Source organism: Nannobrachium achirus (genome assembly GCF_963921795.1).
Source record: "Nannobrachium achirus genome assembly, chromosome: 16".
In the NCBI taxonomy this organism is placed as follows: domain Eukaryota; kingdom Metazoa; phylum Chordata; class Actinopteri; order Myctophiformes; family Myctophidae; genus Nannobrachium; species Nannobrachium achirus.
This window is the reverse complement of record NC_137823.1, coordinates 7,005,478-7,149,656: the sequence shown is the minus strand read 5'-3', so window position 1 is coordinate 7,149,656 and position 144,179 is coordinate 7,005,478. Positions and strand designations below refer to the sequence as shown.

At 42.8% G+C, this 144,179-nt stretch overlaps 3 protein-coding genes and 1 long non-coding RNA gene across 6 annotated transcripts; 3 read left to right on the top strand and 1 right to left on the bottom strand.

Annotated features, from left to right (window-relative positions):
- The first annotated feature begins 36,125 nt into the window (after positions 1-36,125).
- sde2 (SDE2 telomere maintenance homolog (S. pombe)) lies at positions 36,126-51,751 on the top strand. Of its 2 annotated transcripts, none has more exons than XM_080744450.1 (8): positions 36,126-36,244; positions 39,045-39,162; positions 40,634-40,745; positions 41,705-41,874; positions 43,175-43,295; positions 44,496-44,582; positions 47,168-47,468; positions 50,345-51,751. In XM_080744450.1, exons 1-8 carry the CDS (start codon positions 36,134-36,136, stop codon positions 50,759-50,761), a joined length of 1,437 nt encoding a protein of 478 aa, XP_080600576.1. In that variant the 5' UTR covers positions 36,126-36,133; the 3' UTR covers positions 50,762-51,751. The 2 variants fall into 2 exon arrangements, with proteins under 2 accessions (XP_080600576.1, XP_080600575.1); XM_080744449.1 differs by having other exon boundaries at positions 50,342-51,751.
- Positions 51,752-54,188: 2,437 nt separating this feature from the next.
- Positions 54,189-74,265, top strand: LOC308300552 (serine incorporator 1-like). The gene is made up of 10 exons (XM_080744412.1): positions 54,189-54,338; positions 56,010-56,171; positions 57,443-57,618; positions 61,787-61,866; positions 62,288-62,425; positions 64,906-65,075; positions 66,414-66,504; positions 67,520-67,661; positions 68,515-68,739; positions 72,494-74,265. The coding sequence occupies exons 1-10, from the start codon at positions 54,300-54,302 to the stop codon at positions 72,630-72,632; spliced, it is 1,362 nt and encodes a 453-aa protein (XP_080600538.1). The 5' UTR covers positions 54,189-54,299; the 3' UTR covers positions 72,633-74,265.
- Positions 74,266-75,534: 1,269 nt separating this feature from the next.
- LOC308300732 (uncharacterized protein) lies at positions 75,535-128,275 on the top strand. Of its 2 annotated transcripts, none has more exons than XM_080744625.1 (16): positions 75,535-75,611; positions 77,896-77,949; positions 78,962-78,988; positions 79,159-79,467; positions 81,641-81,832; positions 95,542-95,883; positions 97,874-97,903; positions 107,114-107,281; positions 107,362-107,523; positions 107,893-107,925; positions 118,232-118,534; positions 119,342-119,537; positions 120,074-120,234; positions 122,026-122,163; positions 123,712-123,860; positions 126,539-128,275. In XM_080744625.1, the coding sequence occupies exons 1-16, from the start codon at positions 75,593-75,595 to the stop codon at positions 126,737-126,739; spliced, it is 2,484 nt and encodes an 827-aa protein (XP_080600751.1). In that variant the 5' UTR covers positions 75,535-75,592; the 3' UTR covers positions 126,740-128,275. The 2 variants fall into 2 exon arrangements, with proteins under 2 accessions (XP_080600751.1, XP_080600752.1); XM_080744626.1 differs by having other exon boundaries at positions 75,539-75,611; positions 77,899-77,949.
- Positions 83,763-88,978, bottom strand: LOC308300605. Its single transcript, XR_013962840.1, has 8 exons — positions 88,866-88,978; positions 88,524-88,638; positions 87,660-87,860; positions 87,363-87,524; positions 87,123-87,249; positions 86,428-86,544; positions 85,801-85,975; positions 83,763-85,310 (listed from the first exon to the last, which is right to left on the bottom strand). It is a non-coding gene; the product is annotated as an uncharacterized lncRNA (long non-coding RNA).
- Positions 128,276-144,179: the final 15,904 nt, after the last annotated feature.

The following is a 144,179-nucleotide window of genomic DNA, read 5'->3' as shown; positions in this document are numbered from 1 at the left end:
ATACATATATAAATAAAGGTTTGATATCAGTTATACATAAATAAATAAATACCCATACATGGTGTTCCATGCGAGCCCACATTGTTTCGTAGGAACAGTATTTCTAGTTTATGTATCGATTAATTCATTCGTTTAATTTGCTGAGTGTAAGTGTTATTAATAATTGAGTATAAATGTAACTTGTTAATGTACTAATGCATTAATCCATTCATTAATGTGATTTGCATTGTTAATTCAAACTCATGTTTTTCTTCTCTTTCATTTGGTTTTCAGAAGTGCCTAAAAAAGCCCCGCCCCCAGCTGACAAACCCAAAAGAAAAGGTAAAACATTAAACATACATTGAAGTATTTTATCATATTAGTTTTTTATAGAGAACATATAATGAAGCATGGCTGGTGGTGTTGTCTAAAGGAAAAAGTAAACTAATGAAGTTAGTTATTGCGACCGTAGGTCGCACTTACTACAGAAAGCTGCTCGAGGTGTTCGTCTGTCTGTCCGTCCGTCCGTCCGTCCGTCCGTCCGTCACACAAGTCACACGTCACACTTTTGCCCTGCTCATATCTCCGCAACCGTTGCCCCGATCCATGCCAGATTTTGCACACACACTCCTTACCTGCCAAACTACAACCTCCAAGGACCCCCGGAGCTCCAGGGACCCCCAGCTCCCTCGGGGACCCCCAAGTGTAAAAAATGAGCACATGTGCAAAAATTACCAAATGACCACCCCAACGGGGCTGCTCACGGGGCATTCCCGGGGACCACCCACTCCTGGTGCTCCAGAACGGATGCAAAAGTGGTGGCGCCCCCAGTGGAGGACCCCCTGCCACTGCAGCTCACATAAAATGCCGTAACTCGGGCTAGGAGAGACCGGGAGAGCCGGGGCCGGTACCTATTCGTCCGCCTTGGCGGCGCGGAGACCCCACCCCTCATTTCTCACATGGCCCTCTAGCGCCACCATGAGGCCGATTCAGATTTTGCCCTAAAATCACGAAAATCACTACACAGTATGTCTACACTCATGTCATCAACATGGATCAGGAAGATTTTGGAAAAACACATTTTTGCTCTATTTGTGGAGATAAGTGACCTACGGTCGCTTATCTCCCGATTAGGGAGTCTTACTGGTAGGTATATGATATCCTATCTATAACGATACCTACTAACGATATACTGTATATCGTTAGTACTGTATATAGTTATAATTAGGGATGGGTATCGTTCCCCTTTGAATCGATACGATACCTTTTTCGATACCTGGGAATCGATACGATACCCTTTTCGATACCATTATCGATACCATTTTCGATACTTTTTATTTATTATTATTATAATTATTATTTGCCTTTTTCTATGGGCTATTTTACACACCAAAATATGTTATTAAGCCAGTTATTTAGCCATTTTCATGTCAAGAGCAGAGAGTATAGACGTTGGATAATCATCATTGCGACCGTAGGTCGCATTTACTACCAAAACCTCCACCGGCTGTCTGTGAGTGAGTGAGTCAGTGAGTCAGTGAGTCAGTGAGTCCGTCACACTTTTGCCCTGCTCATATCTCCACAACCGTTGCCCCCATCCATGCCAAATTTTGCACACACACTCCTTGACTGCCAAACTACAACCTCCAAGGACCCCCGGAGCCCCAGGGACCCCAAGGTCCCTGGGGGACCCCCAAATGTAAAAAATGACCAAATGTGCTCACACGTCACACTTTTTCCCTGCTTATATCTCCGCACCCGTTGACCCGATCCATGCCACATTTTACACACACACTCCTTGCCTGCCAAACTACAACCTCCAAGGACCCCCGGAGCCCCCTGGGGGACCCCCAGATGTAAAAAATGACCAAATGTGCAAAAATGACCAAATGACCACCCCAACGGGGCTGCTCACGGGGAATTCCCGGGGACCACCGACTCCTGGTGCTCCAGAACGGATGCAAAAGTGGTGGCGCCCCCAGTGGAGGACCCCCTGCCACTGCAGCGCACATAAAATGCCGTAACTCGGGCTAGGAGCGTCCGGGAGAGCCGGGGCCGGTACCTATTCGTCCGCCAAGGCAACGCGGAGACCCCACCCCTCATTTCTCACATGGCCCTATTCTAGCGCCACCTTCAGGCCGATTTTTAAAACACATTTTTGGACACTGCTCCTACAGTTTTTGCCCTAAAATCACGAATATCACTACACAGCATGTCTACACTCATGTCATCAACATGGATCAGGAAGATTTTGGAAAAACAAATTTTAGCCCTATTTGTGGAGAAAAGCCACCTACGGTCGCTTATCTCCCGATTAGGGAGTCTTACTGGTAATAATTAACATTATAGGCTATTGTCGGCTATTTTCCACAGTAAAGAGTGTAGCCTACCTACCAAAGCAGTCATTAAACTCTCAGTAGCCCAACTGTTACAGATGCGACCGGCCAGGGGTGCATTTCAATAGTATCGAAACGAGGTATCGTTCGTTTTTACGTGAACCGATACTCGATAGTATCGACGCCATGCGATCGATACCATTAAAAGTATCGCAGACGATACCCATCCCTAGTTATAATGAAGCATTGCTGCCCAAACAGTGGTGTTGTCTAAAGGAAAAGGTAAACTAATGAAGTTAGTTATATGTATAATGTATATTGTTAGTATATCGTTATAATGAAACATTTCTGCTCAAACAGTGGTGTTATCTACAGCAGGGTTTCAAAGCGGGTGTTGTGAATATGTTGATAATTTGGTATTTATCACTTCAGTTTAACTTATACTTTAGTAAAACTGACCTGACAGTCCTTTTCAGCCTACAGTACAACAGGTCTCTTCACTAAAAATACCAGTTAACTTATGGTTGTAATATATAACTAGTTTCTTGGTTGCGACCGTCAGGTCGCAGTTACTATCAAAACCTCCACCAGCTGTCAGTCCGTCAGTTCGTCCGTCAGTCGTCAGTCCATCTGTCAGTATGTCCGTCACGTCACACTTTTGCCCTACTCATATCTCCGCCACTGTTGCCCCTCATTTCTCACATGGCCCTCTTCTAGCGCCACCATGAGGCAGATTCTTGCAAAACACATTTTGGACACTGCTCCTACAGATGTTGCCCTAAAATCACGCAAAGTGGTACACAGTATGTCTAGAGTCCTATCATGTGACCTGGCGGTCGCTTATCTCCCGATTAGGGAGTAAATACATGTTTATATATTACCATCAGTTAGTTAACTTATTGTAACATTTTCTTGATGTCCAGTAAATATATTATCATTATTGTTATCTTATTGTTGTAATAATTATTTTCTTGGTATCCAGTTCTCCCCAGACTTGCAGAGCTGAAGGATAACACGAGAGTGAACAAGAGAGTTCCTTCTATTCTCAGAGGTAAATCAATTAATTTACCTTCACATCAATACACTTATTGATTCATTAACCATTCAATCAATCAATACAGCTATTGATTCATTAACCATTCAATCAATACAGTTGTTGATTAATTAACCACTCAATAAATACACTTATTGATTCATTAACCATTCAATCAATACAGTTATTGATTCATTAACCGAACAAATTATATATTTATTGATTTATTAACTATACAATCTAGTGGTTTTCAACCTTTTCACATCAAAGTCCATTATTTATTATTTATTCAGCATTTGAGCCACATAACCACCATTTGATGACATTTAGCCTCTCAGACCCAAAACTTAAAATATTTTGTTATATATATTCCATGCTGTATTGATGTTGGTGCCATAGGAGAGATAACAAAATAAACATCTTCCACATTCTCTAATTGTGTAGAATTCTTGTCATTCGGTAATGCAGATGTCTTACAATAATTTCACTCTTGAGAGCGTAAAATGAACCCAAATGTGCCCATAAGGGCTACTCTCTCAAGAGTTAAAGATCTATAATGATCCATTTGGTTTAGCTGGAACCCCCCCAAGGACCACTGGTGGTCCCCGGACCACTGGTTGAAAACTACTGATATCAGCACAGTTATTGATTAATGAACCATTCAATCAATACAGTTATTGAGGAATATGAGAAGGTTTAATTGATTTTCCTATATTTTCCTTCCTCTAACAAAGCGAGAGCCAAGCTTGCTAAAAAAGGTAACACTCTTTCTTTTATAAATGTTTCATATATTATGTTATGCCCTCTCTTATTGAAATATACATCACATTCATAACGGTTTTATGATAGAATAATATCCAGAAAGAAGATCATTCTTTCCTTCTCTGTTCACTTCCTCACTCAGAAGCAGCAGCGTCAAAGCAAACAGAGACTCTACCATCTGGAGAAGAGGGTAAAGTACCGTACATATGTGCATCATATAAACTACATGTAGTTCATATTGTAGTTCATATTGTAGTTCATATTGTAGTTCGGGTGGTTAGTTACCCCAGTGCATCATGGTACATGTAGTGTATGTATTGTTGCTCATTATGTTCAACCTAAATGTGTCTTTCAGTCTTTTTCAATGTAAAAGCCAAGAAAGAAGTGAAGGCCAAGGCCTCTACAAAAGGTAAGCCCAGGTTGGGGGTGCTTCAGGCCACGGCGGAAACCAGGGAATGAGTCTGTTGTTCTAAGTGCGACAGAGTTTATTCCACAGTTTGGGGGCCAGGAGGGGGAAGAGTCTAGGACGAGTGGATCGTTGTCCTGGGGTTTTTAGTGAGGGTTCTGTCAGCATCCCTGTTGATCCCAGCTGATCTGAGTGAACGGGTGGGGTTGTAGGGGCTGATCAGATTTTGGAGGTATGGAGGAGCCGTCCCTTTGGCTGCTTTGAAGGTCAGCATCAGTGTTTTGTATTTTGAGTGGGCTGCAACCAGGAGCCAGTGGAGGGAATGGAGAAGGGGCAATAGACGTGTGAAATTTTTGGCTGGTTGAAGACCAGTCGTGCTGCAGCATTTTGGATCAATTGGAGAGGATTAAGTGCACATGCCGGGAGGCCAGTGAGGAGAGAGTTACGGTAGTGGAGTTTTGACTGATGTCTGGATGAGGAGCTGGGCTGACTCCTGGGTGAGGAAGGGTCTGATTCTACGAATGTTATGGACTAGAATGTGAACCTACAGGACCGGGTGACTGATGCAATGTGTGCTGGGAAGAAGAGAAGCTCCGTCTTGTCTGGGTTCAGCTTGAGGTGGTGGTCTGAAGTTATTTTGTATTAACAGACTCTACCATACAGATTGTGTAAGTTATATTGTAAGGTAGTATTTTTCACATGCCCTTGTATTTAAACTTTTTTCTTTCTCCTTTTACATGAAAAAGCCAAGAAAGAAGTGAAGGCCAAGGCCTCGACCAAAGGTAAGTTATTATTATTATTATCTAATCAAAGACTCAGAGCACCTGATTGGCTCATATCAATCTGTCTAATCAAAGGTTCAGAGCACCTGATTGGTTCATATCAACCTATGCTGTTTGATTTTCTGTATCCAACATGACAGCCATGTAAACAAACACACGACATTACATTTAAAGCTAGACGTTGCTCTCAAGAATGTTTTGGCATGTTTCTTATTTCCACACAACTCCTCTAAGGTATATTAATGACATAGTTCTGATTGATTGATTGATTGATTGATTGATTGATTGATTGATTGATTGATTGATTGATTGAGGTATTTATTAGAAGTATTGCATAGGAAAAGGTACAGTTTCATGACAGTACAGTTCACTGATACAAGGTCAACTAAAAGGAAACTCAGGTAAGACAAGCTTATTTCAGTTGAGATCCTTCTCTTTAACTCATAACATTGAATGACAGACGGATAGAACACAGTACTATGCAGTAGATATCAAATTATAGCGGGGTAAGGGTGAGGTTAGGCTAGGTTTAAAATATACCAGTTACGAGCAGCTGCCATCTGTAAGTGTTTTTTTCAGGGCGGTTTTAAAAGAAGCTTGAGATTTGCACTCCTTTAAGGCCTTCGGTAGGGCCTTCCACATTTTGGAGGTAGGCTATAGCAGGAGAACGAGTTTGACCCTTTGATTGAGTTGACTCTGGGTTGGATGTGATCTGTGGCGCTGCCTCTGGTGTTGTAATTGTGGACATCCTTAACGTTTTTAAAGTATTTTGTCAGGTACATGGGTATCTTGTACACCAGGCCCATTGCAAGATGTGTACTCTGTCATCTACTCTGAGCCACCCCACGCTTGACTCCTTGTTGAAAATGGGTGGTTCTCCCCTTTATGTAGCCGTGTAATCATCTATTATCATATTAACAATAATAAACTGATTCATCTTGACAGAAGGATAAATGATATTATCTTATTAACACTAATAAATGGATTGTTTTTGACAGAAGAAGCAAAGCCAGCAGACGTGCCACAACCCGGACTGGAAGGTACAGCCATTAACTCATTGTCTGCCAAACACCAGTTTCCAGACTATATATATATATATATATATATGAGTCATTCCACGAAACCGGTACGATTTGGAAATTTTTTTCGGGAAAATTTGATCGAAATGAATTACTTTTCTGAATAGCCCACACCATTAAGGACATATTTAACATGCAGAAAAACATATTTTCCCATCTAAGGCATTAAATTAATATTTTTATATGGAATAATCCATTCAACAGGGTTGACATTGATAACGGGGTTGAGTGGAACGGGGTTGAGATTTTTTACTCAAGATGGCAATTACTCTACCTGTGGTGATTAAGAGGAGACCACATGGCATGCATGACATTAGGAAATCAGATACATTGTTGAAATAACAAAGATAGTTTTCACAAATGATTGTTTTCTATCTTTATTTCATGTAACAGGTTGAGTTGTTAAGCTTTACGACCACACTATGAAAGTATAAATGGCCATAAATAGGTGTAAAAAGTCCTCTTTCTGCAGCATCTTGCTCAGAAGACTTGTAGAATGCCATTGCATGTTGTTGATGTCACTAAAGGAGCAGTTCATACTTTTTACAGAGAGGAGAATGACTTTGTAACAGGGTTGAGTGCGATTGGGGGACCGAGCTATATTATGTGATTTTAATGATAAATCATCTATCTATTAAAATACTAAACATGACCAGCAATAGAGTACATTGCTGGTTTTATGTGAATAGCATAATTTATGGATTATTTTACATTTTTATTAGTTATATCTCAAGTCCACTTTCCTTAGCAGCCATCGGGGACATGAGAAAATGGACAAAATAGGTGGTGTCTACTAAAAAAAGGGAAGATAATTTCTGGAATTAAGATAAAATGTATGTACGTTTTACACAATATTAAAGGGAACATTTCAATTAATGATAAAAGCTTTTAAAAATCAATTTTGGTGACCAAATAGATAAAATACAGCTAAAAGGATTAGAGGGACCTCAAATCGTACCGGTTTCGTGGAATGACTCATATATATATATATATATATATATATAGCATTTGTATTTTTATCGCAAAACTCTCCATCTGCAGTAAAAAAGAAATCTTATCGAGTTTCTAACAGGAAACAGGAAGTAGGCGTTCCAACTATCGTTGGAAAACCAAAGTAACTAAACTATCCCCTATCGTTGGAACGGGTCGATCGTTTAACACTGTGAAGCGCAGTGTGCGTGTACATGTTCGAGATGGGACTAAATAAATATGCTGTGAATACTTTAAAAGGTCAGAAAAACGATCCGCTGCTGAACTGATTATCCTCCTAGGAGGGGTTGGTTAAGGTACGACCCGTTAAAATGTCCGACTTCCTGTTTGGTTTATGTCATGGCGCCAAGAGACATTTGTAAGTCGGGACATTGTATAGGTGTGTACCAATTGTCATACATGTAGGTGAAACCGTATAGTGGGGCTGCGCTGTTGAAAGATTATAGGGGTGCTATTGAGCCATTAGGCCACGCCTCTTTTTGTGAATATTAAAATGTGTAATATTTTGCCACTTGTGATGTGTTTGCAAAGTTGCACAACTTTTTGAGTTATTTGCGATTACAATAGGGCTTGGCGATACTAATAACCTGGTACAACCTTTGATTGTTGCCAGCTACTAAACAAACTGCCTCGATCCGTCAGCTGCTGAACTGATTATCCTCCTAGGAGGAGTTGGTTAATGTACGACCCGTTAAAATGTCCGACTTCCTGTTTGGTTTATGTCATGGCGCCAAGAGACATTTGTAAGTCGGGACATGATACAGGTGTGTACCAATTGTCATACATGTAGGTGAAACCGTATAGTGGGGCTGCGCTTTTGAAAGATTATAGGGGTGCTATTGAGCCATTAGGCCACACCTCTTTTTGTGAATATTAAAATGTGTAATATTTTGCCACTTTTGATGTGTGTGCAAAGTTTCTTGTGAAGACACATTTCACTTTGGGGACAATAAAGATTATTATTATATATTTATACAAATAATGTTTGATTAACCCATCATTGTTATGCTAATGAATTCATCATTATTATGGGATGTGTTTTACAGTTGGCCCCTGCAGACCAGCACCAGTCTACTGCCCCTCCCCCCCTGGCTGGTATGGTAAGTAGGCCTACTACAATATTTACATATGTATTAGGAATAATGAATACACCTGGCTGGTATGGTAAGTACTACAATATTTACATATTTGTTATTAATTCATAATAGTAATAACTGGTATGGTACAACATTTACATATTTGACATAGTTGTTGTGTAAATGTGGTTATGATGGCCATGAGGTCTGGAACCTCAATGTGAATCCTGGTTTAACACAGGATAAATATATCTTACATTATGTATTTAATGTCTCATACTGTCATATCACTATTTATGAATAATACATGTTTACATCATGTGTCTCACATATCATTATTTATTAATAATGTACTTATATATCATAATCTCCATCGAAGCCGTGGAAGAGGCTATGTTTTGCTTTTGCACCCTGTCAGTCTGTCAGTCTGTCAGTCTGTCTGTCTGTCTGTCTGTCTGTCTGTCTGTCTGTCTGTCTGTCCGTCCGCGCGTGTCTGTCCGTCCGTGCATGTGTGTGTGTGTGTGTGTGTGTGTGTGTGTGTGTGTGTGTGTCTGTGTGTGTGTGTGTGTGTGTGTGTGTGTGTGTGTGTGTGTGTGTGTGTGTGTGTGTGTGTGTGTGTGTGTGTGTGTGTGTGTGTGTGTGTGTGTGTCAGCTAATCTCCTGCACCGCTGGCCCAAGAACGTGATACTGTGCAGTGCACACACACTCCCTAGAGGCCAGAGCAGAACCTCTGCCCTGCATTTTGTTACAGCGCCACCAGGAGGCCAATTTTAGAGAAACACATTTGTTGACATTTTTACCCCTACAGATTTTGTCCAAACATCAGATTAACATGTTAGGTTTGCAGGAGTGACTCAATGTCTCAAATATTAAACTGATTAGTTATATATATTACATATACTAACCCTTGTTTTGAACAAAATGTCTCGAATATAAGACAAGCCATCCTTTTCACATTGTCCTGTTATAGCGCCACCAGGAGGCCAATTCTTTGCTTTTTTTTTTTGAAAAGTTTTTTTTCTATTACTCCTGCAGATTTTCTCCAAACATAAAATATATAATCAAATATCAACCAGTTCACGTTGACAAACAAACAAACAAACAAACAAACAAACAAACAAACAAAAAATAAACAAATAAATAAATAAAAAGAAACAAATAAATACAAAGAAACAAATAAATATAAAGAAACAAATTAATGAATTAATGAATTAATTAAGAAAAAGAAAACAAATAAAACCATAAATAAATGTTTTATCTTTCAGTGCATCACGTGGTCACAGACAATCCTTATCCTCCTCCAACTATGACAGGTATGTGGAAACCTTTGATTGATTGATTGATTACCAGGTAAATGGAAATGTTTGATTGGTTAACTGAAAACATTATTACTCAAAAATTACTCAAAATAGTAAACACTTTTTTCCCTCATTGAAGTAAAACCATATGTTCAGTTCATCAACAGAGTGTATAGAATAGTTAAGCTCTCCTGTAATATTTCGATTATACAAATGTTGAAAAAAACTTCATTTAGTTGTAATTAAGATATTCGATTTAGCTACTATGTCCCTGAACTTCACATGAAAACTGCTATTATAGCCGCTAGCATAGAGCTGGGACAGGCAGCCGCTAGCATAGAGCTGGGACAGGCAGCCGCTAGCTTAGTGCTGGGACAGGCAGCCGCTAGCTTAGTGCTGGGACAGGCAGCCGCTAGCTTAGTGCTGGGACAGGCAGCCGCTAGCATAGTGCTGGGACAGGCAGCCGCTAGCATAGTGCTGGGACAGGCAGCCGCTAGCTTAGTGCTGGGACAGGCAGCCGCTAGCTTTGTGCTGGGACAGGCAGCCGCTAGCTTTGTGCTGGGACAGGCAGCCGCTAGCTTTGTGCTGGGACAGGCAGCCGCTAGCATAGTGCTGGGACAGGCAGCCGCTAGCATAGTGCTGGGACAGGCAGCCGCTAGCATAGTGCTGGGACAGGCAGCCGCTAGCATAGTGCTGGGACAAGCAACCCGGCAGCTTTTTAGCGACCAGCAAAGCTGATTTCTTTGATTGATGAGACCGTTCCATAATGTTCATTATCACCACGGGTAGATAGCTATTTCAACCAATCAGATCGCTTCGTTGTATAATGACACATGCATTCATGTCTTCAACAATTATAATATTAACTCATTAATTTATGTCATCAACAAATATAAAAACCTAATTCCAAGGAGATTTAAGATTCATCTTCACTTGAAGTAAACTTCTTCTACCCTGAGCCATCCTAAACTAAACTTAAACCAAATAATATAATATATTAGTTTATTGTCAAAATGAGAACACAAAAGGATTCATTTGGAATATGGAAAGACACATGAAACAATGTTAATCTATTAAAGAACACCCAAAACAATGTTAATCTATTACACATTATGTATATAATACATAATAATATAAAAGAACACATGAAACAATGTTAATCTATTTGAATCAAATTCTTCTAGCAGACACATCTATCTATAAATGCACAGACTGTGTGTGTGTGTGTGCGTGCGTGCGTGCGTGCGTGCGCGCGTCTGTCTGTCTGTCTGTCTGTCTGTCTGTCTGTCTGTCTGACTGTCTGTCTGTCTGTCTGTCTGTCTGTCTGTCTGTCTGTCCGTCTGTCCCATTTAATTCCCATTAATGGAGATCTCTGTATCTTTCTGTGGTCCATTTAATCCCCATATATGGTCATATGCATTCAAAATGAGCTTGTCAAGGCTGTAGCTTCAGTCCTGCTTGGGAAAATAAAGGCTGAACTCCGTGGACAATATTTTGCAATACTCGCGGATTAGTATAAAGATCTCGCCAAACGGGAACTAGTTGGAGTTTGTATTTGATTCCTGGATGGAGGAGTCATCAAGGAGCGGGCAGTTGAATTTATGTGCAAGTGCTCATGAAAAAAAAAAAAAAACATCACAAGGATGCAACTGGGACGTATCATCAGTGATGTAGCCTGGGGTCGACAGGTGTTTCGGGTCTCGCAACATCATACACCCTCGCCCAGGTGACCCAGCCGGGGTTGATCAAGTCCCGACTTACGTCCCAGTAGCTATCCACGATCAGTCCTATTAGGGAAAGACAGGGTCACTCAATGTGCTGCACCGGAACTACTCTGCCGGGATTGGGGGTACTATTCTGGCGCGTGGAAGAACTAGGCTCTATGGGTTGACTCCTGGCCGAGCTCCTCCTACGTCTCACCAGGTCCTCTCCTGCTCTCACCAGGTTCAGAACCTGTGCGTTGCACCAGACACCAATCCAAACATTCCATTCAGCTGCTGCAGTTGAATGGCCCTCCTAAAGGCCTCACCGTGGATTTGTTGGGCTTCTTCCTCACGGAAGACACAGGCTGGGGCGCTAACCCAACCTGCTCCCGGGTGCCGTCTAAATTCCGGCCGTCAACCGAGTCTCCGGTGGTCACCAAACTATTCCTGGTTGTCACATAGTCTATTCCTATGAGCCACTATAAATAGAACTAATAATGAAAAAAAAACATCACAAGGATGCAACTGGGACGTATCATCAGTGATGTAGCCTGGGGTCGACAGGTGTTTCGGGTCTCGCAACATCATACACCCTCATTCAGGTGACCCAGCCGGGGTTGATCAAGTCCCGACTTACGTCCCAGTAGCTATCCACGATCAGTCCTATTATGGAAAGATAGGGTCACGGAACTACTCTGCCGGGATTTGGGGTACTATTCTGGCGCGTGGAAGAACTAGGCTCTATGGGTTGACTCCTGGCCGAGCTCCTCCTACGTCTCACCAGGTCCTCTCCTGCTCTCACCAGGTTCAGAACCTATGCGTTGCACCAGACCCCAATCCAAACATTCCATTCAGCTGCTGCAGTTGAATGGCCCTCCTAAAGGCCTCACCGTGGATTTGTTGGGCTTCTTCCTCACGGAAGACACAGGCTGGGGCGCTAACCCAACCTGCTCCCGGGTGCCGTCTAAATTCCGGCCGTCAACCGAGTCTCCGGGGGTCACCAAACTATTCCTGGTTGTCACATAGTCTATTCCTATGAGCCACTATAAATAGAACTAATAATGAAAAAAAAACATCACAAGGATGCAACTGGGACGTATCATCAGTGATGTAGCCTGGGGTCGACAGGTGTTTCGGGTCTCGCAACATCATACACCCTCGCCCAGGTGACCCAGCCGGGGTTGATCAAGTCCCGACTTACGTCCCAGTAGCTATCCACGATCAGTCCTATTAGGGAAAGACAGGGTCACTCAATGTGCTGCACCGGAACTACTCTGCCGGGATTTGGGGTACTATTCTGGCGCGTGGAAGAACTAGGCTCTATGGGTTGACTCCTGGCCGAGCTCCTCCTACGTCTCACCAGGTCCTCTCCTGCTCTCACCAGGTTCAGAACCTGTGCGTTGCACCAGACCCCAATCCAAACATTCCATTCAGCTGCTGCAGTTGAATGGCCCTCCTAAAGGCCTCACCGTGGATTTGTTGGGCTTCTTCCTCACGGAAGACACAGGCTGGGGCGCTAACCCAACCTGCTCCCGGGTGCCGTCTAAACTCCGGCCGTCAACCGAGTCTCCGGTGGTCACCAAACTATTCCTGGTTGTCACATAGTCTATTCCTATGAGCCACTATAAATAGAACTAATAATGAAAAAAAAACATCACAAGGATGCAACTGGGACGTATCATCAGTGATGTAGCCTGGGGTCGACAGGTGTTTCGGGTCTCGCAACATCATACACCCTCGCCCAGGTGACCCAGCCGGGGTTGATCAAGTCCCGACTTACGTCCCAGTAGCTATCCACGATCAGTCCTATTAGGGACAGACAGGGTCACTCAATGTGCTGCACCGGAACTACTCTGCCGGGATTGGGGGTACTATTCTGGCGCGTGGAAGAACTAGGCTCTATGGGTTGACTCCTGGCCGGGCTCCTCCTACGTCTCACCAGGTCCTCTCCTGCTCTCACCAGGTTCAGAACCTATGTGCGTTGCACCAGACCCCAATCCAAACATTCCATTCAGCTGCTGCAGTTGAATTAGAGTTCTCAACGGGCCTGAAAATTAAGGCCCGGCCCTAACTGGGCCCGAGTGGGCCGGCCCGAAGCCCGGCCCGACCCTAACAATTATCATCATTTTCGGCCCGAAAACCCGAAAGCCCAAGAGAGAGAGAGAGAAAAAAAGAAACGTCGCCACTCGCCAGTAGGCAGCTGGCAGCACCAGTGTCTCAAATTACAACAGTGAGAGAATGCACATATAATAGTTGGCGAAATGGCAACTTCACGTGTTAAATTGTTCATGAAACATGCAAGGTTCTGCACAAAATGTGCTAACGTTAAATCCCTGTTGTTGTCAACAGTCAATCTCAATCATACAGCTCTCATCCTCTCTCCCCCTGCCGTCGCTGCCTGCGTGATTTAAGTTTCGTCCTTTCAACGGTCACGCATCAAACACAGGCAGCTGGCTCGACAGATCTATAAACCCAAAACGTGTTCATCTAGCTTGCATTCTGGGCTTGCAGATCTGTTGTTTAGTGCGCGACACGGTCGACACCACCTGACCACCATGCTTAAACATACACAACTCAGGCAACAAGCGGCGCGCTGCGGCTGTAAACCCTTTAATATAAATGCACACAGCAGCAGCAAAGGACACTTGATTAACCAGAAAGCATAATGGAATTATTAATATCTTACCAGAGGAGATGATGTCAACGTTTGGTGCTTTTAGGTTGATCATGTTGATGTTGTTGTAATACAATCCTCTTAAGTCCTTGTCAATAATATCCAGGTTGGTTCCGCTTTTAAACTAGTTTTCTTGGATTTATACTTATTACAAACTTGTGAAATTGTCTGCTGCCTTTTAATTTAACATGCAGCTCTGCTCAAAACATTCATCGTAGCCGCTCAACACAGAGCTAACAGTGACTCGCTGCTGTGCTGTGAATTTCCGTATATCCAAAGGTTTCGATTGTGACGTCATCACAACAACCAGCCTGCTCTATGAGACTGATAGACTATACTTCCGTATGCGTCACCTATTATCCTTGGTCCATTGGTTAGGAACTTAGCCAGGCTGCAGTGCTGCGCTGAAGACAGTCAGACAGCGATATGCGCCTGTTCTCTGTTGCTTGAGTGACGGAGCCCGGGGCCCGGCCCGGCCCGACTAATTATTATAATTTTTGGGCCCGGCTCGGCCCGATAACGTCGGGTCGGGTCGGGTCGGGTCGGGCTCGGGCTGAATTTGAGAACTCTAAGTTGAATGGCCCTCCTAAAGGCCTCACCGTGGATTTGTTGGGCTTCTTCCTCACGGAAGACACAGGCTGGGGCGCTAACCCAACCTGCTCCCGGGTGCCGTCTAAATTCCGGCCGTCAACCGAGTCTCCCGTGGTCACCAAACTATTCCTGGTTGTCACATAGTCTATTCCTATGCGCCACTATAAATAGAACTAATAATGAAAAAAAAAACATCACAAGGATGCAACTGGGACGTATCATCAGTGATGTAGCCTGGGGTCGACAGGTGTTTTGGGTCTCGCAACATCATACACCCTCGCCCAGGTGACCCAGCCGGGGTTGATCAAGTCCCGACTTACGTCCCAGTAGCTATCCACGATCAGTCCTATTAGGGAAAGACAGGGTCACTCAATGTGCTGCACCGGAACTACTCTGCCGGGATTGGGGGTACTATTCTGGCGCGTGGAAGAACTAGGCTCTATGGGTTGACTCCTGGCCGGGCTCCTCCTACGTCTCACCAGGTCCTCTCCTGCTCTCACCAGGTTCAGAACCTGTGCGTTGCACCAGACCCCAATCCAAACATTCCATTCAGCTGCTGCAGTTGAATGGCCCTCCTAAAGGCCTCACCGTGGATTTGTTGGGCTTCTTCCTCACGGAAGACACAGGCTGGGGCGCTAACCCAACCTGCTCCCGGGTGCCGTCTAAATTCCGGCCGTCAACCGAGTCTCCGGTGGTCACCAAACTATTCCTGGTTGTCACATAGTCTATTCCTATGAGCCACTATAAATAGAACTAATAATGAAAAAAAAACATCACAAGGATGCAACTGGGACGTATCATCAGTGATGTAGCCTGGGGTCGACAGGTGTTTCCGGTCTCGCAACATCATACACCCTCGCCCAGGTGACCCAGCCGGGGTTGATCAAGTCCCGACTTACGTCCCAGTAGCTATCCACGATCAGTCCTATTATGGAAAGACAGGGTCACTCAATGTGCTGCACCGGAACTACTCTGCCGGGATTTGGGGTACTATTCTGGCGCGTGGAAGAACTAGGCTCTATGGGTTGACTCCTGGCCGAGCTCCTCCTACGTCTCACCAGGTCCTCTCCTGCTCTCACCAGGTTCAGAACCTATGCGTTGCACCAGACCCCAATCCAAACATTCCATTCAGCTGCTGCAGTTGAATGGCCCTCCTAAAGGCCTCACCGTGGATTTGTTGGGCTTCTTCCTCACGGAAGACACAGGCTGGGGCGCTAACCCAACCTGCTCCCGGGTGCCGTCTAAATTCCGGCCGTCAACCGAGTCTCCGGGGGTCACCAAACTATTCCTGGTTGTCACATAGTCTATTCCTATGAGCCACTATAAATAGAACTAATAATGAAAAAAAAACATCACAAGGATGCAACTGGGACGTATCATCAGTGATGTAGCCTGGGGTCGACAGGTGTTTCGGGTCTCGCAACATCATACACCCTCGCCCAGGTGACCCAGCCGGGGTTGATCAAGTCCCGACTTACGTCCCAGTAGCTATCCACGATCAGTCCTATTAGGGAAAGACAGGGTCACTCAATGTGCTGCACCGGAACTACTCTGCCGGGATTTGGGGTACTATTCTGGCGCGTGGAAGAACTAGGCTCTATGGGTTGACTCCTGGCCGAGCTCCTCCTACGTCTCACCAGGTCCTCTCCTGCTCTCACCAGGTTCAGAACCTATGCGTTGCACCAGACCCCAATCCAAACATTCCATTCAGCTGCTGCAGTTGAATGGCCCTCCTAAAGGCCTCACCGTGGATTTGTTGGGCTTCTTCCTCACGGAAGACACAGGCTGGGGCGCTAACCCAACCTGCTCCCGGGTGCCGTCTAAACTCCGGCCGTCAACCGAGTCTCCGGTGTTCACCAAACTATTCCTGGTTGTCACATAGTCTATTCCTATGAGCCACTATAAATAGAACTAATAATGAAAAAAAAACATCACAAGGATGCAACTGGGACGTATCATCAGTGATGTAGCCTGGGGTCGACAGGTGTTTCGGGTCTCGCAACATCATACACCCTCGCCCAGGTGACCCAGCCGGGGTTGATCAAGTCCCGACTTACGTCCCAGTAGCTATCCACGATCAGTCCTATTAGGGACAGACAGGGTCACTCAATGTGCTGCACCGGAACTACTCTGCCGGGATTGGGGGTACTATTCTGGCGCGTGGAAGAACTAGGCTCTATGGGTTGACTCCTGGCCGGGCTCCTCCTACGTCTCACCAGGTCCTCTCCTGCTCTCACCAGGTTCAGAACCTATGTGCGTTGCACCAGACCCCAATCCAAACATTCCATTCAGCTGCTGCAGTTGAATTAGAGTTCTCAACGGGCCTGAAAATTAAGGCCCGGCCCTAACTGGGCCCGAGTGGGCCGGCCCGAAGCCCGGCCCGACCCTAACAATTATCATCATTTTCGGCCCGAAAACCCGAAAGCCCAAGAGAGAGAGAGAGAAAAAAAGAAACGTCGCCACTCGCCAGTAGGCAGCTGGCAGCACCAGTGTCTCAAATTACAACAGTGAGAGAATGCACATATAATAGTTGGCGAAATGGCAACTTCACGTGTTAAATTGTTCATGAAACATGCAAGGTTCTGCACAAAATGTGCTAACGTTAAATCCCTGTTGTTGTCAACAGTCAATCTCAATCATACAGCTCTCATCCTCTCTCCCCCTGCCGTCGCTGCCTGCGTGATTTAAGTTTCGTCCTTTCAACGGTCACGCATCAAACACAGGCAGCTGGCTCGACAGATCTATAAACCCAAAACGTGTTCATCTAGCTTGCATTCTGGGCTTGCAGATCTGTTGTTTAGTGCGCGACACGGTCGACACCACCTGACCACCATGCTTAAACATACACAACTCAGGCAACAAGCGGCGCGCTGCGGCTGTAAACCCTTTAATATAAATGCACACAGCAGCAGCAAAGGACACTTGATTAACCAGAAAGCATAATGGAATTATTAATATCTTACCAGAGGAGATGATCGTCTCTATAAGGTAAGAGGATGTCAACGTTTGGTGCTTTTAGGTTGATCATGTTGATGTTGTTGTAATACAATCCTCTTAAGTCCTTGTCAATAATATCCAGGTTGGTTCCGCTTTTAAACTAGTTTTCTTGGATTTATACTTATTACAAACTTGTGAAATTGTCTGCTGCCTTTTAATTTAACATGCAGCTCTGCTCAAAACTTTCATCGTAGCCGCTCAACACAGAGCTAACGGTGACTCGCTGCTGTGCTGTGAATTTCCGTATATCCAAAGGTTTCGATTGTGACGTCATCACAACAACCAGACTGCTCTATGAGACTGATAGACTATACTTCCGTATGCGTCACCTATTATCCTTGGTCCATTGGTTAGGAACTTAGCCAGGCTGCAGTGCTGCGCTGAAGACAGTCAGACAGCGATATGCGCCTGTTCTCTGTTGCTTGAGTGACGGAGCCCGGGGCCCGGCCCGGCCCGACTAATTATTATAATTTTTGGGCCCGGCTCGGCCCGATAACGTCGGGTCGGGTCGGGTCGGGCTCGGGCTGAATTTGAGAACTCTAAGTTGAATGGCCCTCCTAAAGGCCTCACCGTGGATTTGTTGGGCTTCTTCCTCACGGAAGACACAGGCTGGGGCGCTAACCCAACCTGCTCCCGGGTGCCGTCTAAATTCCGGCCGTCAACCGAGTCTCCCGTGGTCACCAAACTATTCCTGGTTGTCACATAGTCTATTCCTATGCGCCACTATAAATAGAACTAATAATGAAAAAAAAAACATCACAAGGATGCAACTGGGACGTATCATCAGTGATGTAGCCTGGGGTCGACAGGTGTTTCGGGTCTCGCAACATCATACACCCTCGCCCAGGTGACCCAGCCGGGGTTGATCAAGTCCCGACTTACGTCCCAGTAGCTATCCACGATCAGTCCTATTAGGGAAAGACAGGGTCACTCAATGTGCTGCACCGGAACTACTCTGCCGGGATTGGGGGTACTATTCTGGCGCGTGGAAGAACTAGGCTCTTTGGGTTGACTCCTGGCCGGGCTCCTCCTACGTCTCACCAGGTCCTCTCCTGCTCTCACCAGGTTCAGAACCTGTGCGTTGCACCAGACCCCAATCCAAACATTCCATTCAGCTGCTGCAGTTGAATGGCCCTCCTAAAGGCCTCACCGTGGATTTGTTGGGCTTCTTCCTCACGGAAGACACAGGCTGGGGCGCTAACCCAACCTGCTCCCGGGTGCCGTCTAAATTCCGGCCGTCAACCGAGTCTCCGGTGGTCACCAAACTATTCCTGGTTGACACATAGTCTATTCCTATGAGCCACTATAAATAGAACTAATAATGAAAAAAAAACATCACAAGGATGCAACTGGGACGTATCATCAGTGATGTAGCCTGGGGTCGACAGGTGTTTCGGGTCTCGCAACATCATACACCCTCGCCCAGGTGACCCAGCCGGGGTTGATCAAGTCCCGACTTACGTCCCAGTAGCTATCCACGATCAGTCCTATTATGGAAAGACAGGGTCACTCAATGTGCTGCACCGGAACTACTCTGCCGGGATTTGGGGTACTATTCTGGCGCGTGGAAGAACTAGGCTCTATGGGTTGACTCCTGGCCGAGCTCCTCCTACGTCTCACCAGGTCCTCTCCTGCTCTCACCAGGTTCAGAACCTATGCGTTGCACCAGACCCCAATCCAAACATTCCATTCAGCTGCTGCAGTTGAATGGCCCTCCTAAAGGCCTCACCGTGGATTTGTTGGGCTTCTTCCTCACGGAAGACACAGGCTGGGGCGCTAACCCAACCTGCTCCCGGGTGCCGTCTAAATTCCGGCCGTCAACCGAGTCTCCGGGGGTCACCAAACTATTCCTGGTTGTCACATAGTCTATTCCTATGAGCCACTATAAATAGAACTAATAATGAAAAAAAAACATCACAAGGATGCAACTGGGACGTATCATCAGTGATGTAGCCTGGGGTCGACAGGTGTTTCGGGTCTCGCAACATCATACACCCTCGCCCAGGTGACCCAGCCGGGGTTGATCAAGTCCTGACTTACGTCCCAGTAGCTATCCACGATCAGTCCTATTAGGGAAAGACAGGGTCACTCAATGTGCTGCACCGGAACTACTCTGCCGGGATTTGGGGTACTATTATGGCGCGTGGAAGAACTAGGCTCTATGGGTTGACTCCTGGCCGAGCTCCTCCTACGTCTCACCAGGTCCTCTCCTGCTCTCACCAGGTTCAGAACCTATGTGCGTTGCACCAGACCCCAATCCAAACATTCCATTCAGCTGCTGCAGTTGAATTAGAGTTCTCAACGGGCCTGAAAATTAAGGCCCGGCCCTAACTGGGCCCGAGTGGGCCGGCCCGAAGCCCGGCCCGACCCTAACAATTATCATCATTTTCGGCCCGAAAACCCGAAAGCCCGAGAGAGAGAGAGAGAAAAAAAGAAACGTCGCCACTCGCCAGTAGGCAGCTGGCAGCACCAGTGTCTCAAATTACAACAGTGAGAGAATGCACATATAATAGTTGGCGAAATGGCAACTTCACGTGTTAAATTGTTCATGAAACATGCAAGGTTCTGCACAAAATGTGCTAACGTTAAATCCCTGTTGTTGTCAACAGTCAATCTCAATCATACAGCTCTCATCCTCTCTCCCCCTGCCGTCGCTGCCTGCGTGATTTAAGTTTCGTCCTTTCAACGGTCACGCATCAAACACAGGCAGCTGGCTCGACAGATCTATAAACCCAAAACGTGTTCATCTAGCTTGCATTCTGGGCTTGCAGATCTGTTGTTTAGTGCGCGACACGGTCGACACCACCTGACCACCATGCTTAAACATACACAACTCAGGCAACAAGCGGCGCGCTGCGGCTGTAAACCCTTTAATATAAATGCACACAGCAGCAGCAAAGGACACTTGATTAACCAGAAAGCATAATGGAATTATTAATATCTTACCAGAGGAGATGATCGTCTCTATAAGGTAAGAGGATGTCAACGTTTGGTGCTTTTAGGTTGATCATGTTGATGTTGTTGTAATACAATCCTCTTAAGTCCTTGTCAATAATATCCAGGTTGGTTCCGCTTTTAAACTAGTTTTCTTGGATTTATACTTATTACAAACTTGTGAAATTGTCTGCTGCCTTTTAATTTAACATGCAGCTCTGCTCAAAACTTTCATCGTAGCCGCTCAACACAGAGCTAACGGTGACTCGCTGCTGTGCTGTGAATTTCCGTATATCCAAAGGTTTCGATTGTGACGTCATCACAACAACCAGACTGCTCTATGAGACTGATAGACTATACTTCCGTATGCGTCACCTATTATCCTTGGTCCATTGGTTAGGAACTTAGCCAGGCTGCAGTGCTGCGCTGAAGACAGTCAGACAGCGATATGCGCCTGTTCTCTGTTGCTTGAGTGACGGAGCCCGGGGCCCGGCCCGGCCCGACTAATTATTATAATTTTTGGGCCCGGCTCGGCCCGATAACGTCGGGTCGGGTCGGGTCGGGCTCGGGCTGAATTTGAGAACTCTAAGTTGAATGGCCCTCCTAAAGGCCTCACCGTGGATTTGTTGGGCTTCTTCCTCACGGAAGACACAGGCTGGGGCGCTAACCCAACCTGCTCCCGGGTGCCGTCTAAATTCCGGCCGTCAACCGAGTCTCCCGTGGTCACCAAACTATTCCTGGTTGTCACATAGTCTATTCCTATGCGCCACTATAAATAGAACTAATAATGAAAAAAAAAACATCACAAGGATGCAACTGGGACGTATCATCAGTGATGTAGCCTGGGGTCGACAGGTGTTTCGGGTCTCGCAACATCATACACCCTCGCCCAGGTGACCCAGCCGGGGTTGATCAAGTCCCGACTTACGTCCCAGTAGCTATCCACGATCAGTCCTATTAGGGAAAGACAGGGTCACTCAATGTGCTGCACCGGAACTACTCTGCCGGGATTGGGGGTACTATTCTGGCGCGTGGAAGAACTAGGCTCTATGGGTTGACTCCTGGCCGGGCTCCTCCTACGTCTCACCAGGTCCTCTCCTGCTCTCACCAGGTTCAGAACCTGTGCGTTGCACCAGACCCCAATCCAAACATTCCATTCAGCTGCTGCAGTTGAATGGCCCTCCTAAAGGCCTCACCGTGGATTTGTTGGGCTTCTTCCTCACGGAAGACACAGGCTGGGGCGCTAACCCAACCTGCTCCCGGGTGCCGTCTAAATTCTGGCCGTCAACCGAGTCTCCGGTGGTCACCAAACTATTCCTGGTTGTCACATAGTCTATTCCTATGAGCCACTATAAATAGAACTAATAATGAAAAAAAAAAACATCACAAGGATGCAACTGGGACGTATCATCAGTGATGTAGCCTGGGGTCGACAGGTGTTTCGGGTCTCGCAACATCATACACCCTCGCCCAGGTGACCCAGCCGGGGTTGATCAAGTCCCGACTTACGTCCCAGTAGCTATCCACGATCAGTCCTATTAGGGAAAGACAGGGTCACTCAATGTGCTGCACCGGAACTACTCTGCCCGGATTGGGGGTACTATTCTGGCGCGTGGAAGAACTAGGCTCTATGGGTTGACTCCTGGCCGGGCTCCTCCTACGTCTCACCAGGTCCTCTCCTGCTCTCACCAGGTTCAGAACCTGTGCGTTGCACCAGACCCCAATCCAAACATTCCATTCAGCTGCTGCATAAAAGAACTGCTAAAGGGACCATGTCAATTGTATGGGATTACTATCACAGACACTGAACATGCTTGGTTCACTGAGAATATAGTGGCGTTTCCATAAAGCCACTTAATGCGCATTAACGGCTTATTCGCAAAATCTTTTTATGGAAACACTTCAAAATGCGAATAACCTTTCATTATCCGCAAAAAAATGTTTCCGCTTGGAGGAGGTGGATTTTGAGGCTTTATCGAATAAACTAAATGCGCATTTGTGATTGGAAACGGCCAAACGGGTCAGACAATAAATGGAAATAAATTATGACGTTCTGGTCCATATCGTCCTCCTATATATAACACTTTCCCCTGCCGCTTAATTAACATCCATTGTATAGCGTTAGCCACAAAACAAACCGGTTGTTACACACGGAGTGACCCTTCGTCATCACACTGTGTTGCGCGTGCCAAAAGTGGCCGATCTACAAGCTCAAAGCGGCTCACATCTGTGACGCTGCAGGATGCAGTCTGCCCGGAGGACTCAACCCGGCGGTGGCGGCTCTGGCTCGGGATGAGTGTGCAGCTCACGTCTCTCGGTGACTCGGTCTGAAAAAATCAGCCCCATCCCAGCTCTGTGCACTGTTTGCAAGCCCGCTGCCCGCGGGAAGTAGGCTATTTACAGCATGTCGGTCAGACGGACCCAGGCAGGATCTCCCAAGAATCACATTTCATCAGTTTAATGGAAACAGGCTAAATTTGCTTTGTCTTAATACGCATTTCTGATAATTCGCTTCCCTAATTCGAATATGTTTATGGAAACATGGCTTATGATGCGGAGAATGGCTGCTGAGAAACTGCATTTCCCCACACTAATGGAAGTACTTGACTACTTTTCTGCAGACTCTTTTTCCAAATGTCCACCGTCTGTTAAGTGCTTTGCTTACCCTCCCGCTAACTTCCTGCAGTGTTGAGAGACTGTTCTCTGCAACAAATCGAGCCCAGACCCGCTTGAGAGCGTCCATGTTAACCTAACGCCTGAACAATTTTTCAACTCAAAGCCCAGACGACTCTGCCTTGCATAGCCCTTTTTCTTTATTATTAGCCTATTTTGATTTATTATATGTATTTATTTATTTTTGCCAATTGCCACCCGTTTGTTTTTAGTTTAGTTTTGTTTTAATTATTATATTCTTTCTGTCTGTCTGAGAGAAACCTTTATTTATTTAGATTTATTTATTGCTTTATGTATTTATTGATTTTTGCCAATTGCCACCCATTTGTTTTTAGTTTAATTTAGTTTTAATTAATTATTATATTCATTCTGTCTGTCTATCTGGCATCTCGCAATTTGTTATAATGCAAAAGAAAAAAGTAAGAATGCCCTCATTTCTGATTCCTTGATTGATTGATTGAATACTTTTATTAACAGAAAGTTATTTTGGCCTATTTGGAAATTATTAATAAAAGAGCTGTTGTGGATATTGTCTATTGTCTAACGGAAAAAAAAATAGCTTGTTAAGTTACTTTTCTCATTGGGTAGCGGAGTAATGTAACAGATTCGTTTTTCAAGTCAGTAACTAAAGTATTGATTGATTGATTGATTGAAGAATTTATTAGAAGTTTGCAATAGAAAAAAGTACAGTTTCATGACAGTACAAATCACTGGTACAAGGTCAACTAAAAGGAGATCCTAGAAAGCCGAGGCTTATTTCCACAGGAACCACACTTTAAGTATCTCATACAACATTGAAAGACAGACAGATAGAACATAGTACTTTATCTAGGATAATATCAGTTTCAAAAGCATAACATCAAATACAAAGGCAGAAAAAATGGTGGGGGGAGCATGGGGGCTTAGTCTATTTACAAGTCACGGGTAGCAGCCGCCTGAAGGTGACTTTTCATACCAATTTTGAAGGAGGCTAGGGATTTGCTCTCCTTTAAGGCTTGTGGAAGGGCGTTCCACATGTTGATGGTATAGCAGGAGAACGAATTAGAGCCTTGTTTAATGTTAAATCTACGTTGATGATGATTAGTGGAGCTGCCTCTGGTGTTGTGGTCGACCTTTACGAAGTAGTTTGTCAGGTACATGGGTATCTTGGAGGTGTAGTGTATCTTGTACACCAGGCCCATTGCAAGATGTGCAAGATTAGTAACCTAACAAGTTACTTCAAAATGTAACAATACCCAACACTGGTCTCTATGACAACATGTAAACTGAGAGGGTCTAGTATTTCTAGTAACTGACCCCAGATGTTGTTTTATTCAGCTCCAGTGGCGCCTGTCCTGACGGTCCACCCTGTGTACCCCGCTGCTGCACCCCTCATGCATGGCTACTACCCTCCTCCAGCCCAGGTGATGTACCCACCGCCTCCACCCCAGGTGATGCACCCCCAGCCCCCATCACAACCCCCCCAGACTCCATCTCAACCCCCCCAGCCTCCACCCCAGCAGATGGACCCCCACCCCCAGCCCCAGCATCTGCAGCAGCCTGACCCTGTAGCTCCACAAGCTGAGGCCCCGGCGACCCCGGCGACCCCAGTTACCCCTGTGACCCCGGTGACCCCAGCTCCTGAGCCTGCTGGACCACTGACTGAAGAACAGTCTGTGGAAAAAGGTTTTTAAACTCTTTAACTCTGTTCTAATATATTTAACACTAACTCTAGTCTGATAGAATGTATTTAACACAGAAGGGTAACATACACCAGAAGTGGAAGCGGTGCGGAAGCGGTGCGGAAGCGGTGCGGAAGCGGCGCGTCAAAACATACTGGCCCATTATTTTCAATGAACTAACCCACAACGGCGGCAGCAGACGCGCGCAGCTGTTCTATTTTTCCAGCGTTGCTGCGCGGTGAACATGTTCTCCCATGGTTCTCCCCTCCGGCGGAAATGGATGTGCTGTGTGGCAACGCGCCGCATCCAGTTGGGGTTACCGTGCAACACTTCACGTGCGTCGATAACGCGACGCTGCGCAGCCGCCCGCGTCCAGTGTGTGCTTCCCTTAAGTCTAGTCTAATAGAATATATTTAACACAAGGTCTTGTGTCTTTTGGAATAGTTGTGGTGAGACTAATGGAAAAACCTAGCAGGAAGTCTCTGGGCTCATGAGAGTTCCGACGTTTTCTGAACTCGATTTCGGGGTAATGCTTTTCAGAAGATGCGAGTGACGTCATTTTGTAGTTGAACCGGACCTTTCCGACGAAAGGTTCAGTGGTTGGAGACAGTATGGACAGGCTTTTAAGTTAAGGCATAAGAGCTGGCCTTAAGACAATCAAAATACAGCCCTCTGTCTATTGTCAGTTGATAATGTTCTACTCAGTCTGCATTATATCAGTTTAACTGCCAAATTCATCTATTATAGATACAAATCAATACATTTAATTCTGTGTAACTGCCAAATATATCTATTATAAATAATAATCAATACATGTATTTCCATTTTCCTCAGCAGCTGTTGAAGACACTGTAAAGAAATCAGGTAATTCAAGTTAAATAAAATAACATAATAAACCAGTAAGACACTCTCAAGGCGAGGTCAGCTATATCCAGATATTGAGTCTGTGAGGTCAGATAGGTATTGACCAGATCCATATATGGGGATCTAGGTGATGATCCAGTCGTCTCCATGTATGGATATCCAGGGTTTGATGAGGTCATTGTTGAGATCTTCATATATGGAGATCCAGGTGATGATAGTCAGCAGTGTTGATTTGCAAATGAATTCTGTCTTGGTCATATGGAGTGTCCATATATGGGCATTGTCAAATATGGGCTTAATATTGATGACATCAGGGATCTCCATATATGATTGCCAGAACAGGCTGTCTTGATCACTGAGTCAACAATGTGATGTCACAACAGGCCAGCTATCCCAGGTGAGACCGGTAACCCCTTGACTGATTAAAAACAGGATCTAGTAGAGGTTCTAGAGATCTAGTTGAGTTAGTTTACCGTTTAGGCACTCATCAGATGCTATTAATCCAGAGCGACTTAAAATAAGCAGGTAATGCATCAGTACAATAAGCCAGCTTTCATGTATGGTCATTGAAGAAAGGCTAATGCTACAGTAAGTGCGTTAGGACAGGTGGAGTCTGAAGAGGTGAGTCTTCAGGCCACGGTGGACGCTAGGGAGTGAGTCTGTTGTTCTAAGTGCGACAGGGAGTTTATTCCACAGTTTGGGGGCCAAGAGGGAAAATTGTCTAGGACGAGTTGATTTTTGTCCTGGGGTTTTTATCAAGGGTTCTGTCAGCCTCCCTGTGTTAGCCACCCAGTAGGCGTTCCCGCATAAAGATCCAGGTATGATGATGATGTCCTTTCCCCAAGCTGATTGGAGGTGAAGGTCAGCTGGTGGAGGGTTCTTCCACATGGAAGTGGAGCGGTGGGTCGTGGGTGGGTTGTTTATGTCTGCATGGATTGGTAGATGGGGGGAGTCTTTGGCCTTTTGAAGCATCCTTTGAGTAAGTGATGCTCGCCGGTTATGTGGAGAGGATGTTTAATAGGATTGAGCGAATTGTCCCGGTTATGGTTCCCATGGTTGTGCTTTGGAGGTATGGAGGTGCCATACCATTGGCTGCTTTGAAGGCCAGCATGGTTCTAGAGATCTAGTTGAGTTAGACTGGGTGTAAAACAGAGGATCTATAAATCATTATAAAAGACCAAACGATAAATGGCGAATGACGCTTCATATTGACTGTGATTGAAGTAAAGTGTTGGCTTTGAGTATACCGCCACCTACTGTACTGGAGTGTGCTTTGAGCCTGTTTGAACACAGTCACAGGATTTCCCTCAAGAGGTTTTATTTTGTGTGTGTGTGTGTGTGTGTGTGTGTGTGTGTGTGTGTGTGTGTGTGTGTGTGTGTGTGTGTGTGTGTGTGTGTGTGTGTGTGTGTGTGTGTTTGTTTCAGGTACAGCCAAGCTGTCTGGAATCAAAACCAAGAGTAAAACTTCAGCCGTGGCAAAGAAAGGTAAAACAATAAAATAAAATACTATACAGTACATGATCATCTATTCTAACTATTCATTTACCTAATGTATGTCTGTCTGTCTGCATGCTGACATCACTGATACTATACAGTGTCGCCACCATGGTAACAGCCGCATGCAGAAACAATGCCCAGATTTGGAGATGAGTAACAGCCGCATGCTGAAACAATGCTGTCTCATTGCTGCCTGTGTTAGTTTTTTTTTCTTTCATTTTTTTTCTTTTTACTGCTTACAGACAGAAACATGAATGACACATAAAAACAAATCACAATATATTACCTGATGGCCATAAAGTACTACATTACACTACTACATGAATACATTGATTGATTGATTGATTGATTGCCTGATTGACTGATTGATTGATTGATTGATTGATTGATTGATTGATTGATTTGATTGATTGGAGTTGGCTTTGATTAATTCAAAGCCTCCAGTCGGCTGATCTGAACTCAAATGAAACGTCGTCCTTCTACTTCTTCTACGCCTCCTCCTCTGTCTTCTCATTCTCATTCTCCGACAGAGACAGAAGACTCTGCTAGAGTCACAGTTAAACTGTTGTCTTCTCATTCTCATTCTCCAGAAACAGAAGACTCTGCTAGAGTCACAGTCAAAGTTAAAGGTTCAACGGTGAAGAAAGGAAACGTAACGGAGGTTTCCTCCGCCAAGGCTTCCAGATCCACTGCTGCTACAGGTCAAATATTATTATTTATACTGTATTTAATATTATAAATATATTACTATTATAAATCTATACTGTATAGTATTATAAATCTATACTGTATATAGTATCATACATCTTTATAAACACCTTTATTTAAAGATACAAAAACAAAATCCACCCCATTTTCATCTAGAAAGTAAACACTTTTATTTAAAGCGAACTGGACTGGCCAACGGTATTAAAAAACACAATGCTGCTTCTAATTGTTAAAATGAATTGATGAATCACATGAGGGTTAATTACATACAGGGTTAAATGTAATGACATGATGTCTTTCTCTTTTCAGACAAGACCAAGTCAAGAAGTGTGGTGGAAAAAGCTGGTAAGTGTCTAGTTTGATTGTTATATTAATGTCAAATACATTTTCTCTAACCTAACGCTAACCCTTTCCTAACCATTTCCTCTCTTCTCAAAGTTAAAAGTGACAAAACAGCTGAGAAGAAACCTGTCAAGAAAACCAAAGGTACAGACAGACAGACAGACTGATGACTGACTGACTGACTGACTGACTGACTGGCTGGCTGGCTGGCTGGCTGGCTGGCTGGCTGGCTGGCTGACTGACTGACTGACTGACTGACTGACTGAATGAATGAATGTCCCACTTATCGTTTCAACTGTTTGTTTTTGCAGAGTCCAGCGTTGAAGACAAAACAACAGACACAAAGAAAACAAGTAAGAATACTTAGTTTTATATTGTTCCATCCATCAAGTTAATTAAATATTTAGTTTCATAATGATCTTGTCTCATCAGGTTATAGTTTTAGAACAACAGACTCACTCCCTAGCTTCCATTAGAACAACAGACTCACTCTCTAGCTTCCATTAGAACAACAGACTCACTCACTAGCTTCCATTAGAACAACAGACTCCCTCCCTATAGCTTCCACCGTGGTCTGAAGACTCACCTCTTCAGACTCCACCTAAACCCATAGCACCTACCATTAGGGATGGGTATCGTCTGCGATACTTTTAATGGTATCGATCGCATGACGTCGATACTATCAGGTATCGGTTCACGTAAAAATGAACGATACCTCGTTTCGATACTCTGGAACGCACCCCTGGCCGGTCGCATCTGTAACAGTTGGGCTACTGTCACTGAGAGTTTAATGACTGCTTTAGTAGGCTACACTCGTTACTGTGGAAAATAGCAGACAATAGCCTATAATGTTTATTATTATGATGATTATCCAACGTCTATACTCTCCGCTCCGCCACACTGTGTGATCATCATCATCATCACCTCTGCTCTACCGCAGCAGCCAGCGAGTCACCACTCTTTCCGTGTTGAAGTTAAACTTAAATAATTAAAAAGTATCGAAAATGGTATCGAAAAGGGTATCGTATCGATTCCCAGGTATCGAAAAAGGTATCGTATCGATTCAAAGGTGAACAATACCCATCCCTACCTACCTATTTTTCCGGAATTATTAATGAGAATAAGAACAATGCTAGGGTCTTATTCTCTACCATTGAACGCCTTTTAAACCCCCCCCAGTCCTACAAGCAGTCACTCCCTGCCTCTAAAGCAAAGTGTAATGAGTTTGCATCCTTCTTTGACAACAAAATTGTTAACATTCGAGCTGGTATTATGAATAATACTGTCACAAATGCAAATGCGGTTAATGGTGCCATTTGTAAAAGCGTTGATAAATCTAGGGGGAGCCTAGTATCATTTTGTGCAATTGATGAAGAGGAACTTCGTAAAACCATATCGCAAATGACATCGTCTTCTTGCTCGCTGGATGTAATACCCACGCCGTTTCTTAAAGAGGTTGTAGACTGTGTTATTGAAGATATCCTAAAAATAGTAAACAGCTCTATACAATCAGGCGTCTTCCCAGACTCACTTAAAACGGCCGTAGTTAAGCCCTTACTCAAAAAACCCAACCTTGACCCGTCAGTGCTGGATAATTATAGACCCATCTCTAATTTGCCTTTTCTGGGCAAGGTCCTAGAAAAAATTATCTTTCATCAATTGGATGTGTTTCTGCAGAACAATAAGGTGCACAACAAATTCCAATCCGGTTTCAGGAAAGGACACAGCACAGAAACTGCACTTTTAAAAGTTATTAATGATCTTAGGGTGGCTGCTGACAACAAAGATGTGTCCGTTCTCCTACTGCTGGACCTATCGGCGGCTTTTGACACAATTGACCATACAATTCTAATACAACGTCTCGAACACTGGGTAGGACTGTCAGGGACAGCTCTGTCCTGGTTTTACTCTTACCTAACAGGCAGAAGCTACTCTGTTAATCTAGCTGACTTTGAGTCAAACAAACACAACATCTACTCTGGTATTCCACAGGGCTCGATTCTTGGTCCTTTATTATTCTCCCTCTATATACTGCCGCTGGGAGAACTTATTTCCGCTCACGGTGTGAATTTCCATTTCTATGCTGATGACACCCAGTTGTACCTTTCGGTGGCTCCGGATGACCCCTGTGCTCTAGACCCATTGCTGACGTGTGTGTCTAGCATAAAATGCTGGATGAGTGAGAACTTTCTCAAGCTAAATGAGGACAAGACAGAAGTTCTCATAATAGGTTCTACTGCCCAGAGAGAATCAATAATAAGTAGACTTGGTAACCTGGCTAAAGAAAGTAACACCTCTGTAAAGAACCTGGGGGTGATCATTGATGCTGAATTAAATTTTAATACACACATTAATCATGTCACGAAGATTGCCTTCTTTCACCTTAGAAATATTGCGCGAATTAGAGCCTATCTGTCGCTGAACGATGCAAAAACGCTGATCCACGCTTTTGTTTTCTCTCGGCTTGACTACTGCAATGCACTTCTCTCCGGTCTGCCAAAGAAATCAACTGACAGACTACAACTTGTTCAAAATGCAGCAGCCAGAGTTTTAACTAAAACTAAGATAAGAGAACATATTACTCCAGTTTTAGCGTCGCTACACTGGCTCCCGGTTGTTTTTAGGATTGATTTTAAAATTCTTTTACTTGTTTATAAAGCTCTAAATGGTCTGGCACCTTCGTACCTCTATGACTGCCTGCATAGATATGTTCCAACCCGCCCACTCAGGTCCTCTAGTGCAGACCTACTTGAGGCGCCAACAATGACATATAAAAAATATGGTGAAGCAGCTTTCTGCTTCTATGGACCGACAGCTTGGAATAAACTCCCACTACACCTAAGACAGGCAGCCTCGGTGGATAGCTTTAAAGCACAGCTCAAGACCTATTTCTTTACTCTTGCTTTTAGCTGAATGTTTAAATCCCTGTGCTGCTACTGACGTCCGCACTGCTCTGAAATTGTTCTTCAATGTTTTATGTTTTTATTTTTCTGCTTTATTGTAATCATTTTAATTGTTTCTTTTTATTATGTATTTTTTATTTTATTTTACTTTTCTCTGTTAAGCACTTGTGCTTCATTTTATGCTCTGTAAAGCACTTTGAGCTATTATTATTATTATTATTATTATTACCATAGCACTCGCCTTCCCCCAATGACCATAGGCCTACATGAAAGATAGATAGCTTTTTTTAGGTTTTATATAAAGCTTTTACTGATTAGGTACTCGGTCTACCTACGTTATTTTGTCTAGATTGATATTTCTATGCATTTGATGTATTGATGTATTACCTTGCTTATTGTAAGTCGCTTTGGATTAAGAACGTCTGCTAAATGCCTAAATTTTAATTTTGTATTATAATTAAATGATGAACTTTAACCTGTGCTTTTGTCTCATCAGGTCAGAAATATTTCCAGTGTGTTTATGTTCCGGGTCGAAGGTCACAGTACCCGCTGCGACCTTTCACCCCGGCCATGACCCCGCTCATGACCCCTGCGATGATGTCACCGGCCCTGAGGTCCATGTTGGAGCAAAGAGCGGGAAAATAACAGAAAAGAGCGGGAAAATAACTGACATGGACAAAACTCCTCCATGAATGTATTTATTTATTTTATTTCATTTTATTTTCCTCTCAGTCTTACCGTCTTCCCATAATGCTTTGCTCTTCCTCTGTTTAACAATGGGACTCCCTTTTTTGCAGGTATTTCAGTCCTCGTGTATCAAAAAAGCACCTTGGTTAACTTTTTCCCTGCCAGATGTTGTTATTTATTATTGGGTTTTGTGCCAGCAAAAGCACCTTACCTTTGCGATGATATAGACAAAGATGTATTCATTTTTTTTTGAATTTTCTCTTAAAGAGGTGTACCGTGGCTCTACCAGCAGTAGGGGGCAGCCTCATGCAAGAATTAATGTGAAAATGGTTTTAGATAGGCTCTCGCTTGTCAAGGCTGCTCAAGGCTGTGCAGTCGCTACAGAGCAATAGATCCAGAGAAAAACACATGGTGTGTTTTGTTACTCCATTGATGCTAACGTCCAGTGGGATTTTGAGAGTACTTTTACGGGAGCTGTTTCAACGGTACACACCCGCGCGACCCCTTATCAGGTTACAGACATCAAACCAAGGTACAAAAGAACGAGCCAAAGAACGTACAATTGGCGTTCCGCCGCCGTCAAAAATGGGGCGAACAGGAACGTTCAAAGCGTTGATAGAGTTAAAGGGGCCCCACCATGAATTTCAATTCTTTTCCTTTTTTTCTTGTTTTTTGGTCTTCCCAGTGTCTCTTCCAGCCCCCCAAAAAACATTCATTAACTCCAAGCCATGCCTTTCATTTTCCGTGATTTTCTGAATGGGCGTGTCTGAACGGTACTCTTTTGAAATTGGCCCCATACTATGTCACAGGGGGCTCATTTCCTATTGGGCCCCCTTGAGAAGGGGGCGGTACTTTTTGGGAGGTTATATTCTATTGAGACTAAAAATGGTTAATGGTGCATTTATATAGCGCTTTTGATCCAAAGCGCTTTACAGAGATTGTGCATTACATTCACCCATTCACGCACACATTCATACACCGGTGGCGGAGGAAACTATGCAAGGCACCAACCAGCTCACCAGGAGCAATGTGGGGTTCAGAGTCTTGCCCAAGGACCCTTCGACATTAACTCAGGGGGAGCCCGGATTCGAACTGGGAACCCTTCGGGAACCCTTCCCTTCGTGCTCTAATAACGGTTTCTCTACCCCTGAGCTATGCCGCCCCACACTATATATATGAGGTGGAGCCATGAAGTAAAGTGGTACTAACATTTGAACGATACAGAGAAGATTACTATTTGCATCTACATGGTTCTGATCTATTCTCTGTATCGTTCCAATTCTAGCCCAAATGCAGCGCCCCGTTGCTTCTCACTTCTCGCCTGTCTATGAGAGAAGTGATAACTACCTCCTTCTCTGTCCTCCTGAAAGGTGAGTTTTCAGGGAGGTTTTGAAGGATGCCAGCGAGCTACATGTTTTAAGGGAGGCTCACCACGGCGACTTACTCGGCGGTGTCTCACGTGGATCAAGGTCGCCTGAGACCGCCTCCGTCGTCTCCACCTTAACCCAGATGCTTTTTTGATACTCTGACTGAAAGACCTGCAAAACTACACAACTATATGGACTGAAAGACCTGCAAAACTACACAACTACACGGACTGAAAGACCTGCAAAGCTACACAACTAGGCTATATGGACTGAAAGACCTGCACAAAAGGGAGTGCCATTTAACCACTGCAAGGGGGTGTGGTCTTCACTTCCGCCACACTCCCGTTTAACCACTGCATGGGGTTGTGGCCTTCACTGAGGCCACACCCCCATTTAACCACTGCATGGGGGTGTGGCCTTCACTCAGGCCACACCCCCGTTTAACCACTGCATGGGGGTGTGGCCTTCACTGAGGCCACACCCCTTTACTGGAGCGCCTTCAAACCTACAGGAAGGAGATGAGAGTGTTGTTTGATACATCTTTGTGTGTGTGGTTCACACGCACGCACGCACGCACGCACGCACACACGCACGCACGCACGCACACACGCACACACACACACACACACACACACACACACACACACACTATATTTAGTTGGGGTCCCTGCTTCACCTCACTCTTGTCTTTGTCTATATAATATATAGTGGGGGTCCTCGTTTGTCTTGTTTTTCTGTCTTTGTTTGTCAGATAGTTGTTTTATTTATGCCGCTATAGAAGTGTAAATTTAAAAGTTAAATATCAAAGTGTCAATTAAAAGTTAAGAGGAAAGGATATAGCTTGGATGTGGGTCAAACTGATTGTTTGCTGACATTAAAAATTTAAAATATATATAATGTATAAATAATAAATAAATAATAAAATATTGTCTGCAATAAAAGATATTTTCCAAAGAAAAGAACACACAGCATTGTCAGTTAATGAATTGACGAATGAATAGTTGGTTTACAGTGTAGAATCCACACTGTAAATGTTTATTCATTCAAGACCATCTACACTGTAGTGTAGATGGTCTTGAATGAATAAACATTTATTTAGATGTATTTATTTATGTAGATAGTAATTAATTTAAGGTCCTCCTCAGAGTCAAACGAGTCTTCCATCCTCTACTCCAGTCAATGAGGAGCAATGAATGAATATTTATATAGATATGTATTTATCTATTCCATCTACTCCAGTCAGCTCAACTTTCTGGATTAGGCCTAAATAGGTACTGTAGATGTGTGGAGTAGTGTGGTGTTGGCCCAGTGGAAAAGGGGCTTATAGCCCCTTTTCCACTGGCCCAACACCACACCACTCCACACCACACCGCCCACTTGTGCCAGGTTTTCCACTACAAGGACCTGGGTAGAGTGGTGTGAAAGTGGTACTAAACGTGGTACTAAAAAGTATCCAATCTAGAGTAGCATCCTTTAAAGGAGTAGCATCCTTTAAAATTGCCCTGAAAAACCACTTACAGGCAGCAGCCGTTCGCAACTGGTAAAAAATGAACCTAGCCCAACCCTACCCTCCCCTGCCCCTTCTTTGTATATACTGTTTTTTTTAGACTTACTGTCTTCTTTTTTGTTTTTCTTTACATATCTACTGCATACTAGTACTGTGTTCTATTTGTCTGTCATTCAATGTTATATGAGATACTTCAATGGTTTCCAGTGGAAATAAGCTTAGTCTTTTCATGGATCTCCTTTTAGTAGACCTTGTACCAGTGAACTGTACCGTCATGAAACTGTACCTTTTCCTATGCAAACTTCTAATAAAGTCTTCAATCAATCAATCAAAGGTCTGAGCTAGGCCAAACAGGGCCAAACACTTATGATGACTGATCACTCACTAACTTTTCATTTAGACCAGCAGGATATAGTTGTAATACATGATAATAGATTCTATTGTGTTATAACTACTATTATAATCTATTATTGTGTATTATAATTATCATAGTAATACATTAATACTTTATAGTGTGTTATAATCACAGTTATAATACATTATAGTGTATCATAGTTCAGGATAGTTGTAATACAATTTTATATTGTATTATAATCACAGTTAAAAGGGTCAATTTGTTTCTTACCGATAGGGGTACTTTTGTGTAATGGAAATGTAGATATTTTTATGTGGTGTCTGTGGTGTGGTGCGGTGTAGTGTGGTGTGGTGCTAAAGCTGCAGTCGAAAAGGGGCTTTAGAGTGTTTGTTCAGTAACAGTGTTAAATAGCTCTATATTGTGACAGTAATCATCGCTATAGAGTGTTTGTTCAGTAACAGTGTTAAATAGCTCTATATTGTGACAGTGATCATCACTATAGAGTGTTTGTTCAGTAACAGTGTTAAATAGCTCTGTATTGTGACAGTAAGTTTTGGACTCAGGGAACCTAACCCTGTAAGGGTTATTTCATCATATTATAGTATTAAACAGCGTTCTCTTCTGTTTCCATTGAGTTATTTTTATTCTACTTTATTCTTCTTGAAAGTTGTATTTCCACTGTGAATCAACCAGTGTGATCCGGTCTACAGCGCCGCCTACTGGATCCGGTCATCTGCACGCACACACACATGCAGGAAACATTTCCGTATCCGCTCCGGAGGCAGACCGGATCAGCATTAGTCTGCAGCCTGTAGAGGGAGCGAGGAGCCGCCAGGGGGCGCTGCGAGGACTGCAGCTCCACCCCCAGTGACACCGGAACAACAATATAACACACCGGAAGTGTTCTTCTGGTCACTCGTGAAAACAAGATGGAGGCTTTTGTTTCTGTTCCGATTATAAAGTCTTTAAAGTTTGTTTCTTTAAGCTTTAAGTCTGAAGCTACAGTGTGTGATCTGCTGACTACTGTGACCCAGACACATGTAAGTATATTAATATCATATATTCTGATTAATATAGGCCTACCATGTATTATATTAATAATACAGGTTAGCATGCAGCTAGCTAGCAGCTAAACATGCTAACAACAACAGTTGAAACGTTAGGACGGGATAAACATGAAGACGTATTATAAGTGTGTAAATGAATGTCAGATACAGACATTAAACAACGAAGCCAAGGGTCTTCAACAGGGGGTCCGGGCCCTAGTTACTACAGGGGGTCCTCCAAATCTTTGTGTGATAGAAACTTTTTTTCTTCTTTTTTTATATTAACCACTTGAACCCTAGTGTCTTTATTCTGAGAACTTTAGCCAAAAATAGCAGATCTACAAGCTCACAACGCCTTGAGGCGTTGTGAGCTTATAGATCGGCTATTTTCGACAAAGAGGTTTGGTGTAAAGGGGAAAAAGAGCAGACTAGTACATGGTGAAAGGTCAAATGTATTAAGTATTGACTGTTCAAGTGGTTAAATATCTGAAAACACAAACTGACATAAATCCAAAATACACTGATGATTGTGCTGTCAAACAATGAAACTATATGGAATCTATGAAAAGGTTGTGGGGGTCCCTGCTTCATCTCTCTCTCAAGGGGTCCTTGGCCTGAAAACGTTGAAGACCCCTGACTACTTCACTAGTATCACTATTCAGTTCAATTCAAAGGAGCTTTATTGGCACGAGAAAACATAATGTTTACATTTTTACATTGTCAAAGCAAGCGTCAACATAATAATAAAAACAGTTGAAAAAGAGGAGCATAGCCTATGTACAGTTTGAGGGGGTTCAGCATTGTGTAAACAGAGCTGTGTCACATTTTGTCTTTAAGTACAGCATATACAGTATGAAGCTTTTTGGAACAAATGGCAGCATTTTTCTTCTCAATACGATTTTTTCCATTCTTGTATACAAATACAATAAAAGAAAAAACGGTAGCAGTCCTGCTAGTGTTTATACTGTATGTGCAGTAGGTCTGGACTGGATGCCATTCTATGGTTTGTAGTCCTTGGGGCAGGGATTACCAAACCTTTTTGTCTCAGGGCACCCCATAAATATTGTTTTAATACGAGGCACCCCTACATTATAATTTTCACTCCCATCACGGTCACGGCATCACCTTATATTTATAGCATATCGTCGTTGTCGGGTGGAAACCTTGTATGTCCAAAACCTTTTGTTTTGTATTTATCATCTATAAAATGTACTAAACTAGTGAAAACAGCAGATCTACAATAGTGTGCTTGTAGATCGGCTGTTTTCACTAGTTTTGTGCAACAGTCTTGTATGATGAAGCAGGGCTTTGCTTTGCCAAATGACGTACACATTTGAAACTTGGAGATACAAGGTTTCTGCCCGACAGTGACGATATTTTAGTGATTATGTTGCAAGGGAAACGTTGAGATAATAGCCATTTTAGTTAGAACAGACTGAAAATAACTTTGTACGTTTAAAATTATATTAAATATTTTTCCAAATATTATCAAATTATCTCGTGGCACCCCTGGACTGCTGTCACGGCACCCCAGGGTGCCCCGTCACCCACTTTGAAAACCCCTACACTAGGGTGGTTGTTCCAGTCTCTAGCCTTCTTGTATCACAACAGTTCACACATCTTGCTGCTGTGTTTGCACATTGTTGTATTTCTCCCAGTAGTCTCTATTGCAAGGCTGTGTTCGCTGAGTCTGTACATAGTCAACGCTTTCCAAAGTTTTGTGTTCAGATATTCTGCCAATGTCTATTCTCTGTTTAGTGCCAGATAGCATTCCATTTTGCTTTGGTTTTATAATCTGGTTTGATCCAAAGTGTTTTCCGTCTGGTAGTTGTGCTTCTGTTTGTGTCCCTGGGCCAGCTGACTGAGTCCGTACCCCTGTAGGTTTTCACTATGGTTGAGGCGAGGGCTATGTTATGAAGCCTGTAGGGATGGGACGATGTGAAAATGTCATATCACGATTATTGTGACCAAAGAAATCGCGATTTACAATATTATCGCGATAATCAAAATCCATTATCCTGGAGTGGAACATTTTCCAAAAAAGTAGCAGATCTAGTAACAAGCTCTAGTAACAAGCTCTAGTAAGCTCTAGTAACAAACTCACAACGCGTCGCACTTGTGAGCTTGTAGATCGGCTATTTTTTGGCAAAGACATTTGATAGAGAGTTGCTGTGAGGCGCTGTGAGCTTGTAGATCTGCTATTTTTGGCAAAGAGGTTTGGTGTAGAGGGGGAAAAGAGCAGGCTAAATACAGAGTGAAAGGTCAAGTTTATTAATTATTGACGGTTGATTAAGTGGTTTAATATCTGAAAACACAAATTGACATGAATCCAAAATACACTGATGATTGTGCTGTCAAACGATGAAACTATATGTTATCTATGATAAGGTTGTGCTTCATCTCTCTCTCAACCAGGGGGTCCTTGGCCTGAAAACGTTGAAGACCGCTGAACTAAAAGGATCGACAACTCAAAAAAGATTTTGGGCTTGTTTAATTTGGGGTCATGTGATATAACATTGAATGACAGAAAGACAGAACACAGTACTATGCAGACTGCAGAGAATATAAGAAAAACAGTCATAAGGCTCGATGCAAAAATAAAAGGTATTTACAATAGGAGGGTCAGGGGGAGGCAAGGTTAGGCTAAGTTTATTGTTACCAGTTTCGGGTAGCAGTAGCAGGTTTTTCAGAGCGGTTTTAAAGGATGTTAGGGATTTACACTCGGTAAGGCGTTCCACATTTTCCACAATTCATTACGTATTAATGATGTCATCATTGTGTGTCATTATGTCAGGGACTTCCTGCTCAGGACTTCTACGTGAAGAACAACGGCCGTCTGTCCAGCCTTGATGACATCATCCAACATGGAGGCCTTTACCAGCTGGAGCCCCGCCTCCCTGGAGGGAAAGGAGGTGACATCACTTCCTGTTCTCTGATCATGTGACTTCCTGTTATTTGATCATGTGACTGATTGATTGAATACTTTATTAGTCTTAAATGTAAACAGAGGTGCAGTCAGACATTAAGGTTAAAAAGGATAACACAATACTTTATTAGTCATAAATGTAAACAGAGGTACAGTCAGACAGTAAGGCTAAAAGAATAACAATACTTTATTAGTCATAAATTTAAACAGAGGTACAGTCAGACATTAACTCACTCCCTGCGGATTGTCCTCCAAATCGTCTTTTTAACTATGGGGTTCTCTGCCGATCGTCTTTTGAATCGTCTTTTTCATAAAAAGCAATTTCTTTCATATTTTTTGCGGAAAAAACGGTCGTTCCTACCATTTTCCAGCCTGACAAACGAGTGTGAAGAAAAAGGATGAGATCATGACGTATCCGGAAGTGCAGGATCTCTCCATTATTAGCATGGGCTAGTTAGCCATAGCCTACAATGCAAAATAAAAACCATATCTCCGCTTCAGTAGGTCAGATTTTGATTCGGATTTTGATGGCGTGTGGCTTGTGCATCCGATCGGTGTGCAGTCGATAGGTTACGTGCACGATCCGACGCACGTGGGGTGCGCACGTGCCCTCGTTGTTTTCAGCGAAGCGCTTCCATCTGCTTTCATTGTAAGCCTTTAGGCTTCATTATAGGCTCCACCCTGGCATTGCAGACAATTCAGAGCTATGATAGACTTAATAGATGGCGCCGCTCTCTAGTGGTGGTCTAGTGGCGGTTCATAGTCAGTGCAGTGAATCTCTGTAATCATTAAATAAAGTTATAACAGGCATTATGAGCGCACAGCCATTTTTTGGGGTTGGCAGGGAATGTGAAGGCTAAAATAATAACACAATACTTTATTAGTCATAAATGTAAACAGAGGTACAGTCAAACATTAAGGCTAAAAAGATAACACAATACTTTATTAGTCATAAATGTAAACAGAGGTACAGTCAGACATTAAAGGCCCACTTCACCTCTGGGACAACTAGATCTTATTTTATTGTTGTTTGTATTTTGCATCATATGATGCATCATGCTGCATCATATGTCACTAGTCATGCTGAAATACTAAAATATCTCAAAACACAGATTGAACACAAAAAATAACGGTGACTTTGATTGTGTTGATCGTGTCCCAAACAACAATAACATAAGATCTTGTTGTCCCAGAGGTGAAGTGGGCCTTTAAGGCTAAAAGGATAACAATACTTTATTAGTCATAAATGTAAACTGCATAACTTATCCACCTGTTTCCACAAGACTTTACTGTAGCATTATCTGCGGGACACTTCCGGTTAACAGCAGACATACAAGCTCACGTCGCATCGCAGATGCAACCGTTGTGAGCTTGTAGATCACACTCGGTATTAATGTGTTTTAACAGTATAATAATGTGTTTAAAGGTATATTAACAGTATAATAATGTGTTTATAGGGTTTGGGTCCATGCTCAGAGCTCTGGGGGCTCAGATAGAGAAAACCACCAACAGGGAGGCGTGTCGAGACCTGAGTGGGCGTCGCCTGAGAGACGTCAATCATGAGAAAGAGTAAGACAGAAACACCCTTGAGTCTTAGATCTCCAGTCTGATTTTCTCCTGTTTTTAATGAATTAAGTGATTCATTTATACGATGTAGCCTTAAAAAATGCACAGAATTCACGTTAATCAGAATAGTATGCAATAATTTTTAGGCTCCTTTGCGTATTGTGCAGCTCTATGAGATCACAGTAGCAGCCATATAGTTAAGTTAGGAAAGACAATGTACTCACAGAGGCTGATAAAAGTTAAGTTAGGAAAGACAATGTACCCACAGAGGCTGATAAAAGTTCCCTGATTATAATGGATTCATGTCCAGGGGTCAGGAAACATCTCCAAAGTAGATATCCATATTTCCAGCTGTTTTGACGCGCCGCGTCTGGTGTGTGTTTCCCTTAACCAAAGTGTTAGAATATCATCAGCTAGAGCAGACCACCTCACAGCTAGGCTAGATGTAAACTTTAGGTTTTTATCTTTGGCAGCCTAGGGCACAAGTTGGTTGTGAGGGGCCTTCAAATGGCCGGCCTCTCCAAAAGGAGGGCCAAACAGTTAAGTAAGGTACTGCTCTGTCAGCTATTATAGGAAGACACTCGATTTGGCGGAGGCGTTGTTTCCTTTACCCATGATGTATGTCCGCTGTGTCAACTTTACTGTATGTAACAATACTGTATGTCAACTTTACAGTATGTAGCACTGTCCTGCCCTTTAGGCTCTTTGTAACTGTCTGTTCTTTCATATTATCTGACTGCACTGGCATTGTTTATGTCCTTTGTACGAGGCATCCTTGTACTTCTGCTTATGTGGACATGAATAAACGTTTTGTGTGTGTGTGTGTGTGTGTGTGTGTGTGTGTGTGTGTGTGTGTGTGTGTGTGTGTGTGTGTGTGTGTGTGTGTGTGTGTGTGTGTGTGTGTGTGTGTGTGTGTGTGTGTGTGTGTGTGTGTGTGTGTGTGTGTGTGTGTGTGTGCGCAGGATGGCAGAGTGGTTGCAGAAACAGGGCGAACGAGAAGCAGAGAAGGAACAACGTCGTCTGGACAGGATCCAGAGGAAACTGTCTGAACCCAAACACCACTTCTCTGACCCGAAGTTCAGCCAGCAGTGTCACGCCCTGTCAGAGAGACTGGACGACTCTGTTCTGAAAGGTAAACTAAACCTAACCCTGAACCTAAACCCTAACCCTGAGCCTAAACTAACCCTCTCTGAGAGGCTGGATGACTCTGTTCTGAAAGGTATGCACAGAGACAGTGTAGCGTCTCAGTAAACTATAGGATCATTGAATGCAGAGAGACAGCGTAGCGTCTCAGTAAACTATAGGATCATAGAATGCAGAGAGACAGCGTAGCGTCTCAGTAAACTATAGGATCATAGAATGCAGAGAGACAGCGTAGCGTCTCAGTAAACTATAGGATCATAGAATGCAGAGAGACAGTGTAGTGTCTCAGTAAACTATAGGATCATAGAATGCAGAGAGACAGCGTAGCGTCTCGGTAAACTATAGGATCATAGAATGCAGAGAGACAACATAGCGTCTCGGTAAACTATAGGATCATAGAATGCAGAGAGACAGCGTAGCGTCTCAGTAAACTATAGGATCATAGAATGCAGAGAGACAGCGTAGCGTCTCAGTAAACTATAGGATCATAGAATGCAGAGAGACAGCGTAGCGTCTGAGTAAACTATAGGATCATAGAATGTAGAGAGACAGCGTAGCGTCTCAGTAAACTATAGGATCATAGAATGCAGAGAGACAGTGTAGCGTCTCAGTAAACTATAGGATCATAGAATGCAGAGAGACAGTGTAGCGTCTCAGTAAACTATAGGATCATTGAATGCAGAGAGACAGTGTAGCGTCTCAGTAAACTATAGGATCATAGAATGCACAGAGACAGCGTAGCGTCTCAGTAAACTATAGGATCATTGAATGCAGAGAGACAGCGTAGTGTCTCGGTAAACTATAGGATCATAGAATGCAGAGAGACAACATAGCGTCTCGGTAAACTATAGGATCATAGAATGCAGAGAGACAGCGTAGCGTCTCAGTAAACTATAGGATCATAGAATGCAGAGAGACAGCGTAGCGTCTCAGTAAACTATAGGATCATAGAATGCAGAGAGACAGCGTAGCGTCTGAGTAAACTATAGGATCATAGAATGTAGAGAGACAGCGTAGCGTCTCAGTAAACTATAGGATCATAGAATGCAGAGAGACAGTGTAGCGTCTCAGTAAACTATAGAATCATAGAATGCAGAGAGACAGCGTAGCGTCTCAGTAAACTATACGATCATAGAATGCAGAGAGACAGTGTAGATAGATATTGTATATATAACTACTGTATGATGTTATGTATGTGTGTGTATTGTGGATGCAGACATCTTCCAGTGCTGTGGTGTATTATATGATAGATATTGTATATATAATTATGATGTAATCTATGTGTGTAGGCATGCAGGCATCGTCTAGTGCTGTGGTGTCAGCGGGGGCGGAGCAGGAAGGACTAAGAGGGAAGAGAATCAACAAATCACGCCGAGAGGACCAGCGACACGCCAAGAAGACATGCATGTGGTACTGTCCTCTGATTGGTCCATTCAATACAATGATACTGGCTCCTCATTGGTCCCCTCAGTACTGTGGACTTCCCATAGCATCATGGGTAAAATAGAGTTTTTCAGTTCCGTGGACTTCCCATAGCATCATGGGTAAAATAGAGTTTTTCAGTTCCGTGGACTTCCCATAGCATCATGGGTAAAATATAGTTTTTTCACTCACTCGCGGCTGCCGCAGCGCGGGGGCATCGGTTACCATGGTAACTAGTGAGTTAGGGTTTGTGGGTGTGGCAGTCAACATGTTGAGAGGACTTAAACATTGCTTTATTTATGACCTTTAAAATGTTACACACACAATGTGTACCCTGGTTAAATGTGTTGTAGGATGTTACACACACACAATGTGAACCCTGGTTGAATGTGTTGTAGGATGTTACACACAGACATAGAAAGGTAGACGCCTCTTCCGGCTGGGGGGTGCTGGTCCAAGACTCCTGGCAAAAAAAATAAAAAGAATTACGGAATTCTTCCCTGTGAGTCACAGAAGCGGAAATTCGGTCGGCCAATCAGAGGCAGATGGGGCGGGTTTTCTCATACGCAACGCTGAGCCGCGCAACATCAGGAACTGGATGAAAACAAAACTAGAGCTGTCACTAAACACTCAGAGATTTGTGAAATAAGTTCCCAGAGAGAAACATGGTCGTTTCATGTACAGCTCCGGGTTGTACAAACAGATGCACATTGGAAAATAGAACGCTGGGAATCACTTTCCACAGGTAAGTAACATGATTCATTAATCTGTCTAATGAATGTAGACGGGAATGTGACCAAATCCTGGATCCAACTCCATGTCTGGTATTGACACTTGCTTTGGCCGTGTAAACGTGCCAATAAAGCTCCTTTGAATTGAATGGGAAAAGTCCCTGAAAAGACGCGCTGTGATTGGCCAGCAGTTTTTTTGAGTGACAGTCTGTCTTCCACACTCCGCCATTTCTGCCAGGACTCCTTGACCAGGCGCGCCAATGAACTGCAGCGGCGGGGGAGGTATCTAGCTTTTTATATCTGTGAGGTTACACACACACACACACACACACACACACACACACAATGTGAACCCTGGTTAAATGTGTTGTAGGATGTTACAAACACAATGTGAACCCTGGTTAAATGTGTTCAGCATGTTACATACAGAGTGTTAACCTAGTTAAATGTGTTTCAGGTCGGGGGTTGATGACCTGGATAGCTCTGAGGAAGAGGATGATGAAGATGACGAAGGGCCTTTGAGCAAAGCACCGCTGTCCAACAGGTAATGATCCTCTATGGTCCCTCCCCTAAAGACCATTTATTCAATATCTGTCTTTATCTGCCAATATTTATTCAATATCTTTGTCTGCCAATATTTATTCATTATCTTTTTTTATCTGCCACACTGAAGGCTCTGTGTCCAACGTTCTATTGGTCAATCTTTATCAGGGATCAAGTAACATTGATTGATTATTTAGATGTAATACTGGTGACATGCAGTAGGGGACCCCTCTTTGTGTCAATTCTAAAAATAGCTTTTCATGATTGATGCGGTCAAACGCCCGAGAAGCATCAATAAAAGAAACAAACATGGTAGAGTTCTGCCTTCTGTATTTTTCTAGAATCTCTAAGAGCGAAAATACACAAATCAGTGCCATGTTTCCTTTTAAATCCAAATTGGTTTTCAGCAGACGAAATCAACCTCTCAGGTCTGCTCGGTACAATTGTCTCCAACACTTTGGTCCACGTCGCACTGATAAGAACCAGTATGCAGCGCACAGGTCGGCACCAAATGAACCCCACCGCTCATAGGATGCAATGGATAAGTGGTCACTGCACTGGTCAAAAATGCATTCCATCAAACTTTCAGATGCAATTTTTCTCCCAGTGTGTGGAGGAAGAATGCTTAGGATTTCTGTTTATTATATGCAATATAAAATATGCGATTTACTATGGACAGTCATGTGATGTGTGATTGAAAAGTATCAGCAAGAATGAAAGGGAAGGTGTACAAGACCAGCTATGTTGTACGCTTTAGAGCAGGGGTTTTCAAAGTGGGTGACAGGGCACCCTGGGCTGCCGCGAGATCATTTGATAATATTTGGAATTTATTTGGACACAAAAAAAATAAAAATAGTATAATTTTAAACTTGAAGTACAAAGTTATTTTCAGTCAGTTCTAACCAAAATGGCTGTTATCTCAACGTTTTCCTCGCAACATAATCACTAAAATATCGTCACTGTCAGGCAGAAACATCTGTCGCACAAAACTAGTGAAAACAGCCGATCTACAAGCACACAACGCCTCGAGGCGAACAGCCGATCTACAAGCACACAACGCCTCGAGGCGTTGTGTGCTTGTAGATCTGCTGTTTTCACCTGTTTAGTACATTTTATAGATGATAAATACAAAACGAACAGTTTTGGACATACAAGGTTTCCACCTGACAACGATGATATGCTATAAATATAAGGTGCTGGGAGTGAACATTATAATGTAGGGGTGCCTCGGATTAAAACAGATATTTATGGGGTGCCCTGAGACACAAAAGTTTGGGAACCCCTGCTTTAGAGACAGGAGCTGGAGGTAGCAGAGACTAAAATGTTGAGGTTCTCTCTGGGAGAAACAAGGATGGATAGGATCAGGAACGAGTACATTAGAGGGACACCGCATGTCAGATGTTTTGGAGATTTAGCCAGAGAGGCCAGACTGAGATGGTTTGGACATGTACAGAGGAAGGATAGTGAGATGGTTTGGGCATGTACAGAGGAGGGATAGTGAGATGTTTTGGACATGTACAGAGGAGGGACGGTGAGATGGTTTGGGCATGTACAGAGGAGGGATAGTGATATGGTTTGGAGATGTATAGAGGAGGGACGGTGAGATGGTTTGGACATGTGCAGAGGAGGGATAGTGAGATGGTTTGGACATGTGCAGAGGAGGGACAGTGAGATGGTTTGGACATGTACAGAGGAGGGATTGTGAGATGGTCTGGACATGTACAGAGGAGGGATAGTGAGATGGTTTGGAGTGGACATGTACAGAGGAGGGATAGTGAGTATATATGGGTAGAAGGATGCTGAGGTTGGAACTTCCAGGCAAGAGGCCCAGATATTAATAATATAAATATTGTAATGGATTGACAGCCCTAATATTAACAGATGTAATACAGGTGGTACTATCATCATAACCTTAACTTCCAAATTAGAGTTGAAAACGTAATTGAACTCTGTAGGGTGAGATTACACTAACATATGGGTGCTTTATTTACTTCATAACAACCTGTAGACATTAATAATTATAATTAGTATTATTTATGCTGATGTATTTCAGCTCCAGTGATGTTGAGGACATTATCATTATTATTTATCCATCGTGTATTTCAGTGACGGTGGGGACATTACTGTAGATCAGTGCTTCTCAACCTTTTTTCTGCATGGGCACACTTTTCATATCCCAAGAATCCATGGGCACACCAACATAATACGGGGGTGTAAATATCGTCACTGTCGGGAAGAAACCTTGTATATCCAAGTTTCAAATTTGTACGTTTCTTCGCAAAGTAAAGCCCTGCTTCATCATTCTAGGCTGTCGCACAAGAATAGTGAAAACAGCCGATCTACAAGCACACAACGCCTCGCACCGCGAGGCGTTGTGTGCTTGTAGATCGGCTGTTTTCACTAGTTTAAATCATTTTTAAAATGAAAAAATACAATACTGGCTTTCAAGCAGTTTCAAGGGGCACACTTGACCCTTCTCAGGGGCACACCAAAGGTCCCCAGGCACAGTGGTTGAGAAACACTGCTGTAGATTATACATAATAATGTACAATAATAATTATTATTATTTATAATGATGTATTTCAGCTCCAGTGACGGTGAGGACAGAGCGCAGGGCGTTTCCATGGAGACAGAATCCCAGTCCAGCAAGTCTGACGCAGAGCAGCAGCCTGGATCCACTGGATCCAACAGTCATCCCAGTGGATCCCAGATAGACACCGCTGGATCCCAGGGTGATCCCACTGGATCCAGTGGATCCCAGATAGACACCAGTAGATCCACTGGATCCCAGGGTGATCCCACTGGATCCAGTGGATCCCAGATAGACACCAGTGGATCCACTGGATCCCAGGGTGACCCCAGTTCACCACAGCACTGTGAGCAGAAGGTAAATGAATGATTCATTATAACATGTAGATGTGATGTTACTGTAACACTAGCTCTGGTTAGAAGGTAATGATTCATTATAATTAAGTGTGCCTGCCATGCAATGGCAAAACACTTATTGTAATCCGCCATACTTAATTAATTAATTAATGATAATGATCCCACAAATTTGGTGCGCTAATAACTGCCGCACAATTTACGCCACCGCCGCAATATATACATCAAAACGTGCGGCTCGGCCGGGAATGGTGTGCTATTACTTTTCTAAGAGAAAAGTTGTATCGTTTAATTGATATTAATTTATTAGTGAATTAATTTTACCCATTGACTTATAATGGGAATCGCAAAAACTCACATTCAATATTTTTTTTCTCGCAAACCATAGGGGCTACAGTTTCAAAACTTTGGAGAGGAGATTTATAATGATATCAAGGATTAAATAAAAAATAATTTCGTCAGTTGGCCTCATGGTGGCGCTATAACAGTCCACTTTACCTTTCGGCCTGTAACTCTTGAACCGTGAGTCGGAAAATTAAAATTCCTTTTTCCCTGGATTCCTTGGGTCATGACGCATCTCCTCATATAGGCCACGCCCATTTGCGTCAGGATAGATTTTCCGCCATTTTGAATTTTCTTCAAAACACACTTTTTGCTCCTTTTCCTACATATTTTCTCCAAATGTCACAAAAATCGATACACACGATCTATGGACTCATGCGATAAACATATTTAAACGATATTTTGATAGTCCATACCGTTCTTCCGTAACAGGGTTCCAAAGTTAGCGGGAGGAGCCCGTTTTGTAAGAAGTAGCCATAAATCACAAACGAAACATCCAGTCAACACCAAATTTTAACCACAAGTGGGGGGCGCTATATTGAACATATACCCAAAAGCATTTCCACTTCGACCCATAGGGGGCACCACAAACGCGCAAAACGTAACCGTTTCATGCCAAAACGTGTTTTTCAGGGGGAACGACCCTCTCAAAACGAAACACAAACGATCTCGGGAGCGACGGGACAACGTAATCGCCTTGCGGAACTTGTGGGAGGAGCCTATTTCTTAAAAACAAGAAACCATATTGCTAATGCTAACACATGCTAATGCTAACAAATGCTAATGCTAACAAAGATGCTAATGTTAACACATACAAGGTTGCACACACTTAGCGAGCTGCAGGCACACTTAAAATTTCTTCGAAATTTTCTTTTCTAGTGTAGATTAGAGGTCTGCGCGGGACAGATTTCTTAATCCCATTACCGCCCGCTCCCGCTTGATTTCTGACCACTCCTGCCCGCCGCCGCAATGATTTCATTTTTGAACGCCCGCACGGCCCCGCAGACAATTCCTGTCCGCCTGCTCCCGCCCGCAACAAACAAATTATGCGTTCCTCCAGCCTTCCTCCCATAGAAGACACCTTGAGATCCAAACATTACCAAACAGAATGAGTGTGCGCGATGAGAGGAACATTTGTGAGGGGTTGCACACTAGAGGTCTTCACGGGTCCAATTTGAACTACCCGAACCCAAAAGGACCCGGGGGAAACGGACCCGGACCCATATGGCCCCGTCTATCATTTGGAATTTGAGAACCGTTACCCGATCAGCCCCGAGACGTGATGGATCCGATCCGAACGGCCCCGCCTGTTATTAGAAAAATTGGATCCGATACCCGAGCAGAACGAGAGATCCGAGACCCGAACCTGTCGCCCCGAAATGAAAGAATGCCAACGTTATTATATTAAGAGTTGTATCAGACATATTTCTTACCTAACGTCGCCACGGTGCTGCTGTTGCTGTCAGCGGCGCTGTGCCTCTCGCCAAAAGATGATCTTTTCCCAGACCAGTAAGTCAATGCGGACAGTTTGTAAATACAAATAAATCCATGTTTTTATTCCTTCTACTTTGGCTAGCCAATGCTAATGCTATCGTTTTCTGTCGCATGTGTTGTTCATTATATCTTTCTGCTTTGAGTGTCCATTTTGCTCTGCAGAGCATGACAACACGCAATGACAACTCCATTGTAAACCGTTAACCAAAACGTTACGTTAATATCTTTGATAATAATAACAATCCAACTGATACAGTCAGTGTTGTTGTGACTGAGTGAGTTCTACTTCTCAGTTCTCACAACCAATGCAACAGATTACATGCTGCATCTTTAGTGCCATCGTGTGGCGTTATCTATTTGGTGCAGTTGTTGCGTTCACTTTCACTTCAATCTCGGCCTGTCTCGGCTCCACTCGGGTAACAGGAGATACCCGGGGAACCGGGGCAGACGGCCCCGGCCCCGGCCCGCCCCGCGGTAAAAGCTAGAAAACGGCCCCGTTACCCGGCTCGGTTCGGTTCGGATCGCGGGTAATTTCGGATCTCGGGCAGGTCCGAAGACCTCTATTGCACACACATGTGGGAAAGTTTTTAGGCTATATTGCGATGGGAGGGAGGGACATATATAGTTATATATTGAATTAAATAATGAATAACAATGCCGCTGCGACATGGTGCTCATGGTAGTGTGAGAAATGAGAGGAAGAGCGAGAGAGAGGGCGAGAGACGGAGCCACGGAGGGAGAGAGCGAGAGAGAGACAGAGACAGAGAGAAAACGGTATTCGGTATCTATTGTAGGAGAGAAAAAGCCTAACATGCGTTGTTGCTTTTTGCGGTTCTGCCGTTCACTCGGTGACGCGAGGGGAGCGAGGAGTCAGCTTTTCCACCCAGATCTGCGGATCCAGATCGTTCCGTTTTTAACCCCCGAAAATGCCGTTGTCGTCTGAACGGAAGGCCTATCTGACTTCTTCTTTTGCGTTATTCTCGTTGCCAAAACGCAGTGTGAACGGCGCCTAAACTCGTTTTTTTTCCCCTTCCTTCTCAGCAGCAGACGGAGGCTCCAGTTGTCCCGGAGGTCGCGACCACTGGTCCAGTTGTCCCGGAGGTCGCGACCTCTGGTCCAGTTGTCCCGGAGGTCGCGACCACTGGTCCAGTTGTCCCGGAGGTCGCGACCTCTGGTCCAGTGGACCCAGAGGTCGCGACCTCTGGTTCAGTGGACCCGGAGGTCGCGACCTCTGGTTCAGTGGACCCGGAGGTCGCGACCTCTGGTCCAGTGGACCTAGAGGTCATGACCTCTGCCCAGCAGTTGGAGGCGTTTGGTCTGGAGGTTCTGAAGGTGGAACTGATGAAGCGAGGTCTGAAGTGCGGGGGAACGCTTAGCGAGCGCGCCGCGCGTCTCTTCTCCATCAAGGGACTGAAAGCCGAGCAGATCAACCCCGTCCTATTGGCCAAGAAGAAGAAATGAGCTCCTCCAATCACTGAGCAGCACGCTTCTGATTGGTTGATGTTGTTGGTTCGTCCAAAGGTGTGGTCCAGGGACCGCCAGGGTTACAAATGGACCTGTACAGATCTGTGACTCTGAGGGTGTACAAATAGACCCTTTTTCAACTTCGTAGAATCTTTGTATCTTCGTAGAATTGGTCCTCTCTAATGTTCAGGATAAAAACGGTACCATTTCTTTCTACTGTAGATATACTGTAGATCTGCTATTTTTGAAAAATCGTGAAAATGTGTGCAAGTCTTTGAATGTCTCTGACCCGATCTTTGACCTGACTTCTAAATCCTTCTAAATCATGCTGTTCTCAAACTTTTTCATGTCAAGGACCCCCAAAATTACAGGTATTCGGCCACGGACCCCCATCTCAAAATATGTTGTTCCAGGGACCACCCAGAAGCAAATATTTGAGTTACAAGAAAATCATGATTTTTCAAAAATAGCAGATCTACAAGCTCGCAGTGCGGCACAGAGTTCCGCGCTGTGAGCTTGTAGATCTGCTATTTTTCAATAGTTAATGCAGTCAATAATCCTAGGCCTAAATGGGTTAAGGCAGTGGTTCACCCATAAAGTCCTTAAGGCAGTGGTTCACCCAAGTCACTTGTTTCAATCAATTATACTCATCACAGAGCCTTGAATTATTTGTATTTATTTTGATAACTTCATCCTTTAGACTCATCATCACAGAGCTGGTCATGTTGATAGAATTCAAGGCTATGATTGACAGGAAATAAAGTCATATTTTGGTGAACTATCGAGTTACTATACCTTATCAAACGTTAAGGAGTCAGCGTAATGTTTTGGGTTTTGGTGAACCATAAGAGTTAAACATTTTATAACCTTAAACTCAATAGAGTAATATTTCAACACTTGTTTTAGTTGTTTTCAATGTTTTTTAAATGTATTTTACTTCTACACATTTTTTTCCTTCGTACAATAAAACATGACTTTTAAAATGAATCCATTGCTCTTTTATTTAACACATTTACTGACTACCTCACAAGGTTTACAATGTTAGAATATGAAGAAAATATAAGCTTTGCTCCCCTTGGTTCCCAAGCACTGGGTCGGGACCCTTTGTTTTTGTTTTTTTGAGCGGCCTTTGTTTTTGTTTTTTTGAGCGGTGCTAACCGCTCCTATAGACCGCTTTTTTACCAAAACTATGATGTCACAAATGATGATGACATGAGTTCGCTAGACCAATGAAACACTTCGATTCTGTTGATCTGTCCATGATGTCATAGTCACAGAGGCACCCGATTGGTTAACCCTGATTTAGAACGTGTTTAGGCCGCGTAAAATACGTCATAACGCGTTTAGGCCGCGTAAAATACGTCATAACGCGTTTAGGCCGCGTAAAATACGTCATAAAAAATTATTGAGCGGTGCTAACCTTGAATTTCAAAATTGTATTAGATGAATATCACTTATAAGCGATAAAATAACCACACTTTTAGACAGGCTGTGGAAAATCTTACAGGTTATAAATGATGGGCAGCTAATACAAGTTTAAAATACAAATGAACAGACTTTGAAAAACTAAAATATTCATCTTTTGGCCTCTTCTCGCCTCTGGAGGTAAATAAGGTCACTTATCATTACACTATAGACACTTACAAGTTACAATCCATAGCTTGGTCAACTAACTGATGAGAAATGACGATAAAGACTTATATAGTCTGAGCAGACCTCTAGACTGACATCATACACAACAAAAACAATATTGCCATGCATGCCTATCAACACTGATTCACGCAGGAATTAGTTTGCACCGCTCACTTCGCACAGGTGCGATTTTTGTTTCCTACATTACATTTTTTGATAAAATTCAATCATTAATTTCAGTAAAATCAAAGAAATTCTATGAGTTGGAACCCAAATGTTTAAGTAGTGAAAATAGCTGGTCTGCAAGCTTATGACACACGTCGTGAGCTTGTAGATCTGCTGTTTTCACTGGTGTAGTAGTGTGGGTACCGGACAAACGTCTATTCCTCTTTTGGGTCTCAAGCTAAAATGTGTGGGAACCACTGATATGGATAAATACAAATAAATAGATGGATAGGTAGATAGATAGTGTCGGTGTAGTTCATATTAAGAGAAACACCGTTTTATTAAAGATCCTGTCATTTAGAATGGGCCTCATATAAAACCTTTTTATTGGTTGATTGATTGATTGATTGAAGGCTTTATTAAAAGTTTGCATAGGAAAAAGGTACAGTTTCATGACGGTACAGTTCACTGGTAGAAGGTCAACTAAAAGGAGATGCTAGAAAGCACTTGGTTTATTTGCACAGGTAACCATTTAAGTATCTCATTTAGACTAACATTGAATGACAGACGGATAGAACACAGTAGCCTACTATGCAGTAGATATAGTCAGAAAAGAAATAACTACAAAGAAGGGTCTAGGGGAGGGTAAGGCTGGGCTAATTATATATATAATATATATATATATATATATATATATATATATATATATATATAGCCCATATTATATATATTATACTTGAAAAGAAAATTCCTACACAATTTTAAGTGTGCCTGCAGCTCGCTAAGTGTGTGCATTAGCATTTTTAATATTAGCATTTGTAGCATTAATTAATAGCATTAATAATGTATAAACATCTTATGAACGCAGAAACATTTGATTTTAACTCCTGTCTTTCTGTGACTCTGCTATTTACCGTGTTCACCACAAGGCGGCAGCAAAGCCTCTATTTTGGATACATTGAGGTAAACAGGTTTTATTCTGAAGGTCAGTCAGACCAGCTGAACCGGACGTCCGGTGAGCTGAACTAAACAACAGAGCCAGGGTTGCCACGTCGGTTTATTATAAGCGACCTGGGCTTTTTTTTTTTTTTTCTTCTTCTTTTACAATTCTGAGGTATTTGTACTTTACTTGAGTATTTCCAATTTCCAATAGGCTACTTTTACTTCTACTCCACTACATCTTGGATCCAAACATTTACTAGGCCTAGCCTACTACATTTACTAGAGCCCCCACCTCACGTCTAAAATACACTTTATGGGCAGAAAAGCTGATATTTCACCTGAAGGTGAACATCTGCTCAATGGACATTTATATTGACAGGATCTGTAGAGGGCGCTGTGGAGTAGCAAAAACCTCTGGTGAAATCTCATCTTTTCTGTCCATAAAGTGCATTTTAGACGTGAGGTGGGGGCTCCGAGTGTTGCCACTACACACCATAAAACACTCCTTGTTTTGGTGAGTAGAGAAAGTGTATTTGTTATTTTTACTACAGAAGAGCGGCTGAGCAGGCTTCCTGCAGCGCAGCGGATCATCAGTGACATAGGGACGTCATAGTGACGTAGTGTTAAAGCGAACTGCTATGGAGCAGAGATGCTTGTCTTCCTCTCAGAACTGGCAACCCTAAATAGCAGATCTCCTCCCGACTCCATCTTTCTCCCTCTCTCTCTCCTCTAAACATTATAAATAATATCTTTAATATCGTTAAATCTTCGTATTTATCACTTTTAATTCGTCATCATGGGAGCCGTGCTGGGCCTCTGCTCCATGGCCAGCTGGGTAAATATACAATTTAAATACTTACATTTAACACGTCTTTTATTATTCTCTGTTGTTTTGGAACGCAGAGCGACCATTTAACCATCACAACACAACAAAGGCCTCGTTTTATTCGTGCTATCTTTAGATTGTAAACTATAGCTGTTATTAATGATATCTATGTTATAAATGTAGTTAATAATACAACTGTCATTTAAATACTTGTATTATTTTAACTCGTCTTTTATTCCGTGTTGTTGTGAACGACCATCACAACACAACAAAGGCCTCGTTTTATTCACGTCATCGTTGTGTTATTAACGTGGTTTAAGCCGTTTTAAACGTTATCTTTATATTATTATATGAATGTAGTTTAAACTACCGGTAAAACTAAAAGCTGTTATTATTTAAATGTTGTTTAAATCCGAACATCCTCCTGTTTGTTTTCACTGATGTTGTGATTGTGAAAACAGAGACATTGTTTTTTTTTTAAATATTAATGTTATTGTGGCTTTAATTCACTCGTTATTACCGTTCATAATGTAATATATTCACTCCATTATTATAATGTAATATAAGGCCATGTTGTTTTTATTTTATCATCCTGTTTAATGAGATTATCACCGTCCGTTAGTAGTTGCCTCGTCATGGTGTGTGTCTGCGTGTGCGTTTGCGTGTGTGTGCGTGTGTCACGTCGGATCCGTTGATGCAATATAATGATAGGATTTGTATTTTGATGTATTTATTCATTGAATATTGTATTAATAGTTTGCATGAAATGCAGCTATGGTTTTTGCAACATGTTTATGTCCTCATGGCTGTGGTTATTATTAGATCAAGGATTGCAACACACACACACACACACACACACACACACACACACACACACACACACACACACACTTCTCAGAAATAATGTTGACTTGAAACAACAACAACAGTGTTGCAATAGATCAGTTCATATTAAATATAAAACTATACATGTAGGCCTATATTAATTATAACACTGCATGTACATATAAACTAAATATAACACAGTATATTCATTTGTATAATAAAGGAGGATTCCGTCCCAGAAGGTTATTTGACCCGTAGTTAACTTTATTCTCTCCATAAAAGAGTCCAGATGTTGTCTGTTTTCATAACAGATATAGGCATAGCTGAATGGTTAGGGAGCCCGCCTGGGGAACCAGAGCCCCCCAAAAAAAGACAAAACTGAATTACCAAATACCTTAAAATTGTATTGGGTGGGTAGAGTTCTGTAGTGTTTACGTTGTGAGCTTGAGGGGAGCGATTTACATTATATTAGCCTATTAATAATTGTTTGAAGAGGAGGGGAGCGACTTGCATTATATTGGGCTATTGTTGTTTAGTGACCTGTTTGTAACAGAGAAAAACAAATAATTTCACGAAAAACCCGAAGCTGAAAATCTTACAGATACCATGCCTGTGCGGTAGCGCCCCCTGTCTGCTCTCCAGTTGTTGTCCCAGACTCCCAGTAAACATTACAACATATTCATATGACAGTATAATGGATAGTTCTATGTTATGTTAATGTATTACAGATACCATGCCTGTGCGGTAGCGCCCCCTGTCTGCTCTCCAGTTGTTGTCCCAGACTCCCAGTAAACATTACAATATATTCATATGACAGTATAATGGATAGTGCTATGTTATATCAATGCATTACAGATACCATGCCTGTGCGGTAGCGCCCCCTGTCTGCTGTCCAGTTGTTGTCCCAGTGGGAACAACTCCACGGTCACTCGTCTAATCTACGCCTTCTTCCTGTTACTGGGCGTGGCCACCTCCTGTATCATGTTGATGCCCGGAATGGAGGGACAACTCAAGAAGGTGAGACAGCTGTCTGTCTGTCTGCGTGCGTGCGTGCGTGCGTGTGGTCAGCCAGAATAATACAATGTATTTAAGGGCTTCACATTAAGGTTTGTCCTGTCGTCCGGGACAAGTAAAAGGTCCTTTTGAACATGCTCTCAATTGGTTTCACTTTTTCTGTGTCGCTCCTGGCAGCTTTGTGCTGTATGCAGACTATGGACTGACTATATATGGAGTGGAGGGAGCAAGGGGGGTCAATTGGGTATGGCAGGGGTATGCAGCTGCCATACCCTGGGTCCAGGGGGGAACATAAAAGTTACTTTTAAATATAAATCCATGAATGTCTCTTTGTCTATCTGTGCTGGTTATTGTGTTGTTAAATTACAGTAAAATAACTACAAATGCAAAATTGGTCACTTGACAAAATGGAATATTCCCAGGTCAGCTGCACAGGTGCAATGTATTATTGTTAATTGTGGCACGTTTACTAACATGCCAAGTTTAGCTGCACTTGAACAACCGTTCCAGGCTGCCATATCCAGCCCAAGAAACCGTAGAAACACTGAAACAGGGGGAAAAATTGAATGTACTTCTTAAAATAAATATACTGTATCATGCCTGTTGCTAAGGTATGGCAACATGACTGGTGTCTTGCACACGGCGAAGGCACGCATGCAAGACACCAGTCATGTTGCCATACCTTAGCTTTTTCTGAACTGACGACACTGGGAGGGAGCAAGGGGGCTCGTTAGCAGTCCTTTTGTTATTCATTCTATTTCGATGTCTGACTCCTATGCATGCATTTAAGAAATACATCACTGTGAAATGTCAGTCAAGGACAAGTGACTTTTGTGCCCGGGCAAGTGAATGGGAAATGCACTCCAAAAGTTAATGTCAAGCCTGCATTTACAAATGCAATGCATTGAAGATCGTTCACTTTCTAGAGTTGAATGTGGACAAAACAAAACAACTGCTCATTAACCCTGCAAGGCCCAGTGATGCTTTTTGGCAACATGTTTTAAATATATATATATAAAAAAAAATGTTATTATTATTTTTCCTGTTCTTTTTTCCCACATTAACATCACCATTAAATCCTATTGTTTAGTATTACAATGTCACTGGCCAGGATATTTGCATATAAATGCCTCTGTGGGGGGGGGGTTAATGCTGACGGCTAACCGGTTACTAAATTAACCGTTAGTGACATCCCTGCTGTTTATCTATAATAATAATAATAACAACAACAACAACAACAACAACAACAACAACGATATGTTATATTTCTACAGATTCCAGGGTTCTGTGAAGGAGGCTTGGTAGAAGGACATGTCAACTGTGATGTCCTGGTTGGATACAAGGCGGTCTATAGGACCTGTTTTGGGATGTCCATGTTCTTCCTGCTCTTCTCTCTGCTGATGATCAAAGTGAAGAGCAGCCAAGACCCTCGAGCTGCGCTGCACAACGGGTGAGTTACTGTGTACCCTAACCCCTAAAACCCTACCCTAACTAAAATCTTTCTTCTTCTTCTTCTTTTGGGGTTTTCGGCAGTGTTGACGCTTTCGCGTATTACTGCCCTCCACAGTTCAGGGTGGTATGGGGCTTTTAAGCCGTGACATCATTTTGTAGGCAGAGGAGAACTCTGCCCCCAGAGCATTTTCTGTCCCTCGCTATTTCAACAGATCCGAGACAAAAATAACGACTAAAGTATAATTCTAACACTTTCCTTTCAACAACAAAGAGAAGAAAAATGTGTAAATAGTAAAAAGATTCACGGAAACTGGGGGCAGAAATTCTCCTCTGCCTACAAAATGATGTCATACTTAACAGCCCCATTGCACGCCTTACAGTTCCTATATCCTCTGATAGAGGTCTGAGTTGCGGAGGAAAGCCAGAATGCTCCTCTCCACAGCATGATGCTCCTTTCGCCAAACTGAACAGTGTCCTATAATCCATGGTAGAGATTCCAATAGCCTCCATTTCTTCACGCAGCTGAGCCCTCTCTTCTCTATATTTCTCACACTCGAAAAGTACATGAATGATAGTCTCTGCTCTCCCACACTCGCACAGCCCATCCAGATGTTTCCCAACTGTTTTCAGACAGCTGGCTAGCCCGCAATGTCCAAACTTTAGTCTTGCCATTATCACCTGCTCCCTTCTGTTGCTCCCTAGGGTGATGTTCCCTGCCCTAACACTATTTTGTATGCCATATTTAAAACCTTCCTCTTTTTTCCCCCTCCCATTCGTTTTGCCACCTCCTAATTATCTCCTCCTTTATTTTGCTTCGGTACTCAGAGATACCCAGGGCTATGCCCACATCCACCTCCTCCCTACCCAGGGCCTCTTTGGCTGCCAAATCAGCAGCCTCGTTGCCCTCCACCCCCACATGGGCTGGGACCCACATGAACCCCACTCTGGTTCCAGCTCGCTCTACTCTATATAGTGCAGTTAGCAGTTCACAGATTAGGTCCGGTCTGACCCGTGACCTCCCCCCCTGCAGAGCCATAAGCGCAGCCTCCGAGTCCGAGCAGATGCTGCAGTCCGAGCAGCTGCTGCGGCCCCACTTCCTCAACCCAATTTACTGCCCATATTAAGGTAGGGGTGGGCGATATGGAAAAATACAATATCACAATATTTTCCCAAGCTGTATCACGATACACGATTTTATCACGATTCTATTTCACGTTGGTTTTTATGGTTATTTTTCAAGTTACTTGACAAAAACTAGACTCTCTGGGTTCCTTTTGGGAGGTCTAAATTGAACTTTGAAAGTATGTAACTCTGACAGTATACAAATGAAACCAAATGGACCCTTACAGGTCCATTTGGTTTCATTTGTATACTGTCAGAGTTAAGTGGAGACCTTGACATTTTAAAGTTTGAGAACTGATGATTTTGATGCAGGTTTAAATTGAATTCTGCAATGAATCTCTGTATTTACAAGGCTCCCTCAATTGTATCACGATATATGCGATACCTCTGAAAAGGCATATCGTGGAGACATTGTATCGTCTCAACGATAATTATCACCATATCGCCCACCCCTATATTAAGGCCACTACTTCTGAGGTGAAGACTGAAACCCCATTTGATAGCCGTCTGCTCCGGGTGATCCACAGGGAGGGAATGTGGACCGCGAACCCCACCTTTTTACTGTTTGGATCCATAGAACCATCTGTGAATATTTGTATGTGGTCTGCCCATTTCTCCCTCATCCTCTCCCTCACCAAATCCTCTGGGTCTCCTCTACCCTTCTCCCTCTTCGTCTCAGCAATCTTAACCCATTTAGGCCTAGGACTATTGACCGCTTTAACAATTGAAAAATAGCAGATATACAAGCTCCTCGGTGCCGCGCTGCGAGCTTGTAGATCTGCTATTTTTGAAAAATCATGATATTTCTTTGCAAGTCTTTGAATATATCTATTTAAAAGCGAACATTTGTAACTCAAATATTTGCTTCTGGGTGGTCCCTGGAACAACATATTTTGAGATAGGGGTCCGCGGCCAAATATACCTGTAATTTTGGGGGTCCTTGACATAAAAAAGTTTGAGAACAACATGATTTAGGGGAAGGATTTAGAAGTCGGGTCAAAGATATTCAAAGACGTGCACACATTTTCATGATTTTTCAAAAATAGCAGATCTACAAGCTCGCAGCGCGGCACTCGGTGCCGCGCTGTGAGCTTGTATATCTGCTATTTTTCAATAGTTAAAGCATAAAATAATGGTTAAAGTGGTTAAAATATACCGCGACTCGGGCGCGTTCCAGGTATTTGAGAGTTAAAGTCAACCTCCAGACCCACTGCCGTACCCCTGTGTACCCCACTCAGTCCCAGATCCTCCTCCTCCGTTCTTATTCTGTATACAAAGCGCCCGCCTTCCCCACCTCCCCACTCCCAGCGCTCCTCCAGCAACTGTCTGCCTGGGTGGGCTTGATCATGCCCATAAAGCCTGGATACGTAGTGTAAGGCTAGCTTCCTTCTCCTTAATGCTAGGGGTGTTTCTCCCATCTCCACCAGCAAGGCTGGGATTGGGGTTGAGCAAAACGCCCCACTACACACTCTCAGCGCTTTTGCCTGCACTCTATCCAGTGCTGCCAGGTTAGTTTTGGCTGCAGCTCCATAGGCCAAGCACCCATAATCAAAGGCTGATGGGATCATGGCTCTGTATATCATTAACTGAGTGTCTCTGTCTGCTTCCCACGTACTCCCAGCAAGGCATCGCAGTACATTTATAACTAAAACCCTAAAACCTACCCCACCACATATAAACACACTGCAGCCAAGACCCTCGAGCTGCGCTGCACAATACCCTACCCCAGGGGTTTTCAAAGTGGGTGACGGGGCACCCTGGGGTGCTGTGGCGGCAGTTCAAGGGTGCAGCGAGATAATTTGATAATATTTGGAATTTATTTGGACACTTGAAAAAATATAATTTTAAACTTTGAAGTACAAAGTTATTTTCAGTCAGTTCTAACCAAAATGGCTATTATCTCAATGTTTTCCTCGCAACGTAATCACTAAAATATCGTCACTGTCGGGCAGAAACCTCGTATCTCCAAGTTTCAAGTTTGTCCGTCTTTTGGTAAAGCAAAGCCCAGCTTCATTATATAAGACTGTTGCACAAAACTAGTGAAAACAGCCGATCGCGATGCGAGGCGTTGTGTGCTTGTAGATCTGCTTTTTTCACTAGTTTAGTCCGTTTTATAGATGATAAATACAAAACGAACGGTTTTGGACATAAAAGGTTTCCACCCGACAACGACGATATGCTATAAATATAAGGTGCTGGGAGTAGGGATGTCAAAAATGGACCTTTATCAAAATCGATTATTCTATAGCAATAATCAAATATTATTCGAAAATCGATAATTAATTATTATTATTTTTTTATTAAAAACAAATAAAAAAAATAAAAAACGTTTTTCTTTCTTCTGTTTTTCGTTTTTTTTTTACTGGATTTCAATGCACATTTACATATGTACAACATGGCTCTTCAGGTAATTGGTAACCTAACTACTACTCTTCATCTTTCTTTTTAGTGTGTCAGTGTACTGTTCACCTAATCTCTCAAGAACAGATTCTGTGATGCTTACAATACAGAGGACGCTGTTTTCCCTTTTCTTTGATGATGGCCACCAAGTACCAAACAATCAAGCCTGAATCAATCACACCTGTGTCTGAGACAGGGGGGGAGGGGAGTGTGTAGCAGGCAGCCACTCTGCTGTGCTCCTTCACTCTACACAGTTTACAGTTGGTGCTGGTGTGAATAATAAATCAATGGCCATTTACTATTATCATTAATACTATTGTTAGCCTATATTTTGGTTGAAACTAACTAACTAAGCCAAAAAATAGTATTAAAAAAAAAGAAAAAAAAAAAGAAAACGAAAAAAAAAATATATATATATATATATATTTTTTTTTGATTTTCGATTATGAAATATTAAAATCGAATATTGATTAATCGATCGATTATTCGAAAATCGATTATTCGGTGACATCCCTAGCTGGGAGTGAAAATTATAATGTAGGGGTGCCCTGAGACAAAAAAGTTTGGGAACGCCTGGAATAGCACATGGAAAGCACTTTTTTGTGATGATGACAAATAATATCTTGATATTTATTTTCTTCCAGGTTTTGGTTCTTTAAGTTTGCTGCCACCGTGGCCATCACTGTGGGAGCTTTCTTCATCCCGGAGGGACCTTTCACCACCGGTAACTACATTAATTCATTTAAAACATTAAGTCTTCCTTATTTCACCACCGGTAATTAAGATCTACTGAAATTCATGAAAATGCATAAAGTCATGAAGTAAACCATTAGCAGTGGGTGTGGTTCACTGGTGCCACTAAAAGATCAGCCATTAATTTTTACCATAGAGATTTAAAAAAAAAAATAACACATTTTAATCGCACTTAGTTTTTGCACCACAGAACCTTCAGTTTCGGGCATACCGATCATAGCAATGCACCAACCAAGAAGAGAAAACAAACGCAAAGGGAGAAGTAGCCGATCAGAGTGCTTTGCTTGGCCCAGTGGATGCGAAATTTAGATTTAAAAAACTCCCTCGTTGATTCACTCGGACAACAAAAGTTTGGTTCTACATCGGTATGGTTATGTTGTTCTATTTTACAGTGTGGTTCTACATCGGCATGGCCGGAGCGTTCTGCTTCATCCTCATACAGCTGGTTCTGCTCATTGATTTCGCTCATTCCTGGAACGAGTCCTGGGTGGAGAAGATGGAGGAGGGGAACTCTCGCTGCTGGTATGCAGGTAAATACACTGTCAAATATTATATATTACGTATACAGTATAAATTAAGGCTGTCGAAGTTAACGTGTTATTAACTAATTAACGCAAAATCCCTTTAACGCTGTTATTTTTTTTAACACACGATTAATACGGTGATGTTTGAGCCTCTGTGCACTCCGTAGTTTATGTCAGGAAGCGAATGCAGAGACATGCGGGATGCGGCTACTAGTAAACAATGAGACAGACAGAGCGGTGGAGGTTTTGGGACACAGGGGCAGACAGACAACCTAGGGCATTCACGAACAGTGATTTTTAGTTTTTGAATTATTCGACCTCAAAGTATTTGAATAGTCGAATATTCGACAGTACTGGTCAAACTGTCAAATATTAAGTAAGCAAGAGGCGAACATTGTGAAAATAGCCGATCTACATGCTCGCAAGGCGAGGCGTTGTCAGCATGTAGATCTGCTATTTTCACAATATTTATCTGCGGAACAGAGTCACATTAAATGTAATACCCACAATTCCAAGGGCTTGTCTGGGTGGGGGTCCCTATTTCAAATATGTTTTTTTTGGGGGGTCATGGTAGAGGTCTTCACGGGTCCAATTTGAACTACCCGAACCCAAAAGGACCCGGGGGAAATGGACCCGGACCCATATGGCCCCGTCTATCATTTGGAATTTGAGAACCGTTACCCGATCAGCCCCGAGACGTGATGGATCCGATCCGAACGGCCCCGCCTGTTATTAGAAAAATTGGATCCGAAACCCGAGCAGAACGGGAGATCCGAGACCCGAACCTGTCGCCCCGAAATGAAAGAATGCCAACGTTATTATATTAAGAGTTGTATCAGACATATTTCTTACCTAACGTCGCCACGGTGCTGCTGTTGCTGTCAGCGGCGCTGTGCCTCTCGCCAAAAGATGATCTTTTCCCAGACCAGTAAGTCAATGCGGACAGTTTGTAAATACAAATAAATCCATGTTTTTATTCCTTCTTCTTTGGCTAGCAAATGCTAATGCTATCGTTTTCTGTCGCATGTGTTGTTCATTATATCTTTCTGCTTTGAGTGTCCATTTTGCTCTGCAGAGCATGACAACACGCAATGACAACTCCATTGTAAACCGTTAACCAAAACGTTACGTTAATATCTTTGATAATAATAACAATCCAACTGATACAGTCAGTGTTGTTGTGACTGAGTGAGTCAGTTCTCACAACCAATGCAACAGATTACATGCTGCATCTTTAGTGCCATCGTGTGGCGTTATCTATTTGGTGCAGTTGTTGCGTTCGCTTTCACTTCAATCTCGGCCTGTCTCGGCTCCACTCGGGTAACAGGAGATACCCGGGGAACCGGGGCAGACGGCCCCGGCCCCGGCCCGCCCCGCGGTAAAAGCTCGAAAACGGCCCCGTTACCCGGCTCGGGGCGGTTCGGATCGCGGGTAATTTCGGATCTCGGGCAGGTCCGAAGACCTCTGGGTCATGGCCTAAAAAGGTTTGAGAACCCCTGGTATAGAGCATTACAAATTCATCCACCAGGGGTATTGACAACTCATTCTTATGACTTCCTATCTAGCCAAGCTTTATAAACTATATTTATATTAAAGAGAAAACAATAAAAAAATTAAAACAAGCGGATATTCGACTTCGGTGAACAACATCGAATAGTGATTCGAATAGTTGATGAATGCCCTAAGACAACCACGGTTGCACTCATTGGAGACTATTAGACTTCACTCAGTAATCACAGTTCCCTCGAGACGAGAACACAGCGCATTATTTTGACGGGGAGTGGAGACTTCGGTTGCATGCGCATGTCTCATAAATCATGTTTCACGGTGAGCATTCGGCACAATTGCCAATAAAGAGGAAAGGAAACACGTGACGCCGGGGATGCGCCATCGACCGGACATGACGCTCACCATCGGTGCCAAAACTCTCACCGATGACATACATGACAGTGAATGGAGCCACCGGCTAGATCAGCTCATAAACAAACACTATTTATACTGAGACCTTCGTCATATCATCGCTTCAGGAATATAAAAGAAGACATATCACATTTTATTTTCTTCTTTTTTTTCTTTGTTTTTTTTTAACCCATTTTTCACCCAGTGCCAATTGCCTATATAATCCTGGGCTCTGCTCTCCCTCTGCCGCGCCTGGTCATGCTTCCTTCTATGCATGAGGAGCCCTTGTTGCATCATATGATGCAAAATGCATCATCATTCATGCTGAAACACAAAAAATAACTCAGGATCGTGTTGATCTTGTCCCAAACAACAATAAAATAAGATCTGGTTGTCCCAGAGGTGAACTTGCCCTTTAAGGCTGCAGTTTGGCACCCATGTGTCTCCTCCTCCCATGATGCCTCTTGATGTCTCTTCCTCCATTATTCCTTGATGGAAACAGGAAACGTGTGGATCGGTAAATACGTGGAGGGCTGACCGGTGACCTGCCATGACCTTTAACCTTTGACCCTGTCATGTCTCTACAGCGCTCCTGTCTGCCACCACAGTGAACTACGCCCTCTCTCTGGTGTCCCTGGTGGTGTTCTATGTGTACTACACCCACGCAGACGGATGCACCGAAAACAAAGTGTTTATCAGCGTCAACATGTTGCTGTGTGTGGGTGCTTCTGTCCTGAGTATTCTGCCTCAAATACAGGTAATCAATACTAATTATTACTAATTATTATTATTAGTATTATTATTATGAATGAAAACAAAGTGTTTATAAGTGGCAACATGTTGCTGTGTGTGGGAGCATTCTGCCTCAAATACAGGTAATTATACTAATTATTATTAATTACTAGAAGCTGGGCCGCCCTTCGGGCGGCCCAGCGTCTAGTCGGCGACCTGGCCAACTCGGAACAATGTAAATAGGGAATGAATGCCCCGCCCTTTAGGACCCGTTTTGACCATCTGTCTGCCTGTGTCCATTTATGCCCATATATGGAGATATCTGTATCTGTCTGTCTGTCGGCGTCCATTTTATGTCCATATATGGAGATTACTGCAGTTATAGTTCTGGGTCCATTGTATGCCCAGATATGGAGATATCTGTCTATCTGCGTCCATTTTATGCCCATATATGGAGTATCTGTCTGTGCCTCCAACTGTGTTGCAGACACAGTGCCGGTTCCCCCTTTAATGCAAACCTCACACCTGTTGTCATAGGACCCGTTTTGAACATCTGTTTGCCTGTGTCCATTTATGCCCATATATGGAGATATCTGTATCTGTCTGTCTGCGTCCATTTTATGCCCATATATGGAGATCTTTGACCATCTGTTTGCCTCTGTCCATTTATGTCCATATATGGAGATATCTGTATCTGTCTGTCTGCAATCCATTTTATGCCCATATATGGGGGCATTCATTTTATGCCCATATATGGAGAACGCGCGTGCCCGTGGGACGAACGGTTCTCGAGATACGCGGATTACATACATACATACACACTCACAGAGATTTTTTGTTGACTCATGTGGCGTACGTGATGTCAGAGCCTTTTATGAAGTGATGTCACAATGAGTCAGAGCTTTCGCCGATTTCCTCCGGAACAGCCTGATGTCAACAATCAACCCCGCATAAGGAGATTCCGAACGTTTCGCGCCGGTTCGGGAAAACCGCGCGTCGGGTCGGGTCGAGACACGGCACTGCACTCCGTGCCGCGGCGGGGAACGCGCGTGCCGAATCTGAAGCCGGTGGGACGAGCGGTTCTCGAGATACGCGGATTACAGACACACAGACAGACAGACAGACAGACACGCAGAGACTTCTCGCATTTATAGATAGATTACCGTAATTGCTGGACTATAAGTCGCACCAGCTAAATTTAGAACAAAAAACAAATGTTTACATATATAAGCCGCACCTGACTATAAGCCGCAGGTGTCCTTCTGCTAGAGCGCCCCAGCTGTAAAAATCTATATAAAAATCCTTGTTAAAGTATAACTAATTATGTGTGTGTGTGTGTGTGTGTGTGTGTGTGTGTACACAGGAGACCCAGCCCAGGTCTGGATTGCTGCAGTCTTCTCTGGTCACTCTCTACACCATGTATCTGACCTGGTCTGCTATGACCAACGAACCTGGTTAGAACCCTAACCTAAACCCTACCCGGTCCCTAAACCCTACCTGGTCCCTAAACCTTATCCTAAACCCTACCCCTAACTCTACACCATGTATCTGACCTGGTCTGTTATGACCAACAAACCTGGTCCGTCTGTCTGATTATATATGTAAATAACATGAGTAAATATTTAACAGATCGTAAATGTAACCCCAGTCTTCTGTACCAGGTTCCCACTAGAGGCTTAGTAACTACTAGTTAGTTTAGTTAAGTACTAGTTAGTTTAGTTAAGTACTATTTAGTTTAGTTAGTTCTGTCCTAAGTCAGGGAGTAAAGTCCTCACTAGAGGTGTAGTAACTACTAGTTAGTTTTATAGTTTATAACTATTTGATGCTCTACTCCCATAGACGTACTAGGTTACTTAGTAAGGACTTAGTGCTGCCAAAAGGCTGGTGTAAATATTTAGTAATTACTTAGAGATACGTTAGAAATAATTTGTGTGGTGCAACAGCTGAAATGTTAGTAATGTCTTAACTTAGAAGCCATTTACGTTACAACCAAGTTTGAACTTAACCCATTTAGAACGGGTACACATTATTGTGTATCATTATTTTATGCTTTAACTATTGAAAAAGAGCTTGTAGATGTCTGCTCTTTTTGGAAAAATCGTGAAAATTAGAATTTTGACCCGATTCTATAAGTGTCTTTTGAATCCTTCTAAGATTTTTGAAAAACCTATGTTTCTGCGGCACTCGGTGCCGCGCTGCGAGCTTGTAGATCTGCTATTTTTCAATAGTTAAAGCATTCAATAATTCTAGGCCTAAATGGGGCCAGTCTCCTGGGTCTAAATAATGTTAATATTTTAATTTATTTAATATACGTTTATATATATGTTAGTATATTTATATATTATTAACAGATTGTCAGTGTAACCCCAGTCTCCTGGGTTTAAATAATGTTAATATTTTAATATATTTAATATATTTTTTATATATTTGTATATATGCTAATATATTTGTATATATATATATTTATAGATCGTCATTGTAACCCCAGCCTCCTGGGGATGATTGGAGGAAACGACACTCTTCCTGTGGGCGGTGCCCCGGTGGTTCAGTGGTGGGACGCGCAAGGCATTGTGGGATTGATCCTGTTCCTCATGTGTGTCCTCTACTCCAGGTAAACACACACACACACACACACACACACACACACACACACACACACACACACACACCACATGGTTCTACAACTAAAACTAGAACTGCACTCTGTCGTGGCATCGTCATCATTAATTCATTCCATATCGATACAGCAGCCCCTCTATCGATTCACCTATCGTCAGGAGTATGAATCGATATACTGTATTGCCATATTGATTAATCAAACACACCCCTATCCTAAACTAATCTTAACCCTGTCTTCTACCCTGAGCCACTAGATTTGCTTTATGTTGACTGTATTGTAGTGAAATGAGACCAATGTAAAACATTGTGTTGTAATTTCTGTCTCAACATTTATTATTAAGGGCAGGGGTCTTCAACGTTTTCAGGCCAAGGACCCCTTAGTTGAGAGAGAGATGAAGCAGGGACCCCCACAACACATAGATACCATATAGTTTCATTGTTTGACAGCACAATCATCAGTGTATTTTCGGATTCATGTCAATTTGTGTTTTCAGATATTTAACCACTTGAACCGTCAATACTTAATACATTTGACCTTTCACTCTGTACTTAGTCTGCTCTTTTCCCCACTACACCAAAACACTTTGCCGAAAATAGCCGATCTACAAGCTGTAGATCTGCTATTTTTGGCTCAAGTTCTCCCAATAAGGACGCTAGGGTTCAAGTGGTTATTATAAAAAGGGAGAAAAAAAGGTTTCTATCACACAAAGAATTGGAGGAGCCCCTGTAATAACTCTGAGGACCTCCTAGGGGTCCCGGACCCCCTGTTGAAGACCCCTGATTAAGGGTATTTTCTTTGTCTCTAACTCAGCATTCATTATTAAGTGTATTTTCTTTGTCTTCAGTATCCGTAACTCGTCCAACGCTCAGGTCAGCAAACTGACGTTGACCAGTGACGAGTCGGCGCTGATCGAGGACGGCCCCCTTTCCGATGGCGACCAATCAGAAGGCGGTTTGAACCGTGCTGTGGACAACGAGAAGGACGGAGTGACCTATTCCTATTCCTTCTTCCACTTCATGCTGTTCCTGGCTTCACTCTACATTATGATGACTCTGACCAACTGGTACAGGTAGGTAACATCCCTAATATTAATGATGGTTAACTGATGGTGGCACTAAATCGGACAGATCCATGTTGATGGCATGACGGGCACCCTGGGGTGCCGTGACGGCAGTCCAGGGGTGCCGCGAGATCATTTGATAATATTTGGAATTTATTTGGACACTAATATTTAGTATCGTTTTAAACTTGAAGTACAAAGTTATTTTCAGTCAGTTCTAACCAAAATGGCTATTAACTCAACGTTTTCCTCGCAACATAATCAATAAAATATCATCACTGTCGGGCAGAAACCTTGTATCTCCAAGTTTCAAATGTGTACGTCTTTTGATAAAGCAAAGCCCTGCTTCATCATACAACACTGTTGCATAAAACTAGTGAAAACAGCCGATCTACAAGCACACTGTGTGCTTGTAGATCTGCTGTTTTCACTAGTTTAGTGCATTTTATAGATGATAATACAACGTTTTTTTTTCCACCCGACAACGACAATATGCTATAAATATAAGGTGCTGGGAGTGAAAATTATAATGTAGGGGTGCCTCGGATTTAAAAAATATTCATAAAAAAGTCTGGGAACCCCTGCTATAGACATACTGTGTTTAGCTCTATTATATCAACTAGAAGCTCGGCCGCCCTTTGGGCGGCCGAGCGTCTAGTCGGCGACCTGGCCAACTCGGGAACAATGTAAATAGGGAATGAATGCCCCGCCCTTTAATGCAAACCCCATTATACCTGTTGTCATAGGATCCGTTTTGACCATCTGTTTGCGTGTGTCCATTTATGCCCATATATGGAGAGATATGTCTGTCTACGTCCATTTTCTGACATATATGGAGATCTCTGTAGGACCTGGTTTGACCATCTGTTTGCCTGTGCCCATTTATGCCCATATATGGAGTTTGCGACCTGGCCAACTCGGGAACGATGTAAATAGGGAATGAATGCCCCACCCTTTAATGCAAACCCCATTATATGGAGATCTCTGTATCTGTCTGTGTCCCTTTTATGCCCATATACTCTATCTGTGTCCATATTTTATGCCCATATGCCCATATATGGAGATCTCTGTATCTGCCCATATGCCCATATATGGAGATCTCAGTCTGTGTCCCTTTTATGCCCATATATCTGCGTCCATTTTATGCCCATATGCCCATATATGGAGATCTCTGTATCTGCCCATATGCCCATTCTCTGTATCAGTCTGTGTCCCTTTTATGCCCATATACGGAGATATCTGTCATGGAGATCTCAGTCTGTGTCCCTTTTATGCCCATATATCTGTCTGTGTCCCTTTTATGCCCATATACGGAGATATATCTGTCTGTGTCCCTTTTATGCCCATATACGGAGATATCTGTCGGGTCGAGGCAAGGCCCCTGTATTGCCCATATATGGAGATCTCTGTATCTGCCCATATGCCCATATATGGAGATCTCAGTCTGTCGGGTCGAGGCTAGGCCCCTGTATCTGCCTGCAGTGATGTCACAATGACTCAGTGCTTGCGCCCGGCACTGCAGTGATGTCACAATGAGTCAGCGCTTGCGCCGATTTTGCGCCGATTTCCGCATAAGGAGATTCCGAACGTTTCGCGCCGGTTAGGGAAAACCGCGCGTCGGGTCGGGTCGAGGCCCGGCACTGCACTCCATGCCGCGGCGGGGAGCGCGCGTGCCGAATCTGAAGCCGGTGGGACGAACGGTTCTCGAGATACGCGGATTACAAACACACACGCAGAGACTTCTCGCATTTATAGATAGACTAGAAGCTGGGCCGCCCTTCGGGCGGCCCAGCGTCTAGTCGGCGACCTGGCCAACTCGGAACAATGTAAATAGGGAATGAATGCCCCGCCCTTTAATGCAAACCCCATTATACCTGTTTTCATAGGACCTGTTTTGACCATCTGTCTGCCTGTGTCCATTTATGCCCATATATGGAGATATCTGTATCTGTCTGTCTGTCGGCGTCCATTTTATGTCCATATAGAGATCACTGCAGTTATAGTTCTGGGTCCATTATATGCCCATATATGGAGATATCTGTCTATCTGCGTCCATTTTATGCCCATATATGGAGATCTCTGTATCTGTCTGTCTGTGTCCCTTTTATGCCCGTATATGGAGAACTTTGTGATTCTGCGTCCATTGTATGCCCATATATGCCATATATGGAGATATCTGTTTATCTGCGTCCATTTTATGCCCATATATGAGATCTCTGTCGCTTTTTCAAACAGATGGTCAAAACGGGTCCTATGACAATAGGTATAATGGGGTTTGCATTAAAGGGGGAACCGGCACTGTGTCTGCAACACAGTCGGAGGCACAGACAGATACAGAGATCTCCATAATGGGAATAAAGGGACACAGACAAACAGATGGAGGAGGAGACAAACTTAATGCAAACCCCATTATACCTGTTGTCATAGGACCCGTTTTGACCATCTGTTTGCCTGTGTCCATTTATGCCATATATGGAGATATCTGTATCTGTCTGTCTGCGTCCACTTTATGCCCATATATGGAGATCTTTGACCATCTGTTTGCCTGTGTCCATTTATGCCCATTTATGGAGATATCTGTACCTGTCTGTCTGCATCCATTTTATGCCCATATATGGAGATCTATGCAGACACAGTGTCAGTTCCGGAAAATCCTGATGTCAGACATCAGAATCCGAACCTTTCGTGCTGGTTACAGAAAATCGTGTATCGGGTCGGGTCGAGGCCGAGCACTGCACTACCTGCTGCGGTGGGGAACGCGCGTGCCGAATTTGAAATAGGGAATGAATGCCCCACCCTTTAATGCAAACCCCATGAATGCCCCACCCTTTAATGCAAACCCCAATATACCTGTTGTCATAGGACCCGTTTTGACCATCTGTTTGTCTTTGTCCACTTATGCCCATATATGAAGATCTCTGGACACACAGTACCGGTTGTGGAAAACTCTGATGTCAGACATCAGCTCCGCATACGGGCATTCATTTTATTCCCATATATGGAGAACGCGCGTGCCGGTGGGACGAACGGTTCTCGAGATACGCGGATTACATACATACATACACACTCACAGAGATTTTTTGTTGACTCATGTGGCGTACGTGATGTCAGAGCCTTTTATGAGGTGATGTCACAAATCTCACAATGAGTCAGCGCTTGCACCGATTTCAGTTCTCAGTCTTATGCCCATATACGGAGATATCTGTCGGGTCGAGGCAAGATGCCCATATATGGAGTTCTCAGTATACGGAGATATCTGTCGGGTCTAGGGTTTGTGTCCCTTTTATGCCTATATACGGAGATATCTGTCTATGTATGCCCATATACTGTATGGAGATCTCTGTATCTGCCCATATGCCCATATATGGAGTTCTCAGTCTTATGCCCATATACGGAGATATCTGTCGGGTCGAGGCAAGGCCCGGCACTGCAGTGATGTCACAATGAGTCAGCGCTTGCGCCCGGCACTGCAGTGATGTCACAATGACCGATTTTGCGCCGATTTCCTCCGGAACAGCCTGATGTCAACAATCAGCCCCGCATAAGGAGATTCCGAACGTTTCGCGCCGGTTAGGGAAAACCGCGCGTCGGGTCGGGTCGAGGCCCGGCACTGCACTCCGTGCCGCGGCGGGGAGCGCGCGTGCCGAATCTGAAGCCGGTGGGACGAACGGTTCTCGAGATACACGGATTACAAACACACACGCAGAGACTTCTCGCATTTATAGATAGATAATATAATGATATGAATGTTTGTCTGTTTCAGCCCTGACTCGTCATACCAGACCATGACCAGCAGGTGGCCCTCAGTGTGGGTGAAGATGTCGTCCAGCTGGCTCTGTGTCGCCCTCTATGTGTGGACCCTGGTGGCGCCGCTGGTGCTGGTCAACCGAGACTTTGACTGAAGCGCTCATCAAATACCTGCACCTGAACCTAATTCGCTAATTGCACCTGAATCAAATCTACACACACCTGCATACAAACTGAATTTTAACTCTTAATTACGTCTATTGTAGTTGGAAACAGACAAACTGAATTAACTCATTTGCTGCCCCCCTGTTAAAGGCCGCCAGGGCCCGAGTTTCCCGAGTTGGGAGCCATTTTGAAAAAAATAAATAATTTGGACCTCCAAAAATGTAGTAGGCCTATGCATGATCGCAATTGCGAAATTGTATGTTTAACCCCCATACCAACCACATTTTGCAAACATGGCAGCCATGTTTGTTTAAATTTGAAGAAAACATAATGGCTTCTATCTCATGAATGCCTGAACGGATTTCCAAGCGGATTTTTTTGTTTGAAAGCTGTGAACAGCGTGCACACACATGGTGCATGATCTAGGCATGGGCGTGCATAATCCGTGCACTGAAAATTACATGTTTTGGCTTCCTGGTACTTGGCAGCCATTTTGAAAAGGCAGCGAATGAGTTAAACTCTTAATGACGTCTATTGTAGTTTGGAAAGAGACAAAGTGAATTAAACTCGGCTCCCACATACCCATACCTACACCTTACCCCAGACCCAAATACACCTAACTCCAGACCCAAATACACCTAACCCCAGCCCCAAATACACCTAACTCCAGACCCAAATACACCTAACCCCAGCCCCAAATACACCTAACTCCAGACCCAAATACACCTAACCCCAGACCCAAATACACCTAACCCCAGACCCAAATACACCTAACCCCAGACCCAAATCAAATAGCAACACCTGCTTCACTGCTTGTTTTCTTTTAGTCGTTTCCTCCTGTTTCAGTAAATTAAAAAAGCAGAAGAATGGACGAATGGGATAATTAGATATACAGTAAGATATAACGGTGTACATTTTGGGATCATTAAATAGCCTAGTTGTTACATTCATCGTTAGATACAGTGAAATCATAGTTTTATGGTGAACTCAGCTGCTCATATATTTATATTAATAAGGTCATAGCCTATCCATATAAGGTATGATTATATCTATTTGCTCATCCATTCTAGTGTTGTCTTCATTCCTATTGGATGAACTGCTCTGAAAGGAGAGCTGCATGCGTCTGATTGGAGGAGAGCAGTGTTAAAAAGCTGTTACATGTTTTACAGTGTGCTCTTGTTATGTGCTTGCACATATGGGTTATGTTTTATTCACATCTGGGAAGTTAAAGGATGAAAATGACAATACATTTGCTTTTAATTAGCTGTAAATAATACGCTAACCTCACAGCATGGACTGCATAGATAGATATTAAGCATGATGTGTTTGTGTATCTTAGCTCACTTGCTTCATTTTGTTCATAGATTTTTCTCCTAAAAAAAAGATCAGATAAAAAAATTAAATAAGTCAGTGTTTGTAAACCTGTCGCTACAAAGTGCACATTTAACTCTTTATTTAACTTTTAACTTTAAAACCTGCTTAGTTGTAGTTTCATGTAAAAATGCTACGTTGTGAATAAGTTATTTTGTAGTTGGATCCGTTTCACCCTTGCTTTTCTTTTCCTTTATTTCGAGTTGTGCTCTTTGCCTTTTGACATGTAAAATGTATTGTAAGTAATGAATAAAAAAAAGTACATTAAATGCATGATCTCTCCTTGTGACACCCGCAGGATGCTAGTGGAACTGCAGCTTTGGTAGTGCTCTCAATCGATCACAGACATAAGTGGCGTTTCCATAAAGCCTCTTAATGCGCATTTAAGGCGTATTCGCAAAATCTTTTCATGGAAACACTTCAATATCGTTTGCCAACTTAACACTTTCCCCTGCCACTTAACGTCCATTGTATAGCGTTAGCCCACAAAACAAACCGGTTGTTTGTTACACACGGAGTGACACGGACCGTGTGTAAAATCCTCCCGTTTTCACCTCCCGGAGTCAAGCCATCCGTGGCTAACCCTTCCTCATCACACGGTGTTGCGTGCCAAAAGTGGCCCATCTACAAGCTCACAGCAGCTCGCATCCGCGTCTCCGCGCCGTGCTGTGAGCTTGCAGATCGGCCACCTTCCAGAGGACGCTGAAACTTGCAGGATGAGCACTCTGTCAAACATAAGACAAATAAAGCAATTAAAGACATTTATTATATTGAAATTGTAAGCTTATAGGAATGTGACAAAAACTCAAAAACATGATTGAACTCAAGCCCCCATGGGGTGAGTAATCAATAGGAAAGAAGTCATTTTGGGATGAACTACTCCTTTAAGAGAGCATCTCGGGTTAAAATGTGTGGGACCGGGTCATGGTCCACAGGATTATAAATATTTACACAGTTGCTTTTGCACAGTCAGAGGAAGGCCCGTGCTGTGTTGAACACAGTCAGTCAGCCAGCCAGTCAGAGGAAGGCCCCAGGGGCGTCAATTGGGTATGGCAGGGGTATGCAGCTGCCATACCCTGGTATGCAGCTGCCATACCCTGGGTCCAGGGGGGAACATAAAAGTTACTTTTAAATATAAATCCATGCATGTCTCTTTGTCTATCTGTGCTGGCTATTATGTTGTTAAATTACAGTAAAATAACTACAAATGCAAAATTTAACAAAATGGTCACTTTAACAAGGTATTATAATTATATTCTTGAAAAAATGGTATATTCCCAGGTTCCGCAGGTCAGCTGCACAGGTGCAATGCATTATTGTTAATTGTGGCACGTTTACTAACACGCCAGGTTTAGCTGCACTCTTGAACAACCGAAAAAATTCAAATGAAATAAAATGTACTTCTTAAAAAAAAGGTATCATGCCTGTTGCTAAGGTATGGCAACATGACTGGTGTCTCGCGCGCGTGCAAGACCAGTCATGTTGCCATACCTTAGCTTTTTCTGAACTGACGCCACTGCAGCCAGCCAGCCAGTCAGAGGAAGGCCCGTTCTAGCTGTGTTGAACACAGAACAAACATATGTGGACACATTCCGGAGGTAAGACTTTGACATACTAGTTATAGACGTTGACATATAGTTGTGATGTGTGTTGGAGTGACGTTTCTGAAGGACCATAATGTTAAATACTAAAACTTTAGGGCAGGGGTCTTCAAAGTTTTCAGGCCAAGTCTCCAGTAAGAGCCGCTGAACGGACTGTCCGCGTCCGGACGGAGCAAGCGGACACGGACGGGGACTGAGCGGGAGCTGATGTGTGAGCGGGAGCTGATGTGTGAGGACGGGCTGTGAGCGTGAGCGTGAGCTGATGTTTGAGGATGGACGGACGCACGCTCGGTTGGACGGACGGACGCTCGGACGGACAGATGGACGGGGACTGCCCCATAGGGTGAGGGTGAGGGTGAGGGTTAGGGTCGATCCATACCGTTATAAGGAGCCTAACTAATTTCGGTTCGGCAGTGTCCAGAGTCCAGACCCAAATATGGGTTTCCATTCCCGGTTCGGGGGGGCGTCAACCGACTTTAGTCGGCTCTACGGTGCTGCCTAAATGTTGTGACCTCCCGACTTAATTTCGTTACTTAGCGGTGTCTTATCATTCATTCAGCCCGGCTTCAAGTGCATATTCTCGGCTGTGAATCCAAGGAAACAGCGTTCGTTTCTGGGAGGGAGACACGCCGACTTCCAAATGATTGTGGACGCCGTGTATTGAGTGTTTCATAGCGAATACAGACAGCAGCTGGGTCTGAGTGATGGCAGGCAGGCGCGCGCGTGACGCACACACACACACACACACACACACACACAGAGAGAGAGAGCTTTGGTCGCTTCTCGCCGACCGTTTTAAAGAGAAAAGAAAAGCATAGACACAACTCTGCTAATGTTCCGTGTTGATAGGTTTTCCACGACGAGTTGTGACTGCATGATGATATGCATGCAGCAAATGAGGCGGCCGCGGCACGTCTATAATGTGAGCTTGTAGATTAAATGTTGAGCGTTTGTGAGAGTGAGTGAGAGAGAGAGAGAGAGAAGAGACCCCGTGTCCCCGTCACTGGTGCTGCTGCCTGCTGGAGCTGCCTGCTACTTAATGGACTTCCAGTCATTCAGCTTGCAGCGCGAGGTCAATCAGATATATATCCGCCCTGCAACGCTCATGTATCGGCCACAAACGTCGTCATGCCATGGACCTCCAATATTTACAAGCGACTAGGCACTAGCCGTTAAGAAAGTATGGATGAACTCCCCCCGAACCTAAATAATTTCGGGTCGGGGAGCACTCCCGAACCGAAATTAGTTAGGCTCCTTATAACGGTATGAAACGACCCTTAGGGTGAGAGTTAGGGTTAGGGTGAGGGTTAGGTTTTAGTGGTCGATCCAAAGGGTGTTTGACCTAATGACATGTTACCCGGACGGACGCTCAGATGGACAGACGGACGGGACCGACGGACGGACGGACGCTCAGACGGACAGACGTCCGAGCGTCCGTCCGAGCGTCCGTCCGTCCGTCAGCCGAGAGAACGTCCGTCCATCCTCACACATCAGCTCCCGCTCACACATCAGCTCCCGCTCAGTCCCCGTCCGTGTCCGCTTGCTCGGTCCGGAACCCCTAGTTGCTCCTGATGAGCAGGTTGGTGCCTTGCATGGTTTCCTCTGCCATCGGTGGATGAATGTGTGTGAATGGGTGTGTGTGTGTGTGTGTGTGTGTGTGTGTGTGTGTGTGTGTGTGTGTGTGCGTGCGTGCGTGCGTGCGTGCGTGCGTGCGTGCGTATGTGCGTGCGTGCATGTGCGTGCGTGTGTGTGAATGGGTGAATGTAATGAATGTGTGTATGAACACCTTGCGTCCATATGTACGTGAATAAAAAAACTTCAAAATAAAAGAAATGCTGCTTTAGTCCATGCATGAAGTCAAATTAGAAAATGTGTTTATTTTGTAATTTGCCATTAACCCTACAAGGGCCGGTCAGAGTGAACCAAAGGGCTGCATAGATAGGCCCCTGGGCCGCACAATGCACAGGTCCGAGCTAAGGGGTCCCTGCTTCATATCTCTCTCAGCTAAGGGTTAATTAATTAATCAGTTCTTAAGAAATGACCCAGAGAGCAGATATTCCTTCACTTTGATACCTTCATGAATCTGTTTTACTGAGAGACATCTTCACAGGACTCTGTGCAGAGAGCGAGCCTTCTGCTGACTGAAATGATGTGGTCATATGGATAGATAGGAGACAGACAGTGTGTGTGTGTGTGTGTGTGTGTGTGTGTGTGTGTGTGTGTGTGTGTGTGTGTGTGTGTGTGTGTGTGTGTGCGTGCGCGTGCGTGCGCGTGCGTGCAGCAGACAGGATGAAGATGACCCTGTGGCTGAGTGTGACCTTTCTACTCCTTCAAGGTAAGTAGATCTGATATAAGATATATAGATCCTACTGAAGCTGTTAAATCTTTACTGATTCAAAATTATACTGCCACCTGCTGGAGACATGGAGACACTATAGCAATGTTTACTGTCACAATATAGAGCTATTTAACACTGTTACTGAACAAACACTCTATAGCAATGATTACTGTCACACTATAGAGCTATTTAACACTGTTACTGAACAAACACTCTATAGCGATGATTACTGTCACAATATAGAGCTATTTAACAGTTACTGAACAAACACTCTATAGTAATGGTTACGGTCACAATATAGAGCTATATAACACTGTTACTGAACAAAACACTCTATAGCAATGAATACTGTCACAATATAGAGTTGTTTAACACTGTTACTGAACAAACACTCTATAGCAATGACTACTGTCACAATATAGAGCTGTTTAACACTATTACGGAACAAACACTCTATAGCAATGATTACTGTCACAATATAGAGCTATTTAACAATGTTACTGAACAAACACTCTATAGCAATGATATTACTGTCACAATATAGAACTATTTAACACTGTTACTGAACAAACACTATAACATTGATTACCTAAGGGCGAGAAGCGACCTCGCCCTAAAGAGTGGTTACGTTGAAACAACAGAAACTGACACAATATGTCCATATATGCATGGCTATTCCAAGACGGGGGCTTAATATTGATGCCATCACGGTTCTCCGTTTAGGTGTTGGTTTAGGGGCATAAAAGGGACAAGGACAAGTGTGACTCACATTGCGCACTAAGCTAGGTATCATGAGACTGACACAATATGTCCATATATGGGCATTCCCAGATACAGTATGTGCTTAATATTGATGCCATCAGGGATTGACCACAATGGTTATGACTGACACAATATGTCCATATATGGGCATTCCCAGATATGGGCTTAATACTGGTGATGTCAGGGCACTTGGCCATATATGGAAGCACACACACTGACTCATTAATGTGATCATGTTTCTCTCCAGCTCTCCAGGTCTCTCTCTTCACAACAGGTAAACAAGCATCAACAAATAAATAAACAAATAAATAAATAAATAATAAATAAATAAATAAACAAATAAACAAATAAATAAATAGAATAGATTGTAACCTAGAAGGTTTTGTTCTAATCAAAGTAATATAATAATAATTTATTTGAGTGTCTTCTATTGTGTGTGTACAGAGTCTGGTGATGTCAGGTTGGTGGGAGGAACCAGACGCTGCACTGGTGTAGTGGAGATCAAACACCAGGGAGAGTGGAGACCAGTGGGTACTTATTCTTCTTCCTGGGACCATTTGGAAGCATCTGTAGTGTGTAGACAGCTGGGATGTGGATCTGAAGGTTCTACACAAGAGAGAGGAGCTTCTAAACGTCAACCTGTATGGTGGATTTCTCCTTTATCCTGTGATGGAAGTGAATCTGCACTAATGGAGTGTAGCGGAGATGTGAGCTCGGATAGATCCTTCTCCAGTGTGGAGCTGACCTGTTTAGGTAACAATGACAACAATGACTTCAACAATGACACTGATCTATACTTTCTGTCTGTATGTCTATCTGTCACACTAATCTATACTGTCTGTCTGCTGAAATCCGTGAAAACGCATGCATCCCATTCATGTCCAATATCCGTCTAGAACGATACGATAAGTTCTCACTGATGTGCCGTGTCTGACGGACTGACAAGGACAGATCTAATTTGAATAAAGTTCATCTCAACCGACTTTATTCAAATCGTATTCATCGGTGAGCTCCGTGAAGCCAATGAAAGCAGCTCTGCTGTGCGTGTAGGTGTGGCTGTGGGGAATGACAGGGAAGCGATCCAACAGAGTGACTGCACTGCCCAAGACACACCTATGTGCCAGAGCCGTTTTGAATTGTATTCCATACGCCTTGACTCTGGGTCCACGGAGGCTGTCTGAAAGCACCTTAAAGATGTTTTAATTGCGACCGTCAGGGAGCAGTTTACTATGAAAACCTCCACCGGCCGTCCGTCCGTCCGTCCGTCCGTCCGTCCGTCACACGTCACACGTGACCATCAACAAACGTCACACCTTTGTTGATGTTTAAATCGAAGAGTCTTGGTCAAATACTTCTGTTGGTTTCTGCACTGATCATTTATACAATTCAGCTGTGTTTGCTCGTGTCATCATGATGAGGTCATAAATCAGCCATGCCCAAATATAGATTTTACGGGTTTACATGCTTACTCAGTTATTCGTTATGTGAAAGTCCTATGACGTCTATGATATCTGACATCATCATACATACATTCCCTTTTATGCCCATAAATGGAGATCCCCTCTGTAGAACCAGCCACTGACATCACTGTAATGTCAGGGGAACCAAATCCCTTTTATGCCCATATATGGAGATCCCTGTGATGCCAGGGGAACCAAATCCCTTTTATGCCCATATATGGAGATATGGAGATCCCCGTGTTGCCAGGGTAACCAAATCCATTTTATGCCCATATATGGAGATCCCTGTGATGCCAGGGGAACCAAATCCCTTTTACGCCCATATATGGAGATCCCTTATGTCATCAATATTAAGCCCATATCTGTGAATATCTTTGGGTACCAGATGTCTCCATATATGGTTAAATGGTCCGATATACATCACTGGCCAGAAGACCAAGAAATGGTGCAACCTCGCCCTTTGCTTTTTTCCCTTAGGCATCTTACTGGTAGGTAGTTTAATGAGGAATGCAGTATGGTGGTAGGTAGGTAGTTATGGCCTTTGATGTAAGATTTTCACTTTCTAGGATAACTATATTTGCTATTCCCAGATGATGCCCTTTTAGGGTACCCCTCATGCCCATATATGGAGATCCCCAGGCTTTACTAATTAACATAAGTTTTATGCCCATATATGGAGATCATTGTCCCAATGTCATCAGATATATGGGCATAAATGGACACAGGCAAACTAGATGGGCTGTATGGATATCCAGATGTGTGATGTAAGTGTTTTATTCCAAATGTGGCACCCCACAGACATATTTACAGAAACAAAATCCCTTTCATGCCCATATATGGAGATTTCTGATGTCATCAATCCCAGGCCCTGTAAAAAACATGGTTGCTATGGTAAACAGTTGGTTGCTAGGGTAAACAGTTGGTTGCTAGGGTAAGAAAACATGGTTGCTATGGTAAACAATTGGTTGCTAGGGTAAACAGTTGGTTGCTAGGGTAAAAAAAACATGGTTGCTGTGGTAAAAAGTTGGTTGCTAGGGTAAACAGTTGGTTGCTAAGGTAAAACACATGGTTGCTATGGTAAACAGTTGGTTAGTAGGGTAAACCTTCAATGATTTTGACATCTTGTTACTAATCTGTCGGTAGATAATGCCGGTCTTATATAAGGGTCATTTGTGTACGGTGTGATGTCATACTGATGTCAGCAGTGTGACAGATTAGGAGTCTTACTGGTGAGATGTGTCAGTCTCATGTGATCTATGCGATTTATGAGCAGTCCCCGAAAATTGCCTGACATCGGTCTATATAAAAAAAGCCATCTAAATGACATTTTAGATGTAATTACTCTCTCTCTCTCTCTCTCTCTCTCTCTCTCTCACCTCTCTCTCTCTCTCTCTCTCTCTCTCTCTCTCTCACCTCTCTCTCTCTCTCTCTCTCTCTCTCTCTCTCTCTCTCTCTCTCTCCCCCAGATCCAGTTCATGGTGGTTGGACAGAATGGTCCAGTTGGAGTCAGTGTTCTACTTCCTGTATCCCAGAAGGCAGTGCATCGACCAAAACACGTTCTCGTTCCTGTACTAACCCCGCCCCTTCCTCCTCCGGCAACAGCTGTGTTGGAGACGCCAAAGAGACAGGACTCTGTGATCACCTGACTTCCTGTCCAGGTACCACACTGATCACATGACTTCCTGTCCAGGTACCACACGGATCACATGACTTACTGTCCAGGTACCACACGGATCACATGACTTACTGTCCAGGTACCACACTGATCACATGACTTACTGTCCAGGTACCACACTGATCACACGACTTCCTGTCCAGGTACCACACTGATCACATGACTTACTGTCTAGGTAACACACTGATCACATGACTTACAGTTTATAGTTTAGGCATCTCCATTTAGCATATGCTCTTGATCCAGAGCGACGTACAATAAGCAAGGTAATAAATACATCAATACATCAGTACATCAAATGCATAGAAATATCAATCTTTACAAAAATAATGTAAGTAGACCGAGCACCTAGCCAGTAAAAAAAGCTTTATATATAGCTTCCACGCGCTACAGTACGTCTGGTGAAATGAAGTGGCTTGGACTACCCATGCATAGAAGGAAGCATGAGGTCAGTCCGTTGCTCTCCCCAGGGTCAAAATCAAATCAAAATATGTCTTAGCTCCTTGTTATTGGATATTTGGTTGGAGGAAAGAGACTGAGAGAGACTGTGTGGACGGGATAGATGCTGGTTCTGGATCAGGTCTGGAGAACAAACCCCTGCATGGCCTTCCCTAGCTGTCCATCCCCGATCATCTCTCATTTCAGGGCATGTTTATGTTAGTGCTTTTTTTTCCGCTCTGATAGTGCCGAAGGGGAATGAACTCATGAGTTATGAGACTGTCGCTAGTTTTGAGCGACAGGCTTTGCATGGGGAGTGTGACATTATCACGACGTCCGATAGTTCAACGTCACATTCGTACGACGCTGCCTGGTGAATGCTAACCTGTTGACATGCTAACCCGCTGACGCTGGTGAATGCTAACCTGGTGAATGTTAACCTGGTGAATGCTACTATGCATAACCCTAACCCTAACCCTAACCCTTACCCTAACCTCAGTAAAACTATGCCTAAACCATTTTACAGGGGGAAAAAAGTACACATTTGAAACTCTGAGATAAAAGGTTTCTGCCTGACAGTGACGGTATGTCTCTCCCCAGATAGCAAAATATGGTTGAATCAACGTAGCAAAATAGTTGGCCAGAACGGTTGAATCAATATTCAACACCAACGTTGAAACTATGCTGAAATCACGACGCCATTTTATATTGATTCAACATTGGTGTTTAAGCACTATTTCAGCATTGATTCAACCATGATTCAACCATCATCTAAATGGTATTCTGCAAGCTGATTTTTAGTTGATTTTACGTTGAATCAACGTTATGAATCAATATTGATTCAACCATCATCTAAATGGTAATCTGCATGCACATTTTAGTTGATTTAATGTAGAATCAACATTAGGAATCAACATTGATTCAACCATCATCTAAATGGTAATCTGCATGCACATTTTAGTTTATTTTATGTTGAATCAACATCAGGAATAGAACACAGATTTAATTTATAAATTGATCATACTGAATCATGTTAGGAATCAATATTTATCCTGATCATCCAACAACCTAATGGTAATCTGCATGTACATTTTAAATTATGTGTATGCTGATCACTGTAAGGCTAGATCTTGTTCAAAATTACCATACATTTCCCAAAATGTGAAAATATAAAAATACAATGAGATTAGAATCTTCACATTTATTAAACTGAATTGAAGGCATTTAGTCCTGCTTTGAACTGCTTCAACAGATGATATATTGAACAAAACAGATGAAATATAGAACATACAAGGTTATAAATCTGCAAAAAGAAGGGAAAAAAAAAGTCCAAGTTCAAAAACAAAACGCTGTCCCGGTCTAGATGGGTTAAGACAAATTTCACATCACCTTGTTGTCAAAACACAAGACACACTTTTCAGGTTTGCACACTTGCACACACTTCTCACATAAAATCTCATAGCATCAATCCACAACACACAAATATTCAAATCTCTAAACTTTCGGGTCAGGCGAGCAATTCAGAGCCAGGTCCCACTGCTTCAGGCCATGGAGGAGGCTTGTGGAGATGTGGGCTTTGAGGCCTGTCAGGGCTTCATGCGGCACTCTAGGCCAGGGGTTTTCAAAGTGGGTGATGGGGCACCCTGGGGTGCCACGACGGCAGTCCAGGGGTGCCGCGAGATCATTTGATAATATTTGGAATTTATTTGGACACTCAAATATTATTTAGTATAATTTTAAACTTGAAGTACAAAGTTATTTTCAGTCAGTTCTAACCAAAATGGCTATTATGTAATGGCTCAACGTTTTCCTCGCAACATAATCACTAAAATATCGTCACTGTCGGGCAGAAAACTTGTATCTCCAAGTTTCAAATGTGTACGGCTTTTGGTAAAGAAAAGCCCTGCTACATCATACAAGACTGTCGCACAAAACTATTGAAAACAGCCGATCTACAAGCACACAACGCGTTGTGGGCTTGTTTGGAGTGTTTGGGGGTAAACCTTTAGACCTACAGTCAATAAAATGTTTTGTCTGCATATTTGTGTGCTGTTTTATGTTTGTCTATGAGAGAAGTGGGCATACACTGGGTCATTTTACAAAAAGGGAATTGGTTCATTTACCAGAGTAATTGACATTCATTCAGTGTGTTCCATTTCGACAATTGTGTTTTCAATTTTGCTCTTCAGTGTTCTGTTCATGCTTGGTAGTGTTCAGCCAAAAGCTAGTTGTGTTTATTCAATGAATGCATGTGTGTGTCATGTGAAAATATGGCTGTGTTTACCAAATGAAAACACGAGTTCCATTTTGTGAACATGTTAAGAGATTTGATGGCAAAGAGTTGTTTTGCAAAGGGATGCCAGGGTTTAGCAATTTGTGTTTGATGTTTGGAGTTTTGTGTGTGCAGTTTTGAAACAAACGTACAGTTTTGAAAAATGTGTTTTAGCAATCGAAAAAAACTGTAACATACAGGCACATACTTACAGAGAATGCAAAATGTCCATTGGTCAGTGCAAAAAAGCAGAAGTGACATGGGCTGGACTCCCAGCAAAGCCGCACAGGAACAGTCAGTAACAATTATTCCAGTTAAGTTACAGTTGTCCAAACGACCGCTGTGTCTCTCTCTCATTGTATAACATTCACAAAGGACTTTCCCAGTCTCTCACATCTCCGTCCTGGGTAGATTAATCTATCGGCTCCTCTGTCTTAAGGTGGAGGGGGTGGGAGGATTTCTTCAAGTTTGTGTCCAGCTTCCACCCTGGCCAATCCTCCACCCCCTACAAGGAGAACCCAACAACGGAGCCCGCCTTCCTCACCAGTCTGTTGAGTTGAAGGTGTCACTCGCTCAGTTCCTCCCCAGCACGTTATTCCACATTAATTAAAAAAAAAACCCTGGCATAACAGTTTGGTGGCTAAACGATCCCAGTCTTCTCAGGAAGAACAGCCTGCTCTTCCCCTTGCGGTGAATCACCTCAGCGTTGTCCAACCAGTCCACCGATACTGCCTTCCATCCAGCTTCGGTGCTATACCGTAAGATTGGAGACAGAGAAGATGAAATTAGCTATAATAGCACATTAAACATGTTTTCCCCTAGCCCATATAGAACCTCTGCTGCATACTGTTATGCACCGCGGGATGGAAAATCATACTCTGGGAGCATGGAACTACCTTTACTTTTTGTGGAGGCATAGGGATATCCGCTTACGACCTCATCTCGAGGAGCACAACGGTATGCAGGGGAGAGTGAGGTTCTATATGGGGCTAGTTGTCCCCATGTTCGGTCCTTTGCTCAGTCAGTGGGGGATGTTACAATATTACATTAAAAAGTATTTGACTAGACTGGGAGAGACTCTCACCACTGCAACATCATGTTGAAGCTGGGCAGCATTTCTTTACTAACTACTGCACAATGTATCAGACACATTATTTCCCACATATAACCAATGCAATGGTGACATCATACTGTATATCGGAATATACTTTACAAAACGTGTAAGTGTAAGATAAACTTACTTTGAATCTTTTCCACTTTGGTGGGGTCCAGCATATGTTTGCCCTCGAGCTCTGGAACAACACCATGCCTCCCTGTGACAACTGCATCCTTCAGTTCTTCAGTCGTGAAGAATTTGTCAAACAACTGGTGGAACAGGCGACTGCAGTCCTTCTTAGCACTGTGGTGAATGGCTACCTGTTCCAACGAGAACACAGAGTCCACAGAGTCCACAGCCAGTGAACAGAGATTCCATGATTAACACATTTCACAAAGTTTCTGCTCTTCAAGTGGACCATGGAAACAGACTACACTGGCAGCCAAACCCAGCCTGAATCAGATCTGTGTCACATCCGGGTTGGAATCTGATTGGTTCCATGTGACCATTTAAGCCAATCAGATTCCAATCTGAATGTGACTCAGATCTGATTTAGGCTGGATTTGACTGCCAGTGTAAAGCAGGCCTAAAGGAAACTTAACTTTCTAGCTCTAACAGATCACAACGCGTAGTATGGGATATAGTTAAGATAGTTAATCTTCTCACTGTAGTGTGAAATGTATATTGAACATGTTCGTCTACCTCCCAAATTTTTACCTGGACTATAATCGTACCATCAAAAATGTAAAATCCATAATACATTTATACATACCTGGATATAGCTCTTGCACCTCAATGGCCAACACATAAACTTTTCACATTGGATCTGCCATCTCCATGTCCCCAACCATCTCAACAAGTCCCTGTAGAGCTTGCAGGTGTTCAATGCCTGGAATGAAGAGGAAAAAATATTATGGCAATCCCAACATATTCAAAGGTTGAGTAACAACAAATAAGTGTTAAATAGCGCTATATTCTGATAACAGTCATTGCTATGCCATTGCTATGGAATATTTATTTTCTCAGTAGCAGGGATTGTTCAATGGCAACCTTCTCTCCCCATCTCTCCAGTAAACAGAAAATGTAAAGTTTCAAGTGAGACAAAGAAATGAGCTGACAGAATTGACAACTGCAACACTATGCTTCATTTTTTGTGAATGGTGGGTGACCCAGCCAGGGTAGGGTATATTTATAACACACCCGGGGGTCTAGAGTAACTTAAAGAGATATTCCAATTTCAAAATTACTTTTTGTCATTTTAGCATCTAATTTTGGGAACACCCAGGACAGTTTTTGAATTTCTTCATTCTGTATTTAGATTTAGAAGCAGACACATATCACAGGGCAGTCGCTGATTACAGATGAGCATGGTCATCGCATAATTTCAGAAAAGTATAGTTTTAAGGGTGAATATTAGGGACAGTACAGTGAGCCATCTTAAAAACTTTAATTGAACTGTAACCTTACCTAGATAAACTTCAAAAGGTGGTCAATGGCTTGTCGGGCTGAGAGCTTTCCTGGTCTCGTTGCGGCCTTGAGGTGAGGGTGGCATGTGGTGGATAAGGCAAGATGGAGGACATCTCACTGTCCCATCCTGAAAATAAAAGGGTGGGGGGAAACAAAGACATTTTTACTAAAATCTGTTTACATTTTGGTTTCAAAACCATCCCCTCTTCCATTAGTATTATTCCTTTAATTCCAGCGTACCATTTTCCAGTTCTTCTGTTGTGGATTCAGCATTATGAAGCAGATCTACATGGTCGCCTGTCTGGGCGAGTCCACAGCTTTGTTCAAGGACTTACTGCATGTAGTGAGTAAGTAGGCCACTTCTGCAGCGATGTCATCACCAAACATCAGAAAATCCTGTATCTGCAGACAGGATGGAATACAAACAACATGGCATACATTTTAATGGGTTCACCCTATGACCAGGGATGTGATCTGTTTAAAGTCATTTTTTATTTCAGTTTGACTTTAAGGCAAGACAGTTCAAGAGCGACATACCATTCCTGCAATGTCAAGAAATCTTGTAAAGGTGGTGAATATTTCAGAGGACTTCACTGGGTCATGAACCATTGTTTGGCGATGGGTGAAGGTCTGTTTCATCTTCTCCTTGACCATCATCAGTGCGATGCCCTCAAGACACTGGGTTTCTGTCGTTAGCTGAAGAAACCCACTCCCATCTACTGGATTGTAATACTGCTCCTAAAAAACAAGAACATGTTTTATTTTTTCTCCTTAAAAAAACTAAACACATGCCCTTGTCTGGAGAATTGCGAAAATCAAGGTCAACAGGTCTGATATCTGTGACGATCAACTTGTTGGGGTTAGGAGAAAGGTATGTACTTGTAGGGGTTAGGAGAAAGGTATGTTGGGACTTGGGACTAGTTCTGACCAATGGGCCATGGCTTGGAGCAGTGGTTCCCAAACTATTAGCTCAAGAGAAATTAGACATTTGCCCAGGACCCAAGCTAGTGAAAACAGTAGATCTACAAGCTCACAATGCGGTGCGACGCATTGTGAGCTTGTAGATCTGCTGTTTTCACTAGTTTAGGCCATTTTCACTAACTACTTTTTTATACAAATATAAGGGACGTTAAAAAAATTGTCTGCGACCCACATATGGATCCCGACCCACTGCTTGGGAACAAGTGGCCTAGTGGGCACCCACGCGATTTGCTACAATGTGATGTTGGGTTTAGTTTCTCAAAAACGTTAAGACAGTTTATACCCCTTACACCAGAGGGCCACTTGTCTTTTTACTGGACCCCCTTGCGATGCCCACCACAGTAGCAAAATGCACTATAGGCCTGCACATTAAAAAATAACTTAACATGTGAAATTCAAACTATAATCAAAATCACATACCTGTCAGTGGCTGAGTGTTTCTTCTCTTCTTTTGTCCCTCTGAGGCTTCGTTTTGAAGTGTTTTAACTCTCCATGCAAGAAACCCACTCCCATCTACTGGATTGTAATACTGCTCCTAAAAAACAAGAACGTGTTTTATTTTTCTCCTTAAAAAACTAAACACATGCCCTTGTCTGGAGAATTGCTAAAATCAAGGTCAACAGGTCTGACATCTGTGGAGATCAACTTGTTGGGGTCAGCATATAGAACATTTGTTGAAATTTAGTTGAAATCTCACTCTTGTCTTTTCGAGCAATTCCAGGAGTGAGGAGTAAAGAAGTTAGACTTGTATTATGTACTTACATAGCCCAAAGTGCCCTAGGGATCGGCCAGGTATGGAAACAAGGCAGTGATTTGCGTAGTCCTCTTTAACACGCCTTGAAGGACTCTTCCTACAGTGTACACACACACACACACACACACATTATCAATTACACACACACACACACACACACACACACACACACACACACACACACACACACACACACACACACACACACACACACACACACACACACACACACACACACACACGTTATCAATTAATTAAACCAATTTGATTCCAGAAATTAAATGAAATGATCTGACAAATGATGATGGATCAAGCACATGCCTCCTTTGAGTGTCAGATGTGTCATTTTGTCTGGCTGGTGTCAGTGGTGTTAACATCAGCTCCACTATAAGATCTAACATCAAAAGTAAACAACACTAAATACAAACTGGTCAAACATTGGCCAAATTGTCAGCTGATATAAGAAAGAGGCAATGTGAAAATAGCAGATCTACAAGCTCACTGCAGTCCAAGTGCTTGGTGGGTGGAGGGTCCCCATAAAATGTGAATATTTTGGGAGGTCCCCAAAACTCCCCATGCAGTTCAAATGTGATTATTTTGGGGGCTAACAGTCAACAACAGATTAAAATGTCAAGGTCTCCCCTTAACTCTAACAGTGTACAAATGGAACCAAATTAACCTGTTAGGAGTTGTTTGGTTCCATTTGTACACTCTCTGCTACCATTGAACAACTAGCACATTGACATTAGCTAGCTAGCTACAAACAACACATGCTGCTAACATGGAACAATTGCTAACTAATGTTAGCTTTGTTAGCCACACATACTACAGTACACAGCAAAGCACCTATGATAACACAAAACCAAAAAACTGCCACTTCTATCAAAAGGGCATAGTATAAGTTATTCAACACAGTTGGAACATTCAGTTCCTTTAGGATGTACTGTAACTTTAGCATCAGTTAGCATTAGCTTTGTATTTGTCTACTGGTTAGCATGGGCCCTTCAGGAAACACCACAAACAAAAACACCACAGACAACATTCTTAACATACATTATCCAGTGGTTAAGTATTGTTTAAATTTCACCTACCAAAAGGAGATATAAATATAGTCCATGAGAGAGCCTTCAGCCTGCATTCACACTCACTAGCAGTGGCAGTGAGTCACTGAGTCAATTCAAACAAACCGGTTCAATCCAGTTTCACTCTGCAGGCACATCAAAGCACCGTGTGATGTCACTCTGTGTGATGTCACTGGTCTAACCAAGTTTGCGAACTTAACCCTGTAACTGCTGATGCAACAATGCATTGTTTCTCATGTGATGAACAACACTTATGCAAAGATTATATTAGATAATAAATTGATTGATAATGATAATAACAATAATTATTACAACTATTATAATTATAATACATACTATAAATAATTTTAATAATATCATTAATAGCCTATAATTATATTAATAAATCCGGATTTTATTTTACATAGGAATGTTATAAAAAAACACACAGCATCAATTATATATTTTTTCAGATAAAATACACTTATTCTGACTTGATTTTTGACATTGAGTCCGATGTAGTTGGTCCTGTCGCGTGAAAATGCTGTCTGTCCGTCACGTCACACTTTTCCCCAACTCATATCTCTGCCACCGTTGCCCCAACCATGCCAAACTTTGCACACACAGTCCTTGCCTGGCAAACCACAACCTCCACCCCTCCCAAGACCCCCGGAGCTCCAGGGACCCCCTGTTCCAGCTGCATATTAATACTACTACTACTTGAATATTGATACTACCCAGATAGCAAAATATGGTTGAATCAACGTAGGAAAATAGTTGGCCATTAATAAACTTGTTCCCAGGCCATAAAAGATTTGCCAAATTCTCCTGGCCAGAGCAGAGTTCATTTTTATACCGAAAAACAGTCGTTTTATACACTAACTGACTCTCTTTGACTTAGTAGCATTAAGATATTGTGTTAATATTCAATCTGTTGTCACCTGAACAGCAATCAATTGCTACTCTGAAAAGTACACTCACATATATATTTATTTTTGCATCTTAAAAGAATAAGCTAAACTACACCTCATCTGTTTTATTTTGTAGGAACTAAAATGACCATGCCCTTGAACACATGGAAGTATTTGAGGGTAAACTGCTTCCACCCGATGCATAAAGTTAAAGTGTAGTCCATCTGATGACTACAACATGACGTAGGCCAGTGTTTGATGAGATCAGTGACGTGATCTTCATATATGAGGATCAGATAGTCAGCTCCATATATGCATAGAAACATATATGGGCAGGGATATGGCAGGTGATTATAGTCAGCTCCATCTATGGAGAGACACATAAGGGATCTCCGAATGTGTCCATATGGACATTACCTATATATGGGCCCATATATGCCCATATTTGGAGATCCCCGAGGGTGACATGAGATGTTGAGTCATTGTCATTCCATATGGATATCTAGGTGATGATCCAGTCATCTCCATGTATGACTATGTAGGGTTTGATGAGGTCAGTGTTGTGATATTTATGTATTGAGATCCAAGTGATGATCACCCCCACCATCCCTTTGATGTTTTTCTAATATCTCATGATTTGTTTAGGCCCAAAGGTCACGTTTTCAATATTTTCAGTGACCTTTCACACTTACAAGTGTCGCAGTCATTCAGGACCAACTCCATTGAATTTTCCATCTCTTTAATATGAATAATATTTCCTGCCTAGTTGTGTGTGTGTGTGTGTGTGTGTGTGTGTGTGTGTGTGTGTGTGTGTGTGTGTGTGTGTGTGTGTGTGTGTGTGTGTGTGTGTGTGTGTGTGTGTGTGGTGTCGGGGTGTGTGTGTGAGAGAGAGAGAGAGAGAGAGAGGTTTCACGTTGGTCGTGGACGCAGCCCCCCAAATTATACATGCATGATGTGACATTGTGTATTGAAGCACGGCCTATCGTCGTCAGTTGATGCACGAGACGACTGCCTGGTGTAATATCCGAGTGAGGGACATCGTCTTTTTTTCCTTCCACTTTGGGTCGCGACCCATAGTTTGAGAACCGCTGCACTTGGAAATTGAAGGACAACTCCGCCTAAATCACTTCTAGGCTGTGTTTCTTACTTGTGTTGATCCAAAATTACTGTCCATGGGGTCTATTAGGCAGAAATGCTCCTGTTGTCCGATTTCCACAGCCGAAGCCAGCAGCCCTCAGAGCATAGACTGGAGCCCATAAGCATATTGCTTGTACACTATTTATTGTGGTCAAAAGTGATTTTTCTTTTTCATGAATGTGTTACTAGTTGTCATTACAAACACATCCATGCCTTGGATGTCTCAAAAAAAGACACCACACACTGCTAAACAGATGTTAGGCTGTTATGCTTTTTGCCAAGTCCCGGAAAAGACGCACTGTGATTGGCCAGTACGTTCACTTTGATTGACAGTTCAGCAGAGTGCTGACCTCAAAACATGATTTTAGAGACTGTGGTGGCTTGTATGGGATAACAAAGGCATGGATGTGTTTGTAATGACAACTAGTAACACATTCATGAAAAAGAAAATTACTTTTGACTAGAAATAAAGAGTGTAAAAGCAAGAGGCTTATGGGTTCCACTTTATGCTTTGCGGACTGCTGGCTTTGGCTGTGGAAATCAGACAACAGGAGCATTTATGCCTAATAGACCCCATGGACAGTCATTTTGGATCAAAACAAGTAAGAAACACAGCCTAGAAGTGATTTAGGGCGGAGTTGTCCTTTAAGAGCCTATAGTTGTAAACCGTAGGTCTGTGTGGAAGGAAACTTATATTGGGCGAATCGGAGCGACGCACTGATCGAGAATCTGATTTTAGATTCACTCCATGGGCTCCAGAAGGCTAACCCTAACCCAAGGGCAGCTAAGGTTAGGGTTAGCGAAGGTAGGGGGAGGAGGGGAGGGGAGGCGAAGGCATCCCCCCTCTCTCACCCGTCAAAAAAGAATAAGGCAAATGTCATAGATAAACATTGAATCAATGTTGGTAGGAGGAGGAGGGGGGAGGGAGGAGGGGGGAGGAGGAGGAGTGGGTTGCCCCCCTCCCCCCAACAAGAAAAAAATAAAAGAAAATGGCAAACTGCATGGATAAAACGTTGAATCAATGTTGTCATTTCAATCATTATATGGGGGGAGGGGGGGGGGGTGTGAGGAGGGGTGTGCCTCCCCCCTCCCCCCATCAAGAAAAAAGAAAAAGAAAAAGGCAAACAGCATAGATTCAATGCTGATTGAATGTTGACATTTTAATCATTGAATTTGGACCATAGATTCAACGCAGATTCAATGCTGGCATTTCAAGCCTTGAATGTTGCGCTGCAATACAACAGTGAATCAATGTAGAAAAACCATCAGTCTTCAATCGTAACCAAAATTCAACACTACCCACTATATGTCAACGTTGAATCTACATTTTTTGATGTCCATGTTTAGACCAAAGGTCTGCTACCATGTTTGTAAACAATACAAATTACGCATGGTGTGGTGGTAGTATTTTTAGAGCATCTCTAATGTCATTATTCATGAAGACCCACTCCCATAAACGTGAAAAAAATGTTTTCATAAAATCAAACAAAGATAAAGAGGAAATTGAGGAATGTGAAGTGTGAGTATATTCATCTCAAATCATATATCAAAAAAGCAGATCTACAAGCTCGCAGCGCGGCACTAGCTTGTAGATCTGCTATTTTTCAAAAATCTTGAATATTTGTGCAAGTCCTTGAATAGGCCTATTTCAAATCCTTCTAAGGTTTTTTTTTTTTGAAAAACCTATGTTTCTATGTCAGTGGTGCTCAAACTTTTTCATGTGAAGACCCCAAAATGCTATGTATTTGGCTACGGACCAAATCTCTAAATATTTAGTTCCAGGGCCCCCCCCCCCCCCCCCCCAGAAGCAAAAATGGAGTTACAAATGTTCTCTTAAAAAATACATATATTCAAAGATTTGCACACATTTTCACGACTTTTCAAAAATAGCAGATCTACAAGCTCGCACCGAGCTCGCACCGAGCTCACAGCTCACAGCGCGGCCGAGCTCACAGCACAGCACCGAGTGCCGCGCTGTGAGCTTGTAGATCTGCTATTTTTTCAATAGCTAAATTATAAAATAATTATGGCCCCTCCACCTTGGGCCCTTGTAACTCAGTCCCACTTTTCCCCCCCTTGTGACGCCCCTGATCCTGTGCTCATCTACCGTGGTTCACACTTCACCTGAACATTCAACATCCATCTTTGATCTGTGTTGGGTCATGGGTCATGACGCATCTCCCCATATAGGCCACGCCCATTTGCGCCATGATAGATTTTCCGCCATCTTGAATTTTCTCCAAAACACACTTTTTGCTCCTTTTCCTACATATTTTCTTCAAATGTCACAAAAATCGGTACACATGATCCACACACACACACACACACACACACACACACACACACACACACACACACACACACACACACACACACAGCTCCACTTCACACGGGTGTGATTTTTTTTAAACGAGCCCCAGAACTCTGACCCCTGGAATCCACTTCTCCTTTTTCTGTTCCATTTCCATTTTTATCGGACATCAACTCACACAGTCATGCTGGCATCTTGGCTTCAGAACATGCAGCCCCATTCCTCTAGTCTAGATTGTGAATGTCGTTTTTAAAGCTTCATCAGGATGGCAGATTGACCGTGTCTCGGCAGGCTCCAATCGGAGACCAAGCAGGGGGTCAAAGTAAACACTAAACAGGCTTAATTTCTTTCACTTGAGCAAAAGTTAAGCACACAAGTCAATATCCTACACTTTTGTTGTGTGTGTGTGTGTGTGTGTGTGTGTGTGCGTGCGTGCGTGCGTGCGTGCGTGCGTGCATGCGTGTGTGTGTGTGTGTGTGTGTGTGCGCGCGCCAAAATCTGGCTGTGGGTTAGCTTCAAATGCCTGATGACTGCTGGTGAATAGCAAAAATAGTATCTACAGTACAAGCTTGCAATGTGTTGTGAAATGTGTAATGACTTTGCTTATCAGGGGTTAGGACTGTGGGTGTACAGATTTTGGGGCCTGCTATCCTGATCCTCATCTGACCTGACCGTGTTTGCAGGGGTGTAGCACCAAATTCAGGGCCCTGGGTACAAGGATACACTGCGGGCCCCCCATGAATGTTCTTCATAGGGGAAGGGTGTTTAACCCATTTCGACTGGGAACGCGTTATTACGCATTATTTTGTGCTTTAACTATAAAGAAATAGCAGATATACAAGCCAAGAGCTTGTAGATCTGCATTCTTTTTGAAAAATCATGAAAATGTGTGCAAGCCTTTGAATATTTCAAATCCTTTTAAGGTTTTTTGAAACACCTATGTTTCTATGTCAGTGGCGCTCAAACCTTTTCATGTCAAAATATTTAGTTGGGACCCCTCCCAGAAGCAAAATTTTAGTTACAAATGTTCCCTTAAAAATACATATATTCAAAGATTTGCACACATTTTCACGACTTTTCAAAAATAGCAGATCTACAAGCTCGCAGCACGGCACTCAGTGCCGCTCTGTGAGCTTTAGATCTGCTATTTTTCACTAGCTAAAGTATAAAATACCGTAATTAAGGCCCCTCCACCTTGGGCCCTAGTAACTCAGTCCCACTTTCTCCCCCCTTGTGACGCCCCTGTGTGTTTGTTCTCCCGCAGCGCATGAAGCTACCTCGGGAGTGTTTGGCAACCACGGACACAACATTACTCTGCCCTGTAGCTACGACCCACGCGCTCATGGCATACTGCCAGTGTGCTGGGGACGAGCGGAAGTCCCCCTGCGCAAGTGTTCCGACACCATCCTCTCCTCCTGGAACGGGGCTGTAGATTTCCGGCAGTCCCCCAGGTACCAGTTCCTGGGAAGGGAGAGCGAAGGAGACGTGTCTTTGACCATCGTCCACGCCCGGACGGCTGACTCTGGGATGTACGGCTGCAGGGTGGAGGTCCCGGGCTGGTTCAATGACATCAAAGTGAACATCCTCCTGACCGTAGTGGAAGCAGGTAATGTTCACACGTCTGTGTTTTAGAGTACTTTAAAGATGGGGTGGCATGATTTTCCCCTCTATAAAACATGATTATCTACAATTATGATTATACTAGGAGGAAGAATCTTTCCAAAAAAGTGTACAGAAAGAGTTAAAATTATGTTTTTATGTGGCCACACCCACCAGTTCATTGGTATGCGTGGTTGTCATGGTGGGTGGTGACCCAGCTGAAGTTAGCCACACCCACGTGTGTTGGGCGAATGGTAATTAGGGGAGGGGTTGATTCTATGATGTAATAAGTATGGGTGTTTTTGGAACGGCACGTCTGACCCAGCAGGTGGCATCCTCCAGCTAAAAACCCAAATAAAAAGAGAATGCATAATTGCTCATAACAACTACACCATGGGGGTCTAATGAAGTACTGTCAACCTCCTAGACACATGAAAACCAGAAAAAGTACCAAACTATGGCACCACCTCTTTAACTCATATAGTGCCAATCCCGCGAAGACTCGTGAAAAGTACTCGAGTACCCGGAGTGCCAATCTCGAGTATACTCGTGAAAAGTAATATATTACTGTAACGGCGGATACATTACCGAGTACAATGGCCGGAGGTCCGGAGACGAAATCCGTCGCTGATTTCGCATCATCACGGCTCCACGAGCACAAAATAGTCCCATCCATAACATTGAGGTGGACGGCCGATCTCATCTTTAATGTCCATTATCTCAAAACTACACTTTAGAAGCGAAGATGGAGGCAGATGCTCGCTTATGTTACACATGTATAAAAGCTCCGGTCCGCCATTACACAACTCCACGTGGACAAGGATCGGTTCCGGCGCAGGACGCGATGACGTCAGACCGGAAGTGTTTGCGCTGTGGACTTCTGGCCTTCAAAATAAGATAACGGGGGTGATGCCAACCTGAGACTGGCATCGTGGACTTTATAATCCGTTAATTTCATGGGCACTAAATGAGTTTTAATGGGTTAGTGCTACAGTTTTGAAGTGCTGAACTTCAAAACATTGATCCATTAAGTTAACGCATTAAGACCTGATGACCGGATTCTACAAATGTCTTCTAAGTCTTAACTCATACAGTGCCAGGCGACTTTTAGAGCAACTTTCTCACTATGGGCTTCCCTGCCAAGCGACTTTGGGCGACTTTTACTTAGAAAAAAAACAAAAAAAAAACTTTTTTTCAAAAAAAAATTTTTTTCAAAAAAATGTTTTGGACTCCAAAAAATGTAGTAGGCATGATAGAAATCGCGAAATTGCATGTTTAACCCCCATAGCAACCCCATCTATCAAACATGGCAGCCATCTTTGTTTACATTTTAGGAAAACATAATGGCTATTATCTCAAGAATGCCTGAACGGAATTCCAATCTTTTTTTTTTGTTTGAAAGCTGTGAACAGCCTGCACAAACATGGTGCATGATCTGTGCATGGGTGTGCATGATCTGTGCACTACAAATTACATGGAAGTCTATGGAGAGGGCTGGCACTAATGCCACTCGAGGGCATTTTTAATTGGCAGTAAGTGAGTTAACAGTTTTCTGAAAAAGCTGTGTTGCTATATCGGTAGTGCTCAAGCTTTTTCATGTCAAGGACCCCCAAAATGATATGTATCTGACCGCGGACCCCCATAAACTCTCATATTTATATGAGATACATAAAGTTATTCCTGTGTAAATAAGCCGAAAAGTTAGGATCTCCTTTTAGTTGACCAGATTTCATGAAACTGTACTTATGCAAACTTCCAATCAATCAATCAATCAATCAATCAATCAATCAATCATGTCAAAATATTTTGTTCCAGGGACCTTCAGGAAGCAAAGATTTTAGTTAAAAAATATATACAGTATATTCAAAAATGTGCACACATTTTCATGATTAAAAAAAATAGCAGATTTACAAGCTCATAGCATGAAGTGACGCGCTATGAGCTATTAAATCAGATGCTTTCCTGGATTGATTGGGTTTACTGTATGTTTTTTGCAGCTCCTGTGCTGCCCAGTGTTGCAGGACAAGGTGAGCGCATACATAATCCTTAGAACAAGGGTCTTCAATGTTTTCAGGCCAAGGACCCCTTAGCTGAGAGAGAGATGAAGCAGGGACCCCCTCTATATATTGTATAAAATTGTGTTGCAGATTAAAAATGTCAGATTTCTTCGGCAGATTAGATTAGTTGACAGCAATATCATCATGTTGGACTGGAGTAATGTGTATTTTCAGACATTGGACCACTTGAACCGTCAAATAGTTTAGTCTGCTCTTCTTATCCCTCTACAAACCTCTTTGCCAAAAATAGCCGATCTACAAGCTTACAAGCTTGTAGATCGGCTATTTTTGGCTAATGTTCCCCTCAGAATAGATGATAGGGTTCAAGTGGTTAATGTAAAAAACATGATTCTATCACACAGAGATTTGGCGGCCCCCCTGTAGTAACTCCGCGGAGCCCCTATGTAGGGGTTACGGGGTAATTTATGTATTAATCAGATTTTAATTAGCATTAACTAATTACATTATAATTAATTTGCATAAATTTCAATTACAAATGACTATTAATGAATGATACATTACCATTTTACCTATTCAATACAGATCAATCTCATAAATTCTGAAGGAGTACTTGACTGAGGCAGGGTTATAGATCACCCAACAATATACAAAGGACAAAAAATATGTATTTCTAATCAAGGAAGTTTATTAAATAAAATACATATGCCACACATGGCAATATATAAGATGTAATCTCTGCTGTGGTTCCTGATTTGAAATATGTATGTGCTAAAAATACTACACTACTTGTTGTGGACTCAAAAGACAGGAAAGTGAAAAAAAAAGAGATAGGAAGAAAGAGATGATAGTGTAGGTACAGTAGTCAACAGAGCCTTGTCAATAGGTTGATGAAGAGACAAGCCTATTACACATCCTATTGCTGTTACACATTAGCCTAGTAAACTAGACTCCTCCCATCTTCAGTTCGAATCAGCATTCGAATGAAGGCAGGAAGAGACTGGTTTACGAGGCTAGTTACACATGATATGAGGGAACCAGACCTTTGATGGACAGGGGTCACTTCCCAGGTAACATAGGGCTTGTTGGTCTGTGTTGGTCTCTGTTGGTCTTTGTTGCCTGTATGGAAAATGCAGTGTGTGATCAATCTTGATCTTCATCACTCAGTTGTTCAATGTGCTTCACTGTTGTATCTTTATATCTTCAACACCATGTCGTTGGTGAGCTGTATCTTTATGTCTTCATCACCACTGTCATCGGTGAGTTTTATTGCTCTCCGCAGCAATCTCTGTTCTTGAGTCTTTGAGTCTTTTATACTTCATGAAAGAGGGAGTTCAGGCGCTGGTCAGACGTTGTTGATTCAGAGCGAACTCCTCTCACTCTGGAGCAAGGGAGGACCCCCTCTTCCAGCTTATCTCTGTTGTGAGTTGTGGAGGCACAAACTTGGATTTCAGTAGTATTTTACTATTGGCTTTTGCAGAAGATGAAGGCAATGTTGAATTATTGAATGTCAATGAGTCTTGATGTTCCATTCAACATTGGACAAAACGAAAAATATACAACAAGAAAGGGAGGAGATTTTGACGGTAGATGACCGTGCCAAGGTTTTGGCGAGGCAGGACAAGACAAGTCTAGGAGTCCTGACAGAGGAGGATGGTCAGTTATATCATGTGTCATTCAATCATGTGCTGTGTGTAAACATAGAAGAAGAGGAAAGGAGGAGGGAAGAGGAAGAAAGCTGAGCCCACAACATTCCTAACTAACTTAACCTAAAGTTGATTTCCTTTAAGGATTTATCCATTATAATTAATATCCCAGTCAAACCCTTTTAGGGCAAAAACTGTAGGAGCAGTGTTCAAAGTATGATAAATAAGTGTACTTAATCTTATCTGGTTGTTATAAACATAATAGAAAGCTTACGAAGTAGACACCAAATAATAATTTGCTTAACCCTCTCTCAGCCTGAACGCACATATACGCATTATTGCGCAACAGCATCGCAGCCGGCGTCGCACATGTACGCACTAGGTGATTAAAAACGAAATAAATGATAATGATAAAAAATATATATATCTGCACACCATTTATATCACCAGATCGGCTTAGACCACATATCGTTACACCCCATCTGCCGGTGAGGAGGAGGCGGAACGGCGAAGAGGGGGATGGCAGTTTTTTTCTCATTGGGTTACTGTGTGGACGTTCAGATTAGCATAGCAACGCTGACAGAGCCGATCGAAACTAAAATGCATGGATTTACAGTACATACGGAGATCATTGATTGTGCACACATTGACGTGCACGAAACGCGCACGCGTGGTGCACGTGTGCACCACATCTACCATTGACCATCTCCGAAACCAAAAGGGTATTTCTGCTTGCTGGATGTCCTACCTGGTTATGACAGACATCATGCTGGGCTTAATCCGTGCGTCTAGGGAAGGTAACTGGATGTTTCACCTTGCATGCATCCGAAAGATGATCCCTTGGTGTTTTGCGTATGACACGGTCAACTATGCCTGCTACCTGTCATACTATTATGCCTCAATGACGCAGCTACCTGCAAATCACCCGGAAGTTCATGCCCACTTCCTGCAAGGAGGCTTCTCCGTCCAACTTGGTAAAATAAATCCTTTTGGACGAATTCCTGTTGACCAGACCATCGAGGAGACTGTCAACAAGGACACCCAAACATCTGGTGGAACAAAAGCGTTCAGCCTCAAGCCTGGGGCTGTCTACAAGTATTACTTAACCTCAGAGTACCGCAGTGCCTTCCTGAGGCAGCTGAGGGAGATGGTGGGTAAAGAAGATACTCAATTTAACCATCCAGACTTCAGAAGAGATGAGGCTGATGTTGAGTCCATTTTTGATATCCTGGAGAACTCCTGGCTGAATCCATTCAGTCCAGACCAATGTGAGTTTGTCAGCTTGTCAACAGCAACTGTTGTCCCTCCAGATTTTGGTAATGACCTACTTGATGCTCATAAGATAGGAGAGCAAGCCTATCAAGCCTTCAAACATGAACATCTTGAGGCAACTCCACCAACTACAACATGTTTTGACAAGATCACAAAGAAGAAGCCGAAAACATTCTCAGAGATCGAGAAAAAAACACGCAGCAAAGGGCAAGCAAAGGAAGTCGTTTTGAAGGCTGATAGGAATCTGTTTGGCTCAGCCGAGAACTACACATGAGAGATGTGTTGGCACATCCCCTGGGACCAGTGCCATGGACCCAAGCTAATGGGGATGGATCACTTCGTAAGACAAACAAAGCAACTCTGTTCTTGAGTCTTTGAGTCTTTTATACTTCATGAAAGAGGGAGTTCAGGCGCTGGTCAGACGTTGTTGATTCAGAGCGAACTCCTCTCACTCTGGAGCAAGGGAGGACCCCCTCTTCCAGCTTATCTCTGTTGTGAGTTGTGGAGGCACAAACTTGGATTTCAGTAGTATTTTACTATTGGCTTTTGCAGAAGATGAAGGCAATGTTGAATTATTGAATGTCAATGAGTCTTGATGTTCCATTCAACATTGGACAAAACGAAAAATATACAACAAGAAAGGGAGGAGATTTTGACGGTAGATGACCGTGCCAAGGTTTTGGCGAGGCAGGACAAGACAAGTCTAGGAGTCCTGACAGAGGAGGATGGTCAGTTATATCATGTGTCATTCAATCATGTGCTGTGTGTAAACATAGAAGAAGAGGAAAGGAGGAGGGAAGAGGAAGAAAGCTGAGCCCACAACATTCCTAACTAACTTAACCTAAAGTTGATTTCCTTTAAGGATTTATCCATTATAATTAATATCCCAGTCAAACCCTTTTAGGGCAAAAACTGTAGGAGCAGTGTTCAAAGTATGATAAATAAGTGTACTTAATCTTATCTGGTTGTTATAAACATAATAGAAAGCTTACGAAGTAGACACCAAATAATAATTTGCTTAACCCTCTCTCAGCCTGAACGCACATATACGCATTATTGCGCAACAGCATCGCAGCCGGCGTCGCACATGTACGCACTAGGTGATTAAAAACGAAATAAATGATAATGATAAAAAATATATATATCTGCACACCATTTATATCACCAGATCGGCTTAGACCACATATCGTTACACCCCATCTGCCGGTGAGGAGGAGGCGGAACGGCGAAGAGGGGGATGGCAGTTTTTTTCTCATTGGGTTACTGTGTGGACGTTCAGATTAGCATAGCAACGCTGACAGAGCCGATCGAAACTAAAATGCATGGATTTACAGTACATACGGAGATCATTGATTGTGCACACATTGACGTGCACGAAACGCGCACGCGAAGCGTCCCGGGGGGGGGAGCCACCGCCAAATCCCCACTATATCTCTATGGGGAGCGAAACTCTTCACTGGTGTAAACAATAGCCGACGAAAACAAAACAAAAACAGACACGTGGGATGTGTAAATGTGCCGATGGCCTGAATGAATGAATGCACTCTAAGATCATAATACAATAATAAAAATTCCCGGCTAATCTGCAGACAAGCCATTTTAGCGGAGACTGTGAAAGAGTTTAATATGTGAAATGAACGTGTGGTGTGGTGGCATTCTGAAGAATCCTTGGAGGATTAATATCTCAACGCCCTACGTCACGGGCCATTAGTTGGAAGTGAGATCTGTTTGTGACACCGAACTGTCACTGATGGGTTAACCTGTGGCCCAAACCACACGTATTGATGTCTCAATTGTATCTAGTTTGTCCGAAAATCCATGAATGCATGGAATGCGTGCGCACATCAGCGCGTCCGTATGTGGGACACTGTTGACTGCATAGCATCTTTAAAGTTATACCATGTAACTTTTTTTATAAAACAAATCTTAAAATTGTCCTAACTGTTAAATCGCTAAAGTTTTAGAACACCCACTCCGTTATTTTCAGCTTCTAAAGCCTTCTCTTTATATGTTTTCTATGATCCTGGCCGGGGTCCGGTTTTCGCGGAAAAATAGCGTCATCTGCATCATCTGTATACGTTGGCCAATCACATCGCGGCTCATACACACATGATACACTACCGGCCAATCACAGCTTATCTGCCATGGTCTTCAGGAAGTAGCCTCGCTCAGCTACTGTGTTTACCATGGTGAAGGATTCTTAACCTCTTAATCCCCAAATCCTGGCCAGAAAATTACGTTCTACCATGCATTCTACCCCTCCACGGATTTGTATCGGTCGTGGTGGTTTGCGGCGCCGCTCCGGTGGTCCGCGGCGGTGGTCCGCGGCGACTCCGGGTGAAAAACGCAATAAAAAAGCAATACCGCTACTGACCACTAGTTTAGCAACTTACACAGTATAGCTTTAAATAGCAGCTAGACACCAAACAAGTCTGGCCACCTGATGTAGAACAAGGTGAATTCTTAATTTCCGAATCCATTAGTCAGTTCTTGAAAACATTACGGAGTGGAAACTCAGTAAACCCATCTGAAAGAGTAAAATGACATGTCACCTCCTTTGGCAGTGACTCTGTCTTTGCAGTCACTTGTGGCAGAATCAAACCACCAAAACACGTACTTCTGCCCTTTGCTGTGAAGTCCTTGACAGGAAACACGGAATTGGTGCACACTCTGAACCGGCTTGGACATAGTGTGTCGCATTCACAGTTTGAAGAGATTGACACAGCACTGTCTGCAGAAGATGGAACTGTCAAAAGACGACTTACCACTACCAGCAAACATTTACCCAAATGTTTTCACCACCCTGGCTTATGACAACATAGACCGGCTAGAGGAAACATGTAGTGGAGCAGGAACCTCTCACCGAGTCAATGGCATAGCTGTCCAGGCAAAAGTAATTGGACATGCACCTCCAAGGATCATGCCTACAATCACCAAGTCAAAGAAGAGGAGTATCAGCCCCAAAATATTGCTGCTACCTACCTACAATTCTGGACAGAGAGTGGGGCCACCAAACACCCCAAGTGTAGATGCTGACACTACTGTACAAGTCCAGGATGCAAATGCAAAGAACCTTGTCTGGCTGCTTGCTCGAATGACTGCCCCAGAAGCTCAGTTTGTGAGCAGCTGGACTGGCTTCAATATCCAGGTCCCAACAATGTCACGGTGGTCCAGGACACTGTAGGCTGTAGGCCAACCATAAATGCTCCTGCTACAGACCTATCTACTGTATATGAGATGCTAAACCAAACATTAGGCATCATGGAGTCCCTGAAGTTAAAGACAATTGTCATTGTGTTTGACCAAGCACTGTACGCCAAGGCAGCAGAGATAATGTGGAAAAATGATGACAAGTTCGAGAACATTATCATCAGGATGGGAGTGTTCCACACCATTTGCAATCTGCTGTCCATTCTGGGAAAACGATTCCAAGATGCAGGGTTGAGGGACTTCTGTGTGGAGTCTGGTTTTATTGCCGAAGGGTCAGTATCTGGTGTGATGGAGGGCAGAAGATATAATCTGCTGTCAGGTTGCACAAGCTTTTATATGAAGCATTGATGAGGCTCACCTGGAAAGGCTTCCTTCTGTGGCTAAAGGAGCAACATCCAACAGAAATGTGCCTCATGGAAGAAGCCCTGATGAGCATTGATAGCTTCAAAGGTAAAAAATATCTGTCAGGCATCACTCACAGAGCTTCTTGGAAAAGATGCATTCGCCCTCACTCTACAGCTTTTCCACATCTACCATTGACCATCTCCGAAACCAAAAGGGTATTTCTGCTTGCTGGATGTCCTACCTGGTTATGACAGACATCATGCTGGGCTTAATCCGTGCGTCTAGGGAAGGTAACTGGATGTTTCACCTTGCATGCATCCGAAAGATGATCCCTTGGTGTTTTGCGTATGACACGGTCAACTATGCCTGCTACCTGTCATACTATTATGCCTCAATGACGCAGCTACCTGCAAATCACCCGGAAGTTCATGCCCACTTCCTGCAAGGAGGCTTCTCCGTCCAACTTGGTAAAATAAATCCTTTTGGACGAATTCCTGTTGACCAGACCATCGAGGAGACTGTCAACAAGGACACCCAAACATCTGGTGGAACAAAAGCGTTCAGCCTCAAGCCTGGGGCTGTCTACAAGTATTACTTAACCTCAGAGTACCGCAGTGCCTTCCTGAGGCAGCTGAGGGAGATGGTGGGTAAAGAAGATACTCAATTTAACCATCCAGACTTCAGAAGAGATGAGGCTGATGTTGAGTCCATTTTTGATATCCTGGAGAACTCCTGGCTGAATCCATTCAGTCCAGACCAATGTGAGTTTGTCAGCTTGTCAACAGCAACTGTTGTCCCTCCAGATTTTGGTAATGACCTACTTGATGCTCATAAGATAGGAGAGCAAGCCTATCAAGCCTTCAAACATGAACATCTTGAGGCAACTCCACCAACTACAACATGTTTTGACAAGATCACAAAGAAGAAGCCGAAAACATTCTCAGAGATCGAGAAAAAAACACGCAGCAAAGGGCAAGCAAAGGAAGTCGTTTTGAAGGCTGATAGGAATCTGTTTGGCTCAGCCGAGAACTACACATGAGAGATGTGTTGGCACATCCCCTGGGACCAGTGCCATGGACCCAAGCTAATGGGGATGGATCACTTCGTAAGACAAACAAAGCAACTCTAGCAAGAGAGTTGGAGAAGAGTGTTGCCCCAGCAGAAGCAATCCCCAAACCTTCAGCAACCATCATCGATGGAATGAGCCTGGTGCAAAAAATGAAAATGAATGACAAGACATTTACACAGCTGGCAGAAACATCCTTGGCCAAGGTCCTGCATGAAGGTGGTGATAGTGAAAGGATTGATATTGTCTTTGATGTTTACAAGGACATGTCAATCAAAAATTCTGAAAGGGCAAACAGAGGTGCAGACATGGGGATCCAGTTCAAAAACATTGTTTCTGGCCACAATATCCAGCAGTGGAGGAAACTTCTCTGCAGCGTTGCCAACAAAGCCAGTCTCATCGGGTTTTTGGTGGATGAATGGAAACGCACAGAAAAGCACAGGGATAAACTACAAGGCAAGACACTGTTTGTTACTTGTGAACTTTGGACCGATATCTAAAGATCTGTCTCATCGGATTCTTGGTAAATTGAAACATTCTTTTTTAATAATTCAATGAATATTGCAGTTTTATGCAAATTATTCTTCTGCCTCTAAAACATACATGCAAAGTCACATTTTCATGATGAAATACTGTAGAGGGTTAGTCCAAATATCACTATATTATACCATTGTTTTTTTGGCTTAAAGTTATACTCTGTAACTTTTTCAATTAAACAAATCTTAAATTTGATCTATTAATTCACTAAAGTTTTAGAAGACCCACTCCGTGAATTTCAGCCCCTAAAGCCTTCTGTAAATATGTTTTCTATGATCCTGGCCGGGGACCGGATTTCGTGACAAAATTACGTCATCATACACTACCGCCAATCACAGCGCGGATCATACACTGCCGGCCAATCACAGCGCGTCTTGCTGTCTTTTCAGAAAGTAGCTTGCCTCAACATGACAACAGCATTTACTCTTGTGTAGGAGTCCGTAACTCCCGAACGCCTGGTCGTAGAGGGATGCGAGACCCCTCTACAGATGCGTGGCGAGGCGGTGATCATGGTGGTCTGAAGCCCGGTCCGCGGCGAAAAAAGCAGACGCAACCGCAGTTTGCTATACCGCTACTGACCACTAGTTGAGCAACTTACACATTATAGCAGGGGTCTTCAACGTTTTCAGGCCGGGGACCCCCAAACTGATGGGGAGATGGAGCAGGGACCCCCTACCAACTCGTAGGGTGGGGGTCGGGGCTACGACATATTTTTTATTTTAAACATGTACAAGTTACAGCGAGCAGGGTGGGCCGTACCACTACCATTTCTAAACATACTACTTATTAACTGAGAACCAATGTCAATAATATCAACAATATGTCAATTGCATAGTACTCATGTATTCAAGCTATTCAAAATGGCTAGAATCATGATTTATTTTTTTAACATAAATGTGAAAAAAAAAAAAAAAAACATTTTTTTGAAATCTTTTCTTTTCTTTTCTTTTTTTAAGCAATAATTTTGCGGACCCCCTGCAGTACCTCCGCGGTCCCCCTAGGGGTCGCGGACCCCCTGTTGAAGACCCCTGCATTATAGCTTTAAAGCAAGCCCACAACTCTTTCGAAGGAACAATATTTTCTAGTCATAAATGTAGCTTTTCTACACAGCGTTCCCACTAACATTTACTTCTCTTTCTCATTTAGAAATAAAGTGTGATCAGCCTCATGAGCCTGGCCTGGACTGGAATGATTACACTGGAGGAAACAGGCTGGAAGATACCTTCCTCTATAGATGTAAAGCAGGCTACAGACCTGCCAGCAGCACAGCCACCTGCACAGAGGCTGGGTGGACTCCACAACCCCTGTGTGAAGGTAGACTGATCTGGTCACACTGCATCTGGTCACAGCCATACTGTGAAGACCTCAAATTAATACCATTCATTTTCTTACAGACGTTAAATGTCAGAAACCTAACATTCCAAATGCTGAGATTGAGAATCCACAAAAGGTGGAATACACATTCCATGAAAAGGTCTCATATCGTTGTTTGGATGGAGTTACTCATCAAGCTTCTTGTACTATAAATGGTTGGAGTGAGATTAAGTCATGCAAGGGTAAGGGTTTATGGCATACAACACTGTATTATGAGAATGTATGTACATAATTAGATGAAATAATCACTTCAAGCTGTTATGGCTGATAGCAATTTTTACATTCCTGTATTGCTGTTATTATTTTATGATACCCAAAATCCTTTTAATGCGACATGCAGTGGTTAATCATAATGATTCATATTAGTTATTAACATTGGCTGCCAACGTTAAAACATCATCTATAGCTGCCCTTGCCAGCGAATCTGAACGTTTTAACTTACCTTTGAAAATTCATAGAATATTATGCTGCGCCACGATCCACCCACGGGTAATCTCAAAAGACACAGAGGGTAAAACAAAAGTAAACCTTGTTTCTTTTTTTTTCTTCAGCTCTCCAGGTTCAACCAACAGTCCAGACAACAGGTAAACAACACAAACAAACGACTAAACATTTTTGACACATTTGACAAACAATGGTTCAAACTAGAAATATTGTTCCTACGAAACAGTGTGGGCTCGCATGTAAAACCATGTATGGGCGCAAAGAGCCTTTGTACTGTCAAGGAGAACTTGACTGATAGATTATGTCATTTCTATTCTCTATTCTATTCTTCTTCATGGCAAAAATCTGGCCTAACAGCCTAATCCGTGCAGTCAGGTTAGTGTGTCTATGAAAAGTATATGAGAAGTATCATACAGTCAGGTTGTGTCTATAGTTGTGTTTCCATAAACGTATTCGAAAATAGGAAGCAAATTATCAGAAATGCGCATTAAGACAAAGCGAATTTAGCCTGTTTCCATTTGCGGGTGTCATTCGAATTAGTGTAGCGCTCTCTACCTCCTTGACCAACCGTTGTGCTTAGGGTCCTTGGGAAACGCCAGGTTGCAGAAGGGCAACACAAACAAACAGCATATGAACAGAGACTGAACGTGATACTGAGACAGTTTGTTATAAGTTTAGCTTGAACAAATCTTCATTTTAAGTTCTGTCGGAGGTAGTCTGTAAAGAGCTACAGCCAGGGGTGAAAGTGAGCCGGAACGGCCGGAACAGCGTTCCGTTAAGAGGAGGATGAAGCAAGCTGTCAAAATCCCATATTAAATAACCTGCCACAAATGCACGTCCAAGAAGTAAACAATCTACTAATGCCAGATTGACATAGACAAGTGTACTAGTTACATTTTCAAATTAGGTGCTTCTGAATTGTTCCAGTGTGTTTCTAAGTGTAATCCATGCTGTTTGTGCACTGTGTTTGTCTGTTGACATGGAGCGACATGGAGCAACGCTTCCATGTCCACACTGCTAGCTGGAAGTGGAACGTGCATGGGATGTGCCTCCCACTGTGGATGATCCGTTGATTCTGAATCTGTTCTCGACAATGACTCACTACCAGTGTTGCCGTAGTCTTGGGTCACGCGCCCCCGACGACCCATATCTTTTCTGAGCCGGGGGTCTCGCACCCCCCTATAGTCAGGTCCCTTATGTATTTTAGCGAACGGCTAAGAAGCTAGACTCCATCTTGAAGAACTCCTCCCACCCCCTCCATCTTGAGATCTTCAGTTACTGGAGTAAGATAGGAAATGACAGGGCGTGGTTATGGCGCTGAGCTGAGCACACGTAGTTCTCGTGAGCTCCCGACAAAAGTGGCTTAAACTCCTGTAAAATATATTTTTTACAAGCAAACAGACCCAATTTCCAACGGCTGAACGTTTACTGTACGACTGTACTGCAACATCATGCCAACAAGACGCAACACGACGAGAGCAAACACTGGTTTGGCTGTGGAGGACGCCGAGCTGGCTAGCAGTAGCAACCCAGCTAGCATACAACAACAGGACATTGCTAGTGATGCTAACCAAACAGCCGAGGCTAGCCTGGCCGTTCCTGCTGCACGTGATAACTCAGCTGCACTCCAGAAGACCGCGGCGGCTGCTAACGAGTCCCAAAACATGGACATCATACAGAGACTCGATGCAATGAAGACTGCCTTTGACTCAAAGTTTGAGGGGGTTCTTCAGGCGATTAAAGAGGTAAAGGCAGATGTGCGGAACTTTTCGAGTCGCATGGACGAGGCAGAACAGCGCATTAGCAATGTCGAAGACACAGTTACCACGGAGAAGAGCAAAGTCGACATGCTAGCCAAACAAATCGATATCCTGACAAATAAAATCGACGAAATGGAAAATAGATCAAGAAGATGCAACGTGAGGTTAGTGAACTTGCCGCCTGTAGAAGCAGATGACCCAGTAGGGTTTATTACTAAATGGCTACCTGAAGCTTTGGGGGCTACAACTTTCCCAGCTCCTTTGATCATCGAGGCGGCACATCGGCTACCAGGACGCGAGCGTCAATGGCGTTCCAACCGCCCACGGCCCCCGAAAGTGTTCATCTTGAAGTTTCTGAATTTCCAAGATAAAGTCAGGGCTATGAAGGCGGCGAGAGCCAAGGGGAAGGTAATGTGTGGCGACCACCAGGTGATGTTCTTCCCAGACCTGTCGGCAGAGCTTCACCGTCGGAGAAGGAGATTTGATCCAATAAAACAACAATTAAAATCTTTGAATATCCGCTACGGACTATTCTTTCCTTCCAAGCTGCGTGTATGGATGAATGGACAGACCCGTGAGTTCGAGACACCTGAAGACGCTGAGAAGTTTGTCCAGGGCATCCATCAGGAAGAACCTTCAGATGTACATCGCGGAGAAACTACAGATGGAATCACCAAGGAAGATGGAGAGTAAAAGGTTTATTCCAAGTCTTGTTGCACAGAGGAAAGAAGAGCCAATGACGTAAAGTGTGAATCTGTTATATGTTTGTCTGTCCTGTCTTGGTGTGTGTGTGTGTGTGTGTGTGTGCGTGCGTGTGTGTGTGTGGGTGTCATTTTGCTCTGTCTTTTCTCCCCTCTTTTTTTCTCTCTTTCTTTCCTTTCCTAGTTTCCCATATTTTATTTTTTTATATGGAGGTGACATGTTTATCTTTTGATAATATGGCCTATGGTTAGTTTAGGATAGGTCTTTTCTATTGGACATTTCTATATTGCTAGTTCTAAAGTTGCTGGTCTCTTCGTTTGAAGAGCATTGAGTACCCACCAATGTTATATGTTAAAGATCTTTCTTTGTTTTTGTCATTTTACCCGGACAGTCATCTACATTTTGTTTTAATATTGTTCTAATCTCAGAAATGTGAGTCTGAACCTCAGAGCTCTATTGTTATGAGTACTCTTTATTTTTTATTTTTTTATTATTCTAATCTACAACACTGAGCTTTGAGAGTTGTGCATTTAACAGCACATTTAATTTCTATTGATGAAGGCCAAGGTCACCGTATTGTTATTTATTTTTATTTTTATTTTTCTGTTTTGCAATATTATAAAGCCCTTCTTAATTGCTAATTTAACGTATCAAAGGTTCTGAATACTAAAGTTACATTAGGCCTCTTAAAAGCCTTGCAATGCAGCGTAAAAGGTGAACAGATTTATTTATTTTTGTTATGATTATCATTTTATAACTTTTTCCCACTCCTATATTATAATAGAGTCCACATGGGTATAATATGTACAGGGTACTTGATTTAATATTTGCGTGTATGGTTATTTTCCTTATCTTATGCCTGGAAAGGGCTGTTTTGCAATGGCTCATAGTCGGGAGCCACGGGGATGGGTGGTTAGTTTAGGATTAAGTTAGCTTGGTTCTGGACAGAAGGCTTAGCTTGGTTAACTGCTCCCTTGCTTGCATTGGATCAGTTTGAGTTGTAATCTCAATCCAAGTTAGGGGGAGGGGGGATGTTTGAAGAGGCTGATAGGGTTTTTGGGTCAGCCGGAGGGTATTTGTTATGGCAGTTTTTTGTTTTTGTAATTTTTCTGTTTTCTTATGTCACAATACAGTTCCAACGACAATCTTGCCCTTTGATCGACTTCCACACAGAATGCAGCAGGCGTATATACAATATAGAGGTACTGACATTTGGTATAATCCTGTCTCATAGTATTAACGGATGACACCTACTAGAGAACTGAAGGTGACTTCCTGGAATGTAAGGGGAATGGCTAAGATTACCAAACTAAAACAAGTTTTTACTAGGCTTAAACATCTTGATGCATCCATTGTTTTCATCCAGGAGTCACATCTACTTAGTGAGGATATAATTAAGGTGCGTAGGCGATGGCCGGGCCTAGTTGTGGCGTCTTGTTTTCCCTCGCGATCAAGAGGGGTCTTGGTGTTGATTCATAAAAGTATACCGTTCCAGGTTACTAATACAATTACAGATAAAGCTGGTAGATATCTCATAGTGCAGGGCACTCTATTGAGTGAAAATATTATTCTCGTGAACGCCTATTGCCCAAATGATGATAACCCCTCATTCTTTGAGAATCTATTTTTATTAATTGCTTCCCTTCCTGGTAAAGTTTTAATGGCTGCGGACTTCAACCTTACTTTGGACCCGCTAGATCGTTCCACAGGACTAGATACCTCTCACCCACAAAGCAAAAAGAAATTACAACAATACATGAAAGAGCTGGCCCTATGTGATCCTTGGAGGACTCAAAACCCAACAAAAAGGGAATTTTCATGTCATTCGGCAACACATAATACTTATAGCCGAATAGATTTTTTCCTTATCTCCACCTCCTTATTATCTAATGTTGAAAATTGTAATTATGAGAGTATTGTATTATCAGACCATGCTCCTATCTCCTTGACATATAAGGACTCACAGCTACCTAAAAGATCCACAAGATGGCGCCTACAGCCTAGATGGCTGCAAGACCCTGACTTTATTAAGCATGTGGACTCCCACATTGATTGTTATTTTGCTACAAATACAGACCAAACCTCCGCGAGTATTAGGTGGGAGGCCTTTAAAGTTTGTATTAGAGGACAGATGATAAGTTACACTAGTTCTAAATCTAATAAATTTAAACTGCGAATGAAAGAGCTGGAGTCCAAAATTAAAGAATTGGAAATGGCTGCTAGTTTAGACAACTCAACCCAAACAAAACAGGAATTATTGGCTCTTAAAACAGAATATGAGGGGCTATCCACAGTTAAAGCTGAGAATTCCCTATTGAGGCTTAGGCAAAACTTTTATGACCAAGGGGAAAAATCTGGCAGATTACTGGCCTGGCAAATTAAAAAGCTGGATTCTCAAAGGGCAATAAGTACGATCAGAAGTGAAAAGGGGGTTTTAACCACTGACCCTAAGGAGATTAATCAAACATTTGAGTCCTTTTACAAGGAGGTTTATTCATCTCACCAACCTACAGATACAGTAAACCAGATGACCTTCTTAGATGGGTTGGATATCCCCTGTATTTCTGAAATTGATAAACATAACCTAGACGAGGAATTAGGAGCGGGTGATATTTCCAATGCAATTCTCAGTATGAACGGGGGTAAAGCATCAGGACCGGATGGGATCCCAATTGACATCTATAAATTATTCAAAGATAAGTTAATTAATCCACTGCTCGATATGTATAGAGAATCCTTTGAACAAGGCTGTCTCCCTCCCTCACTTCAGAGTGCACTAATAACACTTATTCTGAAACCAGGGAAGCCACCAACTGAATGTGGGTCTTACAGACCAATATCACTATTAAACTCTGATGCTAAGATTATAGCTAAAGCCCTGGCTATGAGACTAGATGGTGTTTTGGATTCTATTATATCGAATGACCAGAATGGATTTGTGGCTAAAAGACAGGGGTTCCACAATGTTAGAAGAGTGCTCAATATAATTAATACAAATGAAGGAGCCCCTGATAAAGCGGTACTGTCGCTTGATGCCCAGCGGGCGTTCGACCAAGTCTCGTGGTCCTATCTTCAGGAAGTACTTAAGCGGTTTGGGTTTGGAGAATATTTTTGTAAATGGATTGACATCCTTACTGTTGACTCATCGGCAATGGTGTGTACAAATGACCTGACCTCCTTGCCGTTTAGATTACACCGCGGGGTTCGTCAGGGCTCCGCCATTTCTCCTTTGCTCTTCGTAATTTCAGTTGAAACGCTTGCTATAGCAATAAGGTCACATCCTATGATCAGCGGTATTAAAATTGACGAGCGGGAACATCATTTGGCATTATATGCTGATGATGCAATTTTATTCCTCTCAGACCTTGCCAAATCGATCCCTGCCCTTTTAGAACTTATCAGTCTGTTCGGTGGCTTTTCGGGTTTCGAGGTGAATAAAAATAAGTCTTATATTATGTTTTTAAATGAACAGGAGAGAAGAAATCCAAAAGTGGCGCACCCTTTTACGAATGCGGTGGAAGGATTTACTTATCTGGGTATTAAAATCAAGCCGGAGATAAAACAACTTAGCTCAGCTAACTATGAGCCTATGATGTCTAGGGTGTCGGAGGACATCACTAGATGGTCAACCTTACCGATCTCAATAATTGGACGAATAAATACAATCAAAATGAATGTACTTCCCAAATTCTTATATCTTTTCCAGTCAATTCCATTAGCTCCTCCTCTGAATCTCTTCAAAAGAATAAAAAAGCTATTCACAAATTATATCTGGAATAATAGAAAGCCCAGACTGAGACTCTCTCTTTTATATTTACCATATGATAGAGGGGGATTACAACTTCCAAACTTGCAGTGGTACTATTGGGCTGCCCAGCTGCGAGCTGCAATGTTTTGGTTTGCTCGAGATTTTGAACCGTCCTGGGTACAAATTGAACAACAATCCTCAGGAGAAATCTCTTTGGATTCCTTTCTTTACTCAGCTCCGGTTAAAAAATTAAAAAAGACAGTGACTAACCCCTTTGTCATCAACACTATTAATACTTGGTTTGAGGTCCATAAATATCTAGGAGATACCCCTGAGTTGTCTTGTTTCTCCCCAATTTGGGGAAATGATCATTTCATCCCAGCTAGAAAGGACTCAGGTTTTAAATTATGGTTCAATAGGGGGATATGGAAAATTATAGATCTATATGAGGATGGCAATCTAATGTCTTTTGAAGGGCTAAAGAGGAAATATGATATTCCCCAAAAGCACCTTTTCAAATATTTTCAGATCCGAAGTTTTATTTGTTCACATTTAAAAAATACAAAACAACCTTCCCTCTCTGTGCTCGAGAAATTCTCCACACAGAACTGTCTAGAGAAAGGGTTGGTCTCTCAAATGTATGGCATTCTGGAAGGTAATCATAAAGATAATTCTGAGAGTACAAGATTAAAGTGGTCTCAGGATTTACAGGAGGACATCGAAAAAGTTGACTGGAGTATAATATGTTCCAAGGCACAAACACAGACTATCAATTCCAGATTAAAACTAATTCAATACAATTGGATAATGAGAACATACATAACCCCAGAGAAATTAAATAAATTCAATCCTAACTTTCCAGATACATGTTATAAGTGTAGTGAACATAAAGGTACCCTATTCCATTGCTTGTGGGAATGTGAGAAAGTTAAATCATTCTGGAAATCGGTGGTGCGGTATATATCTCAAATCACGTCAGTGAGAGTCCCTCTCTGTCCTAAATTATGTATACTCAGTATTTACCCACTAACCTGCACACTAAAAAATAATGAAAAGATAATGATTGATCTCTGCCTACTTGAGGCCAGACGCTCAATCGCATTATGTTGGAAGAATGTCAATGCCCCCACGATTGGATTTTGGTTGAGGAATTTATCTTCCAGTCTAGCATACGAGAAACTAACATATGTAATTAAGAAGAAACCTGCTGCATTCTATAAGATCTGGGAGAGGTTTTTAGATTTCATGCATAATGGAAACATTGAAGAAGCGGTGGAGTAATAGTTCAAAACAGCAGTTGTAGGGTAGGGAAGTTGGAACTGTAGTAGAGATATTGTACATTGTATTTCATCTATTTACATTGTATTTCATTTATTTAATTTGTATTTGCCTTTTTATTTTAGTTGGTATTTATTTCTATTGTTTTTATTGTATGTTTCTGTAATTTGTTATTCCTTTAAATAATGTTGATTTTGTACTGCCATGAGTGTGTTTGGGATGGGGGGGGAAAAAAAAAGACATCTATATTTGTACAATTTATTTCTCAACAATGTGAAAATCAATAAAGACATGTTTAAAAAAAAAAGATAGGAAATGACCGGTTTGCCTACCCAGGACGGAAATGCGAGAGACTAGGAAAGTCTTTTGTACCGGCTGCTGTACAACGAGACACACAACGGTCGATTGAAGAGGACTACCTTCCTAACCTAGGACGACGGTAGCCTTTCTTACTGGAACTTTAGTTGCACTGACTCTGACCTCTAAGGACCTTCCAGGGAGGGGGCTCTTGTGCGTCTTGCTGCGTCACCCTCTCTTGTTTCTTTCTTTGTTTGTTTCTTTCTTTTTTCTACATGATCGCACTGACCTTTGGACACTCTAGACTATTAGGTTGTGTTAGTAGTTTTGAGTATTTTTGCTTGTGTTTGACATGATGGTGAGATACTTGTTGCAGTAACTAGCATTGACTGTTACGGTCACTTTGATTTCTCTGTAACTTTGTAATTAGCCTTATACTGCTCTGCTGCCTCTGGGCAACTGATTTTCCCCCTTGGGAAAATAAAGGTATCTATCTATCTATTGTGTTGGATTTCTTTGAAGATTTGTAAAACTATACATTTTTTGGAAAGGTTATTGTCTAAGGAATCAGAAAATCAATGTTTCCATTTTCCCAGATGTGTTTATGGCGGCCATATTGGAATTTACAAAATGGCCACTATAAAATTACGTTTTGTAATATCTCGGCCTCTAAATAAGCTGGAACAGGGTCAAGGAATCCAATGGTCCAAGTTATCATTTCATTTTTTTTGTATCATCAATACATAATCCACCATATGGGTAAAAAACGGACACAGCCCAGGCAGTCGGTCAGATACCAACTCAGCGTTGTTTTATAACTGTGAACTTTAAATGTTTGTGTAACCATGTTAAACATCATGACATGTGTAATCATAGAAAGTCTCTATGCATCATCATAATCATCACTTTTGTGCATCACAGCTTGGGAATCATCATCGTTCTGGTACTGGCTGCTGCACTGACACATGTCAGTACAGGCTTAGCTTTGCAGGAACATCTGCCATAAGAACAGTCAGATTTACACTTGCATTGGACCATCTCAAGGATGGCCTTTGGAGCTGGGAGGACTTCTGTGGTTGTTGGTTTCAGCATGGCAATCAAGTGTTTGAAGTACCCATTTTGCAAGGGATCCAGCTGTGGATCCTTCAGCGCAATGGCTGCTTTTGCCCATGCATGCCCTTGTTTGGACATGGACTCTCAAGATGTGCTGCTTCAGAGCTCCAGGTGTTGGAGGGAGCTTGTCACTTTCTGCCCTATGTTTGCAAGCTGCACATACAAAGGACTCCAATGTTGACAGCATTCCTTCTGTCACTTCTGCTTCATCCAAAAGCATCTACAGAACATTGATCTTAATCTGTTTTGAGGTATATCTGCAGCCAGGTTGCCTTGCCTATACAGAAGTACCTCCCTGTGTTGTCAACCCCAGCGAACGCATGGAAGGCTGGCAAAGCCTTTGCTCTTTCTTTACCTAGAGCTCGCCACAGTGGTTCAGTCTACACCAGAGGCCATAGAAATGGACGTGTTCTTCAGCAAGAGGTCACAGTTTGCTTTGACCTGCACTAAAATGTCCTTATCTGGGTAGGGAAATACCAACTGTGTATTAGGTGGCTTTTGCTGTGAAGCCAGCAAAGCCTGGTGGATCAGCACTGTGTCTGCTTCTTCGTGGTTATTTTCTTCAAAGACCAGGTCTTTGTTGCTCCAAATGTATCTAGAAGCAGATGTGATGATCAGCTTGGAAGATCTGTTGTACTCTAGAGTTTTGGCAGCAAGATAGTCAGTCAGATCAGCCTGGTCTGACACCAACATCAGACACATAACACATTATGTGTTTGATGTTGGTGTCATCTCTGACTACTTAATAGAAGCTTCTCCTTGTCTTTGTTCATCTCTGGTTGCACTCTTCAGAGAATTATAATCTTGTGTTAGTTGCATCAGTCTGTCATTGAAGAAGCCACTCAGATCCTTGACTGTCACTAAAGTCGTTGTTTTTTTGCTCAGCTTCTGCACAAGCACCATGCCATCCACTAGTGCCGTCTAATGACTAATGTATCTGTTGCATCTTGGTGGGTAGAAGTTCCAGCTTAGGTGGCTGGTCTTCATGGGGCAGATCTTCTCTTGTCACACAGGGAGGTTCTCCTGTATTAGTGGGAGAAAAATTATGTGGAAAAAGGTGTTCACTTCCGGCAGAAAGCGTGAAAATTTGCACCTAGGGGTATTTATTTTTGTGCACTGAATTCAAAAATTGACGGATTCATGGTGGTGGTAAGCTGAGTCCTCTGGAGGGACAACGACTAGTCCTGGTCAAGCTGACGGAGGGGCGGTACATTCCCACCTACCTTCTCAATCAACTTAATGTCACGTACGCTGTGTCTGATTGACAAGTGACGACACGTGTGTTATGATCAAGCCTGGGTTTTACAAACTGAAGCAGACCGTTCTCTTTTAGGCTTTCATTTCTCGCATTTGTTACTTTGTGCATTGATTGATTTATTGATTGATTCATGCATTAGTTCGTTCGTTCATTCATTCATTCATTCATTCATTCATTCATTCATTCATTCATTCATTCGTTCGCTCACACATTATAGATTGTAGCCGAAAGCTTTTATTCTAATCAAAGTAATAGTACTTTGTACAGTTAATTCTATTGTCTCTGTACAGAGTCTGGTGGTGTCAGGTTGGTGGGAGGAATCAGTAACTGTACTGGTACACTGGAGGTGAAATACCAGGAAGAGTGGAGACCAGCGGCTGATTTTACATCTGACTTGAACCAGAAATCATCATCTGTAGTGTGTAGACAGCTGGGCTGTGGCTCTGCTGTTGACACAAAATGGACTTCTGGTTCTGAACGTAAACCTGTATGGATGATTACATCTTCCTGTAATGGATCGGAGGCGTCACTGGGGGAGTGTGTAACAATGCAGTCTGGTAGAACTGTGGAGAGACAAGAGGTGATCTGTTCAGGTAACAAACAATGACTTCGACATTGACATAGATAGATAGATAGATAGATAGATAGATAGATAGATAGATACACAAAAACACAAGGTAATATGTCAAATGCATAGAAATAGTCTAGGTCTAACAGTAGAATAACCACACAAAACAAGAATACAATAATCTGTACATTGAAACTATACAAACCATAGGATGCCAGGTCAACAATGACCTGGCATCCGTCTACATAACATGATATCTGGAGTCTGAAGGAGATAATTGTACACACACACACACACACACACACACACACACACACACACACACACACACACACACACACACACACACTGAAATATTTATTTATGTTCACATAAGCAGAAGTATACAAATGTACAAAGGACATAAACAATATCAGTGCAGTCAGATAATTAGGAAAACAGCCAGTTACAAAGTGCATGTAGGGCAGAACGTTGTTACATACAATACTGTTGGCATACAAGTCAAACATAGAAGACAACAATCATGGGTAAAGGAAACAACGCCTCCTCCAAATAGAGCCGCTTCCTATAATAGCTGATACAGAGCAGTACCTTGGGGGACTGCCCATCAATCCGAAGGTTCATTAGTCCGAATTTAGTTAGGGTTACTGACTAAATTCCCCCCCCCCCCCCCCCCCCACACACACACACACACACACACACACACACACACACACACACACGACGACACACACACACACACACACACACACACACACACACACACACACACACACACACACACACACACACACACACACCCCTAACTCTCATGCCATATGTCTCCATCCAGCCCTGTTCTCCCAGTGTGGCAGAGCTCAGCCTCCTGATGTAAAAAAGGTCCGCGGAGGCAGAGGGTTTGCTCCTGGGACTCATCCATGGCAGGTGTCTCTGCAACGCAGAACCAAAGGTTCATCTGAGCCCTTCAAACATTCCTGTGGAGGCGTCCTCATTGCATCCTGCTGGGTCCTCACTGCTGCTCACTGCATGTAAGCTGCTCTCAATTATTCATCCATATTTGATGGCAATATTTATGCAATTATGCATTTCAGAGGAGTGCAATCTGCCGATGTTTCTGGTTCACATTGGCACATTTCCTGGGGCAATCTGCCCAGATCATGCATGTCACACATGTCTTCTTTTTTAGTTTTTTACTCTAAAAAACGCCTGCAATGTAATGCATTTGAAACTACATTGCAGTGCACATCATGGGGTGATCACTGCTTACCTACTGTGAATTGTTTTATTTGTATTTTCGTTTATTTTATTTTTATTTAGTTGCTGAGTGAGGTCAGCAGACGAAGTGACATGAGTGAGATGAAAAAAACCTGAGTGAAATGTGCCAATGTCAACCAGAAACATCGGTGATGTTATTCCATTCATTAGGGTTAGGGTTAGGGTAAAAATGATATAAACACAGTAACAATTGGTATTAATAAAGAGTAGATATAAAGGACCAAAGTTAAGTTTCCTAACTTTTTATGCGTAGTTTATTTATCAGATTTTTAACATAATCTTTGTTCAGTAACAGCTCCAAGGAAATGCAGGTGGTCTTGGGGGGAGTGTTCCTTATGAAAAAGGAAGAGTTTGACCAGGTCATCCCTGTTGTGAGAGCCATCGAACACCCTGATTACCGGGAATTAAAGACCCGTGATGGGCGGCTCATTGCTCTCTCTCATGATGTTGGTGAGTGAATTTACATACGTCACTGACACAACATGTTGAACTGTCAAGCCAGTTCGCATTCTGAATGTATTGACATAAATATGAAGACATTTTTCAATGACCTTCATATGATCATAATTGATAATCAACCCCAGCTAGGCCAAGCAGAATACCTACATTTTCAAGATGGCCACCAGTGTTCAAAACGGCTGTAACTGGGACTATACGTTTTAGACTATATCACTTTGCTGGGGCTGTAAATCTTTGATTCCCCCTCATTACCAAGTAAGACCAAAAACAACATTAGGTTCCAATATGACTGCATATGTTCCAAAATGGCTGCCCATAAATTGCACAAATGTACATCTGCTTATGGTTAATCCACATGAGCGTGTAGCACATGTATGCAAAAGAGTGATGCACCAGACTGGCCGTCTAGGCTAACGTGCACTGTAGAACCCCTTTGTTCTCTGTGTAGCACATGTATTTGTATTAATTACATACACAGAATCCAGTAATGGCACATACACATTTTAATTACCTATAGGTTCCAACGGAATAGGGCACCATACTTTTCAAAATGGCCACCGGTGACTGCTCTCCATTCCGACATGTCTTCACTCAGACAGTGACTTCTTATTGTCGGAGTGGCAGCACTTCCATAGAGGTTAGGTTTAGGGTTAGGGTTAGAGATAGGGTTAGTGTCGGAATGGAGACATGTCGGAAAGGAGACATGTCGGAATGGAGACATGCTGACCTTTTTCCTTTTCTATGGAAGGATGAAACTGGATGGCATTTGCTGAATGCATGAAAGAAGCAAAGACCTGATGACTTTGATCCAATAGCTGGTGAAATGTCATGAACGGCTATCCATCTGCGGTCCTTTCCCCCTTCCAAAGGAAATCCAAAGCTAATTCAAGCCAAGTCTTTGAACAAGTCAAACTGTTATGACAACAATGTCAGTAACTGAGGCAGTGTTTCGCGGCTCAGATACTGACATTGTTGCCATAGCGGTTTCACTTGTTCATAGTCGGTAATCTCTAATCATTACAAAATCACTTTAGAAATGTGCCATAAATGGATTATGTGTATGGTAATTAATACAATGCCTCATGCTACAGAAACAGGAGATAGGATCCTGCCCTATGGGCCTCATGGCTCGGCAAGGCTTAATTAATAAATACAAAAATACATGTGCTACAGTTGTACATTTCTGAAATTAATCGCCAGCCATATTGGAACTTAATGTTATGATCATACTTACTAGAAATACTTCCAGAACATAAATGGTAAATGCTGCATTTATATAGTGCTTTTATCCAAGGTGCATTACATTCACCCATCGGTGGCGGAGGAAACCATGCAAGGCCCCAACCTACTCACCCGGGAGCAATTAGGGGTTCAGAGTCTTGCTGAAGGACTCTTAGACATTAACTCAGGGGGAGCCTGGATTCGAACTGGGATCCTTTCGGGAACCCTTAGCGCTCTAATAATGGTTTCTCTACCCCTGAGCTATGCCGCCCCTATAAAACATAATTCTCTCATTGCAAAATGAGGGGGAAAGCAAAGATTTACAGCCCCAGCAAAGTGATATAGTCTAAAACGTATAGCCCCTATTGGAGCCGTTTTGAACACTGACGGCAATCTTGAAAAGGTAGGAATTCTTCGTGGCCTGAGATTGATTATCAATTAGGGTCATATGAAGGTCACATGTTGCTAAATGTCGTGATTGTATCACCAACTGAACTATCATGTCAATTTCCCACCTGTCTATAGTCAGAGATACTAATAATGTACCCTTCTGTGTGTCAGCTTTGCTTGAGTTGAACGTCACCTACAGTCCTCTCTGTGCCATGGAAACCCTCTATGTTAAAACTGCCTGTCTGCCGAACCAGCTCTTCCCTGATGGCATGGAGTGTGTGGTCTCTGGATGGGGGCGCACTAAAGAGGGTACGTTCTTTAACAGTTGGCAGTTCCAGAAAATCGGACAGTGCCCAACACGGGACCCACTCGAGTGTTTGGGCATAGATAGAGCTAGTTGATGGGACAACGTGCTTTTGAATAGCCTAATGCATGCAACACTTATTAGCTATGGACATGAAGTACTACTAGGTGAAAATAAAGATTGTTACTTTGGAAATGTGTAGATACCCTCTATATACTCTTAAACTTTATGTTGGTTTGTTTTTGTTTACTGTTGAGTGAGAAAACAGTGTTGCACATTAAGTTAATCATCTGGGGACCCCCAAAATAATTTGGGGATCCCCCTGGGGGTCCTGATCAGTGGATCTGCCTACTTGTGGCTTCTTCCGTGCGCACAACATTGCTAGCCATTAGCACACACAATGGCAACAAACATCGCGTGTGTGTCTGTGCGAGCAGGGGTGTCAATTGGGTATGGCAGAGGTATGCAGCTGCCATACCCTGGGTCCAGGGGGGGAAATAAAATTTAATTTTAAATATAAATCCATGAATGTCTCTTTGTCTATCTGTGCTGGTTATTATGTTGTTAAATTACAGTAAAATAACTACAAATGCAAAATTTTACAAAATGGTCACTTTAACAAGGTATTATAATTACATTCTCCACACTTGTATTCTCCCCATCTTGACAAAATGGTATATTCCCAGGTTCCGCAGGTCAGCTGCACAGGTGCAATGCATTATTGTTAATTGTGGCACGTTTACTAACATGCCAAGTTTAGCTGCACTTGAACAACTGTTCCAGGCATAGACTGTAAAAAATATATGGACAAAGCGAAGCCATTGGTTTCTATGCAGCGCAAATGACGCATTTTGGGTCCTTGGCATGGGTGTCGCCATCATAGATTGTAAAAGCACCAGAGGATGCTATTGGCTGCCAACGGTCACGTGCAACCGCAGGGATACATGGGAGAAGAATGTGGTCGGAGCCTCCCGAAATACAGCACACAAAGAAGAACACAGCCGGCTGGTATCAGTTTAGTTGGCCACGCCCCCCACAACTTTATCATCAATTTTAACATAAATGGGACCTTATTTTCACAAAACGCATATCATCGTGATTGAAAGGCATTTTTTAACTAGCGATAGGAACCATAAAGTATGTATGAAAATGTTAATTAAGGTTAGAAAACGAAAGGGGAAAATGAATGGGGTCCAATGGAGAACAATTCTTTTTGCGATCGGCCGGGGGGGGGGGGGGGGGGGGGAACAGCGCAACTAGTGGCCAATCATAGGAAGTTTTAGTTCCGTATTGGAATCATTTTAAATCGGCGGAACTATGCCCCTGGTTCCTGGCTGCCATATCCAGCCCAAGAAACGGTAGAGACGGGTGGAAAAAATAGAATGTACTTCTTAAAATAAATGTATCATGCCTGTTGCTAAGGAAGGCGCGCGTGCAAGACACCAGGTCATGTTGCCATACCTTAGCTTTTTCTGACGCCACTGTGAAAGTCCCTTTAAGTTTTCATGATCAGTCAAGTGTGTGTCTCTTTGTCTCTTTGTCTCTGTGTTCAGGGAATAAAAAACGTACAAACAGGCTGTTGGAAGCTCGGGTTCCTTTGATCTCCAAGCAGAACTGCACGGCTCCAGATGTCTATGGAGACCGACTGGACGACACCATGATCTGTGCAGGACACGTGGAGGGAGAATTTGATGCCTGCAAAGTATGTGCGTGCGTGCGTGAACCCATTTAACCTGATGAAATGTATTAATTCTATTGTACTGGGATGCCCGAGATGACCTGCTCGTTAAAAAAATATATATATATATGGATATAGCTGCAAGCAGCGATAATGGGGCCAAGCTATAGACTAAAGCACAAAGGGGGAGAAAAAAAAACTACCCGTATTGGCCCAAATATAGGACGACCCTGGTTATAAGACGACCCCTATTTTTCAATTATCATTTTGGGGGAAAACAATTGTTGAAGACAAAATATTACATTATATATATATATATTAATACTATATTAATATTATTACGTTATTTATAAAGACAACATTTTTTATTGTAAAATTATTATAGAAAAGAGATAACATTCAGCTGTATTGTATTACATTATCAAAGTCAAACATTCACAATTCAGACTGTGAAAATCGGCTCCTCATAATGTGTATCACAGTAGACTACAGTCCATTACTCACAGAGGTCTTTTGCCTCGCTGGGGAATAAAAAACACTACATTTCCCATCAAGCTTAGCGGCCGCATCCTGTCTCTTTGCTCCATTCTCTACACTGTGCGCCAGACGCAAGAAAGCGATAGCCGATCACTGTAAACAGCTATAGCAACGTTAGCTACAGTTGCTGTTTGGAGTAAACTTGGATTAAACTAGATAAGACGACCCCCTATTTTGAGTATATGTTTATTAGAATAAAATATCATCCTATATTCGGGCAAATACGGTATAAGCAATATGTACTATAAGCCATAGAAACATGAAAGATTGAACTTTCACCCACCCTGACCTAATTACACTATTACACAATTACATTACACTTATCACATTACATCATTACACCTACAGTAGTACACTATTACACCTGTTACACCTATTACACCTATTACACCATTACAACTATTTACAATATTACACCTATTATTTTATTACACGTATTACACTATTGCAATACTACACTTAGCCTATCCCAGGATAGAAACAGGTTTAAGTGTTTAACAAACTGCTCAAAATGGTGGAAAATCTAAGGGCGGAGCTTACTGAACAAAGATGTGGACCAGTCAAGGCACATGTGTAAGCAAGCTGCATGTCTTCAGGCCAAATGAGGCATGACTTATGCCCATTTTAACAGTTTTTTATATCATTCAAAATGGTGGGTTATCTAAAGCAGTGGTTCTCAACCTTTTCAGGCCGCGACCCCCAAAATAATCATATTTTAACTGGGGACCCCCCACCCTGACAAGCACTAAGAGTTGAGGTATTACATTTTGTATAACACAGTTCTATTGTGAAAATAGCAGATCTACATGCTCACAAAGCCTCGCAACGCGAGGCGTTGTGAGCATGTAGATCGGCTATTTTCACAATTACTACCTGTAATTTTTGATAATTTGGCCAATGTTTAATTTGTCATTTTAGAGGTACTGAAAGGTCCTCAAATTGTCACTTTAGAAATGTGCAGATACCTTCTATACAATTAAACATTATGTTGGTTTGTTTACTGTTGAGTGAGAAAACAATGTTTCACATTAAGCTAATCATCTGGGGACCCCCCAAAATAATTTGGGGACCCCCCTGGGGGTCCCGACCCACAGGTTGAGAACAACTGATCTAAAGGTCATGTCACAGCCTTAAAGTTGTTCGGCATGAGGAGATGTGTGTAATGAAGTGTCATGGTTGTAGGTCAAACAGTGACATGACTTATATCTGTTCAAAGTTTGGATTTTCAATTGAGTGCTAAAGCGCCACCCTTTAACCAATGTTTTTAATGTTATTCATGACCCTCTACCATTCTGCCGTGTTTCATAAAAAGCGTCAGCACAGCAGAGATAATTATTTGAAAAACGGCGGAAGAAAAATAAAGGCAATAACAATGGGGCTTTTAAGCCGTGACATCATTTTGTAGTCAGACCTCCAAGCAGATTTATTATCAATATCTGTCCCTCGCTATTTCAACAGATCCGAGACAAAAATAACGACTAAAGTATAATTCTACCACTTTCCTTTGCTTTCAACAACAAAGAGAAGAAAAATTAGTAAATAGTAAAAATAGTAAAAAGATTCACGGGCGCTGGGGCCAAAAGTTCTCCTCTGCCTACAAAATGATGTCAGACTTAACAGCCCCATAGGGTCTAGGCCAGGGGTCTCAAACTGGCGGCCCGGGGGCCATTTGCGGCCCGCGAGACAATATTTTGTGGCCCCCACCTTAATATGAAAGTTTAATGTCAATGTGGAGTTTTATATGAACCTCAAAACTGTTAATAATACAGTACAGTTAACAGTACAGTACATGTTCCATAAGTTAAACAAAACTTGTTTAAACCAGGGTCCTTGTTCATCTTATTTTGGGCATTTGAGAAGATTGGAGTTTATTTTTATTTTTATGGGGAGATACAGTAGTTGTTAGACTGGTATGAAACTACAATATAATAATAAAACAAATTAGTGCACATGCACTAAATTGTTTTATTAGTGCATGTGCACCCGCAACATGCACGTGCTGCGCACGCGTGCATGTGCGCTGAGGCTACGGCCCAGCCTCAGCCAGACTCTGCCTCCAGCAGCCCCAAGGTAAATTGAGTTTGAGACCCCTGGTCTAGGCACTTCCTGCTTGGCCCCTAATAAAAAGAAAACAAACTTTTTTTCCTTCTTTTTTTTCCTTCCAGGGTGATTCAGGCGGTCCTCTGGTGTGTGAACAGGAAGGGATTCATTACATCGCTGGTCTGGTGAGCTGGGGGCCTCAATGTGTTCGGAACAACAAACCTGGTGTCTACGCCAATGTCCACAAATATCTGGACTGGATTCGTGAAAAAATGTCTAATGTCGATGTTGATTACACTTATGATGATTATCCCGCTTATGATTGAGCATGAGCACACAACCCATAAGCATGTTGATTCAGACCATGAATTCAGTTTTTACTATGGTGAAAGAAATTGATTATGCTTAGTTCAGTGTGTTATCACGCACCGAAAATAGCCGACGTATTTTCGCCAGAAGGCCTTTTTCGAAATTTCAGCCCCTGCCTGCCTCTCTAACGTTCACTGCACGTCCCTGCCCCTCACCCCTAAAAAAAATAAAAAAATAAAATACATCGCTTATTCAGTCGACCTGAAGAGAGCTACAGCATAAACTGTTGAAGGGATATAAATCAGTGGTTCTCAACCTTTTCACCTTTTCAGGTTCCCACCCTGACGAACACTAAGGGCCCGATTAAGAAGACGGTAATTAAGGGCCGTGCTAAGGAGATGCCGACAGGCGACGATTGCATTTGACGCATGAATAACGATCAGCAGCTGATTATGTGATTTGCGCTGATCAAATTGTGCGCCAAGCGCACGGAAGAATTATGCATGGGTGTGTTTTACCTGAAAAGCGGATAGCGTGACCGCAGTTTCGGCCGCTATGTACATTCACCAATCAGAAGCTCGTCCGTCATTCCCTAAAACCTGTTCTTGAACAGGGAGGATGACACTTGCAAATATCTCACACTCAATAAGGTCTGTTTTATTAGAACCGACATTGTTTGTTTATAGAGAAAAAAAGGCGAGAGAGAGAGAAGCATCGCTGTGTTTGTGTGTGCGGCGAGAGAGAGAGAGAGAGTGAGAGAGAGAGAGAAGAAGAAGGCTATAATATAATAATTTTGTTGCTGATTTCGTTTGAACATGTCTCAAAGATTATTAAGAAATTTTAATTTGTAAAATTGGGGTTACGGTTAAACAAATTAAACTAAGTGGCATATTAATTAATACAGAAAGGCACTGCCTCCTCCTCATTTTGTGTGTAAAAAAATACGTTATTAAACATTTACATTTTGCACCAATATTACTGTCAGTTCTGAATAAAATGTTGCTTTTAACAAGTAAAATAAGCAAATGAAGTATTATGGCATGATGGCATGGTTGATTGATTAGCAGAGCCTGTTGCGCAGTGGAGTGGTCGTGCTGACCTGCGCTCAGGGCAATAAAGACCTACTGGATGTGAACCATTTGTTAGTCGGTACCTCAAGTTAACTGCCTCCACTGCAGTGTGATCCGGTCCATATGAAGAATTAATGATGAATCCATGCATTTTGAGGTGAGAACACAGTAATCATAAGTTTGCTGAGAACCATGTTTAATGTAAATTTTCCAGAGCAGACCAGCTGTGGCTGCATGCTCCGCTAATTAGTTTGATCTAAATCTGCGTCTTTCTGGCAAGATGTAATTAATTCTTTTGTAGCAAGATTCCAGTAGTAGCCTATAACGTTTTAAAAGGCTTTCATATACTCTTGATATTTTTTTTCAAATGAGGTTTGGCCTAAAATCGAAATGTGCTCAGTTTATATATATATTTTTTTTCTTCTTCTTTTTTAATCGGAGGCGCAGCCCTGCTTGTGAGCTGTGCCTGCTCAGGCCTATTTAATTTGTCCTGATTTCTAAGGCGATTTTTAAAATAAAATAAAAACTCCATGACCTGTGGAATTCTTCTTCCCTTTCCAGCCAATTTGTGCCACAAATGAAAGCAGGCGAGAAAAAAAAATAGAAAAAAAGAAAAGAATCTTCTGGTGGAACCAATTAAATAAAATAAAATATATCCCCCTCATTTTGTTTGATAATGGATAAACATTAATATATGTACACATGTCTAATTTTACAAATGTAAATGTCTAAATATGTCTTGACAAGAATTGACAGAATAGAACAAATATAGCTATTGGTTCTTAATGCCTGCGCACGGCTAAGCGGCGCATCCTCTCCCAGGGGGAATAAACATGTCATTTAGCGCATAGAAGGTGATCGAAGCACGTCTAAGGCTATGCGTTATTTATTTTTAAACTTGATGATCATAATAGCTCTGGGCGCTTCAGGTTCATTTACATATGTTCCACCCCCCCCTGTCTTAAATATGCATGCGGGCGCCGCACAGCGCGTTGATATGACTCAGCTCCCACTTCTTAATTGCAAAACAACGCATATGAGGGTGTTGCTCGCCACAATCATATGCGACCGGACTTAAATATTATGCGAGTGCATAGCATACCACGTTCAAAATCGGGCCCCTAATAGTTGAGGCATTACATTTTGTATAAGACGTTCTATTCTGAAAATAGCCGATCTATATTATGCTCACAATGCCTCTCGTTGCGAGGTGTTGTGAGCAATTTCTGCCTCTAATATTTGACAATTTGACAAATATTTAATTTGTCATTTTAGAGCTATTAAAAAGTCCTTAAATTAATAGAAATGTGCAGATACCCTCTATACACTTAAACGTTATGCATGCTGGTTTGTTTACTGTTGAGTGAGAAAAACTCAACAGCACTTTAAGCTTATCATGTGGGGACCCCCCCAAAATAATTTGGGGTCCCGACCCACAGGTTGAGAACAACTGGAATAGAGTTGAGTAAACAAAATGAGGATTGTTTCTGCATTGAAATATTATTGTTCAACCATCATTGAGGAGTATGAAATTAGTTCCAGGGTTAGGACGGACGGACGGACGGACGCTCGCTCGGCGGACGGACGGACGGACCCTCGCTCGCTCGCTCGGCGGACGGAAGGACGGACGGACGGACCCTCGCTCGCTCGCTCGGCGGACGGAAGGACGGACGGACGGATGGACGGACGGACGGACGGACGGTCTGATCGTCTGTCCGTCCGTTCGTCCGTCTGTCCATCTGAGCGTCCGTCCGGGTAACATGTCATTAGGTCAAACACCCTTTGGATCGACCACTAAAACCGGGTGCATCTCTCCATTCCGACATGTCTCCTTTCCGACAGAACTAACCCTATCTCTTGAAACTATTAAACAACAAAATGTCTGTCTGTCTGTCACCAACAGCCAATAAGGGACCAGCAATCTTGTTTACGTCACCATCAACAAGTGCGGCCTGATATAAATTACAAGGCGTGCTCTGCCTGCAGGACCTTGCCCTCGATCTGCTTTTTGCCCTTAGGCCTCTTACTGGTGTTATAATCTGAATTTTCGAAGTAATCTTCCCAGAAAAAGAGTTAGCATGAAGGGAAAAGCTCTGTCGACGGACAACAGACATTCATACGAACGAAGTAGCAGAGATGAGAAGGGGAAGGAAATGTTGAAAGACATTGAACTGTTGCACGAAAGAGGAGACAAACATGTCAACAGGGACGGCTGTCCCGGATTGAGTGTCTGTGTTTATGCCATGGACCGTTATCCAATCAGAGAGGTGCAAAGGGTGATGTCATAACATTGAGGCATATTATACAGTAAGGGCCATGAGAGCATAGCACTAGTAAGACACCTCAGGGCGACATGCGACCTCTCCCTAAAGGGCGAGGTCGCGCCAATTCTTGACCATCTGGCCAGTGATATACAGGTACGTATATCGGACCAGTTAGCCATATATGGAGTTCCTGCATGATAGTCAACAATGTGATGTCAGAACATGCCCATATATGGGCATTACCAAATATGGGCATGTTCTGACATCACATTGTCGACTATATATGGGCATAAGATATATGGGCATAAAAGGGACATCAAGCCAGAGCGTAATGTCAGAGCGGCAAACCCACTCTGTTAAGAGTGGTTCCCCTGAACAGTGACATCAGAGCATGATGTCAGAGCGACAAACCCATAGAACCATACACAAACCCATAGAACCATAGACTGTAAAAAATTGTACTGACTGACTGACAGACACAGACAGAGAAAAGCTGCAACATTTCTCATGGTATACTGCGACCTTCGGTCGCAGTTATGCCAGATGGGCATAGATGGGCATAAACGGGCATATGTCTGATAAGCTTGAGCCTTTACTTCCGGGCACTTTCTAAAACGTCACATTTAGTGTACTGTGAGAGTCACGGACATATAGAGACATAGACAAACAGATTGACAGGGAATATATTAGTCTTTCCAATCTGCAAGAGACTAAAAAACGCCTTCTAATTTACAGTCCAAGTAGCAGAAGGGGTGTCCTTGAGTCAATCTTCCAAGACACAGGTGTCCTGTCCATGCGCCTTCACGTCTCTGGTCACCCTCCATGAAAACATGAATAGGAGCCGCAACAACCTCTACTGTCAAATGATGAGCAATGGACAGCTGCCCTCATCCTCCTGTCCGACAATCACCAGATGTGTAACCAGCCAGCAACAAGGAGACACAGACAAACCAAGATCTTGCGAGGACTTCAACACAGCCAGGAGAAGTAAAGGAACATTTGATGATGACCTACACAGGAAAGAAAACCTCTTATGTGATAAGAGATTCATTGAGGTATCGACACAGCATGTCCAGCATGTCCACACCAAAGAAAAACCTTTCTAGTGTAAACATTGTGACAAGGGTTTCAGTCGGGTAGGTAACCTGAAGACACATCAGCGTGTCCACAGTGGTGAAAAACCCTTTGTGTGTAAACAGTGTGACAAGGGTTTCAGTGAGTTAGGGTCTCTGAAGAATCACCAACGTGTCCACAGTGGAGAAAAACCCTTTGTGTGTAAACAGTGTGACAAGGGTTTCAGTGAGTTAAGTAATCTGAAGAGGCACCAGTGTGTCCACAGTGGAGAAAAACCCTTTGTGTGTAAACAGTGTGACAAGGGTTTTAGTGTTATAGGTTACCTGAAGACACATCAGCGTATCCACACCGGAGAAAAACCCTTTGTGTGTAAACAGTGTGACAAGGGTTTCAGTGAGTTAGATAATCTGAAGAGGCACCAGCATGTCCACAGTGTAGAAAAACACTTTTTATGTAAACAGTGTGACAAGGGTTTCAGTGATTTAGGGTCTCTGAGGAAGCACCAGCGTGTCCACTGTGGAGAAAAACCCTTTGTGTGTAAACAGTGTGACAAGGGTTTCAGTCAGTTGAATTCTCTGAAGACACATCAGCGCGTCCACACTGGTGAAAAACCCTTTGTGTGTAAATAGTGTGACAAGAGTTTCACTAGGTTAGAAACTCCACGAGCGTGTCCACACTACATAAGAGCTTCAATCAGTTAAATATTCTGATGACAAACAATCATCTCCACACTTCACCCAATGAGTTGTCCACCAAATGGCACTGACCACTCAGGCCATGCTTAAGCGGAATGAAACACGATGATCCATGCGACTCGCCTTATGCACATTTCTAGTACCTGTGTTCCCTTTTGAGCTTGGCACATTTCCTGGGGCAAGCTGCCCTGATCACACATGTCACACGTGTCTTCTTTTTTTTTTTCACTCTCAAAAAACGCCTGCAATGTAGTGCATTTAACTACAGGGTATGTTGCAGTGCACATCATGGGGTGATCACTGCTAAATTGTTTTATTTTTATTTAGTTTATTTTCTGTTTATTTAGTTACTGAGTGAGGTCAGCAGACAATGTGACGTGAGTGAGATGGCAAAGTGAGGGGGAAAAGAGGGGAAAAGGGTGACATCATAACATCAAGGCAGCTGTATCCTCATACAGTATATGCCGCCTGCCCGTAGCCAATCAGAGACGGGCAAAGGGTGACGTCATAATCGAGGCATATAAGGGCCGCGAGAGGGGCCGTCTATGCCCGTAGCCAATCAGAACGGGCAGAAACCGGCATCTGTCCGAAAATCTAGGGGATTAGTGGATTGGTGAGCCTCACATCACATTTCAGCCAACCAGACTATAAAAGGGCCAATTTCCATTATTGGTCTAGTTTCACGTGACACTATAATATAGTACTATACTAAACTAGACCAGGTCAACCTGGTTGTGCCAGACCCCCTGTCTGTCATCATCATTTATGACATCATGCCTTTTGTAGGCATGTCATCATCATATATACCCTTTATATAGAAAAGGGACAGACCGACATTTGCTTATGTAGGCCTACCCATTTCATGGGTCTGGCAAACATGTAATGGAGGTCAGAAAAAAAAAAAGAAAGAAAGAAGAAAAAAAAAAAAATGCCAATTGGAATGCTATTTGCTCCAGACATAGAAGTGTGTGTGACTGATTGAAAACTATGAGGAAATCATTGGGTGGAGAGAGAGGCCGCCGCAGGCAGACCTGACTCACAAGAAAGGACAGACTCTGGCCTGGGCCCCCACTGCACACAGCGACGTTTTTCTGCACAGGCACACTGGGCACACTATGCTGTCATGGGAGGGAGGGGGGGCAAAATGCACCCATGCAAAAAAAAATAATAATACAAATAATAATAAGGGTAATAATAATAAATAAAAAAATCCAGTCTATTAGCCCTTTTTTGACCTTTTTATATGATATATGCACATGTCTCCAAATGAAAACGCATAGACTTACACTTAGTAAAACATGTGTAAAATATTCATATTCTGTAGTTTTATCATGTCCTTTGAAATTGGGCTAGGTAAGGCTTCAAAATGTGGCCACATTGTGTTTTTCAGCTCCTATATGATAATAACAGTGTTATGCAGGCATCTATTTACTGAAAATATTTAGGCGAGGATTAAAAACCTGCTATTCCAGTAAGTTAAAACTTGCATTACTCAATGTCAGTTGCACACCGAGTGATTATTTATTTATGGGTAAAACTTCAAAATGTTTCCTTCTAAATGAGACCATGCCCAATGCAATACTCCAAATGGTTTAAAAAACAACAATCAATTTAATTTGGGTATGCTGTGTATAGGCGTTTTTTGCAAATTATACAGGATTGTTAACAGGTTAAAGCAGATTTATTTTCTGGGTATTTTCCTCCTGTATAGAAAGTCGATGAGAGCCCAACTTGATATGGATATTATATGGGTAAACATCAAAATAAAGTTTGGTACCCAAGGCTAAAATCCATCGTTAGGTCCTAAAGAAGCCTAAAAAAAAAGGTTTGGCGCTTTTATCCGCTTCGTTTCGGTAATGTCAAAAACCAGCATTAAGCAACTGAGCTATCAGGACTTCCTTGTATTCACACATAGGCGCAAATCGCGGGGGGGACAGGGGTTACGTGTCCCCCCCCAGGTCCAATTGGTACCCCCCCAAAAAAAAAAAAATCTAAAAAAAAAATATTTTTTTTCTACATTTTTTTTTTTTTCTAAAAAAAAAATCTTTTTTTTGAGAAAATAATTATTGATGACATTTTAAAGTATTTAAGAGTGCTGCTGGAACAACTCAATAGATAGTCCCCCCAGGAATCCGCGGAGAAAAAGTATTGATTCCGCGGAGAACAATCCTGATAATGCGGAATTCTGCGGAGAACATTTCTTGATTCCGTGGACATTAAAAAACAACCTAAAACCAGTAAGACTCCCTAATCGGGAGATAAGCGACCGTAGGTCTCGCTAGAAGAGGGCCATGTGAGAAATGAGGGGTGGGGTCTCCGCGTTGCCTTGGCGGACGAATAGGTACCGGCCCCGGCTCTCCCGGACGCTCCTAGGCCGAGTTAGGGCATTTTATGTGAGCTGCAGTGGAGGGGGTCCTCCACTGGGGGCGCCACCACTTTTGCATCCGTTCTGGAGCACCAGGAGTGGGTGGTCCCCGGGAATTCCCCGTGAGCAGCCCTGTGGGGGTGGTCATTTGGTCATTTTTGCACATTTGGTATTTCTTTTACACCTGGGGGTCCCCCAGGGACCTGGGGGTCCCTGGAACTCCGGGGGTCCTTGGAGGTTGTAGTTTGGCAGGCAAGGAGTTTGTGTGGAAATTTTGGCATGGATCGGGGCAACGGTTGTGGAGATATGAGCAGGGCAAAAGTGTGACTCACTCACTGACTGACAGACAGCCCGTGGAGCTTTTGATAGTAAATGCGACCTACGGTCGCAATGACCAGTTATCAAGCTAAAAATTATATAGTTCTAACAATCAAGTAAAACCCTTCATGAAATAGCTACAATTAATTGTAATTAGTGGTTAGAATAATCAAATAATCATTTTTGAGAATAAAAATCTAATATTAAATCTATTATTTTTTAATTGCTATGGTTTTTAATAATTACTTTCTGTTGCAAAGACTATATTGTCATCCAAACCATGCCCATAGTAACCACATTTTAGAGGATATCCTACCTACTACCTAGAATAGGTGTAATATTTATTTATTCTCTTCTGCATTATTGCCAGGACCATAGAGAGGAACTATAGTTCAGGACACAGTTTCTGTCAGGAACGATTGTGGGACCGGACCATCCAGCAACAACAGCAGGAGGGAAGCTAAGCTCTGTATGAGGTGGCCACTGGTCAAATCATGTACAAATCGTTTTATAATAGTAGTAATAACAGTTGACTCTCAGTCTGAGAGTCTCAGAGTGAGTGATGACATCATAATGTGGCGACTTTGTTTTGGCTGTGGTGGATACACTCTCTTGCTGTGGTGTGGAAGAAGCCAGAAGGACAGCATGATTTTTTCATTGGACTATGTTTTCATTGGACTACATTTATTGGAATTAAATGGATACCGACCTCACAACCTGTCCCAAGTTGCTACAGAACTAGAACTGTACATTTCGGGAGGACCAAGTTGACCAACAAGCAACAATGGTAACTATTTACTTTTTCATGTAAGCTTTGGTTGTGTTGGTTATTGCAGTAGTGATAACTTGAAAAGTAAATAAATAATACATCATAAAACCGTTAAGGCCCGTATCTGAAGGAAAATGAGGGGGTAAAACTGGCCGAAAACCGATCTCTGCAGGCCAAAAAAACGAAATCGCGCGCGTGCACGCGCATCGCGCATGCGCGTCCAGGCGGCGCGCGCTTCGTGCGCGCTTCGCGCGCGCAGGTCCCCCCCTATGCATTTCGTGGATCTACGCGGCTGTATTCACATCTCGAAAAACAACCTGTTCATGCTTTTAATACTTATTTCTGACTTTGATACCGGCCCTAGTGATGGAAAGTTAAAAATCAGCAGATAATAAATTTACTGCAAGCAACAGTTTGTAACAGAAAGGGTGAATCGATTTAAAAAAAAAAACTTTCTGGCATCCCTTCTGGTGTCATTTCAATAAATTCTGACCAAGGAACATCACAACTGCAATTACACATTATAGCCACAAGGTGGCAACCAAACACCACTCTACTGACGTAACATCAAGAGAAGCGTCCTATGACTTTCCTTGGATTGGATTGGACAATCATTTCAAGTCATTGTGATTCAACAGACAGACAGGAGGTAGGCGGGTAGGAAGAAAGGAAGGAAGGAAGGAAGGAAGGAAGGAAGGAAGGAAGGAAGGAAGGGGACAGACAGACAGACAGACAGACACAATGTAACAACATTAAACTGCACATTAAAATGTAGAAAGATGAAATTCTTGGAAATTGTAAGTGTGGTTGTTGTGAATGTCACACTTGCAAATAAATTCCGTCCTTGTCCCTTTTATGCCCTTATATGGAGATCCGTGGTCTAAAGCCTCTATCAGAGTCCAGGGTGAAGAGCTATTCACTTCACTGCGGTGTAGTTTTCTAGCTATCACCTAAAAATACATAACAAAGCCTAGGTGATAGCTAGGAAACTACAACGCGGTGAAGTGAATAGCTCTTCACCCTGGACTCTGATAGAGGCTTAAGATGTCAAACTTTTATGATGTCTGCCATCGCCATATTTGAGAAAAGTTTAATTCTTGCATTTTCCCATTCAAGTCAATGGAGAAAAATGTATTCACAAATACATCATAAATTAAACTATAAAACATCTCTTAGCAAAAGTAAGGGGCAACCACACTAATTACCACCTTAAGTGTGGTTGCCCTGTTACTAGATTAGACTTGCTTACGTCCATCCATCTGTCTAGATCAGAGCAGTATTAAACCACAATAGTTACCTGAGTTACCTGACACCATACTTACAGGTTAGACCAGAGTGACGTCACATTTTTTTACAGTTGTGGTTTAGAGTTGGAGGAAGACGTGAAAGCAAGTTCATCACAGTTCAGTTCACATCAGCAGCATCTTCTCTTCCAACGTCTTTTCTGCACATGAAGGTAAAATTACTACTTTATATCTGCTGTGAATTCACTGATTCACACTGATAATACAGCATATCTCTTGACATGTGTGAATCATTTGTCATATCATTAGAAATGTAATTTGAGTCATTTATGTGAGTGAATCTTGTACAAAACCCTACTAATAATCAGTGTTCCAATGTATCTAATGCACTGTAGGCCTCGTTAAGTTGTTGTTAATTAGTTTCATTATTAGTTACATGAGTTTAACATGAAACGTTTTAAAGAGTTTTCATTAAGAATGAGAAGACAACAAGAGTCCAGAGCAGAAAGAAACTACTCCCTCCATTGTATGTGTGTGTGTGTGTGTGTGTGTGTGTGTGTGTGTGTGTGTGTGTGTGTGTGGTGTGTGTGTGTGTGTGTGTGTGTGTGTGTGTGTGTGTGTGTGTGTGTGTGTGTGTGTGTGTGAGAGAGAGAGAGAGAGAGACTGACACTAAATAATATGTTATTGTCATAGACAATTCATTTGATTTGATTCATGTTTATTCTTTCATTATGTATAAAATGTACATTGTTTGGCATTGGGACGTGTTGTGAGCTTGTAGATTGTCTATTTTCAAATGGACTACGTTTATAGGGATGCAGAGGTTACTGTATGTTTTCTATTAGTAATTAAAGTCTACAAAGTAAGTAAAGTTTTAAAATAATTATAGTGGAGTAAACTTTAAATCCTCCAGTAAATTAACAGTAGCTAATTATTACTTTTTATTTTTTTTTATTTAAACAAGGGTTGATATTTTAGATTGTAATTAGAGTGAATGAGAAGAAAGAGACCGCACAGCTCTTCAGCCACGATGCAAATAATGTATTTAACCAACGTTTCGACTGTTACCAGTCTCCATCAGGGTTTAACAGAATGACAGGAAAAACATCACTTTTGTGGCTGGGAACATACAGTGGCGTCAGTTCAGCAAAAGCTATGGTATGGCAAAGATGGGAGTCCTCATGGAAAAGAGGCATTACATTTTGTATAACACGGTTCTATTGTGAAAATAGCCGATCTACATGTGAGCATGTAGATCGGCTATTTTCACAATGTCTGAAAAAGAGGTTTCTAGGGTTTCTTGGGCTGGATATGGCAGCCTGGAACGGTTATTCAAGTGCAGCTAAACTTGGCATGTTAGTAACGTGCCACAATTAACAATAATGCATTGCACCTGTGCAGCTGACCTGCGAATCCTGTCAAGATGGGGAGAATATAATTATAATACCTTGTTAAAGTGACCATTTTGTAAAATTTTGCATGTGTAGTTATTTTACTGTAATGTAACAACATTATAACCAGCACAGATAGACAAAGAGACATTCATGGATTTATATTTAAAAGTAACTTTTATTTCCCCTCTGGACCCAGGGTATGGCAGCTGCATACCTCTGCCATACCCAATTGACGCCCCTGGGAACATAGGTGGAGTCATCTCAGGGAGGTGTCCTCAATCTCCCCATCAAACATGGGTGGGGTGGGTGATTACTCATCACCGGCAAGTGAAGTGACTATAAACCTTGCTTGTGTGCCCAAGTGACTTATACCCTTAATGGGGATCTTTTTTACCCGAATGGGGATGCTGGAATGTATTACATTTAAAGGTACTATTGCATTGCGCACACGCGCCACATTTGTAGTTCCCATCTGGGATTGGACTTAAGGTCTGTTGCAAGCTTTTGACTGGAGGGGGGAGGTCAGAATGAACCAAAGAGTCCCTTAAATTTCTGGGTTAGGGTTAGGAGCGCTCGATCTGATTGGAGCAAATGCTGGTGTTTTTGTAAAATAGGTTTGAAGAGTTCAGCAGCTCTGGAATATTTGGTGATAAGCAGATTGTAATTAAAGAAAATAAAAGATGAGTGTTAACATGTTAAAGCCATACTGTGTAAGATGCCCAACTAGTGGTCATTAGCCCTATAGCAAACCGCGGTCGCGTCCGCGTCTTTCGGACGTTTTTCGTACCTTCAGACCCCCGCGTCTGCCTCCACCTCGCTGAGATCTATCTTTTAAGGGGTCCCTTGTTCCTGTGCGTTCAGTAATTCCAGAGATACGGACTCCTTCACCCTGCCTGGTAGGCGAAATTACCTAGAGAAGGGATGGTACAAACGGGCGACAACAAATATGGCTGCCATAGCGACCCCACTTCAAGATGCGCTGTGATTGGCCGGCAGTTGTATAACCCTCGCTGTGATTGGCCGGTAGTGTGATGACGCAATTTTGGCGCGAGATCCGGTCCACGGCAAGGATCTCAGTTTACATACAGAGAAGGCTTTACAGGCTGAAATTCACGGCGCGGATCTTCTAAAACTTTTGTGATTTAATAGTTAGGAGAATTTTAAGATTTGTTTTATAAAAAAAGTTACATAGTACAACTTTAATTAACTGTTTTCTATTGTTTTAGCGATTTTAGTATTTTGATTTCAGTGGGTGGGGGCATGTGTAAGTGGCTAAATATGTATTTTTAGACACAATAACCTGACAATTTCGTTGTTACTATTTACACCAGCCCCCATAAGTCACATCTGCCATGAAAGATTGCGATGCATCTTGGGAATGGGCTTATTGTGTCTAAAAATACATTTTAGCCACTTGCATGCATGCCCCCAACATGCAAATCAAAATCGTTACAATCACTAAAACAATACAAAGCAGTAAATGCAAATGTTTTAACACTCATCTTTTCTTTTCTCTAATGACCATCTAAAATGTTGTCCTTTAAGTCCAGTAAAATGTAAATCAAGGTAAAATGTCTTCTTCTTAATTTAATTTCTTTTTCACATCAAGGTAAAATGTGTGTATTTGTTTTTTTTTCTTTCTTCTACACATCCAGGTAAAATGTCTTATTTTATTTTTGTGTTGCACGTAACCACAGTTATACTTCTGTTAGCCATACCGAGCGATTTGGTGCTAGAGTTGCTGGCAACCGGAAGGTTGCCAGTTCGATCCCGGGCTCCCCCACTGACCCCAGAGTTAATGTTTAAGAGTGTGTGTTTGTGAATGATGTGTGTGAATGGGGGAATGTAATGGAAAATCTCTGTAAAGCACCTTGGATAAAGGCACTATACCAGTAAGACTCCCTAATCGGGAGATAAGCGACCATCAGGAAATTTCATTCATTCTGATGAGGAAGATGTGTAGTGTATTCCAACTGTACCGTAGTTCATCAAAATGTCATATTCTTGGAATATTAAGACTGATGTAAAATGTTTAATTATTGTGATAATTTAAAAACAAAATAATTGAGCTAATTTGTTGTTAATTTGCTAGAAACAAGTATTATTGAGGACAAGGACAACATAAAAGTCAATGCCAAAATATGATAATTTTGGATCCAAAATGATATTGAACTTGCTACACCTCATAAATCAACTCAGCACCCCAGAAAACATAGTAGCCTATACTTTGATAGCAGAATCATCCAAATCGGCCCATTAGTTGCTGACCCATGTCATTCACTATATAGGCTTATATACACTTTTATCAGATCATAAGTGTCGAAAACAAGTAATCAGTACAATTTAGACATTACTATGATATATAATTGACTATAGCCTATTGCAGATGTAGCAATACAAAAATGGGACCGTACCTATGTTCCCCAGGTCCTATGTTCCCCAGGTCCTATGTTCCCCAGGTTCCCCAGGTTCTATGTTCCCCAGGTTCTATGTTCCCCAGGTCCTATGTTCCCCAGGTTCCCCGGGTTCTATGTTCCCCAGGTTCTATGTTCCCCAGGTTCCCCAGGTTCTATGTTCCCCAGGTCCTATGTTCCCCAGGTTCCCCGGGTTCTATGTTCCCCAGGTTCTATGTTCCCCAGGTCCTATGTTCCCCAGGTTCTATGTTCCCCAGGTTCCCCAGGTTCTATGTTCCCCATGTCCTATGTTCCCCAGGTTCTATGTTCCCCAGGTTCTATGTTCCCCAGGTCCTATGTTCCCCAGGTTCTATGTTACCCAGGTTCCCCAGGTTCTATGTTCCCCATGTCCTATGTTCCCCAGGTTCTATGTTCCCCAGGTTCCCCAGGTCATATGTTCCCCAGGTCCTATGTTCCCCAGGTCCTATGTTCCCCAGGTTCTATGTTCCCCAGGTCCTATGTTCCCCACTTTCTTACCACCTAACCTACCCCTACCCCTAACCCTAACCTCACTAAAACTAAAGTTACGTATGTAACTACGGTTCTATGAATCCGCCAGAGGCGGTGCTTAAAGCACTGAATATTCCCTTCGCGCATGCGCAGTTCGAGTATTAATACCAACAAAGTCACTTGTGACCCCTGGATGACCCCACCGAGGGTACATCATCCGGGGTTATCCAACGGATCATTTCCTACAGAATCTTCTCGCGAGACCATGAGATTCTGAGTGACCCAGTGCTCTGGCGGTCATTCGGGATTCATAGAAGACCTATACCAACAAAGTCACGAGGAATCCTGATTACAACCCTCAAAGAGCAGAATCTGAGGATTCTGGGAAGAGAACCACCCCCAATGGATAGGGAGTGGCAACAATCAACCAATAGAACCCGGAGAATGTGCCGATGACTCCCATGAGGTAGTGGCACCAATATGTTCCAGGGGTACTACTCTCAGGTAACCCATGATGTGGGGGCACTCTCATTAGAGTGGCACCTTATACCAGATGGCAGGGGACGATTACTCGCCTCGTAAGCGTGGCTGATGGCGCCTACAATTAAAATGGGGCAGGCGCTGTATGGGGAGCGCAATATCTGGGCCATCATAGCCACGGAAGAGCTGTTCTGACTGCCGAAGCATGTGGCAGGGCTAACATAGGCTCTATGGACCCACACTGGGCACAACAGTTCCAGCTTGTCCACCCACTCTGGTGGTGGAGGTTAAGCTGGGCTAGCCTTACAGGCTGGTTGAGGTGCGACTGAGACAGCACCTTTAAGGAGGAACGCTGTGTTCGGCCACAGAGTGACACCTCAGCCGTCTGAGTTCTACTTCAGACAAGAGTCACTGACAGGCAGGGCGTGTAGCTCACTGACACGTCTGTTGAGGTAATGGGCAGGATGAATGCCTTCTTACATGACACCAACCTAGACTGCCTGTGTCAAGGGCTTGAAAGGGAGGCCCGCAAAGCGTGTCCCGTACCATGGGAAGATCCCATGATGAAAGTTCTCAAGGCTCTTGAAGGATGCAACCTCAGAGCCCCTGAGGGGCACTTTACTGTTGTTCCCCACTATGGCTGTGCCATTGTCGATTCTACCATGTCGACATGATCTTGCTGCTACGTACAATTTTAGAGTAGACGGAGAGTGGCCCCAGTCTAGGAGGGACTGGTGAAACTCCAGAAAAGTAGGCACTGAGCAACGTGCTGGGTCTTCACTCTGACCCATACACCAGTTGGAAACAGCTTCCATCTGTTATCCTACTGTAACCTGGTGGATGGCCCTGGCCCTCTAGCATTCAGGATGGTATGCCTGACTGGATCGGCACAGCTGCCCCGCAGCGGTTCAGCTGGAGGCGTTGAGGATTGGGATGCCAGATCCAACCTCCTAGTCGAGAGGAGACCTCTCCTGTCATGGAGGTGCTATGGCGCACTGCGACTGAGTCTGTGCAGCCGAGGAAACAGTCCTCCCTGGCCAGAAGGGAGCCACCAGTCGAATGGTGTGACCCTCCTGAAGAACTCTTAAGCACTGGTCGTATCAGTGGAAGCAGTAGAATGCATGTGCAGTGCCTCTGGGCATGTGCACATTTCAAAGGAAGGCGCCCTTCGGGCGGTAACCTACTTGGGGCTTTTGAGGTGATTCTACTCAGATAAATATTAGGCTAATCGGGCAGGGGGCTGCCCAAGTCATGAGGTCCATGGATGCCTACAGCAGCCGTGCAGACCTGGTTCCTCCCCGATTTACCGGATACACGGTCAAGGTGTTACGTGACCGCATGAGAATGTGCTTGCCTCTCAGGCACGGCAGAAGGCACTGTAGAGCCAAATGCACCACCGGGTGCTGGCTGTTATAGCAGTGGCATTTAAAGTTATGTAACTTTTTTTATAAAACATATCTTAAAATTGTCCTAACTATTAAATCGCTAAAGTTTTAGAGTAGTCTTATAGGATGGGTGTTTTTTCCACATGTGGCCACTAGGGGGAAAAGTGGCGCTGTTTCAATTAATGCATAAATTAATCCAATGGATTAAAATATTTTAATTGATACATAAATTAATGATTACATTAAATCAATTAAAAAATCAAAATATTTAATTATTCATAACTATATGTTTATGGTTTTATATTTTTTATGGTTTTTATAGTTTAAAAGTACTGTAGTAGAGAGGAGAGAGGAGAGAGGAGAAGAGAGGAGGGGTAGGAATGGGTTAGGCAATGTGGCATACAAGACAGTGCTCCCCCTAGATGGATTGATAAGATCAAGATAAGGGTGTAAGAGTATGTGTACACAGCTGCTGATAATAGACATGAGATACAGTGGTCATTGTGTAACAGTAGGCAATTATATTAGGCAGGGGCTTTGTTTGCATAGCTGTGGTGAGTGGTGTTGTGTAAACATTAATTAGCGGATGACCAATCCATGCATGGTCATATTGGGTAATGCATGAGAGTATACAGTATACAGTATGAGTCCATGACTGTGTTTTATTATTAACCAATTAGACATTTAACCATTCACTTTTCCAACCTTACTGTCTATCCTATCATACATATGGAGAATATTGACATATTGTTTTTAGCCACCTACACAATTATCCTACACTGTATATTCTACCACTCTAGTCTACTCGGTACACGATGTGTCCCTACTCTGCTTAGCAAAACACTTTTCTTCCACATCTTTAACCAGGCACCTAATTAGCCTTATCTGACCCCACACAGATGACACTAAGAGGGTACTCTGCTATCTTTATCTCTTATCACACAAAACAGCACTAAACATAATTAAGAATGAACAAGACAAATCAAACAACATAAACAAGGGGAATACAAATACAAACATACAAGATTCAACAGAGCACATTAAAGAATCATTGTGTCAAAAGATCTGTTATACTGTTAATTAGCAATTAATGAAAGCATGATCAACATTACCTATTAAAATGTACCAACCTACAAGCTCACAACGCCTCGCAGCGCGACACAATATGTACTTGTAGATCTGCTATTTTATGCGTTTAGGCATTTGTAAGAATCATGGTTTCTAGAGATGGTAAAGGTTAATCTGTTACCATTGATCATTGCAGTGCTAATGATTTAATGCGCGTTGGAGCAGAAGCCACCGACTGCTCGACCGAGTCTCGCCCTACCTCGGGCTCCTCATCAACGCACACACATACATCTCACTTTATATAATAAAGTCTGTTTAACTCGAGCAGAAGGTGTGGTTTCTTTCTAGTGAATGTAGGGTTGGGGGGTTAAGATGAAATTAATTAAATGATCTGAAAGTGTATTGTCATGGTATAGTTGATGCAATGT

Bases quoted from the DNA above. Each gene is read 5' to 3' on its own strand.
- sde2 (XM_080744449.1), top strand. From the start codon at position 36,134: ATGGAGGCTTTTGTTTCTGTTCCGATTATAAAGTCTTTAAAGTTTGTT. The intron at 40,746-41,704 runs GTAAGACAGAAA...GTGTGTGCGCAG, and splicing joins GACGTCAATCATGAGAAAGA to GATGGCAGAGTGGTTGCAGA. The intron at 44,583-47,167 runs GTAATGATCCTC...GATGTATTTCAG, and splicing joins AAAGCACCGCTGTCCAACAG to CTCCAGTGACGGTGAGGACA.
- LOC308300552 (XM_080744412.1), top strand. From the start codon at position 54,300: ATGGGAGCCGTGCTGGGCCTCTGCTCCATGGCCAGCTGG. The intron at 56,172-57,442 runs GTGAGACAGCTG...ATATTTCTACAG, and splicing joins TGGAGGGACAACTCAAGAAG to ATTCCAGGGTTCTGTGAAGG. The intron at 61,867-62,287 runs GTAACTACATTA...TCTATTTTACAG, and splicing joins GGAGGGACCTTTCACCACCG to TGTGGTTCTACATCGGCATG.
- LOC308300732 (XM_080744625.1), top strand. The intron at 107,282-107,361 runs GTAGACTGATCT...ATTTTCTTACAG, and splicing joins TCCACAACCCCTGTGTGAAG to ACGTTAAATGTCAGAAACCT. The intron at 123,861-126,538 runs GTATGTGCGTGC...TTTTCCTTCCAG, and splicing joins GAGAATTTGATGCCTGCAAA to GGTGATTCAGGCGGTCCTCT.